The following is a 117378-nucleotide window of genomic DNA, read 5'->3' on the forward strand; positions in this document are numbered from 1 at the left end:
AATGGCTAAAATATATTTTGGCGCATTGGATAATATTTCAGGGTTCTGCACTTTCAAATCAATTTATTGGAGATTTAAGCGATGGAACCAGGTACAGAGGTGGAATGTACAAGTGTCAGAAATAAAAGTCCTGCCATGTGTTTCTACCGCTCATGAACTCAGCCAGCTGATTTAATCTCCGTCTCCACCCCGCCCACTTCCATTGTCACCTGCTGCTCCCAACCACTGCCATCTGGCCCCGCCCATCATCTGAGCTGCAGTTTGATTTATGTAAACATTGACTGACTGACCATGTTGGTCACCAATCTACACCCTGAGCTGACCAGAGGTGGATGGGTTTCCCCCTTCATCCTGGTTTCTTCCAAGGTTTCTTCCCATATGCCACAGGAAGTTTTTGCTTGCCAATGTTGCTTTAGGCTTGCACTTGTGAGGGTTTAGGCCAGGGTTGTCTGTGAAGCGTATTGTGACAATCGCAGTGAATTGCGCAACAATAAATTTGATTGATTTATTTCACTATTCGTTTTACCTCCTGGCTGAATAATTGTGCTAATTAGCAAATCCAGGTGATTGGAACAAAATACTGCAAAGGACTTTCTGAACCTGGATTTTCCAGCTCTAACCAGGAGATCAGTGGGTGTGTGTCAGATGCAGTGAATTACTTTTAAAAACAAAAATAGGATAAAAGGAAGGTCCAATAATGACATCCTCTGCATCCTGCAGAGAACACTAATTTTCCAGCCAGGAAGCCTGCCGAAAGCCAATCACAATTAAGGAAAAGAAGAAAATCGGGAAAAGAAGGAAACCATTTGGACAATGCTATCTGGCTGAATAGCTGGCCACGTGTGCATGAACAAACATGACAGCACATCTGTGCATATGTTTGTGTTCATGCATTTCTGCATGTACATCAGTCCTGTGTACTTTCTGTGTTCATGCGTGCATGAACATGGATTGCTTGTGTGTACACGTGCATCCCCATTGGTGAGCCTGCTTTTACAAGCCAGGATCAATGAACAGAGCCTGAGGCAGAGGGAAACCTTCAAGATGCTGTGTGGAGGCATGAAGGATCTCAGAAACCCCACAATCTCCCAATTAGAGCTTACCATGTTGTCAGGTGGTACAGCTGCTGAGTTACATAATATTGAGGGATGGCCTTAATCGAATTGATTTATATTTGATGAAGCAGATCAGGTTGAGAAGCACGCTCAATGGTATAGTTACAGTGATCGCACAGTGGCTGTGCTACACTACCGTGTACAGCTGCAGTGGTGGAATGGAGGCCGTACTGAGAACTACAGAGAACCAGCACTGTAGAGTAGTACAGCCCTCATTCGAGAAGAGCTGTCTGTGTTCCAGTGAGCTTAGAGCTGGTTTAGATCAGGCTTTGCTTGAGTTCACACACAAAACCCATTGTACAGCATCACAAGGTTGTTCTCATGAGGGAGGTATACTCCAGACTTACTGAACATAAGGCTAAACAGCAAGATAAAACCAAGAGAAATTCAGGCTTTATTTTTTCAGTATGCAAAAATAAACATGCAAGATAAAAACCAAAAACACAGTAAGAGACATTAGATTCATTATAAATAACCCTTAACATAAAGTCATTTGGGAACAAATCAAATGTCTGTTGGTCATTTTAACAGGCAAATGACAGGCTCACGTTTCCCTCTGAAACTGAGCTGTGACAATCACCTCCTGAAGCTCTGTTGCCTAGTTTACATTTACACAGCACACACCTGTCACCAAGTTACCTGTAACGTCATGATAGCTACACTATCTGCTGGTGGGAATGGAGCAGTATTAAACGCAAAAAAGCAGAACTTCCTCCTTCCAAACATTCCCAGTACATACACAGTAAGTCAATGTAAAGGCCTATCGATACTGAATGACAAACTGAGTTCAACAGAATAACAATGTCCACCTGCTAAAGACTCTCAGAGCACCCAACCATTATAGCCACTCCAATAGAAAAACAGTAAGCTGATATTCCTGGAACAAAAAAAAAAAAATAAAAGCAAAAAAAAAAAAAAAACCCTAAAACAACAACAACAACAACAATAAAATAATAATAATAATAATAATAATAATAGTAATTATTATTATTATTATAATAACTGCACAGGTCTCAGTCAAAGGAACCAACCTCTCCCATAGGTCTTCAAACACAGGTGGGGACCTGGTCTTTCACACAGGCCCATGTGTGTGTACGGCTTCACTGTGCAACCCTTGCACACTGGCGTGTCTAAAGGGGTGGCACGGGGTGCCCCCCCCCCCCCCCCCGAAATATGATCGCCGCCCCCCGGTGCCCCCTCAACGCCACTGGATCAGTGCGCTGTCAATAGCTGCTTGATTTGCGATGCGGAATCACAGTACCACGTTTTTACCGTCAAATAGGAGGAGAGACACGACTCAAGACTTTTTCGGCAAATTAACAACACCATGTCTCTGTTCATGGTATGTACACACTCAATTATAGATTTTGAAATATACAGTACGAGTTTATCCAACTATTTAGTAGCCAGCACAAAAACCACAGAACACAGCTGTTCTGAGGCAGAGCATAGTCTACATGTGTGACGGTGCAGATAACCCACATGAACAGACACAGATTTCAAGCTCAGAACATGGAGTACAGAGAACACACACACACACACACACTGCAATGTTTGTATTGAAAACAAAACAAGTTAAATGAATTATTAATGCCTATGTGATGTTGTTTATTTAGTAGAACAAAATTGTGTTGTCCTATCCATGCAAAACAGTTATTCAATACACAACGATTTTCAGGCTCTTGTGCAGTGCCACTTTTCATGTAATACCTCCTGTATTAGGGCACATGGCACTGCACAAGAGCCTGAAAATCGTGCCCAGTGTTTTCTAAGCCAATTTTCAACACTGTATTTATTTCTGATAGAATTTTCTGATTTCCCATGGGCTGCTTCTTGGATCCCCCTGTGCCACCTCATTTTAAAAATCCTGGATCGCCCCTGCCCTTGCACCACTTCCTCGACCTCAATCCTCGGCCTCCGACAGAAGTCCATAAAATAATAATAATAATAATAATAATGACTAAGGCACTAGCATATTCCATTGAACAAGGCTCAAGATTGGAGCCCCCTGATATAAAAAAATATATATCAAAAATAAAACAAAACAAAAACAAAGCCCCTAAAGAGGACACTGTAGTCTTTAGAGGACCAGTGTCCGGCCCTGAGAAGTTCTGGCAGTCCGGTCTGGTCTGGAAGGTTCCGCAGCTACACCATGAACTGGGTGTAGCCCTCAGCCCCGGTGACTATCACGTCCATCCAGATCCGCATGGCCTCTGGGGAGGGCGCCACCAAGTAGTAAACACGGTCGTGCGTCTTAATGCTGAATGTCAGTGATGGGTTGGGGCTCTGCAACAGGGAAACTACACAATCAGGCCACCAGAGGGCAGCAGAGAGATATAACAATATTCCGTGCAACAAAGACAGCGGTCATTTCGCAAGTACCGCAGTGCACATTCACACACAAAGAAAGCAGCACATTTATTTTGTTAATTTATTGTGTTACTGTCCCACAGACAGTCTCGCTGCAGTTCTCCAGATGGAACAGTCCACAGGGGAAAGAGAATCAGCCTTCCCTGTGACAAACGAGCACTGGGAACCTCTCACATTTCTCCCTGTTTCCAGGAAAATGGCCACATTAACAGTAATGGGGAAATTTCTTGCTTTCTCTCACTGAAGAAACACATGATACATATCTGTTTTCTTTAGCAGGGGAAATATAAAATGGAAAATGAAAGCTGTTACAGTGTGCAGACGCATTTCCGGTGAAGCAGGACACAGTAAGGGAAGGGATCGCAGACAGGATCCTGGTCGTAGGGCCATGAGGAACAAGCCTTTACCTTATGAGCGTTCTTTAAGTGGTCGTAATACACCTCCTCAATGGCCTGGAAGTAGATGACTCCTTTCAGCTTGGCTTCATGCTTATCTGTAATTCAGATGCACCAGAGAGGCCTGCTCACACACAGCACATCAGCCTCCCAGCTTCAAGAAGACTCCCGCCCACCTTTTCCACATCTAATGCCATGTCAAAACCAGCAGAATTTAAACCCCTTTTTTGTCTGTTAAAATTCTCATTGCCAATTCCCTTTGGCTGATCTTGCGGCCTGGCCTCTCTCTCAAGTGTGGATTAGGAGATGGTCTCACCTGCATAGTAGGACAGGGTCCGGCGGTTGCGGTCAAAAACGAACCAGCGCTTCTTCCAGGTCTTGATCTTGCCGCCCATCTTGACCAGGAAGCCGCGGCAGGTCTTCTCCGTCAGGGACATGTGGTAGCATGTTTCTGTGCTGTGGCCGGCCGACTCAATGTGGGCGCGCAAGTCAAAGTCACCCTTCCTGACTGGCAGGTAACGGGTGAGAGGCCGTGACTGTGTGTATACATGTGGGGGTGGGGGCACAGACATGGGTGGGAAAATCTGTCATGAATTTCCTCAAGGACAAAGACAGCACTTAACACATCAAAAACTCCTCGTTAGCTGCAGTTTTTAAATGTTCCTTAAGAGAGAAAAGAATACAAAACTTTGGTAGGAGCAGAAATGGGAGGCAGACATTTTATTTTCATTTTTGCATCGCTGCCTCTCAGGCTATGGTAAGTGGGAACATATTGCGCTGCCAAAGCCACACATTCCTTCCTCTCTCTTAAAAGAATTGAAGCTTCGCTACTTCTGAGGCTTTCAAATTCAGAGCAGATTTTCCTTATTTGACAGAGTCCTTGTCTTTCTGTATTTTTCACATCAGAAAAGCAGCTCTGCATTTGAACTGAAAGGTGTCCAGTCCTGCTCATACAGACTGTATTTAGACCATGGCGGAAACTATGTCTGGAAAAGGCTGTAATTCCAACACGGTTCAACCAAACTGGATGCAAATACCCTCAAACTAAAGCTGACAGTCTGCATTTTTACCTCATACTTACGGTTTCACTCACAGTGAAAAAAGACAAATGGAAGAAAATGCTGACAGATATTCTGTCATTGTGCCTTCTCTTTTTACAGCCAGATAGCAAGCAATTTTGCATTCTGTTCATTTGTCCTATAAGCAGTGCATTTTCATCCTGTGTGTATTGTTTCCTCTAAACATGCAAGACAGTTATTTAGAACTCAGCATTCTGAGAACAACACAGCACGACAGACAATCTGACTCTAATACATTTAAACCGTATTTTTAGGGGTACTCTAATTTGTTCATGTACCCATTGGCATTGAGCTCATGACTCAAAGGCTGAAAACCCCAGCACAGATGAGTAAAGATGGTTTTGTTGCCGTTGTCTTCCATGACCACAATGGTTTACCAGCATGACCATCACATTACCAGCTTGATTAAACTGGTCTGCCAGCGCAGTTATTTTCATTATCAGGTTGACCAAGCTGGTCTACCAGCTTCACCAGCATACGACCAGCACTGCTCATCTTGGAACAGTCATAGTCCAGCATTAATCAACTTGAAACTTAAGCTGCTCCAAGCTGCTTTTTCAACTAGGGACTGCCAGCTTTCTTTCAGTTTATAACACACTGAAGCTGAGTTTAGGTCCTATTTACTGCCAAGGCCCATTTCTGAAAGCATTCTTCCAGCAAATCCAGGTTCTGCTGATAAAAATATATTATTTCTCTGTCATAGCGCCGCATGAACCAAGGAGTAGGAGTTTCAAAACTCACCTGAGCTCTCTGTTTCTCACGGAGCTTCACCTCCCTCTCAATGAGTTTCTGCCTCTTGCTGGTTTCCTCCTGCAGACGCTTCTCTAGGTCCTCCCTGCGCCTCCGCTCTTCATCCAGAGCCTGCTTGCGCACCTCCATCTCATGCTCCTGTGGAGGAGGACACAGGTCAGCCAGCAGCAGTGTTATATGCACACACACGCACATATACATACACACACATAAGCATATGGACATGTGCACACATGCCCACGCGCACACACATGCACATACACGCACACACACACAACAAATACAACACTATATGCATGATCAGAAAGCAAGTTCAGAAAGGCAGCAGAATGAGATTGGTGCTTCAGAATGTGGCTTATTTGTTTTGATTTCCTATATGTTTTAGTTCATGTCTACATAACTGAGCAGCCTAATGTATCTTTCTGTTGGAAATTGTAAAATAAGCTTGAACATACACTTTTTTGTCCAGTATTTCTCTGCATAAAATAATAGTATTCATGGGAATAGAACTGTTTATTATTTTTTTGGCTTGTATATATCAAATTACTTATTACTTACTGATATATACAAGCCAAAAGTCATATAATTTCATTACCACTCGTGGTCATGAAGATAACTGTTTGGAATACATTTTTACAAATTAAAATAGGTCCGAGAAACAACAAAAGATAAGGCACAGATAAAAGTTTAAAGAGTACTAAAATGCTTTGTTAAGCACAGTGTTTCCAGTACTGTAGTTTGACACAAATGGACACCTTGTTGAAGGCAGCTCTGGTTTGACCTAATGACCTGCGCGTGGGGTGAGGGTGTTTGGCAGACTTTGATATTGTATGTTTGTCTGCACTGTAACAGTGAGAAAGTTTCCAACTGCTTATGTCTGACTTCATTCTTTTCTGCATGTATGTGTGAATGTAAGTATGTACCTGGCTCTGCTCTGGTGTGTGTGTACAGTTGAGGACAAAAGTTTACATACACCTAAGCTAAAGATATTCAAACTCAGTTTTTCACAACTCTGCACATTTCATGTTACCATACATTTCTTTTGGCAAGTCAATTAGGGCATCTAGTGGGTCAAAACTTTACATACACCAAGTATACTGTCTCTTTAAATAGACTGGAAGATTCCAGAAATTGATGTAATGACTTTTTAGAAGCTTCTGATTGGCCAATTGTCACAATTAAAAGTTAATTGGGAGCTAATTGGCACCTGTGGCTGTATTTAAGGGCCCACCTTCAGAGCCAATGCCTTTTTGCCCTTGATACCATGGGAAAATCCAAGCAACTCAGCCAAGAGCTCAGAAAAAAGAATTGTGTACCTCCGCAAGTCCCGTTCTTCCTTAGGAGCAATTTCCAAATAACTGAAGGTACCACAAGCATCTGTACAAACAATTATATGCAAATAGAAAATCTCAGGACCACACAGACACTGCATTGTTCAGGAAGGAGGCACAAATCAACTCCCAGGGCTGAATGAACTTTGGTCCGAAAGGTTCAACTGAACCCCAAGACAACTACAAATGAACTGGTGAAGGAGTTGGAAGCATCAGGTACCAATGTATCTACATCCACCATTAAGAGAATCCTACATTGCCATGGCCTGAAAGGCTGTCGTGCAAGGAAGAAGCCCATTCCTTGCGCGACTGGCATAAAAAAGCCAGAAAGAAGTTTGCAAGTGATCACAAGGATGAAGACCTAGCCTTCTGGAGGAGTGTTCTCTGGTCAGATGAAACAAAAATTTAACTGTTTGGTGCTATGTACAGAGGGAAAAGGGTGAGGCTTTTAATCTGAAGAAAACCATCCCAACTGTGAAGTATGGGGGCGGCAGCATAATGTTGTGGGGGTGTTTTGCTGGAAAAGGGACTGGTGCACTTCAGAAAATGGCATCATGAGGAAGGAGGATTATCTAGAAAACCTGAAGGAACACCTCAAGACATCAGCTAGAAAGTTAAAACTTGGACTCAACTGGGGCTTCCAGCAGGACAAGCATACCTCCAAAGTTGTAACAAAATGGCTTAAAGACAACAGAGTGAAAGTATTGGAGTGGCCATCACAAAGCCCTGACCTGAATCCCATAGACTGAATTGTGGACTAAACTGGAAAAGTGTGTCTGAGCAAGGAGGCCCACAAAACTGACTGAGTTACACCAGTTCTGTCAGGAGGAATGGGCAAAAATTCTGGCAAGGTATTGTAAGAAGCTTGTGGAAGGCTACCCCAAGTGTTTGATTCAAGTTAAGCAATTAAAAGGAAATGCCACCAAATCCTAACAAAGTGTATATAAACTTCTGACCCACTGAAAATTTGATATAGTACATAACACCTGAAATAAATCTGTTTCTTAGCTATTATTTTGAAATGACCTCTTATGGAAATAAAGTAGACACCCTAATTGTCTTAACACAGGACATGTATGGTAATGTATTAAATGTGTGGAGTTGTGAAAAATTGTGTTTGAATGTCTTTATCCTAGGTGTATGTAAACTTTTGACCTCAACTGTATGTGTGTTAGGCTTGGTTTGACCTGGTTGTGGTACTGAGTGTAGGTGTGCTTGGTGCAGTTTGATCTGGTTTTGGTACTCAGTGTAGGTGTGCTTGGCCCAGTTTGGTAAATAGTAAATGGACTGAATTTATATAGCACTTTTATCCAAAGCACTTTACAATTGATGCCTCTCATTCACCAGAGCAGTTAGGGGTTAGGTGTCTTGCTCAGGGACACTTCGACATGCCCATGGCTGGGTTCGAACTGGCAACCCTCCGACTGCCAGACAACCGCTCTTACCTCCTGAGCTATGTTGCCCAGTTTGGCCTGGTTGTGTTACTCAGTGTAGGTGTGATTGGCCCAGTTTGGCATGGTTGTGGTACTCAGTGTAGGTGTGCATGGTGCAGTTTGACCTGGTTGTGGTACTCAGTGTAGGTGTGCTTGGCCCAGTTTGGCCTGGTTGTGGTACTGAGTGTAGGTGTGCTTGGCCCAGTTTGGCCCAGTTGTGGTACTCAGTGTAGGTGTGCTTGGCCCAGTTTGGCCTGGTTGTGGTACTCAGTGTAGGTGTGATTGGCCCAGTTTGGCCCAGTTGTTGTACTCAGTGTAGGTGTGCTTGTCCCAGTTTGGCCTGGTTGTGGTACTCAGTGTAGGTGTGATTGGCCCAGTTTGGCCTGGTTGTGGTACTCAGTGTAGGTGTGCTTGGCCCAGTTTGGCCTGGTTGTGGTACTCAGTGTAGGTGTGCTTGGCCCAGTTTGGCCTGGTTGTGGTACTCAGTGTAGGTGTGCTTGGCCCAGTTTGGCCTGGTTGTGGTACTCAGCTTAGGTCTGCTTGGCACAGTTTGGCCTGATTGTGGTACTCAGTGTAGGTGTGCTTGGCCCAGTTTGGCCAGGTTGTGGTACTCAGTGTAGGTGTGCTTGGCCCAGTTTGGCCTGGTTGTGGTACTCAGTGTAGGTGTGCTCAGCCCGGTTTAGCCTGGCTGTGGTACCCGGTGCTCCAGGAGCCGGTTCTTCTCAAGCTTGGCCTCCCTCAGCAGCCGTTCCATTTCCACAATCTTGGCCATGTTGGACATGCTGGTGCTGCTTAGTGTGAGAGAGACATGATCAGAACCCACAAGCATAAACACACAGACACATGCATGCACACACACTCCAGGGCTCCACACAGAGCCCTGCACTTCTATGTGTTCCTCACGTTGCCCTGCATTTCCGTAACCTTCTGTTCTGGAGGAACATGCCCTCCTACCTCAAATCATGTACTAGCCATAGGTGTCACTTTTACAAGCCATAGGTGTCATTTTTACTCAGAACAGTAAAAGTCAGAAAAGTATATATTTTCTGTCAAAAAAGGTCAATGGCTAACTAAGTTGAGAGAAGCTGCACTTATGAAAAAAACCTAGCTTAAGATGGTTGAAGTATTTTGTTAACAGTAGTAGGTTACCAGCTAATGGCATCAGTTAACAGTAGCTTGCTTTGAACTAGATAGCAGACAGTCACATTTGTGATGGTAAATTCTGCTTTCTGAGAATATGTAAAGTTAGCCACAGTGTTCATATATTGCCCATACTGAAACTTCAGGAGGAGGAGTGACTATGAATGATTTTCTGTTGGTAGTTTGGCTAACTAGTTACCTTCTCCTCACAACTGGCTGAGTCTTGCCCTAACACTACACTCTTCTCTCTTTGATTAACATTACTGTTTCACTGGGTAATGATATTGTATTACCACTGCTACTTAGTACAAGGCATAATTTTCAAGATACTGATGTGTTGTAATTTGATGTGCAACCTCACATGCTTAACTAATGAGAGCAAAGCCATTTTCACTTCAGATATACTGAAGACTGAATGTGGATATATAGTTCTTTCATAGCCAGAAATCTTCCGGTTGTTTAACCACCCAAAAGTCACAGAAATGCAACAAATGAGGTCTCATTAACATTTGCTCAAGGAGGTATGGGGGTGGTGGATCTGCAGAACCTTGTCCCTCCAGATTTTGAATCAAAGTTACGCTACGATGCGTAACATAACGTGTGTCCAGAAAGTGACAAATGGCCTGGATTGATAAATCCACAGCTGGTTCAGAGTCTCTAAACTGTGTTCATGATGACAATAGCTAGCTGGTTGAGCGGGTCTAAAAACAGTGCACATTATGACCGAAACTAGTCCAAAGTGTGGTCCGAGTGCTCTTACTCCATAATACTGAGTCCATTAATCAGGCACCAACTCTGAGAACACACTTCCCATTTTTATAAAACCGTCTGGGAAACAGCCGTCCTACACATACCAAACTCACTATCCTACTGTCCAACTCTGTGCATGGCATTTAAATTGGTCATTTCATGTGTGTGTGGGTGTGTGTGTGTGTGTGTGTGTGCGTGCGTGCAGAGTAACCTACATCATTGTTACATAATGTTATATTCTGAGCTTGTGTGGACTGGTTACTGTGAAAATACTGTGACGACCAACACACACATCAATAGACATATACGTATGTAGGTACACTCACACACACGGACAGACACATGCACACACACACACTCATACAAAAATGTATTTATGCACACACAATTGCACACGCACACAAACAAAAACACAAACCTGCAAAGACACATGCAACAAACAAAAACACATGCAGCTACATGTCTGAGACACTGCAATGATAGCACATCAATGAGCACATCTATTCGTTCTTGCACATTCTCTCCATTTTCACCTCCTCTTTTCCCTGTCTCTTTCTTCCCCTCCACCCCCTGTCCCTCCCTCCTTATCTGTAGGTAGAGATCCACACAGTTCTTACCAGCGTGGTGTGGCCTGTGAGGTGTACATGGCAGGACTTGGAGAGCAGAGAGAGGGAAAGAAAGGAAGGGAACGAGAGAGGTAAAGAGAGAGAGGATGTTGCTGGTGTGTAACCGGACTCTCAGACTGCTGGGAGAGAGCCTATATTTACCTAACTCAGTGAGTGGAGAGACCCAGAACCCAACAGACACTTCCTATTAATCCCGCATGCCTGTCTCATTATAACCATACGACTGCCTGCAGGTTGCGCAGATATACAGATACACACGCACACACGCGCGCGCACGCAAACGCACGCACACTCACGCACACTCACGCACAAAAATACACGCACACACAAACACGCACAAAAACACATGCAGGGTATGAGATGAAGAAGGTGCTCTTACCCACTCAGCCACCCAACAGCGAGCACACACAAATGTGTACTCAGTCGTGCACGTACAGTACACATACACACACATTTCCTCTCCTTCCAGTAGATCTCATGTGTCAAATTCCCTTCACACACATTTCACTTCCCAGATTCCCCCTGCACCTCCCCGCAGCATCCAACACCATCCTGCCCCACATAACACCACTCTGCATCTCCTAACACCACCGTGCCAAACATTACATCACCCTGGCTCTCCTAACACCACCCTGCGTCTCCTAACACCACCCTGCCCCACATAAAATCACCCTGACTCTCCTAACACCGCTCTGCCAAACATTACATCACCCGACTCTCCTAACACCACCCTGCCCCACATAACATCACCCTGACTCTCCTAACACCACACTGCCCCACATAACACCACCCTGACTCTCCTAACACCACCCTGCCCCACATAACACCACCCTGCATCTCCTAACACCACCCTGCCCCACATAACATCACCCTGACTCTCCTAACACCACCCTGCCCCACATAACACCACCCTGCATCTCCTAACACCACCCTGCCCCACATAACATCACCCTGACTCTCCTAACACCACCCTGCCCCACATAACATCACCCTGACTCTCCTAACACCACCCTGCCCCACATAACACCACCCTGCATCTCCTAACACCACCCTGCCCCACATAACATCACCCTGACTCTCCTAACACCACCCTGCTCCACATAACATCACCCTGACTCTCCTAACACCAGCAGACAAGCACCCCCCAGAATTGAACGTACAACAGTGATGACTCATATTAACAAATTAATACTGACTGGAGCCCTATGGACCCTACATCCAGTGAGAGCAATCAGCACCATGAGTGAAATTTACATGCAGTAAATAACCCCTGCTAGACAACACTACAGCACAGTTCAGCTCACAAGCATGTACAGAAGCCACCATTATAAAACAATTGTTCCTTAAAACAGGCAGCAGCCACCTCACCTGGATATGTTGTCAGGGGAGCAGGCGGAGATGCTGGTCTCCATGCTGTCAGAGCTGTTGATGCTCATGGTGTCAAAGTCGTGCCTGTTGTCTCCGTAGTGGAAGGAGTCCACGTAGACGTTGGACTGGGAGGGTGTGTGCCCGCACAGCTCATTCAGCCTCTGCTTGCGCTCCTCGTTCACGTGGTGCTGACTGTGTCCTGAGCAGGAAAACCAGCCAGCGTCACACAGAGAAACTAGCCAAGATCGCACATAGAAACCGGTCAGTGTCACACAGAGAAACTAGCCAAGATCCCACAGAGAAACCGGCCAGTGTCACACAGAGAAACTAGCCAAGATCACACAGAGAAACCAGCCAACATCACACAGAGAAACCAGCCAGCATCACACAGAGAGATCGGCCAGCATCACACAGAGAAACCAGCCAAGATCACACAGAGAAACCAGCCAGCGTCATGCACAGAACCCAGCCAGCATAACAAAAAACATGCCGCCATGTAAATCAAATCCAGCAACACACAGGGAAAAAGCACCCAGCACCATAAAAACACAAGCCAGTGTCACACAGAAACCACATTATGGCATTATGGAAAACTAATCCAGTCTCCAAGCCACACATAGCTAAAACAATGAGCATCACACACTGAATCAACCCAGTGTCACAGAAACCACCCCAACATCATACAGTGAACTGATCCAGTGTCAGAAAACCCATCCAAAATCCCACAGAAAACCAATCCAGTGTAACATAGAGATAGCAACAGTGGTATTCGACGGTATACCAACTCTAATTTTACAGCAATACTATGCCAGCGTGGTACAGAATTTGATACTTTATGTAGACGTACCTGACATTGTTTTCTATTGCAGCAAAATGACTGTAATCCACTGGAGAATTAATAACGGGTATACACTTCAAGAAATGGAGCATCGCGTTAGTTCTGGCAGGCCACGAGAGTCAAGCTGCTCCAGCTGAATCAGCTGAGTGATGTTCACCTATCACAGTACATTCACATAACAGGGCGGTCTACTTAAACAGCCTCCCTCTACTCATTCGGCTGCTCCTCCTGCATGCAAGCTTGCTGCACATTGCTTTGTAAATCCATTGCTGCTGGATCTGTTCTGTGTTCACCCCTCTAGGGGGGTTTGGATGCTGGCCTCCTGGCCTTATCCACGTGGGCTGCGTGGTTGGCGGGAGAGCTCCCAGTACAGAGCCATACGGCCGAACATAACTGTATTGCCTTTACTGTTAATAAAGATCTTACTTTGATGACAGTGGTCCTGACAGAACTAATTTTATGCAGCTCAAATCAGACTCCTGATTAATTTGTGTAACATGGACTATCACACCAGATGGACAGACATTGAAATGTCCATAACGAATGACCCTCCAAGTCAGGCAAGTATTAGGTAACAGAGATTAGGTAGGTCCTGAGACGGTGTACATAACCAGCGGATGAAGTTCCAACTAAAAATCTGGAACATGGTTAGGGAAAATATAAATTGCATGATACATTTAAAATAATTTGGTTTATTTATGATTCTGATTTCAAACCCAATGAGAAGGACCACATATTTCACAACAGAAAAAAGGCTATTAAAAGACTTTCTAATTCTGAGAGGAGATAAATACATGAGAAAACCAAGATTTCTATAGATATATACAATAACGCCACTATTTTCACCACATTGTTTAAAATAAAATGTCAGACACGGATGACCCAGGGTTCAATAATTGGAACCTATCAGAATCTAGTAAAGGTATTGTATCCGGATTTCATAAATGCTTAATAATAAAAAAATCATATTGCACAGAGTAAATAAAAATAAATGGGGTAAAAGAAGGTAACTGTCATTTCAGATGAAGAGTGGTTCAAGATTTGTGACTTTCCAATGGGGAGAATTATTGATTGTGATACTGAAGCATATGTGATTATGTAAAAAAAAAAACAAAAAAAAAAAAACAAAATTGTCCAACTTTGGGGCTACAGAAAGTACAGAAGTTAATGATCTTAAGGGCGGAGAGCCTGTGGTCATTACAGTTATTTCTGTAGGAAACCCTGAAAAGTGCTAATCTCTCTGTTGTATAGACATGGGGCATGCCCCACCAAGGCGTACCTGCCATCCCAGTAATTTAGCTAATATGAACAAGCAATTAGAAGGGTTGGGTTAATTATCCTGCCCAATCAGTGGGCACCAATGGACTGGATGCAGACAATTATGATATATATAGTGTAGCCATTTAAAAAAATATATAGGTGTAACAGCTGAATTGCAGATCATTTAAACTATGAGTGACTGCCATTTGACACTTTAATGACTACATTCTGTTCAGATGGTAAGAGGAAAAACACAGGGCCAACTTATATGAAATAATTTAGGAAACATTGGGTAGCATTGTTTTGGAATAGAGCTTGTTTAATTTCTGTAAGATAGCCAATATTGTTTGTTGTAACTTGTAATTTTGATATCAATACCTTAATGGCAGGCCTAGATTTTGCAAGTTTTAAATAACTTACACAGTGCTTTGTATGCATGAGTAACTTGGAATTTTTGTACACTGAAAATGTGTTTTTGTTGAGATCGCAATTTAGAACAGCTGTCATCAAACAAGTTTCAGACCATGTTACCAAACTTATGAACTAGGTTTCTGAACCTCCCATTGCAAAGAGAGATGACCCACTCTGTCACAAGGAACGAAAGACTCACACTGTACATACTGTGTTAAATAGACCAATGGCAGTGATATTCGCATCACAGCCAATGCCATGTTAGTTAAGGAAGTGGCATTACATACCTTTTTTGGCTTTTCCTGAGGGGAGAGAGAGGAGGAAAAAGAGGGAGGGGGTAAATTAAGAGAGACGAGGAGATGAGAATGTGAGAAAAGAGGTGTAAAAGGAGGAGGGGGAGAGATGAGAGCCCATCTATTCACATCTAGCACATCACCAAATAGCCAAATAGCTGAACATGTGGCTGTGGGTCTGAGGGGGTGAAGTCTCACCCTTGTGCAAGCGGCGGGGCTCCGCATCTTTGGAAGGGATGGCCAGAGAGCAGGGGAGAATACTGCCACAACTGGAGCTCTGCACAAGTGGGAGGTGAGCCTGAGGGAGAAAGGAGCCATAAAAATGCACACACACACATACCCACACACACACGCACAATCTCTCACATCTCTCCCTTGTTCTATAAGACAAGTGCGCGCGCACACACACGTGCAAACACACACACACGAACATGCACATATGCATACACATAAAAACACAAACACACATCTGTGTTCCTGACCTTGGGGGTGGCACTGCTAAAAGGTGTGGAGGTGGCCATTTGGCTCTTCTTGCAAGGAAGAGTGTCACTCAAGTGAGGCAGCCCTTCCTTCTCTGCCCTCTTCCTCTCTTCCAGCGCACGAAAATGCTGCAGGGACACACACCTCAAACTCCATCATCACTCCCATCTAACACACACACCTCAAACTCCATCATCTCTCCATCTAACACACACCCCTCAACCTCCACCATCTCTCCATCTAACACACAAACCTAAAACTCCACCTTGTCGCCATCTAACACACAAACCTCAAACTCCATCAATTCTCCATCTAACACACACACCTCAAACTCCATCTCTCCATCTAACAAACCCTTGTACTGTATGTGTTCTGTTTGTAATCTTTATCAAATGTGGCAATAATTTTGTAGGGCACTGTATGTGTTCAGTGTACAGGTAAAAACGTACACAAGTGTATGTTTAGTGTGCAATTATGTATGAGTATTTTTACATTTGTGTTCAGTGTATAGGTAAGGATGTATGCAAGTATGTGTCTATGCTCTTTACCTGTCGGCGGTGTTTTTTGACAGGAAGAGGAGAAGGCGATTCACGGGAAGGTGAAGGGTCAACATAGGTCACCATGTGTCCAGGCCAGTGTACACAGGGGGTCTTGAGGACCAAGTGAGGAGAGAGAGGGTGACAGGAGGACAGTGGGGAAGTGTGCTCACCACCCACCAAAGAACAAGAGACTGAGCTTCAGAGGAAAAGGAGAGTTAACACTGGAAATATCACACACACACACACACACACACACATACAGCACACACTTATTTAGGAGGTGCAATATCAGATTCACACTGTAGAGAGTCGGACTACTGAAATCCCTTCTCTCACACACTGACTCTCTCCATCTCAATCATATGCATGCACACACACCTTGTCCTTGTCCACCTTTTCCTGTGGAGGGATGCTGTCTTGCTGGAGGTTGGTCTCATCAGGGCAGAGGCTGGGCTCAGGCCCAGAGGAGAGCCTGTCAGGGCAGGGCGTGCCCTGGCCTTGAGGGGTGCGGTTAAACCCAGTCTGCCAATAGAGCTCATTGATCTCATTGAGTGTGACATAACCCTACAGAATGAACCCAGTTGAAGGGGGGGAGGGGGGCATGTGGGGGAAGAAAGCAGGAAGGGGAAGAGAAGGGTTTAGAAATCAGAAGACAAGGACAGGGGTTAGGGACAGAGAGGGAGCAAGAGACAGGGAGAGCAAGGGGAAGAGGGAGAACCATTTTTAGGTATCAATAAAGTACTTAACTGGGAGAGAAAAAAGAAATCTTGTGGAGATCTTTAGTCGCCATGTTAGACATTATTCCACACACTGTGTGCAACAGTTCAGCACTTTAGAAAGTTAATAGAAAAACCAAAACAAATACATACTCATAAAACAGTGCAGAGAAGAGAGGAGAGACACTTTACACGGAGCAGAGAGGAGAGACTTCACATAGAGCAGAGAAGAGAGACTCTTCACACAGAGCAGAGGAGAGACTCTTCACACAGAGCAGAGAAGAGAGACTCACATGGAGCAGAGAAGAGAGACTCTTCACGTGAAGCAGAGAGGAGAGACTCTTCATATGGAGAAGAGAGGAGAGACTCTTCACATGGAGCAGAGAGGAGATGCTCTTCACACAGAGCAGAGAGGAAAGACTCTTCACACGGAGCAAAGAGGAAAGACCCTTCACATGGAGCAGACAGGAGAGACTTCACACGGAGCAGAGAAGAGAGACTCTTCACGTGAAGCAAACAGGAGACACTCTTCACATGGAGCAGAGAAGAGAGACTCTTCACATGGAGCAGAGAGGAGAGACTCTTCACACGGAGCAGAGAGGAGAGACTCTTCACACGGAGCAGAGAGGAGATGCTCTTCACACGGAGCAGAGAGGAGATGCTCTTCACACAGAGCAGAGAGGAGAGACTCTTCACACACATTTGTCAGCTCACATCAGTGTTAGCAGGGCAGCCATGTTCTCAGCTGAAGCTCAGAGGTCACATGGCATCAGTGTGGTTAGCGTGCCAATGTGAATTTAGCATTCGTCACTAGTACATCTTTCGGTCCGTTTGTCACTGAGTTTGGGACATTACAAACATTACAAAAAGGCACCAAGCAATCAGGCACCGAGCAACATGTTTTGTGTGTGTCAACATGCAAGTCAGTCTCTGTGCAACAGGTACCAGTCTCAGTATGTTTCTCAGTTTTTCAGGCTTGCTGTATGCCAGTGTCTTTCTTTTTTGCTAAATTTAACTCAGGGCTACGTGATTACCTTTTATTTTGTATTTAACCAGTTTTACCATTAATTTATTGTCTTTTGTTTGTTTTTAACTTTTTGTGAAACAATTTTAACTTTATGGATAAGTGGTTTATAAATAAAGTTTATTATTACATTATTTTTACTGTCTGTAGGTCTGTCCATGAGCAACTGTGGTGTTATGCTCTACGCCAGAGTGTGTGGGGGTCCCTGTGTTCTCAGCTCAGCAGCAGAAGCAGATGCATCATTGCAGTGGGACGCGATACCTCAGAATTCTTCACAGAAAGAGAGGACAGGAGAGAGGAGAAAGTGAGCGGGTCAACAAGAGGCGGGGCCATAGGGATGTGGGGGCGGGCTACCACCACATGAGACTGGCAGACAGCCAATGTGGGTGTCTCCTGAGACACAGAGAGTGGGCGTGACCACTCCCCAAACCACTGCACAGCCACACACACCTGGGCACACCCACACACATCTCCACAGGTGATCACATGGAGGGCAGGGTGGTGGGCGGCTATTAGACAGAAGGCAGGAATGAACTACACCAGACACACACACACACACACACACACCAGACACTGACACTCCACAGTGTGGCCCCACAAAACCACTGTATATCTCACACTGTAAATCCCACATAGACAGTGATACATACAAACACACACACACACACACGGTATAGTCTGAAGCACAGAGTAGTGCAACTCAGAAACTGTTGTGGAAGCACAGAATCGTCTAGAATGTCACTGTATGCTGTAACATTAAGATTTGCCTACACTGGAACTAAGGAGCCTAGCCCAAACCATGAAAAACAGCCCCAGACCAAGGGGTGTCCAGATACATTTCGTCATATAGTGTTGTGGGTCCCAACCTCGGTCCTGGAGTACCCTTGTGTATGCTGGTTTTTGTTCCAACCACAAATGCAATTCCAGAATTATAACAAGTTGTAAATTTTTCTTAATTAGGTGCTCTTCATGTTTAGAGGGATTATTTACCCTCTTCAACCACATTATGTCAGAAATAGCTAAGCATTCCATGAAGAATAAAATTCCCATGTTCACACTGTGCTTATTGTGCTACATTGCAAACAATTACATTAAAAGGTAAATTATTTTTAACGGATCAAGACTGAAGTGAGTCAATAGGCTTCTAATTGGTCAAAGTGTGGACACCTGGCCACTAAAACTAACCATCTGGAAGATAATGAAGAGTTCAAAGACAAAGCAAATGACAATGAGCCGAACCTGCATTGCGTCAATAAATTTCAGGAAACTAAACATGTTCCGCTACATGTTCAGGTGTCTATTGATTAATCCCAGTCTTTCAATTGGTCCAAAAAGTTTGTTACCTCTTGTATGTAATTGTTTACAATAAAGCACAATATGAACGTGGTAATTGTTATTGTTTATGGTTATTTTTGACATGATCTGGCTTAAGTGGGTTAATAATCCCTCTAAACATGAAAAGCACCTAATTAAGAAAAATGAACAACTTGTTAAAATTCTGGTATTGCAATTGTGGTTGGAACGAAAACCAGCATACACAGGGGAACTCCAGGACTGAGGTTGGGAACCACTGACATAGTGTACATCTGTATTGCACTACCAATGCAACATCTCCACAGTACTATGTTGTGAATGCTACATCTATACTACATTATCAATGATATATCTCCATGGTACTACACTATGAATGCTACATCTGTACAACATTATCAATGCTACATCTCCACTGTACTATATTGTGAATGCTACATCTGTACTACATTTTCAATGCTACATCTCCATGGTACTACACTATGAATTAAACATCTGTACTACATTGCAAATTCTACATGTTGATGGTAATATCCTGCTAAACATGAGGTGTGGCTATTAAATAATGAGACTAATGCTGTAATTCAATTTTAATGAAGAAAACTTACATTTCAATTCCTTTCCCCTTCAATATATTCCCCTTCTGCAACTACACACCGCTGCATTCTGGTCTTCCACTGTTCAAACCAGTGCAGTAGGTGTTCTTCTGTTAGTTGTTTCAGAAGCTATGTCATTTTCTTCTTCACTTCTGGAACAGACTCAAAATGAGTTCCCTTGAGTGCAGACTTGATTTTAGGGAAAAGAAAAAAGTTGTATGGTGCTAGATCAGGTGAATAGGGAGTGTGGTCAAGTACTACAATGCATTTTTTGGCCAAAAACTGCTTCACTGAGAGCGCTGAGTGTGCATGAAACCAAGGCCAAACCATTTTCCCACAGCCAGTTGATTGTTTTCTTTGACAGTAAGGGCGTAAATATGGAGAATTGGGTTCCAGATAGAGCAACCGTGAACCAAAACTATTACAAACACGTACTAGAAACTTTGCAAGAAAGGGTCAGAAGAAAGAGGCCACAGCTGTGGGAAAATGGTTTCATCCTTCATCAGGACAACGCGCCAGCACACTCAGCGCTCTCAGTGAAGCAGTTTTTGGCCGAGAAATGCATCGCAGTACTTGACCACCCTCCCTATTCACCTGATCTAGCACCATCAACTTTTTTCTTTTCCCTAAAATCAAGTCTGCAATCAAGGGAACCCGTGTCGAGTCTGTTCCAGAAGTGAAGAACAAAACGACGGAGCTTCTGAGTAGGGTTGGCCCGATGTAAAAAATTTCAAACCAGTTTGATATTAAGCAAAATACCAAACCGGACCGGTAATACTGAATTTTACCACTAGGTGTTGCATGTGACTCAGCTGCTCCTGAGTGGAACTGTCACGCTAATTTTGATCCGGGCTGCAAAAATGATCTGGGTAACACAATGACATTCTAAAACAGCTGTTATACCCATTGTGACGTAGTTAACGTTTCGTTACAGCCTCCGTTGCCGACTGCCAGCCTTGATACATTCTGTTGCGATAAATATTCTAAGACAACTCAGCAATTTCTCTGGTTTAACGGTTTTTCTAGCCTGAAATGCAATCATATTAGTAAATGGCTACACACGTCATCTAACTTGCAAGGAGTTGGCTATCTCCCTGGATATAAATTCAATATTTTTAACAGAAGATAATAATAATACATGCGATTTTATCCACGGAAATGGCTATACAAAAAGGCAAAATAAATGTTGTGGTCTACTGAAATTTGATCTCCTTGTTGCCGGCCACTAAATTGCGTGTGACCTGTCAATCTTTTTTTTTTTTTTGCACTCAGACACTAGTGGCTCTGTTTATAAACAAACATAATATTATGTTAATCACGTTGTCATATTGCTTATTACTCATGCGATACAAGTTGGATTTAGCGCTGTCGGCACAGGTTGCTGATGTAGGCTTCTTTTTAATTTGCCAGAGCGTCTCATAATGACAAATACAGGTTCAGTCGGTTCACATAAAATCAAACCAGTTTAAGCTTGTACACCGGACCGGACCAGCAAAACCGGAAATCGACCCACCCCTACTTCTGAGACAACTAACGGAAGAAGACCGACTGCACTGCTTTGATTAGTGGAAGACCAGAATGCAGCGGTGTGTAGTTGCAGAAGGGGAATATATTGAAGGGGAAAGGAATTGAAATGTAAGTATTCTTCATTAAAGTTGAATTACAGTATTAGTCTCATTATTTAATACCACACTGTGGTGGGGTGGGCGTGGTTTGAGCGTCGGCTGCAGAGAGAGAGAGTGTGAGAGGAGCGGCTCTCGGATCCTTTGTCACAACTGTCAGCTGGAGGTAATCAGCGCCGATAATTGTTAATTGTTTTATTGCGCTGATTGCCTCTGATTGCTTTCAACAGTGAGCCTGGGGTTTTTAAAAGCCAGACCGGAAGCCGGAGAGAGGAGAATCGCCAATGACAAGACGGCTACGGAATTGTGATACACAGTCTGAAAATGAGCTGTCTGTAAAACCTGTATCTCTTAATAAAATAGCACGGAAGTGCGGGTTACGGAAACGGTCAGTCTCCCGTGAGTGTGTTTTAACTAAGAGGGGTGGCACTCACTTGCCACAGTGGTGGCCCATGCGAGGGAACACAGCAACATAGTAAAACACATTACACCGAGGAGACAAACATGGACCACAGCCAGGAGCCAGGGGAAACGGCACAACCGGTGGTAGCGCTGGCGAGGATGCTGGAGGGGATGGCGGCGATGCAGGAGAGGCAGGCGGCGATGCACGCCGAACAACTGGAGGCTCTGCGGGCACAGACCTCCCTCCAAACCCAGGCTCTACTGCAGCTGGCGGCTGCGGGAGAAACCAGCTCCCGAGAGCGACAGACCGGACCCCCCGTAGCTCTCCATCTGCCCAAAATGACCCCGGAGGATGACGCGGAGGCTTTCCTCGAGGGGTTTGAGGTGGCAGCGAGGGCGAGTAAATGGCCGGAGGAAGAGTGGGTCGTCCGCCTCCTGCCCCTCTTAACTGGGGAGGCACAACAAGCGGCACACAGCCTACCCCCCCCAGCGCGGGCGGTCTACGCCAACCTAAAGAAGGCGGTCCTGGACCGCCTGGGATACAGCCCTGAAGAGCACCGGCGACGGTTCAGGGAGACGGCCCTGGCAGGAGCGGACCGACCGTTCGCATACGCCCAGAGACTGCTGGACATGGCGCGTCGGTGGCTCCGACCGGAACTCCGGTCAGCCGACGGAGTGGTGGAGCTGGTGACCCTAGAACGTTTTATTGATGGCCTCCCGGGGGAGACGGCGAATTGGGTGAGGTGCCATCGCCCGACTGGGTTGGCGGCCGCCGTCAGCCTGGCGGAGGACCACCTGGTGCTCTACCCCCGTGGCCAGTTACAGCAGCAGCAGCAGCAGCAGCAAGGACGGGCAGACCCGGCTCTGCGCAGGAGAGCCCTTCCTCGTTCCCATCCTTCCCCCCTTTCTTCCTCCCTTCCCCGTGCCCAAACCCCCTCATTTTCCCGTAACAACCCTTTTGTTCCTGTTTCCCCAGCCCCAGGCTCAGTGGCGGCGGGGTGCGACCCACAGAGAGCTCCTCAGACACCCGGACCGGGGTGTTGGCGGTGCGGACAACCGGGTCACCTGCGCCGCGAGTGCCCGCTCATGGAGGTGGGGCAGGTGGTTCGTGTTGTCGGCCCGCCCACCTCCGCTCCCGACCCAGACGGAGCGTACTGTATTCCGGTAAGGATTCAAGGGAGTGAACACCAGGCGCTGTTGGACTCAGGGGCTATGCAGACCATGATTCGACAAAGCCTGGTTCGACCCGAGGCGTTGTTAGAAGCATCAATGGTATCTATAAGGTGTGTGCATGGGGATTTACATGCGTACCCTATCGTCTCAGTGGAAATTCGGTGTCAAGGAAAAAAACATAAAATAAAGGCTGCGGTTAGCTCCCGCCTCTCGCACCCTCTGATTTTAGGCACTGATTGGCCGGGGTTCCGCCAGGCAGCTGGTAAGGTAGGGGGGGTGCGTTCACGACAGGTAGGGCTGTGTGATGTGTGTGCTGCTGTCAGCGGTGACGCGGGGTCGTCCGACGTGGCAGAGGGGGAGCCGGCACCAGTGGAGCCTCCGGGGGAGACTCCGCAGGTACCGGTGTTTCGCCCCATGGAGGATTTCCCACTCGAGCAGTCTCGTGATGACACCCTACGCTTTGCCTTTGACCGCGTGATGTCTATTGATGGTCAACAGGTGCGCCCTGATGCAACACTCACTCACCCGTATTTTGTAATAATTCGGGATAGATTATACCGAGTGTGTCGTGACACTCGGAAATCACCCAATTGCTGGTGCCTAAAAGCTCTCGGGAAATGGTTTTTCAGACGGCTCATTTTAACCCCATGGCTGGTCATTTAGGGTATGAGAAAACACTGAACCGGATAATGGCCCGTTTCTATTGGCCGGGCATTTGGGCCGACGTGCGTCGGTGGTGTGCGTCGTGCCCTGAATGCCAACTAGTAAATTCCCCGGCTATACCAAAAGCGCCGTTGCGCCCCCTTCCCCTAATGGAGGTCCCTTTTGAGAGAGTGGGGATGGACCTCATCGGGCCGTTTGATCGGAGCACGCAGGGATACCGTTTCGTGTTAGTTCTGGTGGATTATGCGACAAGGTATCCCGAAGCAGTTCCTTTGCGCAGCATTTCGGCAAAAAGTGTTGCGCAGGCATTGTTTCAAATAATCTCCCGAGTCGGAATCCCAAAAGAGATTCTGACTGACCAGGGCACACAATTTATGTCACGCACACTACGCGAGCTGTACGGGTTATTGGGCATTCATTCTATTAGAACCAGCGTGTACCATCCCCAAACGGATGGGTTGGTTGAGCGTTTTAATAGAACGTTGAAGTCGATGATCCGGAAGTTCGTTCATGAGGATAGCCGTAATTGGGATAAGTGGTTATCTCCTCTGGTGTTTGCAGTGCGGGAGGTTCCCCAGGCCTCCACGGGATTTTCTCCCTTTGAACTACTGTTCGGTAGGAAACCCCGGGGGATATTGGACCTAGTTAAAGAAAACTGGGAGGAGGGTCCGAGTCCTAGTAAAAATGAATTGCAATACGTGCTGGACCTGCGAGCAAAACTCCATACACTGGGTAAGTTGTCACGGGAGAATTTGCTCGAGGCGCAGGCACGCCAACAACAGCACTACGACAGAGGAGCTAAACTACGGCAATTTTCACCGGGAGATAAAGTTCTTGTGTTACTCCCTACCTCTAGTTCTAAATTACTCGCCAAGTGGCAAGGGCCCTTTGCGGTCACACGGCGAGTGGGGGAGGTTGACTATGAGGTAGAGCGTACTGATAGAGAGGGGGCAAAACAGATTTATAACCTCAATCTCCTGAAAGCGTGGAAGGAGGTGGTGGCTGTCTCTCTGGTTACAGTGGATAAGGAGAGAGATGAGCTGGGGCCGGAGGTACCAAATTCATCCAATCAGATCTCAACCCTTTCAGATGACCATCTCTCACCGAATCAGAGAGCAGACCTTGCCTTGTTGCAAAAGCGTTTTGCTGATGTGTTTTCCCCCATACCAGGACGCACGCACCTCATACACCACCACATTGAGACTTCCCCGGGGGTGACGGTGCGGACCCGCCCCTATAGATTGCCGGAACACAAAAAGAAATTGGTTCAGGCAGAGATAAAGGCAATGCTAGAGCTGGGGGTAATAGAGGAATCCCACAGTCCCTGGAGTAGCCCCATTGTGCTGGTCGGTAAGCCTGATGGGTCTATTCGCTTCTGTGTGGATTATAGAAAGGTAAATGAAGTGTCACGGTTTGATGCTTATCCAATGCCTCGGGTCGACGAGCTCTTGGATCGGCTTGGCACGGCTCGATTTTTTTCCACGCTGGATTTAACCAAGGGTTACTGGCAGATTCCCTTATCTGCCAAATCTAAGGAAAAAACGGCTTTCTCCGCTCCGGATGGTTTGTACCAATTCAGGACACTTCCGTTTGGGTTATTCGGAGCCCCTGCCACATTCCAGCGCCTGATGGATCGGGTATTGCGTCCGCATGCTGGTTATGCTGCTGCCTATCTGGATGATGTAATCATCCATAGCAGCAGTTGGGAGCAGCATTTGCAGCATGTGGGGGCAGTGCTCAAATCCTTAAGGCAGGCAGGGCTCACGGCTAACCCAAAGAAGTGTGCTATTGGCCGAGCGGAGGTACGGTATTTGGGGTACCACTTGGGAAGTGGAAAGGTGCGGCCTCTAGTGGACAAAACCGCTGCGATTGCAGCCTGTCCCCGACCCAAGTCAAAAAAAGAGGTAAGGAGGTTCTTGGGGCTGGCCGGCTATTACAGGAGGTTCATCCCGCATTTTCGGAGCTAACCAGCCCCCTAACTGACTTAACCCGAAAAGGTGCCTCAGATCCGGTCCAGTGGACGGAACCGTGCCAGCGGCGTTGAGAGGGTAAAAGAAGCTCTCTGTGGGGAGCCGCTCTTGTTCACACCTAACTTCTCTCTCCCTTTTGTTTTGCAGACCGACGCGTCGGACAGAGGGCTGGGGGCTGTTTTGACCCAGCAGGTGGAGGGAGTCGACCGCCCCGTGCTGTACATTAGCCGGAAACTGTCACAACGGGAGGCGAAGTACAGCACGGTGGAGAAAGAGTGCCTCGCCATTCGGTGGGCGGTCGGAGCCCTCCGTTATTACCTTCTGGGTCGCCCATTCACCCTCTGTTCGGACCATGCCTCGGACCAAGGATACCAACGCCCGGATCACTCGGTGGTATCTGGCTTTGCAGCCTTTTAACTTCAATGTGATTCATAGACCGGGTGCACGGATGGTCGTGGCGGACTTCCTCTCTCGCCCCCAGGAGGAGGAGGGGGGGAGAGGGGGGGGGTTGGTCATCGGCCGGATGGCTCCCCGGCCTAAGTCGGGCGGTGGGGGTATGTGGTGGGGTGGGCGTGGTTTGAGCGTCGGCTGCAGAGAGAGAGAGTGTGAGAGGAGCGGCTCTCGGATCCTTCGTCACAACTGTCAGCTGGAGGTAATCAGCGCCGATAATTGTTAATTGTTTTATTGCGCTGATTGCCTCTGATTGCTTTCAACAGTGAGCCTGGGGTTTTTAAAAGCCAGACCGGAAGCCGGAGAGAGGAGAATCGCCAATGACAAGACGGCTACGGAATTGTGATACACAGTCTGAAAATGAGCTGTCTGTAAAACCTGTATCTCTTAATAAAATAGCACGGAAGTGCGGGTTACGGAAACGGTCAGTCTCCCGTGAGTGTGTTTTAACTAAGAGGGGTGGCACTCACTTGCCACACACACCTTGTATGTACTACACTGCCAATGCTTAATCTCCATGGTACTATACTGTAAATGCTACATCTGTACTACACCACCCCTGCTTTATCTCCATGGCACTGTATTGTCATAAACACATCTGCACTCACCGCACAGATATGAATGGGACTTGCAGGTCATGCAAAGGATTAGAGGTGTGAAGTAGTGCAGTATTTGTATATGTGTCTGCCCAACCAACAAAATTATCTGTACTTGTATTCTGATAGGAACCTGGAAGTGGGTGAAACATAAACAGGAAGTTGCGTAAACACAGAAAATGCAGGTTTCTAGCCCAATGTACATTAGTGCACTTTTAGTGGTTAAACAGATACAGAAACTGCACATCACACCCCTAGGAGAGATGCCACGCCTTTGAGTTGTGAGACAGCGATGCTCAAGGTTCAGAGAGATGGTGGAGTTGCAAGTTGAGGTGAGACAGATGGGTTGGTCGTACCTCATTAAAGCTCATGGAACTGAGGGGGAGCCTCTTCCCGCCAGTCAGCTGAGTGTACCTCTTCTCCAGGGCAGCCAGGTTCTCCTTACCCTGTGAGACAGAGGCTCGGGCTGGTCACATTCTCCTCTTGCTGGTAGCTGTGATTAGCAGGCCAGGAACAACTGTACTATCCAGCATCACTGCCCTCACCTTGCTAGAAATGGTCTATATGTGCCCTATATCACATTCAGATTCGAAATGTGCTCCAGGCCTGTTCATGCCTATGGATGATCTTTTGACAAAATTAAATAAAGGGTGTTCAGTGATTGTACCCTCTGCAGCATGATCAGAAGGTTGTTCTTTTCCTTCTGGAATGTGTCCTTCTCCCACTGGGCCTGCTGGGTAATCTGGCTGGACTGTTTCTTTAAGGCCAGAAGCCTTTTCTGGCACGAAAAAATGCACACCCCACATTAAACCAACAAACCATTGAATAAATGCATGAATAAATTTAAAAGCATACTATGCAGGACTTTTCTTTCCTTGTTTGCTCTTGTGTTTACAATCAAAAACATCTCCTGCGTTCTCTATGTCGTCTTCACCCCCAAGATGACGAAGTTCACGCACCAACAAAATAGCAAGATACTTTTCTCTGCATAGCTGTGTCAGCAGCTTTACAACATCATATAACGTACTGTAGTAATCATGCCTCTTTCAAAATTCAATTGTAGTCTGCATGAAAGCATATCTGATAGAAAAAACTCCCACTTCGCTGTCATACGCAGCAAAGCTATGGGGTAGCTATCTTTAGCTTAGTGGTGATGGAATGGACCTATGCTAGACACTGCTAGCACAGCACCAGTGGATTTCAGTCTGCTAGCCTGCCTGGAAGCACGGCATAATTTTGTAACATAAGCATGCATATTCACAAACACATCAATGAATTCTCGCCTTTATTTAACTTATCAACAAACAGATTGTGTATTTTGTCATACATTGCTTACCGTAGTTGGGGTGTGGTGTATTGTGGTAAATGGAGTATATAAGAAATGAATAGAATGTAACGCACCATTTAAAAGCACAGAAAAATCACCCTTCTCCCCCATAGCATACACCCAGATTGCACAGACAGTTCCGCCCTCCTTAAGAGAAATGGTTTTAGTAGACATGCTGACACAACATTTTTCACCTAAACCCTTAGTAATCGCAGAGCGATTTAGATTTCGCAGATACAATCAGGAGGAAGGTGAGTCTGTTAATATGTTTGTTGCAGCACTACGGACATTAGCTGTGCATTGTGAGTTTAGGGATGTGCTGAATGACACGGTGAGAGACAGACTGGTGTGTGGCTTAAGAAATGTGGCAGCACAGAAGAAACTACTGACTGAGAGTGACTTGACTCTAGAGAGAGCCATTAATAGCACTGTCTTTATGGAAATGGCATCAAAGGAGGCTCAGCAGGTACATGCATCAGGCAAAGTGTACTCAGTTAACATGGAGAGACAAAATAGCCAAGGTCCATGTTTCCGGTGTGGCAAACCCAGACATCCCGCCTCTGCATGCTGGTGTAGAAACATGGACTGTCACAGTTTTGGAAAAAGGGGGCATGTAGAGCGGGTGTGTCGAAACAAAAAGAGCACAGAGAGAACACCTAAGTCTGAAAACAAGAAATACACTGTGAATATTTAAAGTAGATGAGGGCTCAGAGGGTTATTGGGTCACACCCATGTTAGAGGGACATTCAGTGAGCATGCAAATAGACACTGGATCAAACACGAATTATCACAGACAGAGTTTATAAAGAATTTCTGAGCCATCTTCCAATGAGATTTTCTGATACAGTGTTTAGAACATTCAGTGGGGAACCAGTATGAAAGGGATGACTGAGGTCACAGTTAAGCATAATGGTCAAGTAGAGATGCTTCCAGACCTGCAGGGATTTTAAGGTGACAATTATCCCTGTGCTGTTCGCCGAACAGTATCCACTTCCCCGCATCGACGACTTGTTTGTGGAACTTTGTAAGGGGCAAAAAATTAGCAAGATAGACCTTAACCAAGCATATCTGCAAATGCACGTTCATGAACATGAATTTCTCACTGTTACCACGCACAAAGGTCTTTTCAGGTACTGCCGCCTTCCTTTCGGGATTATGTCAGTGCCTGCACTTTTCCAACGCGCTATGGACTGAATCCTGAGTGGTCTGCCCAGCATCCAGTACTATCTGGATGATATCCTGTGTACGGGAGCCACTGATGAGGACCACCTACAGAACTTGGATGGTGCACTTCAACGGATGAAGAAATAAGGGCTCAGAGTTTGCACACAGCCCCATCCAAGACCAAAGTGATTGTGGATGCCCCACCACCACAGAATGTCGACCAGTTTCTTTTTTAGGGTTACATAATTATTATGGGCGGTTCATACCGAACTTAGCATCAATGCTAAAGCTGCTACACAGCTTACTTCGTCAGGATGAGACATGGAGCTGGAGCAAAGCATGTCAGGAGGCTTTTCAGAAAGCAAAAGACATGTTGGTGAAGTCAGGGGCCCTGACTCACTTTGACCCATCCCTTCCCATTCAGCTTGCCTGTGATGCATCCCCATATGGCGTAGGGGCCGTGATTTCCCACGTAATGTCGAATGGAGAAGAGCCTTTGCATCGAGGACCCTGAACAAAGCTGAGACTAACTATGCTCAGATATTAAGCATTGTTTACGGGGTACGGAAGTTCCATCAGTACCTGTATGGATGAAAATTCACACTACTTACTGACCACCAACCGCTCACGACCATCCTTGGGCCACACACTGGCATTCCATCACTTGCTGCAAGTCATATGCGGAGGTGGGCTTTACTGTTGTCTGGACACTCATATGACAAAGTACCGCAGGTCTGATTTACATTGCAATGCAGATTGCTTATCCAGGTTGTCGCTGCCTGTCACCAAGCCAGTCACACACTGCAGACATCTGTTACTTCAGTCAGCTGGATAACGCACCAGTTTCAGCTGCTCAAATGAAAAGAACCACCCGCATCGACCGAGTCTTGTCGATTGTCATGGACATTGTTGTACGGGGCCAACCAGCCAGCACCGACCCCGGCCCAAAACTGTTTCTCTTAAGGAGGGCGGAACTGTCTGTGCAATCTGGGTGTTTGCTGTGGGGGAGGAGGGTGATTATTCCGCCGTCACTACATAAACAAGTTTTGCAACAACTTCATGCCAGACACAGTGGAATAGTCAGAATGAAAGAAATAGCAAGAAGCAACTTCTGGTGGCCTGACACAGCTAAAACCTGTTCCTCATGTCAGAAGGTCAGGAACACTCCTCAGTTAGCTCCTCTGCACCCCTGGGACTTCCCAGGGGAACCATGGCAGCGTGTACACATTGACTTTGCAGGGCCTTTTGAGAAATGTTCCTGATTGCTGTTGCCGCACACAGTAAGTGGCCGGAAGTGGCCATAATGAAATCCACCACTACTAAGAAAACAATCGAGAAGCTGGGTGAGATTTCCAGCTGCTTCGGATCTCCCCTGCAACTGGTTTCAGACAATGGTCCACAGCTGGTGTCACAGGAAATAGCCATATTTCTACAAGCAAATAGCATACACCACATCAAATCAGCACCATTTCATCCTGCCACAAATGGTTTAGCTGAGCGCTTTGTTCAGACAATGAAACATGCGCTGAAGGCATCTCAAGAACAAGGGACACTTCATCAATGGCTGCACAGGTTCCTGTTGACCTATCGCAACATGCCGCATGCAACCACAAAGGTGGGTAGGTGGGTTCCTGTGATCATCATCGCGCGGACTTACCAGTATCCTATACTGCGCAAACTGTTGCAGACCATGTCTGGAAAAGACATACCGACCAACTTCTACAGGCAGCAGCATTACTGTCTTCTGTGGATTGCTCAGATGAGCCATTTGTTGACTCATCCATTCACCCACCTTCACAAACCAGGAGTTCACCTACCCCCGAGGCAGAGGTCTCAGCTCCTGATTCGCCGGTGAGAGAGACTGTGACGCATGCTGCTGCATCAGCCTCTGTTCCGATGTCACCTCTGTTATGACCGCTCGTTAAAGTCATAACAAAAAAGGGGAGACCACGCGGTAAAGGACTTGGTTAAACAATAATTTTAATTTAAATAATCAAAAAAAAAACATCAGGGTGAGTGGAGGGTGTTGGATGCAAGGACAGTGGAATGAAGTGAGCTGGTGTTGTAAAGTGCAAAAAGAGAAACTAAACAGGCCCGGCAGCTGCCATCCAGGCAGGAGTGGAGAGAGACTGAACCAGCCGTGAAGCTATGCTTTGTGGCCTCCTCTCCAGGTGAATCCAACCTGCTAATGAGAGTTAGGCAAGGGCAAGCACAATTCTGAATGGGAGGGGCAAGGCTAGGAGAGAGAGAGCAAGAAAGTCACTCCCAAACGAGCAAGGAGAGAGAGAGAGAGACACACACACCCACATAGGCCAGGCTACGGGCCAGAGGCCATCACACCTCCCAGTGACAGTAAGATGTCACCTCCCAGTGACAGTAAGACCGAAAATCCAGCTGACCGCCGGTATCCAGTAAGAGACCTACCCAGAATTAAGTGTTCTTAGTTATATCTATATGAAAATACAAAAAGAAAAAAACTTGTTGTTTTGGGTTATGTTAATTCTAGCAGTCTCTTATACTGAAAGATCATAAGTTCATAAGCATTTGAAGTTTAAAGTTAAAGCATTTAGAGTTGGAGAACTTTGGTAAGCTATACGAGGTAAAAACCTGATATGGACATCTGTTATAAGTGCGGAGGAGATGTTGTGTATTTTGTCATACATTGCTTACCGTAGTTGGGGCGCGGGGTGTTGTGGTAAATGGAGTATATAAGAAATGAATGGAATGTAACGCACCATTAAAAAGCACGTAATAATACATAGCTGTCTCCCCGAGTGATATAGTGTTATTAAACGAGTGACACCTTGGAACATAACAGAGATAGTAGGATTTTCCGACTGGTGGTCTCACCCCTATTACCCAGCTAACTAGCTAGCTAGCCCATATAAGCTGAGAAAAGTGAATTGGAATCTTATTCTCCAGCCTTAAGTTGCCACTTTGTGAAATAATAGCAAATTCCTGGGCCATCATGGCCAAACAGCTTATGTTGCCAAACATAACTGAATTTAGTTAGCTATAGTAATAACAGCAGCTAACCAACCTTACTGAATGCTGACCAGCCACTTAGCGTTAGGTTAGCCACCTAGGTGACCCTATCTCTGCACCACTAACCCAGCTGAAAACACACTACTGTAGCCAACTCACACATTTCCTCTTCTTCTTCTCCTTTTTCTTCTATTAGCCACATGTTTTTCAGATATAACCCACAAAGAGAAAAGGGTCACGTTCAGAAACATCACAAACTCTTTTTAGAATAACAAATAGAAGCAGACAAGCAAGGACTGCGCAGAACTGTACACAGGCACAGATTGCCAGTACATCATAGTAAAGACTGAGCATGGTTGTTTTATGATATTTTCAAGGTGAAAATCCAGCATAGTATGCCTTTAAAGAATTAATGTGATTGGCTACATACAGAACATGCTTTAACTAGACATGCAACCGCTGATGTTCATCCAATGAGAGCAAAATAGTCTTTAATTAGATATTGAACTGAAGTATATCACACTTTGAGTCAGAAGGAAAAGTAAAGCCAGAGCCATACCTTGCATGTGACGGTGCTGTGCTGGTAGTCTGCGATCTCTCTCAGCAGTTGCTGGCTCACTGTCTCATTCTCATCCTGATGGCTCTCACACTCCAGCTGCTGGAACTCCAGGTCCTCAAACCTCTTCTTCGCCACCTCCAATGCATCTGTATCCTGTATAGGGGGAAGACACACCTGAGTCAGATAAGGTGTGTGTGCGTGTGTGTGTGTGTTTATGTTGTTTGATTGGGAGGTTCACCTCTCAGCTAAAATGCAACTCACTAAAACTGCTGTTAGGTAATTATATATAAAAATTAAGCCTTCAAAAATAGAAAGGAAAAATTTGCCAATGCAAAATGACATAATCTGAAGAACAAATTCAACACCATTCTGTGGAATTTTTAAGAGTTCAATTTATTCCGCCGTACTTTTGTAAGTAGAAAAATAAATGCAGGCACGTCTTCGTTTCAAAATAGGTTGTTTAATGTAGCAAAGGAACTAGTGGGTCTGTTACCCAAGTACAGATAAACACAGAACCAACAAATGACGGAGACAGTGAATACTTATACCCTGTTCCTTCAAGGAAACACAGGCCAAATGGTTTATCCTTAAACACATCACGGGGAAAGGGGGGGGGGGGGGAGGTAATCAGACATTGGGGGGAAGAAACAATGTGTGGGGGAGTTGGACTGAAGTAGGGGGTAGGGATATCACACAATGGTACTGCATATCAAAGTGAGACAATTTGACTGGGCAAGGGGGTAGAGGATGTAGCACAAAGGGTTGTGATTAGAAGGTTAAATTTAAATGAGTGTGGTGGTAAACAATCAATGTTATCTGTAACTGGCCCACTACAATGTGAGACACCTCAGAAGGGTAAACTGTGGCTCCCATGTTTTCCAACACATTCCACATCACATCCTGAGGACTAAAACAAACGGCTTAATAATATCATAATCTGTATGCCATTTACATATACAGTGAGCTCCAGAATTATTGGCACCCTTGATAAATATGCACAAAAAATGCTAAACTAAAAAATAATAGTTATTGACATAAGCTTTATTTTCCAACATGTGTAAACTAGTGTGCTAATGATTCATTGGAATCAACCAAAGTCTTAATTAAAAAAAAAAAATTTTCCCCATTATTGGGACCCTGGTTAATACTTCGTGAAAACACCCTTGGCAAAGATGACAGCCGTGAGTCTTTTCCTATAATTTGTGATAAGGTTAGAGGATTTTTTTACCATTGCTCCATGTAGAACTTTTCAGAATCATTGATATCTTTGGGTTTGCGCTTATGGACCCCGCCCCCCCCCTTCAGTTCAGACCACAGGTTTTTGATGGAATTTAAGTCTGGAGACTGAGATGGCCATTGGAAAACATGGATGTTCATTTCAATTAAGCATTTCTGTTTAGATTTTGATGTATGCTTGGAGTCACTGTCCTGCTGGACAATCTACCTATGACCAAGTCCTAGCTTCTTAGCAGAGACAACTCAAGTACTTCCTGGTACTTTGTTGAATTAATTGTGCCATTGATCTAAAATAGTGCCCCGGGACCACTGCCAGCAAATCATCTCCAAAATATCAATGACCCACCTCCATATTTGACAGTAGGTATGAGGTGCTTCTCCTGTATGCATTCCTCTTTTGCCGCCAACTATGTCAATGGTGTGTATGGCCAAAACGTTCAATTTTGGTCTCGTCTGACAATAGCACTCTCTTCCAGTCATAATTCCAATGAGGTTTGGCAAGCTCCAGATTCTTGGTTTTGTTTATTGTGCTCAATAAGGACTGTCTTCGTGCCACCCTTCCAAAGAGTTAGTTGGTATGGAGGTGCCATTTTATGCTTTTTTTAGACTTGTTGACCGCAAGAAACAAACCAATCTCTGCAATTCTTAAACAGTAATCCTTGGGTTATTAATGGCCTCCCTCACCATCTTCCTCACCGTCGGTGGGGACAACATGGACTTACTTTCTCTTCCTGGCAAATTTGCAACCACTCCATATGTGTTACACCTTTTCATTATTGCACTTACAGTGCTAAGTGGTATGTTTAACCGTTTATGTCTTTTTTTGTACCCATTACCAGACTTGTGACGGTAAATTACCATCGGTCTCTTCTGAATTGACAGTTATTCGGCTTTTCCCATGCTGATGGATGACAAAGGGATTTTGTATCCTTGTTACCTCATTTTTATTCTCTAGTGAAACTGTAAGTGATGGAATGACACAATATAGTTCCTTTAGACTGAGATTAACTAAATTAAGTAAAATTGTTTTGCCAATTTCATTTTGTTTGATTTTACTTACAATAATTGTTAGGGGTGCTATGGCTCCTATGGTTTTCAGAAAAAATTAGATTACTTAATAAAAAAACATTGAAGCATGAGAGTAAATGTATTGAAATAAAAGTATATAGTTTTCCCATATGTTTGAACGTAACATATTTAACATATTAAAGCAATAAGCCACAAGAGCCTTAGTGATTTTACAACAGCTAAGGGGCATTGTAAGGCACGACGCGGAGCGTTGTAAAATCACTGTAAACCACGGCCTCACGTGGCTTATTGCTTTTAGAAAACGGTTACTACATATATCCTGGCACGGTTTCAATAAAATAAACACACAGCAACAAAAAATGCAATAATTTATTGATAACAAATAATCATTCTTCCGCCAAGCAATGTAGTTCTTCAGCGACATTTAGCAGAATGGTTGCCAAACAACACACAGACATGAAAACAGCGAACGGGCCACATTGTATGGGTGACTAATTGGTGCAGTAATACTGAAATTGTAATGCGGTCACAGGTGTGTGTTCATAGAGTGTTTTACAACGGCTTCGAACGCGGCTCAGCCAATCAGAATCAAGGACCAGAACTATCAGTTTTATAAAGATTATTATCTGTGTCATTTATTATATGCCTTTTGTCTTCATTTTTATTAAGCGTGCCAATAATTCTGGAGCTCACTGTATATATGTCTCAACAGGAGCATCAGAACTATTCCCCTTCATATCAAAATCTAAAAAACAGTGTCAGCTTGCCACAACCTGAAGAGCAGTGGGAAAACACCCCCAAAACAGCCCCATCACCACTCCTCCATTGCCAAAATGGCAATAAGAATCCATAATTAAATTCTTAAAATCACCACACAAATTATAAGAATTTTTTAAAATGTAGTAATCAACGATTCCGCTATTTAAAAAAATACATAATTATATACAAGCGTATGTGTACCTTATTTATATTTGTGGAAAACATTAGGCACCCATACACACCCATAAAACAAATATTGACTTTTATCTGTTTAAAAGTTTGAGATTAATCGTTCAAAATCAGCAGTCATGTAGAATGCAAATATATATACACACATACCTGTAAAAATAATCGATACTGCTGCACAGTGCTGCAGCCTACTTTTTTCCAACAGCTATACTATTATTTTCAATTTTTTTTGACTTGAATATATTGACACAAAAAATGTTTAAAGTGGGCGTACACACGCGTACATACATGATTTGATTAAAATGTACTTTACAAATTAAAGAATTTCTAAAAATTTTATAAAAAAAGAAATACTACAAAAAATGTGACAATATACGTGAAAAATTTCTGACATTTTTAGGTGGGCTTTGTTAAGTTAAGAGGGTATTTACCTGATTAGCTTCAGACGAGAGATGGAAGTTGCTAGCCGGTCGGAATCTTTCGAAACGTCTTATCCATTTCTCTCACTCCTGCGGTTTTGCAAAGTTAAATGGTTTGGGTGGTTGGATAGTGAAAGCGGCGGTCAGTGGTAGGTTGAGGCTGTGGTGCTGCAGGTGCCCGCTCGTTGCCTTGCTCAGATCCTCTCCCTGCTGTGCTCATGATGGCGCTTGGGACTAGCTGGCTGGCTATGTGTTAGCAGGTCACACTTTGAAAACAGCCACTTCTAACGTTCGCTCTCATCCACCCAAAAAAAAACCACTCCGATGGCTGCACTCACTCATGTGTATTGCGCCCACTTCTGACACCATGTTAATTTGGTGAAGGAATGATAACACGGCTACAAAGATGAATAAAGTTCTTACGCTTTACTGAACTCACGTCTTTTATATGGATCTCTGTAACTTCCTTGTGTGTCACCCTTTAACCCCGACATGACCCTTAACGTCATACGTCTCACAACTAGTTTACACAACAGGCTTAGTAGTAGACTTCATTATATGTTGTGGTTCTGCAGGATACTACTGCACAGACAGAAAGAGACAGAGAGCTAAAGATACCCCAGGACACACAGTCATATGCCTTCAAATCCACAAAACACATGTAGACTGCAAACTCCCATGCCCCCTCAAATGATGATGACGATAATGATGATGACTATTATTATTGTATATACCATAGCCATTATTTTAAAATTTGCTACTGACCCATTGTCAAAACTTGACAATGGGTCAGTAGCAATCACAAAGTCAACTTTTACAAACCCTGTATTGGGTGGACCTTCTGCATAGCGTGCTGACTCATAGGAACCAGTCAGACTCCACTATCCAAACAAAACCACCATGTTAGCAGATCAATGCTACATCTATATCTTAATATAGATTCAGGATCCCTCATTCTCCCATCACTCCTGATGCAGGGTCTGTACCAGACAGCAGAATCTAGTGGCACTGTAAGAGAATAGCTAAGTTAAGAAAGCAAAGTTAAAAAAGAGGTGACAGGAAGAGAAGGGTATAGATGGCAAGATGTAGGAGGAAGAAGAGGAGGAGTCAGGAGCTGACTGACCCTGGACAGCTGGAGCTGGAGCTGCTCCTTCTGGGCCTCAGGGCGGGTGTATAGCTGGATCTTCTGCTTGGAGACCAGCCCGGCCAGCCTCTCCACCTTGGTCATCTCTGCAGCCAGCTGGGCCCTGAACTGAGAAAGCCAGCCAGGATGGACACAAACACATAGGGGAGAGAGCTTTAGTGACACAGCCGGAGAAGGGGGGCAGGGCTGGAGGGATTAGGCATAATGCCGGCGGGTGTTAGTGACAGAAGGCACATCAGAGTGGGGAAACGGGGCTTAGATGAGAGCCAGGTAATCAGAAAAACTCCATCCTTCTCCAAGGGCCTACATGTACTCTTTATGAATCAGTTCCCCCAAACTTTTCAATTTACACTAAAAATCTGAGACTGCTTCAGAAGTACCTGCATTCAGGGGTGCCACCAGGGATTTTGGGCCACGTTAAAAAATCTCACATTGGGCCCGATCACCTCAAGAAACCCTGGGTTCTAATAATGTTATTTGAGGTCCCCTGTCAGTCAGGGCCCATGGAATCGTTCCCCCCGCCCCCTACCCATTACGGCACCCAGCCTGTATACAGGGTGGTAGAGTAGTATAGCGGCATACCAAAGCTGTCACTCTAGATAAGAGCATCTGTTAAATTCCTCAACGTAATGTCATGTCAATCAAATCAAGGCTCTCAATTTCACCCTTTATTTGTCTGGAGACAGCCAAGTCCTACGTCATAAATGCATTCTAATGAGAAATACCGAATGGTATCGCACATGTTGAATCATGAGCCAGACTTGACTGATATGAGGTCCATGACCTCACGGACAGACACATTTATTCAAATAATCTGAATGTAATTGTTTAGTGTTAGGATAGGGTCACCTACTCACTTCAAACACACGTTTTGTTTATATTTTGTTTCTTTGATTGGACACGGACTACATCATTAACAACGTGCAGCAGTCCCTCCCCTTACCAAAAGGTTTAAAAGACCATCTGTCAGGAAGGGGCAGGGTACAACTGAGTTTTGGCAGCAAAAAGAAGAACCGAACGGACGGAGCTGAGGAGGCATATTGTGTTTAGTTTGTATTGCACTGTTCAAGAAAAGGTGTCATGAAATTAGAGACTTGGTGGGCCTTTTGGAGGGGTAGCTCCCCTTGTAAGCTATTTTGGTTAGGACACTTTCAGAAACACCTGCCAACTCGTCTCCATCGGTGCGCTGCCTCGCCATTGCGTGCATTTTGTTTTTTTCTTGTTGTGTTGTTCATTAGCCCCATATGGTCATCTTCCTCTCTGCTGCTAAGTGGGGGGGAATTGTGGGGAATTGTGAAAGGAATTGCTTGAATCCCTGTGATTATTATAGCTGGTGCTTGCCCATTGTTACTTCGTATTTTTGAGAAATAACTGGACATCGTTACCTGTTAAAATGTCCTGTAAAAATACACATAATAAACTGTTTAAATAAATAAACCAACTTCATACATACACATTTAGTAATACTAATACAGCCTTATTTACTATATCAACTTTAAGACAAGCAACACGCTCGTAATTATCTCACCGTGACCCATTAAAGCCAATGGCGCAGACATTGCTTCATACTTTCAAACTGCTTTCCCAACGGCTATTTTGCGTCCTGCGACTTGAGTTACAACAGTGAATATGTACGGATTCCTATACGTGCTGATAGCAACCACCCTTTCTCATATTAACCTGAAATACGCAAGACAGGACACTTATACAGTATTCTAGCAAATTTATGTTAAGTTCCATTCATTTATATAGGGTCGTAGATACACGTCCCCTTAGCAACCAAAAGCTAGCGCTGGACCACCTCTGACTTATTTGCCGGCACAGAAAAAAAATTGTGAAAGTGTTGAAAAAATAACCACGGGAGGATAACAAGGACATTTTTTCCGACTTAAAAAGGTTGTTACAGGTTGTTACCGATATTTCACCTATTTCATATATAGTTGCAAATCAGTTTACGTTTTCCTGTCTGTCGAACAAAGGTGGTCGAATAGGTGCTCTCACTGTAGCACTCACTGTTTCAGGTAACAAACTCATGATAAGCGATAGCTAGCTGACCAGTAACAAGCCTTCCATAGCTATGAACAATTAGCTAACTAAATTGATTGTAGCTAGCTAGCTAGCTAAACGTAGCTAACATCATATAAATTATACACAGAAACGTTAGATCAATGCTAGTAGTTGATACACTATAGCTATGTTTTGAACAAACGTTATGATACCTGTTTTCAATGACTTGACAATGTTACATTGCCTGATCATTTTTTGTTGTGGTAACCTAGCAAGATGACCCAAACTATTAGAGCCACAATGTTTTTCCATCAATGCATGATATACAAATAAATACCTATAGTAATTGCATTGGCTACACATGCTGCCCAGCACTAGCCCCATTTTGTGTCTCATGTAATCATCATTTTTAAGCAATGTAATAGAAAGAGTGCACTTTTTAAACAAGAATGTGCATGTAACCAGAATAGTTATGGATTATGCAAGGAATGTATGATGCTTTGCAAGGTGCAATACTGTCAACAGTTATCTGTTTCTGTCGCTTGTTTTTCTGGTAGTGTAACGTTATCGCATTTGAGTTTGGCCAAGTAACGGTTCTTTTCTTCGACTGATAACCCCAAATAATACTGGCTTGACATAGTTTTAACTAGCTAGCTAACATTATTTACTTGTTATTTATTTTGCTTGTTATCAGAAATAGTCTAAAGGCACTCTGTTGTTATTGATTGTTTGCTGAAGTCTGCCGGAAGTTAAGTTAGGGCCAGAACAACGCACATGCGCAGTAACGTTTGTTTATGTTGTTACCGTTGAAAGCATCTATATTTGGAGAAAAAAGGGTGTAGCATTTGTAGAGAAGAACACTTTGCCAACTGTTAAGCATGGAGGTGGATCCATTATGCTTTGGGGTTGTGTGGCAGCTGGCGGCACAGGAAATATTGTGCGGGCGGAAGGAAGAATGAATTCTACCAAATATCAAGAAATTCTCTAAGAGGCTAATGTTCGAAAGTCAGTCCAGACATTGAAGCTTTAGAGAGGTTGGGTATTCCAGCAAGACAATGATCCAAAGCATACCTCGAAATCAATAATGAAGTACCTCCAGTAAAGATGGATGAAGGTTTTGGAATGGCCACCACAGTCCCCAGACTTAAATATTATTGAAAATCTGTGGAGAGATCTTGAACATGCCATGCATGCAAGGAGGCTGAAGAATATTTCTGAGCTAGAAGTGTTCTGCCAGGAGGAATGGAGAAAAATTCCAAAAGCAAGAATCAAAGGACTCTTAGCTGGCTACAGGAAGTGTTTGCAAGCTGTTATAGTTGCCCGAGGAAGAGTTAGAAAGTACTAACTAACTGGGTTCCCAAACTTTTGAACAGAGCCTTTTTCCCTTTTTTATTATTTTTATTGAAAGTGTAAAAAATTAAAATGAAAAGTAATCTTGCTTTAAAAGAAATAAGAAATGTGTCACATTTAACTTTGTACCATTTACAGATCAGGTTAGCTTCTCTTCACTTAGATATTAATTGTAAAAGGCATTTTGACCAGGGATGCCCACATTCTTGCACCCCACTGTACATACATGCAAATGTGTGAGCATGTGCACCACCCTGTGAGATTTGAAAAGAGAAAAGGAAGAAAAAAATGATCCCTGGAAGAAGACTTGGTACAGTAGAAAGAAATGTCTAAAAGTGTATCTCTGCATTTTACAATTGGCTTTAATAAGGAATCATTTCTTCAGAGCTGCTATAACTCCCTTAACCACCAGGTTTGGAGAGCTTCAAATTTTCTATAAATCTCTGAACCCAGTTGGTCATGCTAATGCCAAGATGAGCACCAATAAAAACATCTCAAGACCCCCCTTCCTCCTCCATCCTTTTCCTGCAGGTTTTTTTCCTGGCAAGGATACAAATTGAATTTATTTCTATTCAAGGTGTTTGTTCTCCCCCTTCTGTTGCCAACTTGGGGAGGGGTTTTGTATCATGGCAACTACATGCACAATGTCTTGCTGCCTTAGCATCCTTGTCACCACTCTGAAATATTGCAATATTAGATATTGCAATGCTCTGACTGTGACAGCCACAAGGCTACAATACTCAACCACCAATATACAGCAACACACATGGTCACTTGGTCAATAGGAAAACCTGAAAATTTGGATTTGGGGTCAGTTCATCAAATGCCATGTAAATTCAAATTTTGATAAAAAACTAAAACCAAATCCTGGACTCAGCACATCCCTACACAAAACGGAGTCTCTGGGACATAAACATCCACTTTTCTCGCAAGTGTGTGGATGTGTTTTGTCACCAATGCAACTGAAGCCATGTTTCAGTCACCCACCTTGCTATCCTTTTTAAAGGTTTGAGTCAGAGGAGATTCTCAGAGAAACATATGCGTATGGCCTTTGGTCCCTCCCACCCACTCATACCCCACTGACACCACAAGGCTCCGGGATACAAAGATCAGACGCCTCCTTGACCCGACTCGCCCTCTTCCGAGGAGGGTGCCAGTGCAGCTGGCTCTCTCATGTCGCACAGCTGCTGGTGTTAACAAGAGGCTGAAAACTGGCCTGAACATGATGCCTCCCACCGTCCCAGTGTCATTAATCCATTACTACTACTCTGTCTAGAAATAGAGCAGCCACCCTAATTACACACAACCCCTCAGGTCAATGCTACCTTGAAGAATCCCCTGCTTACCAATGCCCAATCTTTTCCAAGACTACTCTATATTTAGCCTTGATACCATGTGAAGGGAAAGCCACATTGCATACCGTTCCACAGGAATCTGCTCCAAACCAGAGTTGCACCCTGATCAGCACATAAACACTTCACTGCAAAATGTGTCATCTTTAAATGGCGGGTATTTGAAATGGTTGAAGCAAACATTCCATTAGCTAGAAAGCTCTGTTTGTAAATACCATACCAACTGTATGATAAAGCCCAGTGGGTCTGCCAAACTCCATTCCTGACACATTTGTATCTCTGAGATTCTACGAAAGTATAAGGAATGGAGGTTGTTCAAAAAATGAACTATTGATCTACTGCAATATAGAATAATACCACAGTGTTACATTTATGAATATCTACATTGCTAGCGAGTATCATAAGGCATGATGCGAAACTGCATCCGGCAATCTCCTAGCAGTGCCGAAATTTGATATAATATGGGGCCTCTTTATGTAGTACCTGGGATTTCTCCACCTGAACGGTTTTCTTCAGGTTTGCCAGTTTTTCGCTGAGTTGCTCCAGCACCTCCTTCGCCTGCTGCAGCTGTGAGGCCTCTGCCTGCTGCTCCCCCTCCAGCAGAGCATGCTCCACCTCCATCTGAGGGGAGGACCAGAGTGTCATTAGGAGCGCTCCATGCAGACAACCATATGCTCCTTAATCCCTTTCTACTGACCTACATTCATTTTTAATTGAGAAATGGTATGGACAGAGCCTGACTCAATATGTGACATAAACAGCTGCTTGGGGCTCTGCCACAGCCAGGGGCCACCCTAATTTTTCTAAAACACACACACACACATACATGGACACAAATACACACACTCACATACATGCACACACACATACACTCCTGGAAAAAAAGGGCCAAACCCAAAATGGCAAAATATTAAGCTTTTAATGGTCTTAACAACAAAGCATTGGTCAGAAAATTAGCAAGAATTAAACAAATGCACTCCTGAGACCTCCTGTGCCACCATTTGCTCATTTACTTTTGCTGCAGTAAACTGTTTGGGGAAAAGCTAGAAACAGGGAAATTCACTTATACAGTAGACACATTAACATAATGTCAAATAAAATAGTCATGTTTTGTATTTGGTTGCATATAATTTGCATGCCATGACTTCCTGATATCTGTGACCTATCAACATCATCAGAGTCTGGATATCTTATTTTCAGGTTGTCCTACAAGCGATACAAAAACTCTCTATGGGATTTGGGGGGTGGGACTAGATTCAGCTGTAAATTATGCTGATACAGTATGGAACACATTTGTTGGTGGTTTGAGGCTCATTTGATACCTTGGACCCTTGATGACTTAAAGCCATTTAGCCAACAAATGTGTTGGTCAGAAACACATGCACACAAATACACACACAGACACATACACACGAGCACATACACACGCATACACAAAGACACAGACACACACATACACACACACGCACACACACAGACACATTCGCAAAGACACACACACGCACATACACACACATACACATTCACGCACACACACACACACACACACACACACACACACACACACACCTCCTGTACAGACTCCTCCATCTGGTTGTCCAGGTCTTTGATCTTCTGCTCTAGCTCCTCCATGTTGTTCAGCACTTGGATTCTCTCCTCCTCAATGCGGGCCACCTCCTGCTTCAGCTGCCCATCATCTGGAGTCTCTGCCGTCCTCTGCTGATGACATCATAAATGGTCAGGCTACGCACAGGACATTATTACATTACATTACAGGAATTTGGCAGACGCTCTTATCCAGAGCGACCTACAACAAAGTGTATAACCATAACCAGGAACAAGTATGACGAAACCCCTAGAGAGAAGTACCGGTCCAAGTGCAGGGAACAACCGCATAGTTCAAATTGGACCCTGAAGGTTAAACTGATTAACACTAACAACGAGAACGGCAACAACGCAGTCTATGGAAAAAATACAAGCAGTAGTTAAGACAGTAGTTAAGACAGTTAATGCACCTAAGTCACCTACGTCACCTACGAAACAGCTGCCTAGTTACAACCCTAAGCTTACAGTCATTTACAGGGGGGTAGGGAGGGATGGGGGAGAGGTGCAGCCTGAAGAGGTGAGTCTTCAGTCGTCGTTTGAAATGGGTCAGTGTCTCAGCTGTTCTGACCTCCACGGGGAGGTCATTCCACCATCGTGGGGCCAGAACAGACAGGAGACGTGTTCTGGAAGTGCAGGTGCGAAGAGGGGGAGGTGCTAGGCGTCCTGAGGTAGCAGAACGGAGGGATCTGGCTGGCATGTAGGGTTTGAATATCTTGTGGAGGTATGCTGGGGCTGATCCGTTGACTGCCTGGTATGCTAGGACCAATGTTTTAAATTTGATATGATTATGGGGCTGCCAGAATCAATCTTCAATCGTAAGACTCAGTTTATGCCCTGAATTGTTTCAGCAACATCACAACAACAATAATGGAGGGTGTAGAATCTTGGCCCAACTGCATGGCTGAGCAAATTTACCACAGTTAAAGAAGTCAGGGACCTCCAATTTTATTTTCTGCCCACCACTAGGGACAACAGCCCGTTTTCTCATACCAGGCTCAAAAAACATCCAGAAGGGCCATGTCCAACAACAAATATTCCCCAAAGGAAAGATTTAATAGACTGCATGCACTGTATGCAACTCAGTGGACAGCTATTCAACTTTCGATGTTGCTTCAGAGCAGTAAAATGTTTGGACATAATGAAACCTTTCTTCTAGATTCTAAATCACAGGATTTTTTTAAGGTGTCCACTTCATATTATTCTTCAACATTAGATGAGAAACCTGTATTAAAGTAATTATGGGGGACATGTATATTTATCAGACATGCCTCATAATTCTTTGTCTACCATGACACAGGATGGAATACTGGCTCTATGAATGTTTTCTGAATTTACTTTGAATTTTTTAAAATTCTAGAGGTGCACAACATACCATTCCTTCCTTCAGGCTTTGCTATGTTGTGCCCTCTCACCACAAAATTGTACTGGCTGACCGAGATATACACCCTGCTTATTAGTAAAATATACTCGCCGTACATATACTGCATAAATCACAGACCTTTCCACTGCATGGATTTACTGGCCTCTGAAGAGGAGCCAAAAAGGGGAGGAGGGGGTGTTTTCAGCAGGTAACCTTTAATCATTAAATCCTGCAGCATTCTCGGCATTAAGCCACTACAGATGGAAGTAAAGCTAATACCACAGATGTCTCTGTGTAAGGACATTGGAATGCACTGTAATCCCTCTGTTTAGTTGTGCCATTGCTTTTATACTGTAACACTTTACTTTTTTATTTAGATTTATAATAGAAATGAGTGTGTGACTGTCAGGGAAGGGGAAAATACTCTGAAAGTTTAGTTGTACAACCAACTATTTCAAACTGAAAGTAGTTGAACAACAGCCAAGCTATCCTAAAGAGAAATGTAGATAGATATCATCAAGTTCCCCAGACATTATGCATGTGTGAACAATACCTTCTTTTTGCACATGGGGAGAACCACTATACAGAGCTCAATGGGTAGAACAAGCCATGTGTAATGTGCAATGTGAACCAGCAATTGGCAGTTGACCATTGGCAACTATAGTGGAGTGGAGTCCTTCTTGTCAATCAGGATTAGAGGGAAGAGAGAGGAGGCAGTGTTTGCTCAATGGGGTTTGGACCAAAGTATCTTATGGCCAAAAATAGTTGGTAGAACCTGTGGTTAACTACACCACAAAAAGAAAGAAAAAAGCGATTAACAACTATAACCACAACATAAATACAGAGAGAGAGGAAGGTATAGATATATTTGAAGGTCCTTTGTATATTTGGAAGGTTTGTGGTGTATCTGAAGGTCTGTCCTGTACCTGCATTTAGAGCTGAATGGTGCTGCTGATTTTAAAGGTGTCTGGTAAGTCTGAGGGTTAAAATAACAGTGCCATAAACCACTTGTTTACACTGGCACAGTCGCAATGTTATTTTAAAAATAAATATTTAGCATAAATCAATATGAACTTTAAGTTAAACGATGCCCTGCACAATAATGAATGCACACACTTAAACTTAACTTAACTCATAACTTACTGGGTGAAAAGTCAAGCATGCAGGTATCCAATTCACCCCACCAGAGTGCCTGACCTTGCAACCGGATTTGCACCTCACTGATCTGACACACACACACACACACACACACACACAATTATGTTATGAGAGTAGGAGACTTTCAATTCACACATTTTCACCTAAAATGTGTGTAAAATGTGCATGAAATGTGTTAAATATATTCAGAATATATGACTTCTAAATTCCAGTGTGTACAATGTTTGATGACTATGCATGGTATGTGTAAAATAAAGTGTGCAAAAACTGTATGTTTGAAGTGTGTAAATGCAACAGATTTCTCCTCCTGGGCATTCTGGGCATGACTTTCATGGCTCTCCCTCCCTCCATCCATCCATTCCTCTGTACCTTCCCTGCCCAAGCTCATTTTCCTTCCTCTGTCCCCCCCTCTATCTTTCTTAGTCTATTCTTTCTCTCTCCATTTCTCTCTGTAAGTTATATCAGCATCACTGCAAGCACAGTTATAACTGTTTCAGTCAGCAATCTCGCTCCTGCTCTTTTGCTCTTCTGCCCTCTCTCCCTCGCTCTCTCTCTCCTTTCATTATCAAGGCCTAGCATCCCACCTGCCGAAAAACCTGCCCAACACAACTGCACACCTGCCTGTGCACATACAATGTGTGCGATTTTCAGAATTAAAAATTAACCATGCTCATATAGGCTAGTGGGAATGCCTTTGGGAATGTGAGGTCAGGTGACCTTCTCAGCCAATGAGCACAGTACTCACCATGGGGGTTGCGAGGGGCTGCAGGGAGGGAGAGGAGCTGCTCCCATTCTGGCAGTCCGGGAGCTCGCAGCCGCCTTCAGGCACGGCCCCGGGTTCATCAGAGAATGCGGCTTCATCGTCAGACACCAGCAGCTTCTCCAGCTCCTTGTTGATCCTGCACAGATTGGCTGCCACCGAGCCGCCCTGGCCTTTCTCTGTAGGGTTCAGCTTGGAGCACAGGTTGAGGATCGTCTGCAGACGCTGCCTCTCCTGCAACGCAGGGAACAGAAGGAACGCTTTATATGCACACTCTCCAAAAAAACTCACACTGTGTGCATACAGGTAGCATTCGCATTAAACATACCACTGACATGCGGCACAGGCAAGGAAACACACTGGAATACTCATGTACACCAGTGTACCTGAAAACCCACATGCAAGCACACATACATGAACATATCCACAAACACTTACACAAGCACACGTGCACTTGTGTACATAAACACGGCAAGTTACACATACTGTACACTGCGTCAAAAAGAATTCCTCTCTCTTTTCCAAGAACCCTAATCTATGACGACTACGACCTCTGAGAGTAGGACCATTCCAACCTGACTGTGGTCACAAGAAAGTGCACCAATCGGGTCAGAGGTCAGGATCATCTAATCAGCTCAGCAGAAAGGGGCTATATAACAGAGTATGGCCGGTCTGAATAATCTGTAATCATGTGTGAGCAGAGCACCCACACAACTCTATACTAAGCGTCTAAAAACACAGAACCAATTCACAGTTTAACCAATGCACCCGTTTCAAATCAAAAATCATGTGAGTACAACACTTTGACTGCAGTGAGCTCTGACAGAAAGAGAGAGGGGGGTAAGGGGGGTAACCATGGACAGAATGTAACCATCCAAAAAAAGCTCTTCTGGGAGGAAGCTGCACCAATTGCTGCTACAGTAAATCTGGCTGTGTACATCTGACAACATTACTACACACCTGCACACCAACATGAACACACTGACTAGCTTCTACACCAATATTACTACACATCATTAAGCCTGGCTGTGTTCACCTTGCAAGAAACAAATACACTGACTGACTTCTACACCAACATTACTACACCATTAAACCTGGCCGTGTTCACTTCCCAACAGAGAAACCATGATCTCTATGAAATCACAAGGAAATCGGCAGCAATCTAAGCCATGGAAGCTGTCATCAAAGCCACTGATCTGAAGAAACAAAAAACTTTACTCCTTACAAAGCATGCCAGTGATTTCAGCTGAGCACAGCAAACAGGTAAACTCACCAGGCTGTCTGACCCGGGTATGACCGGGTGGAAGCACATGGTGAGCACCTCTCCACAAGAGTTTATCACGATTTGGATGAGCAGGCAAGGATCCCCCAGGGTTCCAGAGAGGAGCGAGGGGGCCGGATGCTCGGGACAGGACGAGATGCAGTCAGGTCAGAGTGTGGGATGGGGGCTGATGCTGGGACTACGGTGACAGGGCGAGCGGGACTGAAAGAGAGGGGACTGGGGGGTGGTGAAAAACACACCCCATCCTGCTTTGAAACTGGAGCTGATCGAGAACGGTGCCTGGCATTCAATTGAACAGGATATACAAATATAGGAGCAGGAAGTGATTTAATCCTTCCGCTCCCCATGGGCCTGCAAGCCCCAAACACAAGTTGCACATTGCCCATCTAACCCCACACTCCCCCACCCCCCACACCCCAGCGCTGCACTGTTTACAGAAGGTGAACCTCTATGTGGGCAACCGCAAGCAACGAAGGAAATCACAGTCTCGTTACTACCACCAAAATCAAAAATGCCCCAGCCCCATGGGTCCCGTCTCTGCCCCCACACAAGCTTAACACAGCAACTGTCTGAGTGGGGAAAGGCGGGTCAACTGTTGGGGAGCATATGCAATGAGTGGAAATTTGTGTGGAGGCAGACTGAAGCCATGTTTAAAGAAGCCACCGGCATAGTGATACAGCTGTGGAACAGGGAGTAGAACAGAAGTGTGCACGTGTGTGTGCGTGCATTAGGGATGTCACTTTTTACAAAAACCGAGTTTGTTAAAAATTCAGTAAAATGTTGCCTAAATGTATAATTATGGCCCAGATTGAATTTCCCATTAAACCAGTAGCTAAATAGCTTAAATGCACTATGCTGTAACTAAGAAATAATGACAATTAAAATAATACCAGGGAAGATCATAACAATGCCATTAACAGCAAAAAATGACTAGGTAGATCAACTGTTGCTCAGATAAAAGAAAAACACAGGAGTCCATTATTAACTCACAACAATCAGGTGGCTTACTTATACCCCTTTCACACCAAAGCAATGACCCGGGTAAAACCTGTTTTTTGTGTGAAAGGGTCAACCTGCCTTACCCAACCTGGCTTGGCAACCCTTCTCATGACCTCGGATTTACGTGGGTTCAACATGGCTCGGCTTCGGTAAGAGAGGGGGGTTATTCTACACAGCATGGTTAGCTGACCGACCCTTGATCTTGTCATGCATTTTACTGGCCCAAAGTAAGTTCCATAATATTTGGGACAAATACATTTTTTTATTGATTTGACTCTTTATTCCACAATTTTAGATTTGTAATCAAACAATTCATATGTGGTTAAAGTGCACATACTCAGCATTTATTAAAATGCATTTTTATACATTACATTACATTACATTACAGGCATTTGGCTCTTATCCAGAGCGACGTACAACAAAGTGTATAACCATAACCAGGAACAAGTATGACGAAACCCCTAGAGAGAAGTACCGGTCCAAGTACAGGGAACAACCGCATAGTTCAACTTGGACCCTGATGGTTAAACTGATTAACACTAACAACGAGAACGGCAACAACGCAATCTATGGAAAAATAAAAAAAATAAATAAAAATACAAGTAGTCGTTAAGACAGTTGATGCGCCTAAGTCACCTATGAAACAGCTGCCTAGTTACAACCCTAAGTTTAGTCATTTACGGGGGGGAAGGGAGGGATGGGGAGAGGTGCAGCCTGAAGAGGTGGGTCTTCAGTCGTCGTTTGAAATGGGTCACAGTCTCAGCTGTTCTGACCTCCACAGGGAGGTCGTTCCACCATCGTGGGGCCAGAACAGACAGGAGACGTGTTCTGGAAGTGCAGGTGCGAAGAGGGGGAGGTGCTAGGCGTCCTGAGGTAGCAGAACGGAGGGATCTGGCTGGCATGTAGGGTTTGAATATCTTGTGGAGGTATGCTGGGGGTGATCCCTTGACTGCCTGGTATGCTAGGACCAATGTTTTAAATTTGATGCGAGCTATAACAGGCAGCCAGTGGAGGGTAGTGAGCAGGGGAGTTACGTGGGAGTGTCTGGGGAGGTTGAAGACCAGACGAGCCGCAGCATTCTGAATGAGCTGCAGGGGTCTGGTGGCAGATGCCGGTAGTCCAGCCAGAAGAGAGTTGCAGTAGTCCAGGCGGGATAGAACCATTGCTTGGACCAGGAGCTGGGTTGAGTAGGTGGTGAGAAAGGGGCGGATTCTGCGGATGTTGTATAGGAAAAATCTGCATGCCCGGGTTACTGCTGCAATGTTGTTGGAGAGGGACAGCCTGTTGTCCATCATCACTCCGAGATTCTTGGCACAGGGTGATGATGTCACTACGGTGTCCCCTAAGGAAATGGAAAAGTCGAGGAGGGGAGAGGATAGAGCAGGAATAAAGATTAGCTCCGTCTTTCCCGGGTTGAGCTTCAGGTGGTGATTGTCCATCCAGCTCTGTATGTCCCTCAGGCAAGCGGAGATGCGGGCAGGGACCTGTGTGTCCGATGGGGAGAAGGAGAGAAAGAGTTGCGTGTCGTCGGCATAGGAGTGATAGGACAAGCCATGGGCAGATATTACAGGGCCAAGGGATCTGGTGTACATGGAGAAGAGAAGGGGACCAAGGACTGAGCCCTGGGGAACTCCGGTGGTGAGGGGACGGGGTGGTGATACCTTACCCGCCCAGGCAACCTGGAAGGAACGGTCAGAGAGGTAGGACTCAATCCAGTCAAGGACTGTGCCGCAGATCCCTGTTGCTGCCAGGGAGGACAGGAGGGTAGAGTGGTCCACAGTGTCAAATGCAGCGGAGAGGTCTAGAAGAATCAGGACAGAGGAGAGGGAGGCTGCTCGTGCGGCATGGAGTGACTCACTGACCGAGAGGAGTGCAGTCTCGGTCGAGTGGCCAGGCCTGAAGCCAGACTGGTGGGGATCAAGCAGGTTGTTCTCAGAGAAGAAAGCAGAGAGCTGGTTAGATGCAGCACGTTCAAGTGTTTTGGATAGGAAAGGGAGGAGAGATACCGGGCGGTAGTTCTGAATGACTGAAGGATCTAGTGTGGGTTTCTTCAGCAGCGGGGTGATGTGGGCCTTCTTGAAGGATGAGGGGAAACATCCAGAAGATAGGGAGGAGTTCACGAGGGAGGCGACAAAAGGGAGGATGTCTGGTGTGATTGCTTGAAGGAGAGATGAGGGGATAGGGTCGAGGGCGCAGGTGGTAGGGCGGTGGGTGAGCAGAAGCTGGGAGACTTCAGTGTCTGAGAGGAGAGAAAATGTGGAGAAACAGGGGGCGGAGGACGCAGAGGGGGCGGAGGACACAGAGGGGACGGAGGACGCAGAGGGGACGGAGGACGCAGAGGGGGCGGAGGACGCAGAGGGGGCAAAGGAGCTGCGGATGTCTGAAATCTTTTCGTCAAAGAATGCTGCAAAGTCATCTGCAGTGAAGGAAGACTGGGGTGGAGGAGGTGGCACGCTGAGGAGAGAAGAGAAAATAGAGAAAAGTTGACGAGGGTTAGAAATGGAGTTATGAATTTTGGTTTGGTAGAATTTTGCCTTAGCGGCAGTGACAGCAGAAGAGAACTCTGTCAGGAGAGACTGATAGGCTGAGAGGTCAGATGGGTCCCTGGATTTGGCCCACTTCCTCTCAGCAGCGCGGAGGGTGGCCCTGGAGGTGTGTAGGATGTCAGACATCCATGGACTGGGAGGGGATGAACGTGCTGGCCTAGGGACGAAGGGGCATAGGGAGTCGAGTGCTGAGGAGAGAGATGACGTCAGGGTGGAGGATGCAGAGTTAGTGGGGAGCTTGGAAAATGATTGAAGAGGGGGGAGGGAAGCAGTCACTCTGGGAGCAAGAGAAGAGGGTGATAGGGAGCGGAGGTTACGGCGGACAGTGACAGTGGGGATGGGAGGGGGAGAGGGAGGGTGTGGAGAGAGGGGGAGGGAGAAGGAGATGAAATGATGGTCAGACGTATGCAGGGGGGTAACCGTAAGATTGGAGCTGGAGCAGGTCCTCAGGAAGATCAGGTCTAGGAGGTTGCCTGCCTTGTGGGTTGGAGGAGAGTGTTGTAGGGAGAGGTCAAAGGAGTGAAGTAGTGGTAGGAAGGCAGCAGACTGGGAGGCTTCTAGGTGGATGTTAAAATCTCCAAGGAGGATCAGCGGGGTGCCGTCCTCAGGGAAGGAGCTGAGCAGGGTGTCTAGCTCATCCAGGAAGCTTCCCAGGGGCCCCGGGGGAACATTTTGGTTTCACCACGTATTAGCATTTTTAAAATACATTTCAGGGCAACATAATGTTTGGGAGAAATGGCTTCATGTGTTTTTGATTAGCCAGGTGTGTTCAATTGTATGTTTAGTGCAATATAAGACAGCTTTCAGTCTCTAGTGTAGATTCTAGGCCTTTGATTGCCTTTGGAGTTTGCTATTGGCCTTTGTCAACATGAAGACCACAGTTGTGCCAATGAAAGTAAAAAGAAGCCAATATAAGGCTGAGAAATAAGAAAAAACAAAAAAACAGAGACAGAGGCCAAACCTTAAGCTTACTAAAATCAACTGTTTGGAACATCATTAAGAAGAATTCTAAACATTATGAAGAAAAAAACCAGTCTGACAGATCAGACTGGCAGGCATGGATGAGTCAGTGACTACTGTCTGCAGAAGACTTCACAAACAGAACTACAGAGGGTACACTACAAGATGCAAAACATTAATTAAAAACAGGATGGCCAGGTTACAGTTTGCTAAGAAATACCTAAAAGAGCAGGCAGAGTTCTGGAAAAAGGTCTTGTGGACAGATGAAACCAAGATTCACTTGTATCAGAGTGATGGCAAGAGAAAAGTGTGGAAAAGTGCCAAAAGGATCTGCCCAAGGGCATGTATGGCTACCCCAGGTACTGGTTCACTTCCCTTCATTAGTGACATAACTGTTGATATCAGCAGCAGAATGGATTCTGAAGTGTACGGAAGCATGTTATCTGCTGAAGTTCAAGTAAATGCCTCCAAAATCAGTGGACGGCATTTCATCCAACAGTAAGATAATGGTCCCAATCATACTGCTAATGCAATAAATATGTTTTTGAAAACCAAAAACTGGAAAATTCATTCACCCGATCTGAATCCAACTGAACATGCGTTTCATATGCCAAAGAGAAAACTTAAGGCAACTACCCAGAAAATAAGCAAGAGCTCAAGACAGCTGCAGTACAGGCCTGGCAGAGCATCATCACAGAAGATACTCAGCACCTGGTGATGTCTATGAGTCACAGACTTCAAGCAGGCATTGCATGAAAAGGATATGTAACAGAGTACTATATGTACATGACTACTTCCATTTACATAACATAAATACTGTGTCCCAAACATTATGGTGCCCTGACACGAGAAGGCTTTATGCAGGGATGTGCTACAATTCAGCCAGAAGAGCATTAGCGAAATCAGGCACTGATCGGGCATTTAGGTCTGACTCACAGTTTGCTTTCCAACTGATCCCAAAGGTGTTGGATGGGGTTGAGGCCAGAGCACTGTGAGGGTAAGTTCTTCCTCACAGAGTTGCCTTCACTGGAAATAAGGGGCCTAGCCCAAACCATGCCCCAGACCAAGGAGTGTCCAGATACTTTTGGTCATATAGTGTAGGATGACCCATGCCTGAATTTTATTTTTAAGCTACCTAAGGGTTAGGGTTAGGGTTACACTTCAGACAAAACGATAACATGGCTTGTTGTTAATTAGTCTTTTTGATATTGAGTGCTAGCATGAGCGAAACTTGAATGAGCAAAGAGCACAACTAGGATCCTAATTTTGACTAGGCAACACATTAGAACCTGTAATTACATATTCAAAATTCTTATCAAACAAAAAAGTGAAAGCCCTAGTGTGTGCGTGTGTGTGTGTCTGTGTGTGTGTGTGTGTTCGTCATGTGTGTGTGTGTGTCTGTGCGTGTATTTGTGTGTGAGAGAGAAATCATATGGCCATGATATGCACTTGTACGTCGCTTTGGATGAAAGCGTCTGCTAAATAAATGTAATGTAATGTAAAATCAGCGGGTGCTCACCAGCCTCTCCACCTCTTGCTCACGCAGCCTCTCATCTCTCTGCCACTGGTGGTAGTCCTGCAGCTCCTCCTTCCCACTTAGGGAGCTGATGCTGCCCCTCCTCTCCCAGAAGGCCCCCTGACCTGTGCCCGGCCCCAGCCCCGCCTTCCCAAAGGATGGCCTCCTCTCACTCAGCCCCAGGTCCAGCCGGGACAAGGACCCCTGTAGGTTGGCCCACTGCTCGGGCGAGTAGCAGCTTGTCAGGTTCATCTTCTTGGCCACGCGAGGGCTGGCGGAGACACTGGTCGCCGCGGTGACATTGTCGGAGGTGGATCTCCAGGAGGTGGAGCCCTTGGAGGAGAGGGAGATTGAGACCACCTCTACCTGGCCATTTCGGGAGGGCTCGGGGTCACGACGGGGGAGCAGGGTGAGTGGAGTGTCGGCCGCTCTGTAGAGGCGGGGTAACGAGCGGCTGTGGTTACCCATCATCCCTCTCAGGGACCCCGCTGAGTACTTCCGCCGTCTGGGGTCCAGGTCTGGGCCCAGGTCCCGGGCCCCGCTGCCCCCTTCCCGCCTCACCTCCTGGGGGTGGAGCCAGCGGGAGAGGTGGGGGCTGGAAGGCATGCTGGCTGGTGCTGAGGGGGGTGGTTTGCCTACAGAGGAACTGTTTCGCACGGGGAAGAGGGGGCTCTCCCTTTCTGCAATGAGAGGAGTCAACAGGCTGTCCTGGGACAGATTCCGTGCATTGGAGCAGGTGTAGGGAGGGATTCGCTCCCAGGAGTCCCCCTGCTCCTGGTGGAGGCCTGTGGTCTGAGGCGAGCCTGGGGTGGGGCTAGTGGGCGGGGACTTTGTCAGACTAAAGTAGGAGGGGCTGCAGTCCCCATTGGCTCGCTTGTTGCGCTCCACTGCTACTTTCCTGTGCTGCAGCGTCTTCATCAGGTCCTGTAGCTCCACCTCTGACTGCCCTGTCTGGCCCTTAGCCCTGTCCACTCCATGGCTGTAGTCCATGCCAAACTTCAGATAGTCTGTTGGGAGTGAGAGGAAGAAGAGGGGGAAGGTATGTTGAGCGGCCTTCTTTCTCCAAAATACTATACTACTGGATTATCTTCTAAGAACAATAAGCACAAATATACAAAAAAATAAACAAACTTGTGCACATAGTAATAGCTTTATTTTGAATTTAACTCTGGTATTTGGAGTGTGAAAACTATCTTTTGGTAACACCAGTCACCAAAGAAGTCACCCAATCCACCTTAAAAAATTAAGGATAGACGCATTAAATATGTACTTTACAAACCGAATTTTCATGTTATACTTGTAATTTATCTTCAGTTTTTAATTTGAGCATTTTAAGTTGTGCAATTCAGGTTTATTGATTCAATTGCACAAACTCTTTTCATCCATCCATTATCAATTCCCGCTTATCCTGGTCAGGGATGAAGCCTATCTCACCGTGCATTGGGCAAAATTCCTATAGGCAATTTAGAGTCTCCAATTAGCCTACCTACATGTCTTTGGACTGTGGGAGGAAACCCACGCGGATACAAGGAGAACATGCAAACTCCACACATAAAGGCCCAGGTCGGGATTCCAACCCAGGACCTTCTTGCTGTGAGGCGACACTGCTACCCACTGCACGACCATGCCACCCCAAACTCTTTTCAGATTCAGGTATTCACTGTCAACTGAAAACCTGAAAAAGGCAACACCAGCCTCATGCTAGTCAATCACTGAGCCGAACTATGATGGCTCAAAATGTGAAAGTGGAAAAATTGGTTATTTGATGGGCAAGATGTTCAATACTTTCGTAATATAAATTATCACTTTAATTTCAGTTACAAACCCTGAGTTGCAGCACTTGTAAAATATACATTTGATAAATTTGATGACAAGAGGATAAATTGAAAGTACAAGTTAAAATGCAAATGTGAAATTCTAATTCTTTGTAAAACACATATTCAAATTTTTCATTCAATTATAAAATCTTCGTAAAACACAAATCCGAAATATAATGAAAATTGTAAATTGATATTGAACTACTTTTGATTTCACAACACAGGTCCAGGAGTTACTAGATGCATGTTTCTGTGATTAAGGTTACAGATTTAAAATGTGACCAATATGCAGATTACCCTCCACACACTACCATGCTTCTTGAACAATGTGTAATGGCCGCTACACATTTGGATTGCCGTTTACAGCAGACACACAGTGCACAGACAGAAAATCCATGCATGCTCTGAACCAGAATCCAAGTGGTGTAGCATAGCATGTCTGAAATAGAATATTAATAACTAATGTAAACTCTCTGTAATTATTTACATGTGTCTTTAACCTGTGCTTTGGGAGGTCTGGAAAAAACTAAAACAAACAAACAAACAAACAAAAAAACAACAAAAGCTACAAGCAAACCTGAAAGCTTTTGCAGTATTTGAATTCAGAATAAAATGAAATGTGAAATGTTCTTCTAAATATGGAAGGTCTCCCACAGTGAAGTCCTAGGAATTATGCCAAATTTTTGGGATTGAAGACAGCCAACAATTGCAGAAGCTTCCACATCCATACACAGAGAGATATGTATTGATATGTACACATAGCAGAAATCAGTGAAGAATCTTTGAACTCTCAGCCAACCATTACATTACTGTGAGGGAGGGGGGAGTGTCGAAGGACCATAAGCAACTGTACAGGGACTCGAAAAGCTTATCACCGAGGTGATAAGCCACAGAGGCTAGAGGAAACGAGGAAGGGGAAAAATAAAACAGAACGACTGGAGTAAAAACTCAAACTCCCTGTCAAGCCTTAAAAAAACGGCCAAACTGAAAACAACCCTGTAAAAACAAGGGTGAAAAACAGAGAAAGAAAACACTGAGTCGCAGCTCAGACCTGAAATAAGAAAACGAAAACTTGGGGTAGAACACCGAGAAACCCAAGAACCTAAGACAGCTTAGGAAACAAAAAAGAAAAGGTAAAGCCCTAACGGTCTGCCGGCGTGAATCCCAGAAACACAGACCGATATACAAACCTTCTAAGGGGAAACACTTCTTGAGAAGCGAGAGAACAGGAGGTTTTTTTTTTTTTTTAACAGGCTCTGAAATACCTTACCAGCTCAATGAGAATGTAAGTTGACACTGAAGCAAGGACTGAAAGTCAGACCGCATCGTAAATAGTTTTGCAAGATGCAGGTGGCCGAAATCACGGCATAGGGAGGAATAAATGGAAACAGGTGTATCCAATGAGGTAGTAATCAGGCCGGGGGAGCCCTCACGTGGCCAAAGATGGGACTGCACCCCAAACCCATGACACATTACATTATAAAACCTTTTGCAGTTGGCACATGCCATTTGCACCAACCATACACTACACGATTTGTTTCTGTGATTTGATTCTGATTTGATTTGCTGTCACAGACAAATTTCCAATATCATAAAAATCACTACATTTTTAGCTTGAGCAGGGCACTAAAAGAGCTGTGATTTTGAAAAGACTGTCAATTGAAACTTGTGTAATGCATGGGAGGCATTACACAATTTACATTTTTATATGCTATGCATTTATATAACTGGATGATTACTGAAGCAGTTCTGATTAAGCATTGTGCTCAACAGTCCTCCACGTGGAAAGTAACTGCTTAGCGCACATGCCAAATCTGGCCAATCCTTGCCCATTTAGCGGGTATCCTATTTAAAGCTTTATAACTCCAGATGTGAACACCACAGAGACCTGAAAAATGGCTTAAATGAAGACATTTGAACCATTTACAATGTTTAGATTAGATTATATTCATAACTTTGGAAGTAATAAAGTGCCAAAAATGTAATTGTCTAGGCAAAAAAAAAATTGAAAAATGAATTTGCTCTTTTTTTAGTTTGCAATGAAATACTGAGAGATTGCATATATACAGCAGGTTAAACTATACATGTCCTGGATCAAAAACGTCTTGACCACAAGTTCATAAAATCCAAGGGTGGATATGTAGAACTACTAAAAACTAAGCAGTGTAACCAGCATCTCCGAATCTATCCAAAATGTCTAAATTATGCATTGAGTAAATCACAACATATTCACGTATTTCACTACAAATCAACTGTTTTGATTCAAGAAACTCACTGTTGCATCATTTTCAAGTGGGAATTACAAGCTTTCTGTCAGTACAGTGGTCTAAAATAGCTAGGGAGAAACATATCCAAAAATGAATAAAATGCTTTTTGTCCATTATAAAGCATATAAATGAGTCCCTTATGAAGGTTTAAGATGACACATTGATACCAGATTAAAAAATAATGCAAAAATATTGTCACACAATGCAGTACACTACCTAAATGTGTAATAATTAACTCTTGTATGTATTTCTATACTCTGTACTCTCCTATGTTTTCTTGTATGGGGATGGGACGACATGAAAACAATTTTCAACCGTCCACCACATTATGGCAATGTTCCATCCCTCACGTCATCACTGTTGCATGTATCACAAAAACTACTAAACTACCAACTAACGCTTAACTTTACAGTGTGAAATATCCTCATTATAAAATACCACTAACCTATTTAAAGTTACAATCTCGAAGATTTCCATTTCGTTCTCTTTGGCGGTACCATTGGCGAAAAGCAGTAATTACAGGTGTGTTTTTGGACCTCACTTCCCAGAGATCCAACCGGATCCAACCAGTGTCGCCTGCGTGACGTCCTGGGCCACGCCAATTATAACACTTACTATTTACTGAAAAAAAAAGGTTGTTATAAAAGTAACGTAATGTACATACTCATTCATTGTCTAACATTAGGCTAACTTAAGCTGTCTTTACACTGCCGAGCCGGGTTAAAATGCTGTAGCAGACCTGGGGTAGAATTAGTGATGATCAATTTCCACAGACGTTCTTTATCCACCTTTTGCCCGATATGAACATCTTTACACTACAAAGAAGAATCCGCCGGATTCGCTGTGGCTCGTGCAATTATGTATCTCGTGCACAATAAACACTGTCGTTCTCGTGAATGATTGTGTGATATTTTTGAAACCCCGCCTTGCAAAATGTTACCCCTGGTGTTTCTAGTTTTGCTAGCTAAACTGTTTGAGAATAAAGCTGAACTGGGTGTTAAATTAGCAATCAGAACAAGAATAAAACAAAAACAAAGGAGATTTCATCAAAAAAGGGCATCAAGGCTGAAGGAACATATGAGGAAGCGTAATAAAATAATAACAACGCGAATCCATACTGCCATATTTTTTTAGTTTTCTCCGGCTTGACATCTTTACACTGAAATCAGACCGGCTCTGCTCCACCTATACCCCAGGTTAATGCTCTGTGTAAAGACGGCTTTATTCCGATCATTATAATATACTGATGAACTGATGATGTAAATAACGGTAACATTAAGGCCAGTTCAGATCAATGATTCGCAACGAGACTAAACGGTTTTAGAATGTTGCAGAGAAAATAGCAGCGGTGTGAACTGGTTATAGTTGCACAGCGTCTGAAGCTTTTGCCTGGGGTTTCAAAAGACCCAGCTTGTCAAATCGCCAAGTGCAGTTAGAATGTTTACAATCAGACGTCTTGGAATTTTGCACGTCTCGTTGCGGATCATTGATCTGAACTGACCTTTAGTTAGCTACATTTCAACGCTGCAACAAGGTAGCATTGCATTTGAGAGACGTTTTCCGAGGTCGGTACCAGTCGGTAGCGTTTAGCGTTTTTTCTAATTGTTAGCTGACATTAGATTGTGTTAATTACGTACATTAGCTAGCTAGCTAACGCAACGTTACCTGATATGAGAGATGGCTACTGTGCGCAACTTTGTCTAAACTAATGTTGCCTTTCTTGACATGGTCCGGTAGCTAGCGTTAGCTGTGCAAATAGCTAGGCTGTGTAATGTAGTAACATTATATTGTCATCAAATGTAATACGAAATCTACATCCACAAATAATATGACCTCTCATGTTACACAAAAACCTTTTAGGGTTCCATAACCCCCCCCCCCCCCCTTCCTCTGTTATTGTAATGCTAGCAGACACCGGAAAAAACAGTACGCCGCTTACACACAAGTGAGTTGAAGAGCGAGCCTGTTGCGTTAGCTCCGTCTACCCTCTCTGGCGGACCAACCACTGATGGGTGATGGAAAACGCGTCATTAACTATGCGCCGCTTGTGTTTTTTCCCGGGAATGTCGCCACAGGCACCCAGTTCTTTAATCATAAATAATAATAATAATAATAATAATAATAATAATATAAATTAATATAATAGGCTCAATCACCATTGTGTTACCTAATTCGGCGATAGATAGTGACTTAACAGGCATTTATTTTAATGAAAATCTTTCAAAAAACTAAACTAACCAACCAACTCTTAAAACTAAAACTAAACTGAAATTTAAATCAAAACTAAATAAAAATAACAAAGGATTTGAGCTTATGAATTTAATGTATGCAGTAAAATGTCCAGTGTTAATTCAACTCTAACAGAGATTATATGTGCCCACTCCAGCCGCAGTGGAGTCATATAAACTCTGTAACAGTTGATTTAAAATGGAATATTTTACTAGTTGTAGTTCTAATCAATAGCATATTTATGCCTAATATTTTGATGAGCATGTTATTAATATATGAGGTCTGTACCTAGTTAAATTAACTTTGCATAAATATTAAAGCATTCTAAATAGAAATCTCAACTGTGCATATGCCTTTATGCATGTGCCCAAATCCATATATAGTTTTTGATTGTACCAAAGAACAAAAGCAGATAAGAAAAATTATGATTGCTTAAATGTTTGTGGAAAGGTTCTTACACACGATTTCAGAACTAATCATACACGTTTTGTGAATGAGGCCCAATGAGTGCATGTGGGTAACTAGTGTAATGGATGAGAAAGTGCGTGCGTGCATGTGCGTGTGTGTATATACCGCAGGACTGTAGGGGGGAGAGATCCACACCTGTGACTGTAATGCTATATGATAGAAGGAAAGCCTGACTGGGCTGTCTATAATATGAGAATACAGGAGAGTGTTGATTCACTGGCAGCATGTTTTAGCGTCTGAGGAAGCAGGAGTGAGAAAGGGCGTGAGTGTGAGGAGTCAGATGTCAGGAGTTGGGTTGGGGGGGTTGGGGGGGGGGGGGTTGCCAGATGGCTAATTCACTTAGGGCAGTGTTTCTCAAACTCAGTCCTGGGGGACCACTGAGCTGGTGTCAGTTCCAACCGCAATTGCAATCCTGGAATTTTTACAAGCTGTTAACTTTTCCTTATTAGGTGTTTTTCATGTTTAGAGGGATTATTTACCCTCTTAAACCAAATTATGTCAGAAATAGCTGTGCATGCCATGAAGGACAAAAGTCCCATGCTCACATTGTGCTTATTGCTATATTGAAAACAATGACATAAAAAGAGGGTACAAATTTTAACTGATCAACTTAAAAACTGAGATGAACCAATAGGCTCCTAATTAGGTTGTGGAACACATGCATTTAACTTCTTATTTTTTCCTTAAACTTATGAACACAATGCATGTATGCATTGCTGTAATTTTCTTTGCCTTCAGATTATTCTACCTTCGATTATCTACCAAATGGTTTATCTACCAAATCCAATTAGGAGCCTTTTGATTGGTACGAGAGGGATTTCCCCGCTCTCTACTGACTCCCACTTGTCGATCAGGTGCCTGTGGACTGCATGCCAAAGTTGCACACAAAAGGTCTTCCTCCGACTCCACTCTGTGTGAGCCTGGCTGTTGACAACCCATTTCAGAGAACAGCAGATGTCTGGACTCTCCTAAATCTGCAGTGGAGATCACACACGATCGCAGCTGCAGTTGCAAACAGCTACTTGGACATTCCAAACTAGGGAGGATGCCAAATATGATAAAAGACGTCTGGGTTGGTTTGGTCTACCTGAGCCGTAGGCCAGCAAGGACACAGGGTTTTTCTTGGGCAGCATGCTCTTCATTCGGCTGGCTTCCTCTGGGTGGTTAAAGCGGAAGAAATAGGATTTACCCAGACACAGAGCATACCCTGCAGGAGAAATGCACACACACACAAACACACAAAGGTGAGACAGTATAATCCTATTCATGTCTCTGAAATGCAGATGCTCTATGCTCAAGAGGAGGGTGACTGACTCCCTTCAGTTGAGGGCATTGTTAAACACAACACTGCCACTCCACTCCCTTAGCTCACTCAGAAACCCAACAGGAGAACACATGAATGCCATGCTTACCACACACCTACATTATATTACACTTCATTAGTACATTACAGCACCTACATCAGGCACCACTCCATCAGGTACACCTACTTCAGGCACACTTAACCGAAAAACCAAGAGACAATATCAGGTCATCCCCAGAACAGACCAGGGTCAAATACTTTTTCAGAAATGTTCAGTTAGATCTTTCATAAAAGTACAGTATTTCAAAATGTTATTTACCAACACAAGGTTGTTTGAATTCAATATAATGAAAATATGTGAACTGAGAAGGTATTTGCATTTACAATGAGAAAGTATGTCATTTCATCTATGCATTTATAAGTATTCTCATATACACAGTGTGTTTATGTAGCATTATGACTAATGCTATATTTATTTGCCTCATTTCATGGTCCATATTTCATGTTCATTTCACCATGCACTCATGATGGTAACTTGCTCACATGAAGTAACCTTTATCATTCATTTATAGACTTTAACATAAGCCTTTCTTTGTTCTCACTGGCCAGCATCATCAAGAATAATAGCAAGGTATGTGACAAGTTTCTGAAATTTTCTTTTGAAAACATCCATTACATTCACCCAACTATCCACTGTCAACCTAGTTCAGTCAGATCCTTATGGCCCTCTAAACCCTGCCCCCAAACACCACCCCTTCCAAACCCCCCCACCCTCCACCTGGAGGCACAATCAAAGTCCCAAATGGGAGAGTGACGACACAGAAGGAACAAGCCCAGTATCTGCCATCATAATCATGCTGCTCCCTCATTCATTCAGAATTCTACTTTTAAAACATTGCAGGCCAATGTACACAAAGACTTGAGTAGTTACAAGCATGTTTCTGCCTATAATAAAAGATCAGTTCCTTCTACAACAGAAATTAAAACCCCACAACTGCCTTGCTGCTAGATTTTAATTTATTGTTGTGAGATACTGATCAGGTGGACCCAAATGCAGGACTCAGACACAGGAAATTCTGGGAATGCAAACTGAGTGGTTTATTGGAGAAGACAGGCAGGAGAAATGTAGATGGCGATGCAGATTCAGGCAGACGTGGACAGGAAGGCTGGAACAGGAGCTAAAGCGGGTCAGGCTGCCTGGATAGGGCTGAATTGGACTGGCAAAACCAGGCAGGGCTGGAAATGTTGCAGGCCTCCTTGTTATTCCTAGATTAGCTAAAATTACCATAGGTGGTAGAGCCTTCTCCTATCGTGCTCCCCTCCTGTGGAACAAGTTGCCTGCCCATGTTCGGGGCGCAGACACTATCACCTTATTTAAAGCTAGGCTCAAAACATATCTTTTTAGTTTCTCCTATATTTGAGGAGCAGGAGTGGGTGGCGGGCATAGCTATAGAGTCTCTGGTGGACTGAGCGGTTAGTGCTGTCACTGGATCATCATTGGTAGTGCTGTGTAAAGCTGAACCGGTCATGGTCTGGTGATGACTGTCTCAAGCCTGCCCTCATAGCTGCGTTGGCCCCTGCCTCTGTTTCCTTTAGCTATGCTGCCATAGCCTTATTCTGCTGGGGTTTTCCTTATCGCACACAGGCACCTCTGTCTCTTCTGCTCTGCTTGCTAATCTACCACTTGAACCCCCTAACAATGTTTTCTTTTTTTTTGTCTTCCTCGGCTCTGGGCACTTGCCCGGAGCTCTAGCCCAAGTTTGCTGAGCACCCCCCCCGGCCCGGAGCTCCAGCCCTACACCAGCTAGACCAGCTGGGCACCACCGCCTCCTGCCACTATTAACTTTCCATGACAAACCGGTGCCTGCCCGTGGCAGATGGGTTCACCCTCTGAGTCCGGTTCTGCTCAAGGTTTCTTCCTGCTATCAGTCAGGGAGTTTTTCCTTGCCACTGCTGCCCTAGGCTTACTCTTTGGGGGCTGGTTCTCTGTAAAGCTGCTTTGTGACAAAGCTCCTTTGTTAAAAGCGCTATACAAATAAAATTGATTGATTGATTGACTGGCAAGACCGGGCAGGGCTGGATTGGTAAGACTGGGCAGGACTGGACTGGCAGGACTGGGCAGGGCTGGACTGGCAGGACCGGGCAGGGCTGGACTGGCAGAAGGAGCTGTTCTGGGAGGCCGGCGAAGGGCGGGCTGGACCCGGAAGGCAGAAGAGGGAAAAAACCTGCAAACCCATAGGTTTATGCTTAAATTAGCTGAATAACATGAGCATAGCCTATAAGCCACACTGTGAAATCCCACACACACACTAACAGCAGCAATGAACGAGAGGTTCTTGCGCGGAACCCCGTGTTTCGAATCCTATGTTGACACTACCTCTAAAAAGGTCCAGCAAAGACTTTTTTTCCTGAGAAAATGAACTCTTTAAACATTTCTATTGTGATGATTGTCCTTCACAGAAGTTTTATTGAATCTGTTTTAACCTTTTGTATTACTGCTTGGTTTGGAAACCTAAATCTGTCCAATAGGAACAGACTTGGAGGTCTTAAGGTTAAGGTGGCCAGTAGGATCTCAGCAGGGAGTCAGGCCAGGCTTTTGGACATTTATAACAGGCAGGTCCTTAGGAGGGCTAATGGTATATTGGTCCGCCAGGACCATCCACTCCAGACGGAGTTTGAGCTTTAGCCCTCAGGCCGTCGTTTCAGGGCACCTGTTTGGAGGACTAAATGATTCCATGTCTCCTTGATCCCAAGTGCTATTGATATGCTTAATGGCAAATAGCACTCTGGCCGCATTACTTGCACTACCCCTGCACATTTGCACACTTGCACATTTGTACTTTTGTATGAATTTACATTTCCCTGCATTAGCTCCGTGATTTAATTGTGATGTTGTCGTTGGTTGGCGTTGCTGTACTGTGCTCTACTGATTACGAACCAGATACGCACTTCCTGTGTTGGACCGAGACGAATGAGTGGTGCTAGATAATTATTTGTTGGGCGTTGTGTGTTTGATAGGCACAAATGAGTTTTTAAAATGGTTGAGTTTACATTGGGGTACTCTATATCGCCTGCCAGAGGGTAAGAGCTCATACTCGGCGTGGAGAATATGAGATGGGTCAGACAATATTCTCTGTGCTTGTCTGAGAACAGACTGCTCATATATTGACTGGAGGGCCTGGTATTCATTCCTCCCCATAACCTTCATGGCAGTCTATACCAGATGAGCAAGCTAAGATTTTAACTGTACAGTGACATTGCCATACCATGCTGACATCCCATACCTGACTATGCTCTCTAATACAGCCTGGTAGAATAAAAACATAATCCTCTGATCCACCCCATGCACCCTGAGTCGGCATAAAAAGTATAATTTCTGCTGTAAACGAGAACACAAACTTTCAACATGGGCCTTCCAGCTAAGGGTGTTGTCCAAGTTAATGCCAAGGTACTTGTAGGAGCAGACCTAGCCTCACGAGCCAGTCTCTTTTTTCACTTTGTTCAACAGAACCTGGTTGATGCCTTGACGTTCTAGGCATAACTGAAGGTGGCAACCTTCCTGGGATAGTTGTATTTTCCCAACCAATCAGAGTGCAGAGGGGCAGCGCTCCAAATGTGGTGACGATTTTGGCCAGGCGTGGTCTGAAACGTACAGTGGAAAAACATTACTGGAGGCAAACTTTTCCACAGACCCGCATCAGTTCGCCACTATTTGGGAAAAATGGCTAACGTTAACATCAGAGCACCGACCACACCATCGAAGTTTATCACCGAGATATAGAGTCTGCGGTTCGAGGTTCGATAATAAAACAAACATCATTTATTTATCAGTGATAAATTTTTTTATTTAATTCCTTTTTGGTTCAACAATTCCACTTGCTCCTCTATTATTGATTGTAACGGGCAAACAATCAAAACCACTGCTTCTTCTGGCCATTTTTCTGGGTATTTATTTGATAGCAGACTGCATACTGTAGGCCACGCTTGAAAAATTAAACTTTTGCCAAATCCTGTAGGCAGCATGCGAGTGCATCTCTGTTCGATAACATCGTATCCAAACATACGCGCTAAAGGTCCTTCAACAAAGTCACACCATGTATTTGGCAAATCTTTGATATAACAGAATTAAAATCTTCGAATTTGTCCATAATTCTGTTTTTAGCAGATAATTTGGGTTAGCGCGATAGCTTTGTCTGTTTCGCTGGTGTGTTTCAGTCGGGACTTGGATTGCAGCACACATGAAACAGAAAGAGTGTCGGAGGGGAGAGAGAACCAGCACACTGAGACAGACAGTTTGATTAACCAATAAGGAAGCCACCGCTGGCTCCCAGCAGCAGAGGCACCTCGCTTTTGCCCCAGAAAGTACATGCGTTCGTCCAGACTAGAGCAGACCTGATTAATTGGTTCATCATGTATGACCACTGGACTATGATGGTTGGCATCACACCACTTGAAGCTATCAAACAACAAAGTTTGAGCAGTGGTGCTGGACTTGATGGGATTGAATTTAGATATATTACGCTAGCCTCTCATATTCTCATGTTTCCACTCGCTGACTTGTTCAACATGTCATTATCTACCTGTGAGTTACCAGATATCTGGAAATATTCACGTATTACTCCACTTTACAAATGGGGTGACAGTCTTGACCCAAATAATTATAGACCTATATCTACAATCTGTTCTATTGCTAAAATATTTGAAAAACTAATCTTTAACCAGTTATCACAGTATTTTAAGATTAATAGTATCCTATCGCCATTTTAATCTGGATTTAGACGTAATCATTCAACATCTACTGCTCTCTTAAGACTTACTAATGATGTGTTTTCAGCATCCGATAATGGTAATCTTACAGGGGCTATTTTTATTGATCTCAAGAAGGCTTTTGATTTGGTTGATCATTACCTACTCTGAGATTCATTATATGCTGTTGGTCTATCTCAAAATGCATTATTATGGTTTAACTCTTATTTACATAATAGAAAACAATGTGTTGTTCTTCAAGGGAGTAAGTCTGATCTATTTGTTCAACAAAAGCCGCGTTTCCACCAAAATTACCCGGAACTTTCAGTCCCAGGAACTACTTTACCAGGAACTAAAAGGTTCCTTCAGCCAATGGTTGTCTGCGTTTCCACCGGGGTCTAAAGTACCGCGAAGATTAGGCAAATTAGCCCACTGACATGAAAAAGCGACGTTGTCGTCGGTCCATCTGTCATATGATTTCTTCTGTAACCCCATACTACCACCGAAGTAGCCTACATTATTTTCTAATAACCGGGACAGCCCGGAGGGGTTTATTTCACTTATATACAACGGGTTACCAACAATGACTATATATGATTTTCATATATCCTCTCAAACACATTCATTATGTTTTTATGCGAACATTCGCTTTCATGTCTTGACATTCGAAGCGACAGAATGCATTCACATTTATATGTATAACTGGCAACAACAGCAGAAAACATGCACACGTTGTAAACAATTTGCTGTTTGATTACTTTCTCGTCGTCAATTCCATATAGGCTAATGGCAAAATGACATGAATAGAACGAACGAACCTCACATAACTGTATCAAACGTTTTGAGTCAATTACAACGGGCTAACAAAGAAAATCCGGAAGAAAATATTCAGCAACCGAATTAATCCGTTTGAATGTTTTGGTAGCCTACGTAATATGCTGTCCCAGCACGAATGCTTAGCATTTTATAAAACGAATACTAAAGCAAGAAAAGAACAGAAGAGCACATGTTATAATTCCAAGACGTTGACAGGCTAGAACCAAAACTAGGCTACTGCGCCGCATAACATACAAGTTTGATTTGAAGTTATGAAAATAAATTGGTTTGCCGCTGCATATTTTCAAACATGGCGGGTAATGGCGGAAAATAAATACAACACAAATGCTGCGAGTACTCGACCAATCAGAAATGTTCAGCGCTGCAAGCTCCACCCAAAAGGTTCCTGTACTTTCGGAAAGTACTACCCCCCGAGCAGGAACGTTTTGGGGGGTAAAACAAAGCCCCCAGAACTAAATTTAGACCCTAGTTCCTGCGGTGGAAACGCACTGAGTTCCTCAAAAGGTTCCTAGTTCCGGGGTATAGTTCCTGCGGTGGAAACGCGGCTAAAGAGGTGTACGACAGGGTTTGATGCTGGGTCCACTTCTTTTCTCTATTTTTATTAATGATCTTCCATTAATCTGTTCTAATTCTTCTGTTCAACTATATGCAGATGATACTGTTATTTATACTTCCAAACCTCATTTACTGCAAATCCAAACTGCCCTTCAAACAGTTTTCAATACCTTACAAAACTGGCTTTTAGCTAATAAACTACTGCTCAATAAAACAAAATCTTACACTATGGTATTTGGAACAAGACAGGGCCTTAAAACAAAATCTAATGATCTAAGAATAATGTGTAATGATGGGTCTTCTCTGCATAGAGTTGATAAAATTAAATATTTGGGTTTATGGCTTGACGCTGAACTTACATTCAAACATCACATTCATCACGTTCTCCACAAAATTAATTTTGGAACCAGTGTCTTATTTCGATCTAGACACTTTTTTATACTTAGTGCCCGAAAGAAACTGGCCTCACAACTTATATTACCATTTTTTGATTATGCCGATGTTGTTTATCAAAATGCATCCGAAACTAACCTTTTACCCCTCAATACAGCATACAATAATTTATGTAGATTTGCTCTTGGTTGTTCCTTTAGTACTCATCACTGTATAATGTATAACTCACTCAAATGGCCTCCACTCAATATAAGAAGACACATTCACTGGGCTGCAACTCATCTTTAAATGTGTACATTTCAACTATCCTCATTACCTACAACCGTTTTTGGTACCATATTCCTCAATATATCATTTGAGGCATTCTACACAATACTTCTTTTCCATTCCTACAGTTAGAAAAGTATTTGGAAAGAGAGCATTCATATTTAAGGCTCCTTCAAACTGGAATAACCTTCAAACATACGATCCTTGACTTCACTTCACATGTTTAAAAAAGGTTTGTCTTCCTATTTTCAGTTATTGTTCATGTTTCAGATGTTGCTATACCTGTAATAATATACAATTCACTGCATATTCTATACTGCTTTTTCATTATTATATCTTTGCTGGGCAAATACTTGTTAACGGCCTCTTTGTGGCCATCAAGTGGTTGTATTCACCAACGTACTCATTTATCTGATGTTTGGTGTAAATTGTCTTAGTTGTAGTGTGACTGTGGAATTGTTTATTGTTTTTGTCTCTCTTATTACTTTAATATATTTGATCTGTTTCTTGTCTTTTGCTTGTATAGTTTGGTAGGACCCCCTCGAAAACGAGATGGCTCATCTCAAGGGGTTTATCCTATTTAATAAACTTGTATCACCATCACTGCATAAAACTCTCTATTTCAGTGAAATAGGCTGAAGGACTTGTGTCCTTGTGCAGTAGGCTGAGGATAGCAGTGTCATCTGAAAATTTAAAAATGAAGTTCCTAGGGTGGCTGTTCGTACACTCATTTTTGTATAATGTAAAAAGAACTGGCGAGCTGACACAACCCTGTGGGGCACCTGTGCTGATTGATCTGGATTCTGAAAGGGTATTGTTAAACCCTGACATGCTGGATTTGATTAATCAAAAAGGAAAAATACCACTTAATTGTGAAAGGATTGACACTCATCTGTTTCAGTTTTGAGATCAGCAGATGGGGCTGAAGCGTATTAAAAGCAGAGCTAAAATCAACAAATAGCAGGCGTGCATAGGGCTTGGGGTTTTCCAAGTGCTTAATAGTCAAATGGGTGATATTGTTAATGGCATCATCTGTGCCCCGCCCTTGCCTGTAGGCAAATCGGAATGGATCTAGTACAGAATTGATCTCTGCCTTGAGAACAGACACCATGTATTTTTCAAAGCATTTCATCACAATCAAAGTCAGAGCCACAGGTCTATAATCATTATTTTCAGTTGGACAAGATTTCTTTGGAACTAGAATAATGATGGATTTTTTCCAGAGGGCAGGGATAGTGTGTGAGTCCACAGACCGCTGGAAAACGAGGCACCATGCTGGGGTGAGCTCTTCTGCACAGGTCTTTAAGAGAAGAGGCAGAGATGCCATCTGGGCCTATGGATTTCTTTGTGCATACATGTCAAAAAAGTGACTAAATCTTGTGTGGGTCAACTACCAACCTGAAACTCGAATCAGTAGTTGAAATGGTCTCCAGCACATTATTACACTCCAAAGAAAAGTCCTGCGTTTCGAACCTAAGATAAAAATCATTCAGTTCATTGGCTTTTTGCAGATCATCATTAGTGATGAGTCCCTTCCTATTTGTGTTCATATTGGTTATGTAGGATACGTAATGTTTATATTTTGGCCTTAGAGAGGGAATCAGTGAATAAGAATGTGGCCTGGCCTCTCCGTCACAAGCATCAAAGCAAATGTGATTGGGGCAATATAAAATCCACTGATACCCTAATCTAGGCAGACAATGTATGGGTCTCACCCCCTCTGAAGAGACAAACCACATGACACAGGACACCATATCGGGGGTCGGAGACCCTACATGCCTAACATTTCCCTTTCCCATGTCTTCTTTAAGTTTGAATGCAGTTTTTAGGTAGGTCAGTCCTTGCCATAAATTAGTCTGACCCCCCTTCCCTTTTCTCCTAAACCTTAACCTGGCATCACCCAATCAGGGCAAACATCCTCAAGCCATGCTGGGTAAGGTATTTAAGATTGCCACAGGAAAAAAAGTTAGTGTGTTGCGTTGGTGTCGGAGGCTTGAAGAAGAAGTTTTCCTCTTTTGTGCTTTTAGCTGGTTTCCTTGTGGCGCTTATACTGGAAGTGGGTGATACTTTGGCAAGGTCTGGCTGATCCGTTTCTCTGTCTCTCTCTCTTATCCATCTCTCTCTCTCTATTTTCTGGTATTTCTAGGTTAGTTGTTTAACGTTTTGCTGTATGTCTTCTGTTGTGTAATTTAGAAGTAGAGTGTCTGCATTCAATAAAGAATGTATGTTTTCAATTCATTAATATAATTGACTGCTTCTTATTGAATTCAATTATTTAATCTTAAAACCTGGTATAGAGCTTGTTTTGATTTGTTGATTGATTCCACCAGTGCACTGTAGACTGACCTATCAATTAATTTGGTGATTTAATTGATAATTCTAATTTTAAACATAATTATTAAATTAAATCAAATAAAATATATTTTACATGTAGGTTAAGTGAGGGGTTCTAGCAAGCAATATCGCTTGTGTTCAGTATTCAGAGTGCTGAACATTTTAACAAGGGCATTGATTGTTGGAACCGCTGGATTCAGAAGACAAACATATTCTTAATTAATCCTTGCTTGTCCAACAGTTATAACTTTCATAGAGTCCCATAGCTTTTTTTTGTTTTTGGGTGTTTGCTTGTTTGGATTGGATTTGGAGTTCTGTGGAGTTTGGAGTTCTGATACTAGTTCGCGTTAAGGCACCACCCCTTTAAAAAAAAAATCCTTTACTCATATCAAAATGAAATTTTACCACTTGAATAAACACACAAATAAAAGGTTTTTTTGTATTATGACTTTTCATTTTTAAAATTTTTAAAATATGCAAATGAGCTATTTGCTCATTAAATATGTGCTAATTTGCATATAAGGTATTCAATATTTAAGCTCAACAGATAAAATCTGAACTGATTTTTTTTAAAATGTGATCCATAACTCAATATTTAGGGCTTGTCAGAGGCTTTTGTCAAAAAATTGTTTTTTAACCCTCCTATTATCTTTGGGGTCAATTTTACCCCATTCAATGTTTAACTAAAAATTTTTTTGCTTCATATTTTATGACTTTTCCTAATTTAATGGGGACAACTGGGTAAACATAAAATAAACATGATGATATGTTTTCAATGTCCTGTACACATTTTGTATGCATCAGTGTTCTTTGGGGTCAATTTGACCCCAGGCTGTTTTAGCTGTATAAAACATATAAGAAATATGAACATTTTACTCACTATAACATGCAATTTTATAATCTTCAAAAAACTTCCCTCTGCTTTAGGGCCCTAACATAACCATACCTGTAGTAGTGCTAGAACCACTGAGAGTTCACACAACATAGGGGAGGAGCAAACATATAAAAGCTTGCACAGCAGCCTTCTAAACCATTTCTCTTGGTGCTCTGTGTGCTCTCTCTTTATGCTCTCTCTCAATTGAAAATTTCTGTATGATTTTATTTACTCTGACTCCCCAATTGTTTTTGTTTATTTTTATTGATCTTACGGGTTTGATTGCTCCTTTTTATCAGGTAATTTTGTTTTATGTTGTATTGTTAGTAACTCCTGTGTTTACTGCTGCCTATTTTGGCCAGGTCACTCTTGAAAAACTTTTTTTACCTGGTTAAATAAAGGTTAATAATAATAATAATAATAATAACCTCTAAGAAAAGGTTTTCTGTCAATGATGTTTTGTCACAGCTCTTTGAAAGCGACATAGAGGAGAATGTATCTGAGACAGAGGATAATGTTGAGGAGGACCCTGATTATGAGGCATCCTCCTCTGATGAGAATGAGACCCTTAGTGTTGACCCTCCTGTTGTCTCTCAACCACCAGCAGACACGTTACCTTCCAAAAATGGAAAGTTATTATGGTCCCTCCCCCACTTGAACAACAGGGTAGACTTAATGCTGCTAATGTCATCAAAATGGTTCCAGGCCCCACCAGATATGCTGTCAGCCATGTCCAAGACATAAAATCAGCATTTGAGCTCTTCGTAACACCATCAATCGAAAAGAATATACTTGAGATGACAAACTTAGAGGGGAGGTGCGTGTATGGGGGCAGTTGGTAAGACTTGGATGTGACCCAATTGCAAGCCTACATTGGGTTGCTCATTTTGGCAGGAGTCTACAAGTCAAAAGGCGAAGCAACAGCAAGCCTTTGGAATGCTGACACTGGAAGGGCAATATTTCCAGCCACCATGTCTCTAAAGACATTCCATGTTTTGGAATGTCATACGCTTTGATGACAGAGAAACAAGGCAGGGCCGATGAGAGCGCGACAAACTTGCAGCAATACGGGATGTATGGGACAAGTGGGTTCAGCAATTACCCTTTCTTTACAATCCAGGCCCCCACGTGACTGTGGATGAATGTCTGGTTGCGTTTCGTGGGCGCTGTCCCTTCAGACAATACATACCAAGCAAACTGGCCAAATACGGTATCAAAATATGAGCAGCATGTGATGCACAGTCCAGCTATGCCTGGAATATGCAGATGTACACTGGTAAATCCCCTGGGGAAGCACCTGAAAAAAATCAGGGCATGAGGGTGGCACTAGACATGGTTGAAGGACTGAATGGTCATAACATTACATGTGATAATTTTTTCACATCGTACGCCCTAGGTGAGGAACTGCTGAAAAGGAAAGTTACCATGTTGGGGACAGTGTGAAAAAACATTAAAACACCAAAAATATCTTTCTTTCCAATTTTAGGTCAATCAGTGAGATTTTATGGTGATTTGCATATTTTTTCATAGTCGGGTAATAGGTATTCTGGATGTATAAGGGGGGGTGGGGGGGGGGTTATTTTTAATTTAAAGGGCTATTTAGGCAGTCAACAAAGAAACATAAAGTACCTGACACAAACTTGTAGTAACAATTTCAATTATAATCATTTTCTGGAGGTTTAAATTGCTGGGGTCAAATTGACCCCAAGGATAAAATATGTTAGTAAATTTGAAGATAACAGGAGGGTTAAATTAATTATTCCAAAAACAATATGTACATACTGAAAAAAAGTTTTTTTTTTAAAAATTTTTTACCTATTTTTACTGATAAAATGCCACATAAAATGAAAATGACAAAACATATCAAATAAAGCCTCTGACCTAGCTATAACATTTAAGAAGCAGTATGTAAAATTATGTAGCTGTATCTATTGTTAAAGTTGAGAAATTGAATACCCTATGGGCAAAATACAGTTTTGAGGAAATGGCTGTTACATTTGCTAATGTAAATGAAATCGAAGAGTTCTGATTTTTTTTCGTCCATCCTCACAGTGACAGCAAAGGAAAAACATATGGTCATACTGGCTTATACGCTCCAGGAAACAAGCTTTTTAACGATATATGATTCAACCAGGTCAGTTTTAAAACCGCAGAGGCATTCAATCATAAAAGATGCTATCATAAGCTCATTTTATGCTTCATGTTCTTGACGATGGTGTTATATTATCACCTAAATTAACTATTTATAACAATTATTTACCTTTAATTTGTTCATTTTATGAAACTATAGAAGTTATAGCAAAATATCAAAAATATCAAAATTGACATATGGAACCAAAATCATTGTTTTTGACGGTGGTACCTCCCCTTAAAACACATTATTATAAGCGAGCCTTGCTCCTAAGGTGAAAACCCTTGTTGCCGTTAATGGAACAGAGAGGGACTTTTACCCCGCTTTTTTCCTTTGTTAGCACTCGGCTAGCAAGCTGGTTAATACATTTGGCACACTCAAGCTAACAAGGTTTTTTTGGGGGGGTTGTTCGCCCTCTTGGAAGCAAATCCTAGCTGCCTCCCGTGTTAGCTAAGTGGTAATATTAACTGTAGTCTATTATAAACTAAGCTCTTTACATTAGAAAGTTAAAAGAGGCTTTTCTCCTCTCCGGTTTCTACCGTTAGCTAAATAGTTTGCCTCCATAGTTAAGTACTAATGTTAAATATAATAGTTAGTCTAGTATTATAAATGGATTCCAGATAAATTTGGGGTGTATTTTCGCCTGTGACAAATTATTACCTAGCTAGCTAACTACAAGGGTTTCTTTTCTTTGAGTTACTGGTATCTAGCAAAAGCTAAGTTAGCTGATTATAAATCAGATTGATTCCATACCTGGTCATTCTTTTGTGTATAAACTAAAAGCTTAGCTAACATTACCTGGGAAGTTGGCTAAAAGAGGCTTTATTCCGCTCCAGTTTCTACTGCTTGCTGTCCGGTGCCACCTAGCGTGTTATTAAGTGTGGTGTTGCTGACTCCGTTTCGGCAGTAACTTTATCTTAACTTAGGGAGAGATAGGGATATAGTTAGGGGTTAAAATGTGGCCAAAACTATGTGAGGTGTAGAATGATCGCTCTGCTGGAAAGCGATTTCCTTGGGCTGTTTGTCTGTCACCGTTGTCAGCTTACTGAGCATTTTGAGAGCAAGATTTGTGTCCTCGAGGGCCAATTGGCTGAACCATCACATAGTTTTCAATTGGAAGCGTTCCCAGAACTAAATAGTATGTCCTTTAAAGACTAGGCCGGGAGGGGGGAAGTCTTCAGAGCAGGCAGGGAGAGACAGTTGGGTGACAGTAGGGCGTAAGCGCAGGAAAGGGCTTGCACACCACATAGGGGCGGCATCTCCAGAGGTTGTGGTGTCCAACCGATTCCAGCCCTTGCAGGAATTGGACCTGGCCCTTGACCCTGAGAGTGGGGGGACTGATGAGCTTTGTGGTAGCCAGATGGCCACATCCTCCAGGAAAAGGGAGTTATTGATAGTAGGGGACTCAATTATTAGAGGGGTTGACAGCATAGTCTTTTCGCGTGACAAGGAGTCTCGCACGGTGTGTTGCCTGCCTGGTGCCCAGGTAGGAGAAGCTCCTGGCCAGAGAAGAAAGGGATTCAGTTATCATGGTCCACATAGGGACCGATGACATAGGTAAGAGTAGGTTTGAGGTCCTGCAGGACAAATTTGTGGAATTAGCAGAGAAGATTAGGAGCAAAACCTCCACAGTAGTCTTCTCTGGAATTCTACCTGCACCACGTGCAAGAAGAGGGAAGCAGAACTTTTTAAGATATATAAAAAATGACAGTACTGAGAGTAATAAGGCTGAATATTGTAGTATGCATGTTAAGGTTAAAAAAGAACTAAGGGTAGCCAAAAGGTTCTATGAAAGGCAAATTGCAGAAGATGCTAAAAGTAATCCTAAGTGTTTCTTTCAATACTGTAGTAGGAAAAGGAAAGTTAAAGAGGAGGTTATGGGCATTAAAAATAATGACGGAGCACTGCTTTATAAAAATAAAGATATTGCCCTAAATGGCTACTTTGTTGAGAGTTTTACCAGAGAAGAGGTTACTTATAGGCCGGAAGGCATATTCAATACTCTGTCTTGGCAGATATTGAAACAGGGGATATAGAAATATTAGATAAATTACATAAACTAAAGACAAATAAAGCAGCAGGCCCCAATGGCATATACCTAAGGGTACTAAAATAGTTAAGTGAGATCATTTTTAAACCACTGGCAAGTATTTTTAGACAGTCTTTAGAAACTGGAGAAATACCGAATGACTGGAAACAGGGTATTGTAATTGCCAAGTTACGCCTTGGCGGGGGCATGCCCCATACCTATACTAGAGAGGACAATCGAAAAATTTATTTCCGGAAATTAACACAAGTATTGTGATTAAAATACCAGTTTAGCCTTAAATTAACGTATTGTGGACAGCGATCGTACATATATGGAATAATAATGTGATATATCGGCTGTTTTTGTGGCCTTTTAGCTCGCACTTTCCCAAAATTCCATCAATGATAAGATCGGGATTCCGACGGCACCGAAAACCGATAGATTTCACTGATTTCATTCGACTGTTTACATTTATGGGGTTCTGAACCAGTGACATCATAATAACTCTTACTGGTTGATTTTACGCGGTCATTTATGGCAGTTGGTTCTCTCAGAATTCTGACTGATAGCCAGGTCAGTATTTTCACTGGACACTTGATACATCCCGATTTATAACTTCAAAGTCCCAAGTCATTTGTGAATGGTTTAAATGGATTTTGAAAGTAGACACTTCATGCTACAAGCATGCTAAGGGATTTGAGTGTGCTGTGAAGTTTAGGTAGCAAACAACAAGGCTGAATCCTTCTGATGTAATTTACATAGCGACTATATGATCAGATCGCCTAGGTTCACTCACTACGGGCAAGAGGAATCGATAAGGTTTCAGAAAATATATAACTTTTAAAGATTTAATTCAATCTTCTACTGGGACTTTTGCCGTTTATCGAGGGTGTGACAGAAAATTTTGGTGCCGCTGACTATAATCGAATATTTTTCACATTTACCGTTCGATTGACCATGTACCATTCAAAGTACATTTATATGGGTTAGTACTGTCAGATTGTGCTAGCTACTTCACATTAACCTTGTCCGGCGATCAATAAAGGCTAACAGCACAGTACCACTTAATTCTAGTAACTTCTATCACCACTGTAACGAACTAAAATAAGGTAACAAAAGACCTTTTCTGTGAGAAATGTATTGTCAAGCTCACGCGCATACACTGCTGGCGACATTCTAAAGCTTCGTTTTGCCCTCCCTACCTATACAGCACAGAGAGTTTGGCACTTTTCAGGGTTCCCTCCCCCTCTCTTCACATCCTCCCTCTCCTCCTCCCATCCCCACTGTCACTGTTCGCCGTAACCTCCGCTCCCTATCACCCTCTTCTCTTGCTCCCAGAGTGACTGCTTCCCTCCCCCCTCTTCAATCATTTTCCAAGCTCCCCATTAACTCTGCATCCTCCACCCTAACTTCATCTCTCTCCTCAGCACTCGACTCCCCGTGCTTCTTCGTCCCTAGGCCAGCACGTTCATCCCCTCCCAGTCCATGGATGTCTGACATCCTACGCACCACCAGGGCCAGCCTCCGCGCTGCTGAGAGGAAGTGGGCCAAATCCAGGGACCCATCTGACCTCTCAGCCTATCAGTCTCTCCTGACAGAGTTTTCTTCTGCTGTCACTGCCGCTAAGGCAAAATTCTACCAAACTAAAATTCATAACTCCATTTCTAACCCTCGTCAACTTTTCTCTATTTTCTCTTCTCTCCTCAGCGTGCCACCTCCTCCACCCCAGTCTTCCTTCACTGCAGATGACTTTGCAGCATTCTTTGACAAAAAGATTGCAGATATCCGCAGCTCCTTTGCGCCCTCCGCCCCCTCTGCGCCCTCTGCCCCCTCTGCGCCCTCCGCCCCCTGTTGCTCCACATATTCTCTCCTCTCAGACTCTGAAGTTTCCCAGCTTCTGCTCACCCACCGCCCTACTACCTGCGCCCTCGACCCTATCCCCTCATCTCTCCTCCAGGCAATCACACCTGACATCCTCCCTTTTGTCACCTCCCTCGTGAACTCCTTCCTATCTTCTGGATGTTTCCCCTCATCCTTCAAGAGGGCCCACATCACCCCGCTGCTGAAGAAACCCACACTAGATCCTTCAGTCATTCAGAACTACCGCCCGGTATCTCTCCTCCCTTTCCTATCCAAAACACTTGAACGTGCTGCATCTAACCAACTCTCTGCTTTCTTCTCTCACAACAACCTGCTTGATCCCCACCAGTCTGACATCAGGCCTGGCCACTCGACCGAGACTGCACTCCTCTCGGTCAGTGAGTCACTCCATGCCGCACGAGCAGCCTCCCTCTCCTCTGTCCTGATTCTTCTAGACCTCTCCGCTGCATTTGACACTGTGGAGCACTCTATCCTCCTGTCCTCCCTGGCAGCAACAGGGATCTGCGGCACAGTCCTTGACTGGATTGAGTCTTACCTCTCTGACCGTTCCTTCCAGGTTGCCTGGGCGGGTAAGGTATCACCACCCCGTCCCCTCGCCACCGGAGTTCCCCAGGGCTCAGTCCTCGGTCCCCTTCTCTTCTCCTTGTACACCAGATCCCTTGGCCCTGTAATATCTGCCCATGGCTTGTCCTATCACTCCTATGCCGACGACACGCAACTCTTTCTCTCCTTCTCCCCATTGGACACACAGGTCCCTGCCCGCATCTTATTTTCTCATATGCAAAGCCTGCTGGGACATATGCGTCTGCTCCTATTCTCCACTATCATGATTTCCGGTTCTAGCTTTTAGCAAAACAGCGAAGAGGATTCCTACCTGCAGATAAGCCTATCAAAATGCCTTATAAACCTTACAAACACGAAAAGTGCATCTCCACGAAATAACAGACAACGGAGCAGGACAGAAGGGTACACAAGTTGCGACCTAGGGAGCTCTAATTCTACGGGCTTGCTGATTCTTTTCTCAATCAAGGCTTGTTGGATGGCCGTCAAATCCGTGAGTACATACACTGCCCATATTTCACCTGCGTTTCTGATGCGTTTACGCTTACACCACCGCACCCTTTGTCACAGCCACTGTTTTACATGTATAGCAAACAGAAACTGCTAAACGGTACACGGGGTGGTGACTGTATAAATTCACACAAGGATAGCCATAATCCACAACCGTTTCTTACAGGGTCACTTCGCATTTCTCACTCTCATAATAAAACGCTTTGCAAAAAGAAATGATATCTCATAAAAAACACATTTCAACGTACAAAAATGGCAAGTTACTCACACATAAAAGACATACACCATCTATAACTCATTCATTCAGACTGCCAAAATCCAGGCCTGCCATTAAAAGTATTGATATCAAAATGATGCCAAGTTAAGGTACTGCAAACAATATAGGCTATCTTGCATCACCGAAATTAAATAAGATGTATTCCAAAGCAATGCTCCCCAATATTTCCTCAATTCTTTCAAGTCACTTGGCCCTGTGTGTATAAGCATGCAGTACATGGACAGGCCAAACATATGTGTGGATGGCTTTCTCACAGTCATGATTGATTGAATTGGCGTCTATATGTCCAATTTGTATTAGTATGTACTTATTTCGCTGCCCAGGCTTTCTGTTGTGTGAATGATTGTATGTTTCTTGGTATAAATGTCTGTTCGTAAATGTGAATGTAACATGTTGCGAGGGAAATGTCCCCATGGGGACAAAGAAGTTCCTTATGTATGTGCGTACAATATGTATTTTACATGCAGTATTTATTGTACGTAGCAAATATACAATCACTTGCAGGAGCATTGTTGAAATTCCTAGACCGAACTAAGGCAGCAGAACCACAAGCCACAAGGACAGAGGACACGGATAGCAGTGGTGAGGCAGAAGAGGAAGAAACAAGGAGAGAGGAAGCAAGCAGCAGTAGTGAGGCAGAAGAAGAGTCAGGAAATAGGCGAGAGGGCCCATGCAGTGACGCAGATACCATTAGTGAGGAATCACACCCACAAGCCACAGGGACAGAGTACCCAGACAGCTGTGGTGAGGCAGAAGAAGAGTCAGAGAATTGAGGAAATATTGGGTAGAGAGGAAGCAAGCAGCAGTAGTGAGGCAGAAGAAGAGTCAGGAAACAGGAGAGAGGGCCCATGCAGTGACGCAGATACCATTAATGAGGAATCATACCCACAAGCCACAGGGACAGAGGACCCAGATAGCAGTGGTGAGGCAGAAGAAGAGTCAGGAACCTGGAGAGAGGGCTCATGCAGTGAGGCAGATACCAGTACTGAGGAATCATACCCACAAGCCGCAGGGACAGAGGACCCAGATAGTAGTGGTGAGGCAGAAGAAGAGTCAGAAACCAGGAGAGAGGGCCCATGCAGTGAGGCAGATACCAGTAGTGAGGAATCATACCCACAAGACACTAGGACCGAGGACCCAAACCACAGAGAGAGAGAAAGAACAAAAAACTAGGAGAGAGAACACAGACAGCGGTAGCAAGGCAGAACCACCACCTGACACATTGAGCTCTGACATCAGTAGTGAGGAAGAAGAGGAAGACAGAGTGAGAGAGGACCCAGAATCCAGCAGAGAGGCGAGATGGGATTATACACCTCCTGTCCCTGGACCGTCAACTGGTGGAGATTTGGTAAGCCAGATACCTGCAGCTCAACCTATTGATCCTGATCTGTGGCCCAATATCATTACAGACAGCTTCAGAACAGAAATGGTGAGAAGAGGGCCATTTGAGGTTAGAGACAGTTATGTTTTTCCAATGTAAAACCAATGGTAAAGGCACTGATAAAAATGTTTGTATATTTGTTATTTAGATTGGTCAGTAAAACTCCCCATATTTAGCCCTAATTATAATTCACAGCCTATATAATTTTCATATAGCATAGAATTTGTATTGCAATGACAAAAAAGGGCCAATATTAGCCAAGGGAAGTGACATCTATGTTCTGTTCTGTGTTCTGTGTCCACAGTTCTTCAGCCAAGAGGAGTTTTTTTTGCCATATTTATGTGCTGTATCTTATAAGAGTTAATAAAAAATACAATGCTTTAAACCCTACATTTTACTCAGTCTTTATTGCTTGATGGTGAGAAGGATTTATCTCAAAAGGGGGCCTCCATAGAAAATTTTGCCTAGGGCCTCCAAAAGTCTAGATATAAACGAGCCCCTTATGAAGGTTTAAGATGAAACCTTGATATCAGATTTAAAAATAATGTAAAAATATTGTCACACAAAGCTGTACAGTACCTAAATGCGTAATAATAAACCCTTGTATGTATTTCTATACTCTGTACTCTCGTATGTTTTCTTGTATGGGGATGGGACGACATGAAAATTGAATGAATGAAATTTTCAACCATCCATCACGTTTTGGAAATGTTCCAACACTCTCGTCATCACTGTAGCATTCATCACAAAAACTACTATATTACCAACGAACGCTTACATTACAGTGTGAAATATCCTCATTATAAAATACCACTAACCTATTTAAAGACACTCAATTTAAAAAATAACGTATATAACTGAAATATTTTTAGCAGTAATACTTACATAGCAATGATGAAATCGTATCTGTTTTCAGTAGATAGAGACAGAGAGAGTAAATCAATGACAGTTCTATCCGCTTCTGTCTTACACCAGAAAACGATTTCAGCTAGGTCTATCAGCAAACATATGGCTTAGCTATGCCCAGAAGTCCTCAATAATAATAGTATTTTCCAAGAAATTACGAAAAATCGTTGACAACATTTCGTTAGGTGCAGCGTCTTTTACTGCTACCACAGAGTGAATGCATAAGTAAATGCGATGATTATAACATTATAGACATTTTTTTTCAACCATTACCCATTATACATCGTTAGAAAGCTTATACTCTCAGCTACTGAATAAATGAATTGTCAATAAAGCCAGACTGTACTAAAAAGGGTGACAACGCCATGAACAACACGTATGGTATTACGCACAGCTATTTTGGAAGGTACCCAGGCATCACAAATGCGCGTCCAAGACAATATATGACCACACAAAACGGACATCTCTACGCGTAAAACCAATGGTAAGGTTGTATATTTATTCAGTATTTAGTCCCAGATATTGACTGTAGAATGACATGGTATAATTTTTAAAAAAACATTTTCTCATTTATTTCGTTATTCAGTCAGCAGCGTTTTCACTGCTGTATTGGCATATCTTAGGGCTATTGTCGGGTTTATCTTGTTGCTATGAGGGAATACGATTTTTTGAGTGGTGAAAGAATATTTTTATGAATGCCAAGATAGACAATATTGTTCATTATGTCATGGGTGGGAGGTGTAGTTGTAGATGAGACTGCAGGGAGGGGGTGCGTGTTAAATGAATGACCAGAGCGACAATGGTGGCGCTGCGAAACTCCGTATTCGGCATAGTTGTTGTGTAGGACGGAGTGTAGCACAGTGGGTAAGGAACTGGGCTTGCAACCGAAAGATCGCAGTTTCGATTCCCGGGTAAGGACACTGCCGTTGTACCCTTGAGCAAGGTACTTAACCAGAATTGCTTCAGTATATATCCAGCTGTATAAATGGATACAATGTAAAATGCTATGTAAAAGTTGTGTAAGTCGCTCTGGATAAGAGCGTCTGCTAAATGCCTGTAATGTAATGTAATGTAATGTATCGTCTACTAATAAAACTTAAAAAAAAACATGTTTCTGTTTTTAACTCATACTTTGGTTGCAGTAGCACTGAATGTCTGAGTTCAGTAATCTTGGCACGCCGGCATGCCGACCACTAGAAACACACTGCCTTCTAAATGCTCTTCTTACAATGATGGCTTGTTCAATGTTATCTTTATTGTCCCACTAGGGGAAATTTATTTTGCAGCCAGGGTTCTCATAAAGACAGAATACATAACATAAGACGAGAACAGGCCATTCAGCCCAACACAGTGCTTGTCTATTCCTACCACTAAACTGTACTTAATCTCTTAGCGCAAAGCTAAGTTAAATTGGGAACATGCCATTCACTGGAGCTACAGCTACTCCTCCTATTTAACCATTTTCATCATTGAGCTCGGTTGTTGGTAGCCATTAGCCAACGACAGCATTGATCCACTTGAACGGGGCATGCTTCCCAGACCAAAGCAACAGTATTTCAGTTCCTGAACTTAAAGCGGTGGGGATCAAATCCAGGAAGGAACTGGATATTCTGATTCCTTCGGTCCGGGTCCGGGTCCGGGTCCGGATCCGGGTTGACTTTAAAGCCGCGTTTCCACCGCAGGAATTTTCCCCAGGAACTAGGAACCTTTTGAGGAACTCAGTGCGTTTCCACCGCAGGAACCAGGGTCTAAATTAAGTTCCGGGGACTTTATTTTACCCCCAAAAAAGTCCAAAAAACAAATATTTTGTGGTATTCCCACAGTAAAACGAATATACTGTACACATTTACTGGTATGTGCTGCTATGGGATGCAACATTTAATGAAAGGTGTACTCTCAAAATGCAACGTGCCAAAATGTCTCAGTTTCAAACCGCAGCTTTAAAATTCCATTGCATCTGGGGACTGGAATTGACAAGGCTCATGTCCCCCTTTTCACCCGAATAAAAAAACACCCATTCGTAAAACTAAAATCCATCATGTCATACTGTAGACACTAGGGATGTGACGGTATACTGGTATGACGGTATACCGTAAAATTCAATTATGAAATAGTACTATCATAAACATATGGTAATACCATGATAGTAAATCACGTGACAAAAGCTCTTTTCATGCGAGGAATTTTTTTCCAACCATTACCCTAGTAAAATATCTAAATAACCCATATTAAATAATATATTGGACCTGAATAGAGATAATGAAATCTGATCCTAGATCTGTATTTAGAGGCAAAGTCACTTAAAAACACGTCGCGTCCTTCCAGCCAATCATTATGCTTGATGCATGACGTGCGTGCCCCCACGGGAGCGAGCAGCTACATGGCTGCCGTTCTCCCGCTCGTTCTTTCTGAATGTAAAATGTAAGCTAGCTTGCTACCTACAAATTACCAGCGATGTAATTTTTTTCATTCATGTAAAAAGCGAGTTAGTCAGGGGAAGGCAGGTGGGAAGCAAAGAGAAAGTCGTCGGAAGAACTGAGGTTGAAGTTGAACTCACAGACTAGGTATAAGGCCAGTTATGCACTGAGATACTTTTTGTACGTTTTGAAAAGAGACATGCTTTCACAAGAACAAACAAATATTGATACATCATATTAAATACATTGACACAGCATAACGTTATAATTCTACACTGATGACTTATACAACTGTTGTTTTCATGCTGATGAATTGCAATGTTACAGCTCTCAATTATAACGATTACACGTTTGAGCGATTGCGATTTAATTGTAGGCTATTTGACATTCTCCGTAGACCAGGCTTTTTAGTGTGAATCTCATTCCTTTGGAGTAGGGTCCAGGAAGTTGCCTGCTTCCACGCAGCGTATGTGGTGCACAAATGTTTTTCTCCCCTTTGTGGCTGTAGGTATTGCACTCATTGGCTGAAGTAGCCTATGTGAGCAGGAGTGTCAAACAAGGCTTACAATAAATATGCTATTTTTATGAAATTACATATTTACACGTATGATTTCTCTTTTTCGGCTGTTTACGATAATTTTCTTTAAAATACGATCATTTTAAGCCTCCAGTACGATAGTTTAATATTTCCCACCTGGCAACGCTGGCTAGCTAGCTGTTATACAGCTACACGGCATCTCCGTTTGCAGTCCCTTACAACACTGCGATGTCTGACGCTGATTCTGATACCGACCATAATGAAGAATTATATCCCCCCCAAAAGTGAACTCATTCATCCGTGTGGGATCACTGGATTCAGGAAAAAAGATTTTTGTTATTTTAAATATAGCCTACAGTTAGGCTAGAAGGAGTGAACTATTCAGTTGCATTTTTTGTTTTATTTTTCAATTAAAATGGTTTTAAAAATCTGCAGATCCGTAAATAAACAGATCGAGTTGTAAACTTTGTGTGATTTTTTTTTTTTGTTTAGCTTAAAACCTGATACCGTGATATACCAAAAATCGTGATATTGAGTAGTACGATTATCATACCGTGAAATTTTCATACGTCACATCCCTAGTAGACTCAATCAAAAAAATATATGTGGTTAGATTTTTTATAATGACCCCACTCATTTTGGTGAAGCGTTAAGTGCAGGCACAAATGCTTGTAAACAGAGTCAAGTTCGCATTATAATTTCTGACTTTCTGACTAAAGTAAAAAAGTAACAAAACGGTCAGTGCACGTTTTAAACTATTTAATTGCTCTATCTACTCCGATTGTGTATACAGGCAGTCCCCGGGTTACGAACGTCCGATTTACGGACAACTTGTACTTACGAACGGACTGCCATAAAGCCTATTATATAAAAAATTTGAGTTAAATACAATGCTTCCTAATAACGAACGCACGCACTACTTTGTGACGCTCATGAAAACATTGCGCGGCTTTAGCGGTTTGTCGGCTTGAGGAAGGAGAACGCCGTCCGCCATTTTAAGTCGGATCATGTTGCCATTAACACTGTGTTGAATGTGTAACTTTGTATTTGACTTAAATTTTTCTCTTATTTACCCTAACCATGCCTCCAAAGGGTAAATCCGATGCAAGTGCTGGTTATGCATCAAAGAAAAGGAAAACGATCACTATTGAAAATAAAGTGGAAATAATAACGCGATGGGAAAGAGGTGAAACGCCATTGGTCATTGGAAAAGCGGTAGGCTATAGTCAGTCAACAATCGGAACAATTTTAAATGCATAGAAAGGTAAAATATATACTATATACTAAGACAAACATTTGACTAACTGACGCTAAATAAGAACTGTATGTACCTATTCCGACTTAACTACAAATTTGACTTAAAGACAGACTTTAACCCGGGGACTGCCTGTATTTCCTTGCTAAAAAACAGTGTCGGTTCTTGTAGGAATTCGTATAGAAAGCACAGCATTTGTGACACTTTGTTCGCTGGGAATTAGAGTCTGAAGTCGAAATCAGTCACTGCATGACTCTTGTTCTCATTCGCAGGAGTCGGGATGAGAACTGCAGTGGTGGTCAGTAAAGATGTACATGTACTTCATTACTGTACTTAAGTACCCTTTTCAAGTAGGCCTATCTGTACTTTACTCAAGTGTTTCCATTTTGGGAGACTTTTTACTTTCAATCCACTACATTTCAAATGAAATATCCTACTTTTAATCCACTACTTTTGTGCGATATCTGTCTGTTACTCGTTACTTTGATGTGGAGAAAATGGATTGTCTAAAAGATCCTATAGAATAATAATACGACATCACTTTCATACTGAAGCCTACCAATCAGGGCGCAGCGCGCGTTTCGATCGGCTCATGACACTTAGAACCAAAGACGTTAGCTAGGCGGGAAGGCGAGTAGAGACAGGCGATTTGGAACACAGAGAGACAGCTTAACAGTCCAAGTATATCTTAAAACAGTATATCAGCTCGGTCTATCAGCAAACATATGCCTCAGCCACGCTCAGAATTTCTCAAGAATAACAGTATTTTCTAAGAAACAACGAAAGTCATCGATAAAATTTTGCTAGGTGCAGTGTCTTTTACCTACAAGTAGAGGTGATAAAGCTTTGCTTTCACTGCTACCACAGACTGAATGTGTAATGCAGCCATAATGAGACAAAACTTTTGAATACGCTGGGATATAAAATGGTATTACAAAAGTAAATTTAGACATATTATACATCGTTAGAAAGCTTATTCTGTCACCTATTGGATCGATTAACTGTAGATAAAGCCAGATTGTACTACAAAGGATGACAACACCGAAAGCAAAATACAGTTTTCTGTAGACTGACCTATCAAAGAATTTGGCGATTTAATTGATAATTCTAATTTTAAACATAATTATTAAATTAACTCTAATAAAGTATATTTTACATGTAGGTTAAGTGAAGGGTACTAGCATGCAATTCACTTGGTTCAGTATTCAGGGTGCTGAACATTTTAACAAGGACAATGACTGTTGGAACCGCTGGATTCAGAAAATAAACATATTTTTAATTAATCCTTGCTTGTCCGACAGTGATATTACAAGCTGACGTCGTTTTCTGGAGTAAGACCGGACCAGAAGCTGCTGCACACGTGTTGTTGACAGCGTTGTTGCCCTTGTTAGTACAGTCTGGCTTGATTGAGAATTCATTTATTCAGTAGGTGAGAATATATGCTTTCTAACCATGTATAACATGTCTAATTTTGATTTTGGAATATTGTTTTATAGGTCAACCAAAAATTTCCTCATCATCGCATTCACTCTGTGTTAGCAGTCAAAGACGCTGCACCTGATGAAACGTTGTCAACGATTTTTTGTAATTTCTTGGGAAATACTATTATTATTGAGGACCTCTGGGTATGCCTAGGCCATATGTTGATATATCTAGCTGACATCGTTTTCATTTGTATTTTTGCATTATGCATAGTGTTTTATCACATTCATTTCCGCATTAAGCTATGGCCTGTTGCCTTTGCTATATCCTATCTGGTGGCTAAGTCGCCAGGAAACCTCAATGTATTTTGATATTTGATAGTGAAATATTGGAATTGATGGTGCCTTTGTTCCATTTTTTTTAATTAAACTGTGAATTTGTATTTATACCATAGTTTTCACTCTCACATACACTATGTTAGGAGGTGAACAATTTAGTTTGCCTTCTGTATTTTAAAATTGTTTGTCATGTCAGCAACCCCTGACAAACATAACCATACTAAATAATTGTACTTTTTACTTTTGATAATTAAGTATTTTTAAAAGCAAGTACATTAAAAGCAGACTCAAGTAGAATTTTAAATTGAAGACTTCTACTTTTAGTGGAGTAATATTTGGCAAGAGTATCTGTACTTTCACTCAAGTACAGGATTTGTGTACTTCGTCCGCCACTGGAGAACTCTGAAGGAACTGGTGAACGAATCCAGGAACAAATCCTATTAGGGAACTAAAGGATTTGTGTCCCTGAAAGAAACTGGAATGCCCACCATTAATATGGGATTATGGGAGATCCTATTCAATGAGGAATGAAGGGAGATTGTGTGCACTGAGGGGTGATGGCCTGTCATATGTTTGGGTGCATGATGAGACCCCTCATCCCAAGCCATACCCGAAAATACAAAGAATATTCCTTAATAACGGGCATGCTGCCACTTGGTGCTTGGTGGTTAAGGGAGTAATCTCAAGTTTCATATAGTGTTTGTTTTGTAAAAATATCTATGATCATATGCTAATAGGCGACTACTCTGTCTCATAATTTTAAAATATATCAGGAGCATTAGGCTACCAGCAGGTAACTAACTTAATTTTGTTACAGTACAGCAATAATATGCTGTTGATCACTCAGTGAATTTTCTTCAAGAAACTGGGCTGACACAGTTTACAGATTTGTTGAAACATTAACATATTTGTGAAGCCATTTAGATATTTGTAAAACTCCATTTACAGATTTTATGGAATCATTTACATATTTGTATAAACGTTTACATAAGCCGTTAGTAATGAATCCTAATTGTGCATTGTCAGGAAGGTGGCAGATTTCTGCCAGCCACGCTGTCTGTAGTGAGCTGTATGTCGGCTCTGGTACATGGCCATTTTGTGGCTATTAGACCGTTCTTACACACCCACATCATTTTCAGTTATGTGGCGCTCTTTTCTGTGTGTGGAAGGGTAGGCGTGGCTACAGAGCCTGTGGTTTGGGATCAGATTCCAACAAAGTGTTTGTTGCTAGTCAGCTGCTGCAATGGCTGACGCTAAGAACCCTAGATACAGTGAAGCAAAAAGACAAGCCGACAGGGCTCATTCAAAAACTAGAGTCAAGCTTGGAATTACTTTTCTTCGGTGGCTCAGCTAAAGTTCGCCGAGGGGATGAAAAGCGATGGGGAGTTGACCTGTTTTCTGTTAAGACCTGTAAGTAATGTTACTTTTAGCTAGTTAGTCTACCTTATGCAGCGAGATGCCTGAGGTTGGTTAGTTTTTGTATCGAATTCTGTTCTTCCATCAAGATGTCTTTCCCCCCTATGGGAACTGCTGTTACTGTTTATTGTTGCAAATTAGCTAGCTCGGTAATTCACCAGCATTTATTTCAATAAGGGGAAATTAATTCAATACAGCATGCTTGCTATCTAGCTAATGTTACGTGAAGCCAACTTCACTAACAAAGCTAACAGAGTTGCTAACAACTTTGAAAAGACTAAGGATGACATGAAAAAGTAATTCACTTTACAAGTATAGAAGGCACTGTGTCTGTATTTGAAAGACTCATACACGTGTGTGTGTGTGTTTGTGTGTGTGTGTGTGTGTGTGTGTGTGTGTGTGCACGTGTATATACCGTGACTGGCACCAGCTGGGAGGCTTGGTCACAGTGTTATTGTGTGTGTGTATGCAATACCTGTTATACATATCTGTGTGTGCTTGCACATGTGTGCATATATATGTGGTACCTTGTGTTTGCTAGGTGGGCTTGGTAACTGTGTGTGTGTACACGTGTGGGTGTGTGTGTGTGTGCGTGTGCATGGGCCCAGTACCTTGCGTTAGCGGGGTGGGCTCAGTAACAGGTACTCCATCCAGCGCACACAGGTTGCCGCAGGGGTCCAGGGTGATGATGCCATCCCGGTTCTCGATTTGGCAGTGCTCCACCTCAATCCCAGGGCCTTCGATGGTGATGTCCTGGGGAACGGGTGCATCCTCTCGACCAATCCGGGTGATTCCTGGAAAAGATGAGCGGACTATAAACACAACATGGCTTTATGTCTGTCTTTCCTGCCTGTGCATCTCACTGCTTATCTCTACCCTGCTCTTTATTTACTCTAGCAATGTCTTTTACAACATTTACAACCCATTGTCTACTTATTGGTGCAACTGAACAACCAGCCAGTTAACACTTATACTGACACATGTGACATATATTATGTCAAAATGCCTTGCTTTTCCCATGACTGAACATTAAATGTTTAAATATGGAATTGGCTGCTGGGCCTGAAAAATGAATTAGCAAGTTGAAGCTCGTTGTTAAAAACCAGACAAGGCATGGACACAGGCCTGTCCTCAGACAATTAGCTGTGTGTGTGTGTGTGGTTGTGTGTATGCATGCATGTGAGTCTGTTCATGTTTTTGTATGTGTGCACATGTGTTTGTCTGTCTGAGTTCATGGCACCTCGTTTATGGCCCATTATTTGTCGGGACAGTGAACTTTGAGGATCAGCGTCGGGCAGGGTTGCCCAACCCTGTTCCTGGAGATCTACTGTCCTGTAGGCTTTCACTTCAACCCTAATTTGGTACCAAAAGGTCAAGTTCAAGTTTATTATTACCCACATGGCAGAGGTACACTGAATTACATGGGCATTACAATAATAAAAAGAAAACAAGCAACGAAAGCATCTTAAAAGTCTAAATATATAAAATAATAAATAAATAAATAACAGTCAAACAATTCCTAATTTTAAGACACTGTATCAATAGTTAAAAGGAGTTTTAAAACTGTTTAAAAGAGGAACCTGCAGTGCATCAGTCCATTTTCACTCGCAATTGTTGATGAGGGACGTGAGGAAAGGGATTGGGGATCTTTTGTATTGTTAAGTTCGTGCTGATGGGATTAAAAGTTTGTTTTGATTCCTTGTCTGCCTTCCCATTACCGCGGCCCTAGTAGGCGGTAGCCAGGACTTGAACTGGGAGGTGAGGAGGTTTTTGTCAAAATCAGTGCATAGATTGATCCTTCTGTGCTGTAGAGAGCTGAGGGAGAGGGTGCGTAAGGCTTTTTGGTAGCCGTCATACTCTCGCCCGAGAATAATGTGGCACGCACGCTTTTGAAGCCGCTCCAGATCTTGGATTTGCACCTGTCCCTGAATCCGAAGAGGAATAGGCACAGGTGGGTTCCATTGGAAAGTGATGGAGATGACCTGGGTTAAGCGACATTTTGCTTGACTAGACCCACTCATCAAAGCCGTCAAGTATCCTTGCGGCGAGCTCCAGTTGTTGGTTTTACAAGAGCGGGCCAAATTCAGATCGTCAATGTATTTCCACCTGTTGTCAACATCTCTAGCAGCACTGTCAATGACGGTTAGGAAAATAAGAGGGCCGAGCAGGGTCCCTTGGGCCACGCCCCCTGTCAATTCCTGCCAGTCTGATACTGTGTCTTGGTAGCGGACTCATGAAGCTGCCAACTCAGGTTACCAGAGCGGGCCTTAAGCCCAGCTGTAACAGGCGCTCAATTGCAATCGTATGGTCAACGTTATCAAAAGCTTTGGAAAAATCTGTGGTGATGAGTGTTTTTATTGTGGAAGAAATGTCTGATTCTTTGTACAAGTAATCCATAATGTTGATGAGAGCGTGAGTGGCTGATCTATCTGGTCTGCTTCCAAGCTGGAGCAGGTGTAAGGTTTAGGTGTAAGGATTAGGTGTAATTTCCCCCTTTACCCATGGTAGTTTTGCCAGTTGGGGAGTGAGTGATATGGGCCGGAGTTGTTTGAGAGATGGAGGGTGGCATTTGGGTATTGGCACCACAGTGGCATCCTTCCACTGTGGGGGGAATTCTCCCTGCTGGAAGGACTCGTTCAGGATGTAACATATTGGTTGACTGAGCTCACAGGCAAATTCTCTCAGAATCCGCTGCAGTATGGCGTCAGGGCCCGCCATTTGTTGGTTTTGACCTTTCGTAGCTTATCGTAAACTTCCCAGACCTGTATTTTGGGGAGCGGCTGAGGGGCAGGTAGGAAAGCAGGGCGGGCTTTTCTGTCGAGCGGGGAGAGGGTTTGGCTAACCAATGAAAAACAGTTATTTCATTGGCGATTCCAGTGGTGTTGTTTGGTTCATAGCCATCCACATAAAGCCTCAAAGGAGCTTTTAATTAATTTTTTAATTTGTAAATTATGAGCTTCCAGCCATAGATTTAACTTCCCGATGCCATAGCCTAGGGTTTTCTTTTTTGAGCTTTGTAATCTTGGTTGAGTAGAATGTTTGTTTAGCTTTTTAATGACTTGTTGGACTTTGTTACGATAGAGTTTTGCGAGTGGTGAGTTTCGTCCTTTTTGGTGAGCCCTCTGTCTGCGTAGTATTAAGTTTTTGATTTCAGGGGTCATCCATGGCTGGTCTGTAGGATGGAGTTTTACAGTGAAAACAGGGAGGTGGTTATTGCACGCAGCTGACAGGGTGTTGTAGAAAGCGCTGGTTTTAGATGTTACATCTTTGGCATCGTACACCTCTTGCCACGGATGCGTGGTGATGCACTGCCCAAAACTGAACAGATTTGATGGCTTCATTGGTACCCTATTTAAATCTTAATACTCCGGATGTGAACACCACAGAGACTTGAAAAATGGTTTAAATGAAGCAAGACATTTGTACTATTTACAATACTAACTTACATTAGTTTATATTCATAATTTTGGAAGAAATTAAGTGGCACAAATGCAATTGTCTAGGCAAAAAATGAATTTTTTAGTTTGCAATGAAATACTGAGAGATTGCATATATACAGCAAGTTAAACTATACATGTCCTGGGTCAAAACCTTCTTGAGCACAAGTTCATAAAATCTAAGGGTGTATATTTAGAACTACTAAAGCTCTATGAAGCAAAAACTAAGCAGTGTACCCAGCATTTACAAATCTATCCAAAATGTCTAAATTATGCATTGCTGTAAATAACAACATATTCACGCATTTCACTAAAATCAACAGTTTTGATTCAAGAAACTCACTGTTGCATAATTTTCAAGTGGGAATTACAAGCTTTCCGTCAGTACAGTGGTCTAAAATAGCTAGGGGTCGAGAAACATATCCAAAATCTCTCCAAAAATGAATAAAATGCTTTTTGTCTATTATAAAGCATATAAATGAGCCCCTTATGAAGATTTAAAATGAAACATTGATATCAGATTTAAAAATAATGCAAAAATGTTGTCACACAATGCAGTACACTACCTAAATGTGTAATAATTAACTAAATTGTATGTATTTCTATACTCCGTACTCTCCTATGTTTTCTTGAATGGGGATGGGACGACATGAAAACAATTTTCTAACCGTCCACCACATTTTGGCAATGTTCCAACTCTCACGTCATCATTGTTGCATGTATCACAAAAACTACTAAACTACCAACGAACGCTTAACTTTACAGTGTGAAATATCCTCATTATAAAATACCACTAACCTATTTAGAGACACTCAATTTCAAAAATAACATATATAACCAAAATATTTTGAGCAGTAATACTTACATAGCAATGATGAAATCTTATCTGTGTTCAGTAGATAGAGACAGAGACGGTAAATCAATGATACAGTTCTTCAGTCTTACTCCAGAAAATGATGTCAGTTAGGTCTATCAGCAAATATATGGCTTAGCTATGCCCAGAAGTCCTCAATAATAATAGTATTTTCCAAGAAATTATGAAAAATCGTTGACAACGTTTCATCAGGTGCAGCATCTATTACTGCTACCATAGAGTGAATGCGTAGGTGAATGCGATGATGAGAACATTTTTGGTTACGCTGAGATATAAAACGCAATTCCACGCAAACTTAGACATGTTATACATCATTAGAAAGCTTATACTCTGACCTACTGAATACATGAATTGTCAATCAAGCCAGACTACTAAAAAGGGCGACAACACCGTAAACAACACGTGTGGTATTACGCATAGCTATTTTGGAAGGTACCCAGGCGTCACAAATGCGTGTATATTTCACAAACGGATTGTCAAAGGCAATATATGACTACTCAGTCTCAAAAGGGACATCTCTACACGTAAAACCAATGGTAAGGTTTTTATTTATTTATTTTAATTATTTATTATAATTTAATATTTATTCAATATTTAGTCCCAGATATTGACTGTAGAATGACGGTATCATTTTTATTTTATTTCGTTATTCAGTGAGCTGCGTTTTCACTGCTGTATTGGCATATTTTAGGGCTATTGTCGGGTTTATCTTGTTGCTTTGATGGAATACGATTTTTGAGTCCTGAAAGAATATTTTTATGAATGCCCAGATTGACAATATTGTCCATTATGTCATGGGTGGGGGATCTAGTTGCAGATGAGACTGCAGGGAGGGGGTGCGTGTTAAATGAACGACCAGAGCAACAATGGTGGCGCTGTGAAACTCTGTATTCAGCATAGTTGTTGTGTATCATCTACTAATGAAACAAAAACAAAGTGTTTCTGTTTTTAACTCATACTTGCAGTAGCACTGAATGTCTGAGTTCAGCAATCTCGGCATGCCGGCGTGCCAACCACTAGTGGCTTTGCGCTAAATGGTTAATGCAATATTTTGCAATATACCACAATGTGAACTTGAAACTTTTATATTTCATGACATGCAACGCTGTTTCTGACATAATGTGGTTTAAGAAGGCAAATAATCCCTTTAAACATGAAAAGCTCCTAATTAAGAAAAATGAACAGCTTGTTAAATCTCTGGAATTGTTCTTTTTGTTTGGCACAAAAACCATCATCCACAGTGTTCCCCCAGGACAGAGTTTGGGAACCACTGCTCTAGCTGTTGAACGAGATGTGATGTGCAAGTACATTTTTCTGTCACAGCTTTTCCATTCTACTGTCCCAGTACAGACAGAGCTCAGGTTCACAGAGAGAATCATGCCATCATCTCATCTTTCTTTCTGCGTCAATTCTCTCCCTCTTTCCTCTCCATGTTCACATCCAGTCATGCGCGTACATAGTCTGCATAAGCATACAAATACTTTTAATGATGGACTGTGTTTGTGTGTATGTGTATGATAAGTCTGTAATGACATTGTCACATTGTCACATGTTTGTGTTAGTGTGCATTGATATGTTTACTCAGCTAGGACACTGTGCATTAGTGCATGTGTATAAATGTCCGTGATGATGTCATACAATACTTTATTGTCCCTCGGGAAATTTGTTTTCACAGCTTTGCTTTGCGGCCTCACATAAATACATAGATACATACAGTATATACATGTATTTGTGTGAGCTGATACATGTACTCAGTGGGACACAGTGCTTTAATGCACATATATAAATGCTCTATGATGATGTAATGTGTTAGTGTGCACTGGTATGTTTACTCAGCTGGTGCATTAGTGTATGTGTATAAATGTCTGTGATGATGTCATGTATTTGTGTGTATGTACCTTCGTTGAGGGGCAGCACAGTGATGGCCACACTCAGACGGCCACTCCCCAGGCTGACCAGGTGGGGCCTGGCCGTCTGCATCTTCAGTCCCTTTCCTGTGTCAATCAAGTCCAGGGGCGGACTGAGGAGCGGAGTCAGGAGCACAGTCTGTGAGACAGGGCAGTCAGTGTAAAAAGCAGATCTGACTCCCTCCTCTCTCAGTCACCCTCACCTTCAGTTCATCAGTTCACAGTGAATCGCAGAGAGCTAATCATTTTTCGCATGCAGTGCCGGGGTAAAACCTGTAGTAGTTCCTAGAACCTTACTGTCTATGCTCTGTGTCCTGGGAGAGGGGCATTAAATTAATCAAATAAATTAAATGTTTAGATTAGAGCCCGACCGATATATCCGTTTGGCCGATATATCGGCCATTATTTGACTTTTTTGACGACATCGGGATCGGCAGTTATGCAGCCGATGTGTCCCGATTTTTAAATAAGTATAATAAACAAAAAAACATTGATTATTTATCTGTACTTGTCTGTTCGAACGTTGTAATTGCTATTTACTAGAATTATCCAGTAGAGGGAGCTCTAATACAAGCGTGAACTGCAGCAGCTGACCCGCTACTTCTGTAATAAGACGTTTGTCACTCCTGCCTCATCCAATATTCTCCACTGCAAGACTTGTCTGCACAGATTCGATTGCAACAATAAAGGTATGTATATTTAGTGAAAGTTTTTAATTAAATGCGTTTATAGGACCACTATGTTTATCAATCCTCATTATCAAGCGAGCGAGCTAGCTAACATATTTGGTTCACTTTAGCAAGCTAGCTGGCTAGCAAGCCTTTATGAAGTGGCAGTGAGCACATAAGCAGCGTAGGATCTACATTTCCAGAGGACATCGCTGTATTCTCAAATAAATAACCAACCAAAATAAAATGGTGATTGAATGCATTTTTTTAATTTGAGATAATGATATTAGCTACTATATGATGCTGTGTCAATAGACAACGCGTTATTGCAAGCGAGTGTGTCATCTAGTCACGCGTCATCGTAGCAAGCTAACCAGACAGTAAAAACGCCGATAAAACACTTCTAACGTGGATCATTTTAAACCATGTTATCTAGCTTTGTCCTGATAACACGAGAGAAGGATTGCAGTTGGAGAAGTGAATCAACCAAGTGCGGGTAACCTGCACGAAAGCGCATTGTGGTTTTTTTCACGTATTTCATCCAGTAAATTTAATTTCATCCAACGTAACACTTGATTCACTCATTAGCTCCGCTAGATAATGTCTTACTCTTTGAGATCATGTAGTAGAAATAAAATAAGAAAATATAATTCATTTAACTTACTGAAAATATATAATAAGAAATAATGAGGCTGTGTCAATATGCTAATGCATTATTGCGAGCAAGTGTGTCATTTGGTCACGCGTCAGAGCGCATTGTAGTTATTTTCACCACCGAATTCTTATGGACAGGGAAGCTCGCTAGATAAAGTCTTACTCTTTGAGATCATGTAGTAGGAATAAAATAAGAAAATATAATCAATTTACTGATAATAGATACTAAGAAATAATGATAACAAATGAATAACAACAACAATAATAATAATAATATTCATAAAAATACATGTTTGAAACTGGAAAACTGATTTTTTTTAATTATTTTTTTTTTATAGATGGCTGGAAAAGAAAGGAGTGGAGTTATTTTGATTTCACACAAAGATGGTTAATATATATATTTAATTTAATATCATCTTTTACATTTTTTTTATCTAAAAAGTTCTTTGTGTGTTTATTTTTATTTGTTTGCTTATAAGTTAAATGTTCTTAAATATAGAAACTTTAATAAAATATAGGTTTTTCAAATTGATTTGAAAATGTTGCACTTTTGACAAAATATCGGTCAAAACATCGGTAATCGGTGGGCTAGGACTCTCCAAAATCGGGATCGGCATTGGACCCAAAAATCTGGAATCGGTCGGGCTCTAGTTTAGATATCAAATTATTTATAATTCCAATCCCCCCCACCCCCCACCCAAAATGTTAATGTCCAATTGTTTTTTTCAGTTTAAAGTCCCAACTCACTGGAGTATCGTATGTCAATTCGGGAGAGTTCAGACATAATATGTGCTCGGCCAATTGTGTTTACTCTGCATTCTGGTCATCTCAGATGATCTGCACTTGGCTGACTGACAATAGGAGGTTGTTGCAGATGTGATAACGTATGGATAGTCTTGTTAACCCTCCTTGGACAGTGCTCTGGCCAGCTAAGCTGCCAACCACAATTGGGAGGGCGTGATTGAATACCGGGCCATGGGGACCATCCACACACTTATACAGGGACTTAGCAGGATGTGCCACCCAATAGCCCCATTAAATATCATGGTCCCTCAATCACTATCCAGCTGTATATTATGTGAAAAAAAGGTGTACGCTTGCTGCTTGAGGAAAGCTCTCATGCCAAGCAATCCATTACAAATAACTGCACAAAGGCTTCCTGCAACATGGATCTGTATGAACAGACCCAGTTGCAGTCATAATTCTGAGGATAAGCACTCTGATGAAAGCCAGAAAGCAGAAGCCTCTGGTTCAGAGCATAGGCTGCACTAGGTATAATAAAATAGAGAAAGGATATTGTTTTCATCACCTTTTGCATTTAAGAGCTCCACCAATCAAGGGGTATGTTGGTAATAAGAAACACTGATGGTGATTGGTGGATACTTTTTGCCTATTCTTCTGGGGTCCCTGACAGTATGTAGTACAGAAAGAATGTATTCTCCATTCAGCTTTGCTCTTCTTCTGTTAGTTGTTATGAATGGTCTCCAAGATTGCTGGGAGCTCCTCTCTAGTTTCTATGTGAAAGATGATGACAGCAATGTGCTATCCCTATTTTACTCAGCGAGGCTATGTCCCTGGGCTGCATTCAAAAGCACCACTTGCTCTCTAATGCAGAGACAGCACAGCTTCCAACAAGAGGACAGGACAGGTCAGCAGACTCTGGGAAGTGGGGCTGACCATCGGAGGGGCAGGGCTTACTGTAGAGGAGGTGGGGTTAATGGTGGGTGAGGCAGGATTGACTGTGTGATGGACATGGCTACGTTGTTCAGTCCCTGGTTGGGAGGGGTCCTCCAGGCAGTTGCCTGTGTCCTATGTGAGGGGAACAATATGAGTTGTTAAGACAGACACACATCAAATGCTGAATACACAAAATGATGCATTTTTGAAGCATGCACAAACACAGACACACATGCACGCGCGCACCGACACACAGGCTAAGTGGGTTTTTGTACTCATCTGTGTATAATTTTGTGAATTGTGACTTGCATAGTATCATGACACATGTGGTATCATGAGAAACATGTTGCAGCATGTACACAGCCCTAGTCGCAGTGGGTTGTGTAAAATGGCAGGGATGGGAGATGTGTGTAGGAATGTCTCTTTGAAGGATGTACATGCTCTCCTTTAATTAACTTTTAAATAAAGCTCCTTGAGAGCTGCCTACAGCTCCAGATTCCACAGACCTTTCACTCAAAACTGAAATAGGCTTGTTAGAGCAGTGTGTGTGTGCGCACGAGTGTGTTTCATAGAGTTATAGTAGAGGGAGTGGAGTCTTGGTTAGAATACTGACCTGTATTTATCTCTAATTAGTTGTAAGGTTTCCCTCTGACCGTAATAAACAGGCGCAGATGGGCTACCACTGATCACAGTAAACTCATGTACAGACACACGCACAGAACCGAGAGCACAAACACACAAATGCAGCATTCACAAACATGCACACACAGAGCAGTCTGAATGTGACAATTTCCTGGGGAAGACAGTGTTTCAGCAGAGCGGAAGAAGGAATGTTGAGGAGGAATGTTTGGTGTGGGAGGATTTCTCATAAGCCCTTTTGACCATCTGACCTGTGACACTGGTACAAACAATATTGCTCAGGGGACCATTGTGCTACTTCTGACCCCAACACTCTGGTCCACCAGACTGAGAGACTGTAAGAAAGCATGATAGTACGATCATACTGTACAAGTGCACCAGAGTGTGCATGTGAATGAGTGACTGTGAGTGCACAACTGAAACTGAGCATCAGTATGAATGAGTGTGTGAGTATAGATATGAATGTGTATTGAGTATGTGAGTGAATGAGTGTATACATGAGTCTGTGTATTGAGTGTGTGAGCGAAGGAGTGTATGTATGACTCTGTAAATGTATGAATGTGATTGGGCATGAATGTGACATGGAAGAAATTCTGTATTTCAGCCCCTGCCTTCAAGGTGCCACTGTAGGCACTGCAATTTCATTATCCAGTGGTAAGTGGTCAAAGGAACATGACCAATTATACAACTAAGGACCCACTGAACAGCTTGCTGGCCCATGGGTGCAAGTCTCTAAATTAGGGGTGCCCAGTCTTAGCCAAAAAACATTGTCATCTGTGCAGGTTTTTGTTCTAGAACAGCATTAAAACTCTTAAAATCAATCTGCTTGTTTGAAGACCATGACTAGTTAATTGTTTGAATCAGATAGCACAGTGCTTGGTTAAAACTAAAACCCACAATGGACCTTTTCAGATTGGACACAATGTTGAAACTAAATGATCAACTGAAGTGATTATTAAGGTACCACAATGTGTGTATTACTAAACAACTACTGTATCACCCTCTTGGGTTTGAAAGACAGAAATAAAAGTTGAAGAAGTCAGGAAAAGAAGGAGGAAACTAAAGGTTTTAAAAGGCTAGAAAAGCCAAGGCCCTAAGTATGTTCTTCAGTGAACGAATGAGTGGATGAGTGTAGGTATGAGTGGGAGCACGTGAGTGAATGATTGAGTAAGAGCACAAGTGATCAAGTTATGAGCAAGCAAATTATGTCTGGTAAACCATGCAGCTTGTGACAGGTGCTCCTCCTCAGTGGCAGGATGGTGTGATGAGAGAATGGCAGGACAGAAGGAAATACTAGATGAAGAAAAGATAAACAGACAGCAGAGGCTAGAACAGAGACCACAAATGAGGCCTGTGTGGACTCAGATCTTATGCCAAGATCCACCACCCCTCTACGCACCACCCAGAATGCACTGGGCAGAGATTATTAGAGCATCGAGAAAAACCAGGAAAAAACCCTGAGTGGCCACATGCCCCAAGCAGGCCAGGGGCAGGGCCGGGGAGGAAGTTCAGATCACAGATGAGTGCTCACACTTCCTCTCAATCAGCAGGGCTTCCCGTGTGAAGTCGGAGCCGTCGCCCCACAGGACACAAACACGTCCTAAGAACAGCTCTCCCACCAGAGGAACCTTTTTCCCTGCAGTCTTAAACAATGGTCTGTGGATGTTTATTGATTTTGGGAGGGCTTTATTAATAGATGGTTTGTTTGCCCTTGGGGACAGTATATACGTATCTAAATGTAAAAAGCTGTATGGAATCTATTGCTTGTAGGGGATCTCATCACTGTTTGTACACATTTAGGGGCATCTCATCACTGTTTGTACACATTTCTCTATCTATATTCTCTATGTGATCACTAGCTGATCTTCCTGCTCCTGTTCCCTTTCCTGTTCTCTGCTTAGCTGGGTGTATGTACTGTAACTCACACTGTTTCTTTGCACTGGCAACACTTTCATGAAGGGTTGCACATCTGTTCTTCTACTTTAATTAATACAGCTGGATTACTCTAAAATGTCCACTAGAAGCCCCAAAAACTTGATTATTTGTTGTTTTAAATAATTTAGCTGTTTCATGAAACTTGTCATTGGTTCTGCTAGGTCACCACCCACCCATTACTCAAATATCTTTCTCAACCCTCTTATACAGTACATCTCCCACTTAAACTGTACATAGTTTTTAAAAATCTATAATTGTGAATATTGGAAAACGAAAAGGGATAACAGGGACTGAATGGTAAGACTCCATATTTCTCAATTATTGTAAACTCGTAATGTTCATACTCAGGTTAAGAGTAGTACTTTGCTATTTTTGTCAATGTACTCTCTATCTCTTTATCTCTCTGAACAATAATTAACATATGCATAGCTGAAGAAAACTAAAGCATTCAGTATATTGGAGATGTCCAGGATTGAAAACATGCTTGCACCTAAAAAGCTTGCTAGCACATAATTTTCAACAAAAATTTTTAATAAGCCAGGGCTGAAATGGGTTTGAATTCATGTGATGAATTAATTTGGTAGCCGTGATGGCTGTGTCTTACAGGTCTGAGCAACAGAAAGCATGTACATCTGTAAATTATGAATGACAAACATTTCAAAAGTGAAAACTCATGAAAAAAGAACAGAGTTTTTTAATCATTTTAGGCATGGCAAGGGCATGGACTGGGACCTAGTAAGTGCAAATCTAAACTCCAGATTTTGTAATATCTCAGGAAAATTTGTGAATGGTATAAGAACACATTTCAATAAATTAAAGAAAAAGAAAAATAAACTTTGTGTAAATTTAGGCTTCATGACCAAATATGTGTGCCAAATTTCAAGTAAATGACAGTGTTCTCAAAAAAAAAAAACCATCCATTACACACAAGATTTTGTCTGTGTGTCTTTGATAAGCTGGGACAAGAAAGCATCAGCAAGGCACTGGAATAGTCTTCAAATTTGTGTATGAATGAAATGGGCAAAATGTCCATAAATATTCCATCTCACAAACACCTAAAATTGACCAGATGTGCATTGTAGCAACATGTGCAGCTTATCAGGCTAACCATAGGCTTGCAATGGTATTTGCTATACCTTTTGATTTCCTCTAGTCTTTTCTAATATCATACAATTAAAAGTGTGTCTTACTGGCAAATTTGGGCTTACTGGCATTGTAAACAATTAAAATCCCAGAGTATTAATTGAATTTTTTCAGTAATTTGTAGACTGACTGTTTGTTTAATTGGCTAACTAATAGGAAAGGATGCCTCTATGGGATTCCCAGGAGAACACATTAAACATGCCATCAAACCACCACCACTCCACCTTCCAAGAGAAGGACCATTCCAACATGGTTGTCAAGATTTTTGAATTCTTTGAGTGGAGTAGGATAGGCCATGTCAGGTTTTCTATGCAGACAGAAAAATGGATCTATGCTCACACAGACATGGCACATACTGTGGAAAATAATAACCTAATAACAAAATACAGAGTGATTTTCCTCTTCCCTCCAGGGCAGTCAGGTTAAGCTGTAGGATTTTATAATGCATTTGACAGGGGAGGGGCTTGCTTTACTGGCGTGTACCTGCAGGATGCTACTCACCTGCAGGCCGCCCCCTGGGACACGAATACCATGGCTGACTGCATTCCTGACTGCCTCTCATTCGATCATATCGCCCGAAAGTGCACTGAGCCATTTTCCATCATGAAGCACATATCCATAATTTCACAGTGTAACTGAGCTTAGCTATAGTAAATTATTTCTTCTGTCCATATAAAATATTCCGTCAAGGAAACTTTTTTTTTTGTAAAATAAGTGTGGCACCAGAGGAAACAAATACAGATGGGTGACAAATTAAAGGAAAAACCTGAATAAATTAATGGAGAAACATAACAAATATAGATGCTTCCATACAGGTGTACTGCATGATGCAATTAAGCAATTAACATCCTATCATGTTCTGTGGCATGTACAAAAATGCTGAGCAAGCCAAGTTAACCTTGATTTTGGATAAAGAGGGCAAGAGGAAAAGATCTAAGTGACTTTAAAAAAGGGTTCTTTATTGGGGCACGGATGGCAGGAGCTTCAGCTACAAAGACTGGTCAACTGGCTACTGTTTCAATAGGAACAGTGACTAAAGTGACATCTGCATTTAGATCTATGGGAAACACCTCATTACGTAGGATCGGAAATTGTGGTTGAGAGCACATATTCGATGACCATGATGCTCTTGCATTAGTGCGATATGTAGGAAAAAAGAGCAACTGTACAGGTGACTGAGAATGTCAATGCAGGACATGATCAGACTGCATCAGCAAAAACAGTCTATCGACAGCTATAAAGAGAGGGATATTATAGTAGAGTTGCAGTGTATAGACCCCTCATTACAAAGATGAATGCACATTCGAGAGTTCAGTGGTGTAAAAACCATAAGCACTGGTCTACAGAGATTTGGGAAAAAGTGATATGGTCAGATGAGTCATCCTTCACCATATTCTCAACAAGTGGTGATTGCATGTGTGATGTACACCAAGAGAAAGGTATACGCCTCAATGCTACATTGAGGGGGCCTGGTGGCTCTGTTATGCTGTGGGGGCATTTTCCTGACATGGTTTGGGTTCCCTTCAATACAAAGTTATTCTGAGTAATCACCTTTATCCTATGATAAAATATTTCTATACTGATGGGAGTGGCCTCTTCCAGGATGACAATGCCCCTATTCACAGGGCACAAGGTGACACTGAATGGTTTGATGAGTATGAAAATGATATAAATTATATGCTATGGCCTTCAGTCACCAGATCTCAATCCAATTGAACACCTATCGGACATTCTGAACCAATGTATTAGACAGCGCTCTCCACCATCATCAAAACACCAAATGAGTGAATATTTTTTGGAAGAATGTTCAATCCCTCCAGTAGAGTTCTAGAGACTTGTAGAATCTATGCCAAGGCACACTGAAGTTTGACAGCTTGTGGTGGCCCAACACTTTACTAAGACATTTTATGTTGATTTTACCATTAATTTGTCAGCTGTCTGTACGTTTGAACTGCTACAACTTCACAATATAGGCCCTGACCTTGTATTTCCTGTCATCTGAAACACCAAAGGGAACTTTGAATGTGGATTTCTGACAGCACATATCCACAAACATAATGAGGTGTTTTCACATAGATGAGTGGTACAGAGAGCAGTATAGGTAGAATAAAAAGGTAGAGAGGTAGAGAGAGAAGTACTGGTATAAGTAAAAGTACAGCGGTAGGGAGCAAAGAACAGGTAGTGTCATAAAGGTAGAGTGGTGCCAGGAGCAGTACATGTATTGTGGTAAAATTAGAGTGGTACAGATAGCAGTACAGATAAATAAGTAAACATACAGTGGTAGAAATGTTACGTGGAGCTAGACTGGTGAACCCAAGTGCAAGACACAGAGGCGGGGAGACTGAGCTATGGTTACGCAGTGTATTTATTTGGGGTAGAGGGAACAGGGAATGGAAAGCCAGGAAGTGGGCGGAGCTGGGAAAATGGCTGGGTGAATGGGGAGCCGGGCTGGCAGTGGAAGCAGGGAAGAATGCAGAGGGAGAGCTGGGGTGCCGAACCAGACAGATCCAGAGCGGAATCCAAGGAGGAGCAGAGCAGAGCAGGATCTAGAGCTGGGGGGCCGAGCCGAGCAGATCCAGAGCAGAATCCAAGAAGGAACTGAGCAGAGCGGGATCCAGGACTGGGGAGCAGGACTGATGAATGAATTTCTGAATGCTGCTAGAATTGTCTTGTTAATGGAAGTGGAAAATTTTGTCTGAGATGTTGTTCCATGGTCTCAGATAAAGGTTCTACTGGGTTCAGATCAGGTAACTGAGAAGGCCATGGAAAATGAATAACACCATTATCATGCGCACCAAACCTTTTGGTGGCCACACATGCTCTGTGGATAGGGCCTTGTCATCCTGGAAGACACCCCTCCCAGCCTGTTGCACACATGGGATGAAGGTGACCGCTGAGAAACAATAAGCAGTGATTATCATTGAGCTTTCCTTCTAAGAGAATAAGTACACCCAAACCATACCAATAAAAAGCACACCACACCATTGTGGAACCAGCAGAACCTTACACTGTTGGAACCAGGCACTCAGGCCTGTAGGCCAGGTGTAATGAGTTTGTGTACTGAAACCCAACAAAGGTATCGTGCTGTAGGGTTCTTGACAAACTGCTCTTGATTAAACTGACTGGCTCATGCAATACACAGAAATTTGCTTTCCAGTCAAGTGACTTAAAATCGCCAGCTTGTTTAGCCTTACACCTCAAACTAATGCATGGACATCATGATCCAGAAATATGCGTGTCTGTCCATGTCTTTCCCTGCCAACATTATCTTAGACACTCTTCCTCTTGAAACATTAGCTGAGCTGTCTTAATCACTGAAGCTCCTTCCAAAAATGCCACAACAATCATTCTTTCAAACTCACAAAGGTTTAATCTACTAGTCACACTGGCCATAATTATAGGCAACAGGGCCTGGTCAGCTTTATTGTACACAGCCCTGGGCATTCTGGTATGTTAATTTAATTGTTTAATTAACTTAGGAACAACACCTGTGAAGAAGCACATTCATTATTACAAATCATTATCCCTATATTTAAAACAATTTAGTAATACCTCCAAATTATGGTGATTGAGTTGTGGGATTTAACGCAACTTAATTAAGGGAATATGGTTGCTCCAGAGTGGGGACTGGATTTACGTAATTCTTGCAGGGGGAATACTGAATTGGGGTTGTGTTTTCCAGAATCAAAGTATAGGAATTAACCCCCCTATATTTATACATGGGTATGTACAGATGTTTATGTATATAAACATGTATGAATATATAAGTGCAAGTATATATGAAAACAAGCGCAAATCCCCAATAGCTGCGACCGCACACACGCATGCATTCATGTGTGCATGCACCCACGCACACACCCTCACACAAACAGGTGACCTCTTCTTTGGCTCATGACCAACCTTTCCACAAAATCTTGTGCAAATCTGTGAATCCATTCGGGAGTTATGCGCCTTTTTGTGATAGGCCACGCCCATCGCCGTGCCCCCTCTCGATCAATAGGCCTGAAAGTTACTCAGCTCTACCTTCAGTCATGACCAACCTCCATGCCAAATTTCAGCCTCCTGGGGCGAAAACTGTGGCCACTACGGGGTGGACCAACCAACCGACTGACTGACCTACAGACAGAGCTATAGAGCTGCGGTCACAGCTAAAAATTATGTATGAATGTACATGTACAGTGAGCACCACAATTCATTGGACAGTGAAACATTTTTTGTTATTTTGGTTCTGTACACTAGCACTTTGAGTTTGAAAGGATACAATGACAATGAGGTTGAAGTGCAGACTGTCAGCTTTAATTTGAGGGTATTTTCATCCATATCGGATGAACCGTTTAGAAATGACAACACCTTTTGTACATGGTCCCCCCATTTTAAGGTACTACAAGTATTTGTTGAATTGGCTTCAGAGATGTGTTTCATTAGGCAGGTGTATTCATTTGTGTCGTTAGTGAATGCAGAAGAGAGCTGTTGATGTCTAGTCTTGATTCTAGACTTTTCAATTGTCTTTGGAGATTGTTGTTGGGGTGTGACAACATGAGGAATAGAGCAGTGTCGATGCAAATTAAGCTGGCCGTCATAAGGCTCAGAAATGAAAATCAATCAATCAGGAACATTGCAAAAACCCTGGGCATGCCCAAGTCAACAGCTTGGTTCATCATTAACAAGAAAAAAACAACTGGTGAACTCAATTACGTCAAAAGACCCGGTAGACCGAGGAAGACCACTGTAGTGGATGACCGGAGAATACTCTCTATGGTGAAGAAAACCCCCCTGACAACAGTCCAACAGATCAAAAACACTCTCCTGGATGCAGGTGTAGATGTGTCAAAGTCTACCATACGAAGAAGACTACACCAGCAGGACTACAGAGGGTACACTACAAGATGCAAACCACTGATAAGCCTGAAGAACAGAAAGGCGAGATTACAGTTTGTTAAGAAGCACCTAAAAGAGCCCCATGAGTTTTGGAACAAAGTCTTGTGGACAGATGAGACAAAGATTAACATGTACCAGAGTGATGGAAAGAGGAAAGTGTGGAGAAAAAAGGAAATGCCCATGATCCAAAGCAAACATGGTGGAGGGGGTGTTGTGGCTTGGGCCTGTATGGCTACCAGTGGAATGGGCTCACTTGTCTTCATCGATGATGTGACTGCAGACAGAAGTAGAACAATGAATTCTGAAGTCTACAGAAATATTTTGTCTGCTCAGATAAAACCAAATGCCTCCAAACTTATTGGACGGCACTTCATCATGCAACAAGACAATGACCCGAAACATACTACGAGAGCAATGAAGGGGTTTTTGATGGCCAAGAAGTGGAAAATCCTTGACTGGCCGAGTCAATCACTGGATCTGAATCCAACTGAACATGCATTTTACATGCTGAAGAGGAGTCTGAAGGCAAAAAGCCCCCGAAACAAGCAGGAACTGAAGATGGCTGCAGTACAGGCCTGGCAGAGCATCACCAGGGAAGATACTCAGCGTCTGGTGATGTCTATGCGTCGCAGACTTCAAGCAGTCATTGGATGCAAAAGATATGCGACCAAATATTAAAAATTATTACTTTATTCTACATTATGTTAAACTGTCCAATATTTTTTGATGCCCAAAAATGGGGGGGAGTATGTACAAAAGGTTCTATAATTTCTAAATGGTTCATCCGATATGGATGAAAATACCCTCAAATTAAAGCTGACAGTCTGCACTTCAACCTCATTGTCATTGTATCCTTTCAAACTCAAAGTGCTAGAGTACAGAACCAAAATAACAAAAAATGTGTCACTGTCCAATGAATTATGGTGCTCACTGTATGTACATAGGGAAAGCCATTAAATCCAAAATTTGTGTTTAATTTCTCCAAGGAAACTAGTATCACACGATGTGATTATAAAAAAATTCCATTCACTCTCCATTCTTTAAACTTTTCAGATGTGGTGTCACTGCTTGGGAAGTCTGCAGACCTATGAAAATCATTGTCCTCAATGTATAGGAAGCCTTTTTCAAGCATATGAAATAGCTTCAGTCTTTTATCTCTCTAGCTGGGAGTTTAAAGCACTGTCTAAATGGATAGAGTTCTAAAGCCCTCCATCTGTTATCACAGGTTGGATGGTGGGGTGCTCTCTCTCTCTGACAGTAAGCATGCTTGCTGTCTCAGGCAAATCAGTGCTGCACAAAAACGAATGGGCGCATCTATCTGTCTCTGACAAAAACACACAATTGTGCACCAGAGTGTACGCACATTCGCACACACACACACACACACAAAGAATGATGTGCAGTGGTTAAAAATGAGCTGTTAGGGCCTAAGCTCCCCTGTAGATGTAACAGGTCAAGGCTTCTTACCTATAATTACAACTGATAACACCGGTGGGTAATGAAACCATGCATCAAGGTACAATGTTTCTCTAAAGCACACACGTATTTATGTATAGTCAAAATCAATTAAACCATATTTGTTCGGTCCACAAAGGTCAAAATAATGTAGATGATTGAATCATCTGTGCGTTCTGTGTGTTACCTGCTTCGCTCTGTATTGAGGTGCCGTGCAGTCCGTGGGACTGAATAACTACGCTCCAGCTCACGTGATTGCCGCAGCAGACACAACAAGGCTTTCAGCTTGTACGGGCTCGCACGAGCGACACGGTCCGCGGAGTGGATTGGTATGCAGTGTACAACGGCATAAAAAATAAACAACGCAGTCTTTGTTTTGTTATGTGAAGGCTAAAGGTGCAATCTAAAATGGATTACTACGCCTTAATCACTCAGTTTTTATGTACCCCGAAAATAACTCAGGAATTATAACCGCCTGTGCCATCAACGGCAGCAATTTAAGACCGTTAACATTAATCTTAGACTTATATTTAATAATACTCAAAAAAAAAAAAAAAAAAAACAGATAGCGTACAAATGCAAACACATTCAGTTGAACACATAGAGTGCGGGTAACTTCCACTTTTAAAATAAGCAAGACTTACCATGGTTGAGAGTGAGCGGTCGGTGTCGGTCATGAAAAGTCTGCCAAAACAAATTGTATCCAGACGCAAGCTCAGGCAACTGCTCTCGTCCAGTTTAAATAATAAACTGTCGGTAGCGTTGGATAGCCTTTGGCTACAGATTTGTGGACATCACTGCTGCCACCGACAGTCAAACCACAGTGTTCACAAAAGCGAGTTTTGACACTGACGGCGCTGCCCTCTGTCTTCTCCGTCAGCAGCAACCCTGTGCCCTGGAATGCGCAACAGCTGGAAATGGGACGAAGGAAGTTTCTGCCTTTTGCTTACAGAAGGTGGAACGGAACGTCAAATTGGCTACGCCGATAGACACTCGAGAATTAACGATAGTAATAAGCAGGTGCACATGTAAACTGACTGTTGAATACCCATAAACACTGTTCATAACTGGAAAATGTAAAAACGATTGAACGGAAGATGCCCACGCGTTATAATTCCAAGCGCCAATGAGATATGAAGCTGAAACTCCATGTCAAAGTGAAGCGGTGTGTGTAACTGCAGTTCACTGTCTAATTTCACGCTAGCGCTGTAATTCCAGGCTGTGCTGAAGTGCTAAACCACAACAAAGGCTGTGTTTATGTAGCCCAATATAGGCTTTCTGCTGTGTATTCCACACACATTATTTGTAGTTGTATATAGTTAAATAAATACATATAGTTGAACAAATAAAAGGTCCATAATTTAAACACTAAAGGCTACAAATGACACACCTTTCGTTTCACATTACACGTTAATTTGTTTACAATAATCAAACCGTAAATAAACCCATATTATATGCTACATATGTAAGAAGCAGAGACGGAGACTGGCTTGGCTGTTTTCGAATCGCTCCCGGGCAGCTTCGCTTTATTTGTGACATCTCTTCAAAACGGTAATTCGTAGACTGACCATCATAGCTGAGCGAAGCCTGCATTTGTCAAACCCCGTTCGCCGTGATTGGCTGCCCCGGCGCAACGGGGACTAACCAATCACACAGCCTTAACGTCACATCACACAAAGGTTGGATAATTTACATACAGCGGGAAACAGCAGCACGAGACACGCAAAACAGAGACAGGCAGGGAATACAACGACAATATTGGCTAGTTGACTAATGACAGAAACATGACGGTGCAAATCATAAACCGGAGGGGCTGCTAGCGCTACGTAAGCGATTCCTAGCAGGCTACACACATTTAAAATAACGAGTATTTACACGATCGCGGAGCGGGACAAGTTAACCGCTAACAAGCTAACAATTATTTAGTTACACACAGGCAAGATCGCCACACAGCCCCCACCTAAAGGGTCGCTAGTCCCCAACGACCCACAATTTCTACGCGATTTACCTCGTAGTCGATTAAATAATTTGGTAGCCGTCGCTTCCGAGTAGGTCGGCTCGTGGTGGGCTGTGGCGTTTCCTCTGCTGCTGGTGGTGTAGAGGGGACAGGGCTGCTACCTTGTCCGCCAGCTGCGTCTTCGATGGCGAGTGGTTGGTAAGGTGCGAGTCGGTCTTGGTGGAGCACCACCAGGCGCCCTCAATTTGGCATGCGCAGGCGATACGTCACCTCACTCAGCCGCTCCAATATCTCGCCAGGCCCACGCCAATGTGACTGCAGCTTAGGAGACAGGCCCTTCTTGCGCACTGGGCAGTGGACCCACACTTTATCACCTGGCTTGAAGGCCTGCCCCTTGCAGCGCTGGTCGTAGGCGCGCTTCTGCCGCAGTCCCGCAGTGTCCTGGGCCTGGCGAGAGAAGTCGTGTGCCACTCGCAGTCGTTCCAGCAGCTGGCGGAAGTAGCAGGCCTCTGTACGGGCTGGTTCCCTGCTTTCGGGCGGGGCCCCGAACACCAAATCCACAGGCGTCCGGAGCTCCCGTCCGAACATCAGGGCGGCGGGCGTGCAGAGGCTGGACTCCTGCACGGCAGTTCGGTAGGACCACAGGACCAGGGGCAGGTGGTGGTCCCAGTCTCGTTGGTGCTGGCTGGCGAGGATGGCGAGTTGTGCAGTCAGGGTCTTGTTGAACCGTTCAACCAGTCCGTCGCTCTGGGGATGGAGTGGAGTTGTGCGGGTCTTCGCTACTCCGAGCCGACTGCAGACCTCAGCCAGCACCCGCGATTCAAAATTTCGCCCCTGGTCGCTGTGGAGTTGGGCGGGGACCCCGAAACGGGCAAACATCTCCTCGACCAGCTTCCCCGCTGTTGGCCCTCCGGGTGCTTGAAGTTTAGGAGCCAGGTGAGCGAAGCGTGGTCAGTGCGGAGGCGGAAGTGGCTACCTTGGAGATAGGGTCGGAAGTGCCTCAGTGCCTTGACTACGGCCAGCAGCTCTCGACGGGTCACGCAGTAGTTCCGCTCTGCCCGGCTCAGGGCACCGCTGTAGTAGGCGACAGCTCTCTCTCCGTCGCTGTCCTCCTGAGAGAGGACGGCTCCCACCACCACGTTACTGGCACCGGTGTCGACGATGAATGGGCGGTGCACATCGGGATACGCCAGTATGGGGGCCTCCGTGAGAGCCGTTCTGAGCCGGGCAAAGGCTTCTGCGCATTCAGTGGTCCAGATGAACGGCTGGTACTTGTCGGTGAGGCGATGGAGGGGACTAGCAATGGAGGCAAAACCCCGCACGAACCGCCGATAGTAGCTCGCCGACCCCAGGAAGCTGCGCAGCTCGTCTACATTTGCTGGGGTCGGCCAATCCCGCACAGCAGTCACCTTAGCTGGGTCGGTGGCTACCCCTCGCTCACTCACAACGTGCCCCAGGAAGGCCGTCTCCCTCCGTAGCAGCTGGCACTTCCGGGGATTCAACCGTAGCCCAGCCCCGCGAATCGCCGCAAGCACGTTGTGGAGGTTAGCGAGGGCGTGCTCGAAGCTACTGGCATGTACTAGGAGGTCGTCCAGGTACACTACGCAGCAGCTTCGGGGGACGGCTGACAGCACCCTTTCCATCAGCCGCTTGAACGTGGCAGGGGCATTGCACAGTCCGAACGGCATCACGCGGAACTGCCACAACCCTTGCTCGATGGTGAAAGCGGTCTTAGCTTTCGCATCCTCGGCCATTTTGACCTGCCAGTAGCCACTCCGGAGGTCCAGCGAGCAGAACCAACTGGACCCCGCGATGTGGTCTAGCGCCTCGTCGATGCGGGGGAGAGGGTAGGCATCTTTGTGCGTTACGGCATTGAGGCGCCGATAGTCCACGCAAAAACGCCACTCTCCGTTCTTCTTCCGCACTAGGACAGCAGGGGCCGCCCACGGGCTGTTGGAGGGCTCAATGACGCCTGCAGCGGCCATCTCTCTAACCTTCTCCTCTGTCCCCAGCCGCTTTGCGAGTGACAACCGGTGAGGGCGCAGACGAACCGGTGCAGCGTCACCAGTGTCAATGGTGTGCTGCACTAGCTCGGTCTGCGTGCATTCCTCATCGCGGGCAGCAAAGAGGTCTGCATTGTCCTCCAGCAAGCGTTCAAGCTGTTGGCATTGGTGAGGATTGAGGCCGCTGCAGCTGCGTCGCCACAGCTCGCGGACAGCACCCACCGTCTCGACAGAGGGGGGGGCAGGTTGTGACAGTGGGGCAGGCGAGCCACGCTCTGTGTTGGTTAGCTGGGGCGGCGGCTGGTGAGGGTGGGCTGAGGCTGCTCGGTGACGGGTCCTCCTGGACCTGCGTTTCCTCTTGGGGGTGGCGTGGAGGGCGAGGGTGGTGGCACCGATGGAGAGCCTGGCGTTGGCGATGTCCACCGTGGCACCCCAGTGGACCAGCAGATCCAGGCCGATTATGCGCTGATGTCGGCCAGCCAGAACTCGTGCGTCACCGCCTCTCGATTTCCGACCTCCACGCTCACCATCTTCTTGCCCCGCATGCCGAGCCTCTGTCCCGTCACTGAAAGCAGCTGAGTGGTTGTTGGGGAGAGGGCAGTGTTGGGGAGCGTTCCTGGTCGCACCAGGGAGATGGTGGCCCCCGTGTCGACCAGTGCCCAGCAGGATTGCCCATCCAGCCTACAATGCAGGTATAGCCCGCCCGCCTCCCCCAGTCAGCCCACTCGCTGTTGGATGGTTTGCTCTTCTGCCCTCAAAAGGGCAGGCTGCTCTCCTGCCCTGAAAAGGGCGGGCTGGAATTTGCTTTCGGCTCTAGTAATGGAAGGACTTTGCTCGGTTCCTGCCTTCACAAAGGCAGATGGAATATTTGCTTTCGCGAGTGGGGCCGAACTGGTTTCAGGCGCAGCAGGCTGCTCCTGATTGAGGATGGGTTCTTGGGACAGCGGTTTCCTGGCTCATCGCAGCGATAGCGATAGAGACCCTCTCCGTGGGTCTCTAAAACGCGTTTTGAAGCTCAATAGGCCTATTTCACATTTCCGGGTATGTCCGGGTATGTAGGGGTCTCTCATTTCCGGTTATCTTAACAGCCACCAAAACAATGGCAGCGACGAAGAGCTTTTTTGTTTTGTAGCGTTCCCCTGTGTATCAATTCGAAAAATAATTTATTTGCCCTTTCACAGCTTTCCCACAGATGTACTCCAAAATAAGAAAAAAACTTGCTAGGTAGCATGACTGTCATAATGTTGCAAACTAACATAAACTAACCCATTACGATAGCTAGCTAGTTAGCTACTGCTTTGTGAATAAGATTACACTCGATATTAAACTTTTCTCCTCACATACATTTGGGTCTAAATGTCTCCCCTACCAACTCCGTTGTTTTTTATTTTTTTATTTTATTTTTTATCATTCATTGAGAACTAACGCAGTTTCAGTCATGTGGTACTTGTTACTCAAGAATGTCATAAAATCAGTTAGCTAGCTATATTTTATGTTATGATTAGCAAATTACGTTTTAGCCAGCTAGCTTGTTAGCAAGCACATATGTGGATGTTCAATGTTGAAACTGCAGATGCACGTTTATTTTAGTTGTTAATTGCAATTACAAAGTGTATTGACGGACGTCGCGACAAGCCTACTTAAGATATATCAGCTGATTTAAAAATGTGTGGGTAGTTTTTATCAGCGATGAAAACAAACAGCTCGGTAGTGAACTGAACACCGGCATTACACGGGCGATTTGACAAGCAATATAAATCTTTATTGGAACAAGTACAGCACAAACAACATGTCACAAAATAGTAACGGTAGTACAAAACTTAGTTCAGAGATATTTCACTTCGGTATAACATAAGTAATTTTGTGGAGCCTAAGACATTGTACTTACACAGTTTTGCCTCCCCTGCTGACCGTCAACGTTAACAGAATCGCTTTTCCTAACAGCTGTCAGGCTCCCTGAATTCATTCATTTTCGGGACAACCGAGAGGAACAGAGACGCTGTTAACGGAAAGCAGATGTTGCTTCACGCTACGAAAACACAATGGAGTCACCTCCAGAAAATAATTTATGTTATGTCGAAGTGAAATATCTCTTTAATCGGCTAATTTTCTGTGGTCAGCAAGCTAGCTATTTAGCTTTCTGGCGAACCAGAGCTAACGTTATACTTACCTTCATGACCGAATATAAAATATAAAAGAATTTATAGCCCTTGTTAATTGGCAATGCTTCGACAATGCGGATAACATCGGACATAGTGAACTTTGGCAGAGCTATTAGGGACTGTGAGAACACGTCGCTGTTTAGGCTCAATTTTTCACTGTCAGAAATGGACTTGCGTCCGTAGCAACGCTAACCGGAAACAAAGTATCCCTACATCCGGTTTTGGTCGCCATCTTTTGAAATAGGCCTATGGCGGGCGCGGCCATGTTGTCGATTTGGAGCCAAAACCATAGAGTTAAGCGGTTCTGTGATTTTTACAATGTGATTGACAGTCCGGTGCGGAAAAACCCATCAACCTGAACGAACGATTGCAGAACGAACTTGAGGCTAGCTGACTGTCTGCCGTTATGTTTTAAAATATATTATCAAATGTTTACGGAGTTTAATTTCCATCCGTGACTGTACTGTGTCATGTAATCACGTTATACGTATGACATTAATAATACAATTATGTTCAGTTATCTTCAATTCATGTTTCTCAGCAAAACGAATATGCTTAGCTAGCATATCAGCTTGCCAGTGAGCTAGGTAGGCTGTCCGTGGTTAGCTCACGCATTAGCAATATGAACCACAGGGGAAGAGCATCGACTACACTGATGGTCAATCAATCAGAGATGTGTAGGCTACTGGTGATTTGACTAGGCTAATTTTCATATAACTGTCTGGTAGACCTGCTGTTAACCGAGCAAGTTATCGTCGTAGGTTTTCGCCACAGTCAGTTAATGAGCCAGTAACTGCTACTACTCCATCGCCGTTTGTGGTGTTCACTTGCTGGGTGACGCTAGCTGACCGATCGTTCGCAAGTCACTTTTTACCGAATAAAAATGAACACTGTCAGCGGTGATTAACAAATCTACCAAGTATTTTAATAACTGATCTGCAGGCGTGTAAATATGACAACGCACTTTGTACAGCAAGTTTTCCACCTGGTGCATGAAGACAAAAATAATGTACATTGAATTTCTAATTATTATTAGGCTATTATTTTTTTTGTTTCTTGTAGATCATCAAAACCAATGGAGAAAAGCCAATATACGCAAGGAGCCCCCAGGACTGATTCTGAGAACAACTGTCTTAAATGCTCTTGTCGGTCTCTTAAATGCTAAGAATATGTTCCTTTCTAAATGCCAGTCTTACAAAGATGGTTAATTTTGTTAAATTCTGTGTGTGTGCTTTTATCGTGTGTTGTAGCCTGTTATCCACCAAATAAACCTTGAGACTCTTAATTCGCCTCATGAAACTGAAAATTTAGCCGTGTTTATCCCAAAGTCAGGATTATAGTAGCTTTGTCACATGCGTGAAGCATGGCCCAGGTAGACATTTACGGAATGTACACGACTGACAAGCCGTCAAACACATTTGACAGATTGAATATTTGCCGGTTAGGGTTAGCTAGCTAGTCAAATGGCTTGGTAGCTGAAGTTGCAAACTGTTTTAGCATTGGCTACTGGACTACCAAATATAGCAAGCTGATTACGCTTTCTGCCAACTAATTATTTGGTTAAGTAGGCTAAAGGAAATAGTAAAAATGACTCGGCTACCGAAAATCTTCAGAGGAGGATTATTTTATGGTCGTCTAGTGCAGGTGTAAATAGCACACGCCATAATGAAATCACTACGAAATGGGATGCCTGCATTTTCTGACTTCGCACAGGTGGACCTTGGTCGGAGCCGCAATGTCAAGGCCAAGAGGCACACCGCCCCACCCCAGTGACCATAGACTGTAGCCCCTACTGCAGTTTAGTGCTCCGCAGTAATCAGGAAGTGAGGCAAACTGTACCTCATTGGTCCACAACAAATATTATAACAGTGCCAAAATGACACAATAAATCATGAAATCAACCCATGACAGTCATAAGACGAATAAAATACACATATTGTGACTATTTGTTCTCATGAGGAAAAATTATTGACTGTATTTTGACTGCATTTGTACCGTAGACTTACATGGAAACCGGATATGAAAACACCTATACTGGAGCCAACCGTAGTGGCGCTAGTGAGCAACCAGGAACAATAAGACCAGGACATGAGCTTCAAAAACGAAGTCTGGTTTTGGCCGCTTGGTATCAACGTTAGGTTTACATGAACTGAATTACTTACATGGTGGAAAATAATTCATTGTCATAAGGAATTGCCACAGTTAATTTTAACCTGGCAAGCTGGCTAGAAAGTAATAAATGCATTGCTAGTTAACTTGAGTAGGACTGTAAGCATCAAATAACCTTGATTGTAAGACTAGCTTTGCTTGTTAGCTACCTACCAATGTTTTCTTGCAAGTCGTGTTTTGATTTTGAACGAATTAAACTGTAATTTAAGCCGCAAGCGGCGTTGGGAGGGGTCCAAGCATTGGCACCATCGCGCCCCCTAT

General features: G+C 43.4%; 1 protein-coding gene across 6 annotated transcripts; it reads right to left on the reverse strand.

Moving 5' to 3' along the window:
* Positions 1-2302: 2302 nt before the first annotated feature.
* Positions 2303-109929, reverse strand: phldb2b (pleckstrin homology-like domain, family B, member 2b). 6 transcript variants are annotated; one of them, XM_035412060.1, is made up of 26 exons: positions 109471-109929; positions 98798-98908; positions 95769-95916; positions 90171-90353; positions 62276-62395; positions 54411-55414; positions 47090-47338; positions 43791-43940; positions 42705-42842; positions 37492-37620; positions 32737-32889; positions 32337-32366; positions 27369-27479; positions 27058-27147; positions 16557-16742; positions 16188-16289; positions 15642-15767; positions 15358-15457; positions 15154-15168; positions 12358-12556; positions 10981-11016; positions 9171-9261; positions 5701-5847; positions 4197-4416; positions 3893-3978; positions 2303-3401 (listed from the first exon to the last, which is right to left on the reverse strand). In XM_035412060.1, exons 1-26 carry the CDS (start codon positions 109501-109503, stop codon positions 3261-3263), a joined length of 4098 nt encoding a protein of 1365 aa, XP_035267951.1. In that variant the 5' UTR covers positions 109504-109929; the 3' UTR covers positions 2303-3260. The 6 variants fall into 6 exon arrangements, with proteins under 6 accessions (XP_035267951.1, XP_035267952.1, XP_035267956.1 ...); XM_035412061.1 differs by lacking the exon at positions 10981-11016 and having other exon boundaries at positions 9171-9264; XM_035412062.1 differs by lacking the exon at positions 10981-11016 and having other exon boundaries at positions 3261-3401.
* Between the last annotated feature and the right edge of the window lie 7449 nt (positions 109930-117378).

The sequence above is a fragment of the Anguilla anguilla genome, chromosome 4 (genome assembly GCF_013347855.1).
Source record: "Anguilla anguilla isolate fAngAng1 chromosome 4, fAngAng1.pri, whole genome shotgun sequence".
In the NCBI taxonomy this organism is placed as follows: domain Eukaryota; kingdom Metazoa; phylum Chordata; class Actinopteri; order Anguilliformes; family Anguillidae; genus Anguilla; species Anguilla anguilla.

Coding starts and splice junctions, on each gene's coding strand:
- phldb2b (XM_035412060.1), bottom strand. CDS start 109,503: ATGACCGACACCGACCGCTCACTCTCAACCATG. Junction 27,148..27,368: donor TTCTGATCATGCTGCAGAGG/GTACAATCACTG, acceptor TCTGTCTCACAG/GGTAAGGAGAACCTGGCTGC. Junction 15,458..15,641: donor TTAGCAGTGCCACCCCCAAG/GTCAGGAACACA, acceptor TTTCTCCCTCAG/GCTCACCTCCCACTTGTGCA.